At 38.8% G+C, this 144,179-nt stretch overlaps 1 protein-coding gene across 1 annotated transcript; it reads left to right on the forward strand.

The window, feature by feature from the left end:
* Positions 1–16,136: 16,136 nt before the first annotated feature.
* On the forward strand, positions 16,137–112,759 carry FGF10 (fibroblast growth factor 10). The gene is made up of 3 exons (XM_056112159.1): positions 16,137–16,890; positions 105,818–105,921; positions 110,985–112,759. Exons 1-3 carry the CDS (start codon positions 16,497–16,499, stop codon positions 111,180–111,182), a joined length of 696 nt encoding a protein of 231 aa, XP_055968134.1. The 5' UTR covers positions 16,137–16,496; the 3' UTR covers positions 111,183–112,759.
* The last annotated feature ends 31,420 nt before the right edge of the window (positions 112,760–144,179 follow it).

Raw genomic sequence — 144,179 nt, forward strand, 5'->3', positions numbered from 1 at the left:
CTAAAATAATTCTTCTAAATTTAAGACAATATTCTGCTAAAACATTCCAACAGTAGGCACCAGAAGCATAGTACATAGTACAAAGGCGCTTGTTTCGCCAGCGGAAAATTGGGTTCGATCCCCAGAGTCCCGATCCCCTGAGCCTTTCCAGTAGTATTCGCTGAGCCTAGGACAGGCCAATCCCCAATTCTCTCTCTGTCTAGATTTCCACTTGCACATCTCATTAACTCTGCTGTTCTCCTTCAAGTGGGATGATCAGCACCTACTTTAGGTCCTTTGTACTTGTTACCCTTTTTTGGGTCACACCACGTGCAAGGCAAACGCCCTATCCCTTCTGCTATCACTCCAGCCCCAACAACAGATATCTTTAAGATAAACGTGGTTGAGGCTGGAGCAATAGCATAGCGGGTAAGGTGTTTGCCTTGCACGTGGCTGACCCGGGTTCAATTCCCAGCATCCCATATGGTCCCCCGAGCACCGCCAGGGGTAATTCCTGAGTGCAGAGCCAGGCGTAGCCCCTGTGCATGGCCAGGTGTGACCCAAAAAGCAAAATATATATGTATATATATACATGTATATATTTATAAACATGGTTAATGCAAGAGCTGAATACTTTTTTAGGCTAACATTTTGTTGTGAATACTTCTCAGTTATTTTTGTGTATATATGCATAAGTGATATTAGTCTTTAATTTCCTTTTTCACAATTCTTTAATCAGGCTTTCTGATAGCATTATAATTTGTGAGCAATTTTTCCTTTTTTGTGAAACATTTAGTGCAATATTGAGGATTAATGTTTCATGGAATTCATCAGTGAAACCATCTGGGCCTGTAATTTACTTGTGGTCAAATTTTCTATGACAATTCAACATACTTATAGAGCTATTGTTCACATGAGTTTCGGAGTCACCAAGTTTCTGTAAATCTATAAATTTGTGCCTTTCACAATGTTAGCCACTGTCTCTTTTTGACACATTTTGTACTTTCCCTTCTTTGTGATGCCAGTTACACATATATTAAAATACTGTGCTCTAAATCCTAGCTTTTTAAAAAATATAAAAAACCTTCCCTCTCTTCAAATTGATTCTTTCCCTTGAAATTTTCATTCTATTATCAAGTGAATTTTAAAATTGGGAATATTGAGAGCCAGAGAGAAACTATAGAGGGAAGGTGTGTACCTTCTATGTAGTCTACCTCTTTTTGATATGTGACAACACATAGGGTACCCTGAACACCACCAGGAGTAATCCCTGAGCATAGCCAGGAATAATCCCTGTGCATAGGCAGATACGGTACTAATCACACACCCCTCCAATAAGTGAATAAATAATTTTCTGCTTATTTTTGGTGGTGTTTTGGGGGGTAACACCTGGTGGTGCTTGGGAAGGTCACAAAAGTGGAGCTTGTGGCTTTTGCTGGCCTGGAATGCAGTTTATCCCTATGCCATCTTCTAGTCCCAGTTTCAGATTACTTTCAATGCTTTTTTTGAAAGGTTTTTAATCTCTCGTTCAGATTCTGTATCTTTTCAGTCATTGTGAACATATTTTATTTGATATTAATTAATCTCATTGAGTATAACTCTATGATCTACCTTAGCCAAGAATGTAGCTCAGCAACAGAGCACATCTTTGCATGGATAGTGCCCTGAGTTTGGTTCCCCACCAATTCCTCCCTCTTCCAAAGTCCTTCTATGCTCATTCCAATATTTGGGTGTGACAGAGTATTGGTATTTGCTGATTGTCCCTTTTTAGAGACAGGGTCACATTTTCCTGACACAACATCTTCATGTGATGAGTGAATTTGGGTTATACATTGAACATTGTAAATGATATGCTTTAGATTCTATTATATTTCTCTGACTGATTAATTTGATAGGATTCAAAGTGCAAATTCTTCAGTAGCTCAAATTCCAGCTGAGTTATCAACCAGAGTCAATGTATGTTTCAGAGGTTGGCCAGATAATTATGCAGAGCACTATCAGCATATATTTTTTTGGAGCTCCCATCCTCTGACTCTACTTTCCAGAATTGCTCCTCACTTTCAAATGGTCAAGGTCATCACTCTGCAGTTTGATGTTTCAGACCAGAAAACCTCTGCTTTCTATCAGAGATGGAATTATTCAAATTTATAAGACTGTAGCCCATTTTTCCTTCTATAGATTGAAATTCTGCAGGGTTCAGGAGCTACACCTGCACATGACAATGTGACATGACTGACACAATAGACAAGACATTCTTTTACTTATTAGTAAGCTTTCAAGAAGCCATCTATGTCAGAATTATGCCACCTGCTCATCTCAAAATCAATCAATGGCACAGACAATGGTATGTTAGTGTGCTTAAGTGAGTTATATGATCCTAATGTGAAGGGTGGGTTCACCAAGTAAACATTAGACTCCTCCACAAAGGAAAAGCTAGTCAAAGTTCTTAGATAGGTAACTGATACTATACGTTGCTAGATATGCAGAGTATAAGCTTCTGCATAGCAAAATATCAGGAAATAATTTTCACATTGACTAATATAGGAATGAGGGTCCCTAGAATTGTGCAATGTTGAGCTATAAACTACATTGGGTGTGGTTGGGGTTCTAGCTTAGCGGTAGAGCTTATGCTTCGCATGTACAAGGCCCTAAATTCAATCCCTGAAACCCCTGAAAAGAATAGGACTTGGAAATTCATAAAGTGGAAATAAGTTTTATTTCCCTCTAATTGCAGAACCACTTACATGAGAGTGACTCCAATGCTGGTTAAAAACTCAAGGAATCTGGAGGTCAGAGTGATAGTACATGGCTAGGGCACTTGCCTTTCATGTGGCCAACCCAGGATGAATCCCCAGCATGCTGAATACTTCCAGGAGTGATCCCTGAATGCAAAGCTAGGAGTAAGCCCTGAGCACCACCAGGTGCAGCCAAAAACAATAAGTATCACTGTCATTGTCACTGTCCTCTCGTTGTTCATCAATTTGCTCAAGCGGACCCAGTAACGTCTCCATTGTGAGACTTGTTGTTACTGTGTTTGGCATATTTAGTACGTCACAGGTAGCTTGCCAGGCTTTGCCATGCAGGCGGGATATTCTCGGCAGCTTCCCAGGCTCTCTGAGAGGGGTGGAAGAATTGAACCTGGGTCAGTCGGGTCAGCTGCACACAAGGCAGAAGCCCTACTGCTGTGCTATCGCTCCAGCCCAGATAAATAAGTAAAATATTAATAATTCAAGGGATGGACACGCCAAGCCATAAGTATAGCTATGTAGGAAATAAGGAGAACATTCTGGGGTATGGGGAAATGTAATGTAATATATATTCATATTGAGAAAATATATGAATAAAGAGAAACATTTAGATTAAGATTTTCTTTCTTTCTTTTCCCCCTCCTTCCCTTCCCCTTCCCTCCCTTCCCTTGCCATCCCTTTCCTTCTTCCTTCCTTCTTCCTCTCTTCTTTGTGAATAAAATAGATTTAATTAGGGAATATGAAGAAAGACAAAAAGAGGGTAATAAATTTAAAAGAATACACAGGCTTCTCCAGCGGAGAAAAATTTACCCTATAAGGTAAAGGAAAGGTATTAAATAGTCCAGATTGAAATGCAGGTGACACCAGAATGGGAATTTAACTAGATTAAACTTTTCTAAAACAAAAAGATTTTGACCACTGCCCTCCCCCACTTTTACTTTACTTCCCATCTTCCTCCTCTTATTTCCCATCTGGATTTCTTACCTCTCTGTTCTTTTTCTTCCTGTACTTTAGAGTCAGGGGTGATCTACGTATCCCTCCTTACCAATAAAAAATTTTTAATTCTGCTCACAGCAAAGATAGATATAGATATAAGAGAACTGACATTGGGATGCATGGCTTCTCTGTATTCTGTATACTTATTGATTTTACTAATTATTCATAATTACCTAAATAATCTTGAGCAAACACTTCTTTCTTTGTGGCTCATAGTTGCCTCATGTACAATTGCAGAAAAAATTAAGTTTGGTATTACATAGACCTTCCAGTTCAATTATTCCATGATTTCATGAAATGATTCAAATAACAAGGTCAAAATTATATTTATTTGTTTATATTTTAAATTGAATCTCTATGAGATACACAGTCACAGAGTTGTTCGTGATTGTGTTTTGGTCAAAAATTTAAAGTTAATTGGCCTCTATATATACCATAGTCATATTAGCTGTAAAACACATGGATCATATTTAGTTAAATATGTTAAAAAATGTAAAGCCAAAGATTTTTTTTTCTTTTTGAGTCACACCTGGCGATGCACAGGGATTACTCTTGGCTCTGCACTCAGGAATTACTCCTGGTGGTGCTCGGGGGACCATATGAGATGCTGGGATTCGAACCCTGGATGGGCGCGTGCATGACAAACACCCTACTTGCTGTGCTATTACTCCAGCCCCCAAAGATATTTCTTAAGTCTCTTAAGTGTCAGAAACAAAAAGAGAACCTGAATTTTCTAACTTCCAGGTCTATATCTAGTGCCCTTTTACCTAAACACCTGAAAATATAATAATTACAAACTATGTGAGCCTTAAAAATATTTGGAATTGTTTTTCCCTTTTCAAGTGTGTATTGCTGAAGACACCATTGATATATAGAAATACCAATGTGTTTTATATATGTAATATAAAAGGTAAAGGCCCTCCCGTTGATCGTCGATTTGCTCGAGCGGGCCCAGTAACGTCTCCATTGGAGACTTTGTTCTTACTGTGTCTGGCATATCGAATACGTCACGGGGAGCTTGCCAGGCTCTGCCGTGCGGGCGAGATACTCTCGGTAGCTTGCCGGGCTCTCCGAGAGGGGCGGAGGAATCGAACTCGGGTCGGCCATGTTGGCTGCGTGCAAGGCAAACGCCCTACCGCTGTGCTATCGCTCCAGCCCATGTAATATAAAATACAAGTTATTAAGTTTTTGCCATTCTATATTTCACTTGTTTCTGGACAGACTGTATTCTCAGTAATGCGAAAGTTCCAAAAGTGATTACAGCAATTTGCATATTTTCCTATAAAGGTGTTTCAGGCTTTGCTAGAGAATACACCTAGACTATTCCAAAGCATATAGCACACACAATATCTGATAAGGTAAAGACTGATTTCAGTCTCAAACTAATGCCCAATTATTTTGAACACTTTTCAAAATAATGCCCAATTAATTATGACATGTTTCCTCACATTGAATAGATTTTTAAATTAAAAATTCTTTTCATTTGCTTTCATTAAAAAAATCATGTTGCTTTTACTAACTTTAATAACAGTAAATTAATAGTACTAAAAAAATCACAACATATCAAGTGTTGATTCATGTTAGAAGTCTTAGTGTGTCACTTTGGGGAAATACGCTCAAGATGGGCAAGCATTCCTCCTGAATAAGCTCCCAGGCCTTTCCAGGCTTTCCACAAGAAATTCACACACAGAACTGAGACGGTGCCTCATCAGCCTCTCTCCACCCAAAAGGAAAAACTACTTAGTGTGGGCCTAGTCTTGCAACTGTTGGATGAAGGGCAGAACAGGACCCTGCCTCCTCATTTGCATGTCAGAGGAAACGCACTTGGTCAGCTCTGCAGTGGACCCTGGCATGGAGCAGCCTTTCAACTGTCAGCGCCACTCAAAGATAATTTTCTTCTAGCATCTGCTCCTTTCTAATGGACGTATGGGCAAGAATACTTTCTCTTGCCCCTCCGCCAACATCAAGTCAACCACAAATTTCCAGTTCTCTCTAGCAGTCCTGCAGTGTTGTGGCTTTGGAAAATTCATTTGATAATAGACAAGTCAGAAGAAAAAGATTTCCTCCAAACAAATATTTTTAAGACTGAAAAATGCTGTAAATGAAACTGACTCCCCAAACTTTATACAACTATTAATTTTTTCCTAAAACATTTATCTGCTGTCATGTAGATCTAGACTTGTGTATTTTCAGTAAGCCTAAAAGGGTACTGTTTATCAATAAGACGTTCCTACGTACCAAAACTAATTATACTTTATATTGCTAAATCTGGAAGTTGCTTTATTAAAAAGAAAGAAAAAAACCCGAGGTTTCTATCTTTACCAAATCTGTGGCTTCCTTGCTGTCTGTATTTCATTTCCCTTGCTTACTTACCAAAAGATAAACTAGTCACTTTTTCCTCCCGGCTTTGCTTAGTTATAATTTTTTTTAACTTCATGGATGGTTTTATTATTTTGGACTTTGATAAAGGGAGATCTTTTCTCCTTATCAAAATGTTCTGTTTTTGCAATGTCCTGGTTTTAAATTTTTTACTTAATTTAAAAACACATTAACAAAAATTCAACTGCAAACTCAAAAACACAGTGCAACATGAAAGCATTTTATTCCCTAAATTGTAAGTTTTTAGCAATGGCTAAGTGCATCTATTTTTCGTCATGGCCCTTTTTGTTCCTAAAAAAATAAAAAAATATTTGGCATGGAGCCTCAGGTTTTTAGTGTAAGATTGAAATCTTGTTTCAGACTCCTCATTGAGGGCAATTCCATATGCTCACTGGGAATGTTGTCCAGTAGTTGGAAAGATTTTTCTCTACCAACAATGTAGAACCTGCAGCCGTTCACTGTAGGCTTCTAAAGCAGGATAACTAAATTATTTTCATCTTGGCACAAAATGAGCTCAGGAGTCGGGCCTCTATCCCCAGGGAACGGGGAAGGGTAACTTGGCACAGAAAACACACAGTATCAGTACTCAAGCAAAAGGAGCTGAACAAATCTTTGCATTTAGAAAAGGTTTAAAGAATCAGAGGGTACGTTCTTATTGGCATATACATTCAGTACTCAGAATGTTCTAGAAGAAACCATAAAAATCAGGTACCTGAGAGTAAAAAGTACAAAATGACATCATTGCAAAGAGCCACTGTACCCCCACCCCACCCCAAGCCCTCCACCACATGTTCTTCCAACATAAGCCATCACCTTGGCCAAGTGGCATTTTCAGAACAGGAGATGCTCAACTTGGGCTTTCCTGGCTTTTCTATTGCTCTTATTGTGTCAGAAGATGAGGAAGGCCTCTTCCCTTTTTATCCTGGCCTTCGGTCTCAAGGTAAATATTCTTTATTAATTCTTCCTGTATCTTGGATTTTGGAGACAGAGGACTCACATGTTAGCTCTGAGATTCATTTGGTAAATGAAACGGCTTGCCTTAAAACAGGGCTACTATCCTTGTTTCGAGTCATTCTTTTACTAGGGTTCTTTCTCTCAATTCTAAAGTCGATTGTTAAAGCAAACATTTCGAGCACAAATTCCCCCCATTTTTTGTGGTGAGGAGTGTTAAGGTCCTGTTCAGCAGTACTCTGGTGCTATTCCTGACACTGTGTTTAGGAGTGAACCCTTCAATTTCAGGGCTCAAACCAGGTTCTCCAGTGTGCTAGGTAAACTCGTTAACCCCTGTACTGTCTCTCCAACCCCTCCAAATATTTTCTTAGGAGAGCACACACTAGCAATTCTCAGGGGTCATACCTAACTGTGTTCAGATACCACTTGGTGGTTCTTGGGGGACCTTACGCAGTGCTGGGACTTGAATGTTGTTCTGGCCACACCAAACGCAAGCCGAGTGCCTTAACCTCTGCACTATCTCCTGCCTACCTGCCCAATGTTGTCCCCTTACCTTCTGTGCATTTTGATGACTAGGGTTGCACAAACTTTTTTTTTTATGGGCAAGTCTGGATTAAGACATTTATTGGAAAGAAATTAAAAAAGTAAGCAAATGCATAAAACTATATTAGTTCATTAATAAAAACAAAGGGGGTTGCACATACTTAGCTGTGGTACTTGCCCTCTTCGACTGTGATGCTCCCAAAGCTGCTGGGATTGGACAAGGGCACATGGGTGCAAGCTGGGAATGGACCTTGTGCCTTCCTCGTGCAGACACTCAGCCACTGAGGTAGCATCAGTCTAGGAGAGTCAGCACTCATTCAAGTAAATGACATTGATCTGTTATTGGTAAATACTGAGCTATTCCAAAATTTGTTTATGTTTGTTTATAAAAGTTGTTTATAATTATTTCTTTGGCCTTGAAATAATTATGTCTCAACCAGTTCCAAATGATCTGAGTGCATTTATATATTTTTTAAGTATAGAAAGCAAGACTTGATGTTGAACAAATGGTTGCTAAAAGTGCATGTCTCTGTAAGTGTGTGTGTGTATGGGGGGGTTGCACTTCTGAAATGTGGGTGTGTCTGTGGTATGTGGGTGTGAGGTGTATTTGTGTTTATGGAATGGAAGTATGTCTATGCATGCGTAGCATGGCATGGGTGTATATATGTATAGCGATTGAGAGTGCAGGTAATATAATAGGAATGAGTAAGGTGATTTTTCACAATTAAATTTCTAATTACAGATTTGTTTCTGAGTCTCTAGAATCATGGTCATTAAGCAGCTTGATCAGGAGCCAGAGAGGCTGTTCGTGGGTGGCAACTCAGGGTCTCGTTGAGGCGGGGAGGAAAGGGCCGGCTCCACCCCATCTCAAGAGACCTGTCTTGTCACTATGGGTTCAAACCTGACTGTCCAATGGCCTCTGGAAGATGGCAGCCACCAAGCCTTCAGGGGGAACAGGCCAAGGCACGAAATCTATTCCCATCTGGGGTGGTCCAGCACTGGCCTCTCTGGCTCCTGATCAAGCTGCTTAACGGCTATGATCCCAGGGACTCAGGAACAAATCTTGGAACCCAGCAGGTTTTGGCAGAAATTCCTCCAGATTTAATTGTTAAAATTTCAGAATTCCAAAGTCACGTGGCCACTGCTGCGTGTGTGTGTCATGTGTCACTTGGAACCTGTATTACTCAAAATATACTGCATCATCATGGAAGCAGTTGATGCCCAACAGTGTGCTTTATATTCAATCACATTCTCTTGTTAACAGGTATATATCCAATACTCAGTTATGATAGGGATAACTATCATAAACTAACTAACAAAATACCCATTGTGGTGGGTATTTTGCTAAGGGCACAGAATTCACCCCTTATAACTTCAGGATAAGAGACTTGAGTGCAGTTACCAGTCATAAGGCACGTGAAAGGAACAATCAATGGCGATGAGAGTAAACCAGCATTCGAAAACTGTTAGCACTATGTGAATGTAATGGTGAAGCCCAGGGAGTACTGTGAGGTTTCCAGGGATAGCTGGAACCCTAGAGGAGGGTGCATCCAAGGGGAAATATGGATCTTTGAAGACACAGTGACTGCCAGAAAACTGACACTGAAACAGAAAGAAAAGGAAGAAATACACTGACTTCTTTCGCCTTTTGTGCTCTGATCTTTCAAAGATCCTATTCTTTTACTGACAAAAGCAACTGCCAGTAATCTACCATAAGGACACTGGCTATGCACAGATGTCAGCACAGAGCTGAGAAGGATGGGGCAGAAAATGGACCCAGGGACTCATCCGAAGACAAACTGTACAGAGAATTTTATATTTTCCCAATGCATTTTTTCTCCATTCTCTCTCTCTTCTCTCCTCTTCCCTCCACTCCCTTCACATCCCCTCCCTTCTCTTTGATTATTTCTTTTTTTTTTCTCACTTCTTAAATGTTTCTTTTCATTGCTCTAATCTCTTCTTTTTGGCTTTTGGGCCACACCCAGCATTGCTTAGGGTTTACTCCTGGCTCTGAGCTCAGAGTTCACACCTAGAAAGCTTGGGGACCATATGCCATGCCAGAGATAGAACCTGGGTTGGCCATGTGCAAGGCAAGCATCTTACCCACTGTACTGCTGCTCCAGCCCTGCAATAGTATTTCTGTCAATGCTACTGAGTAGAATATAAATCTCATCAAAGTCTATCAACAGATGTACAATTTAATCAAATAATACTTGATTATATGTATTTTAATAGAAAGGGTTCAGTTTAGCAGATGAACTAAAACTTTTATTGGAAGTGACTCAAATAGTAAACTAGAAAATATAGGCTGTGTCTCTAAGGGTTTGAGAGGTGAAGAAAAGGGAAACAGTCGGGTTGACTTGGCAGAAAGCATAGAGCCCAAAGCCCCAGATTCAGGAGAAATCTACTGGGAGGGATTGTGCCACAGACAGACACCAAAGAAAGGGCAGAAAGAAGTCAAGTCTTGATCTTTTATGAAGTTAGAAACCAGACACTATTTCCTTCAGGGTTTTTTTTTTTGGGGGGGGGGGGGCTAGGAACTATGATAACCAGAAATATCTTTCAGGTGCTCATCCATCTAGATTGCTGCAATTGCATTCTGAGTTTTAAGATAACTCTGTTTGGTCTTCAATGAATAATCAAGTACCCAAATAAATCCTTCATTCACTTCTCAGGGTAAGTTATTCTGCTTCATTTATTGCACCGGCATAGAGCATAGATGGCAGATAATTGGTACAAATAGACAACAGTGCTTGAAAACCACCTAAGAGAATGAATGAAGAAATATACACACTATAATACCTCTAGATTGAAGGCACTGGAACTTTAAAGAAACAATATGGTGTTTCCCATAAAAAAAACCACAAATGACAACTATCAGAGTGATTGCAAGTTTGATCTCAGATAGAGGTGAAGAAACCTAAAGGTCTTGAAGTGGAAGAGAGGACAGATCTAAGTAAGGGGACAACTGGGAGGACAGAAAACAAACAAAACTCCAGACACTTCACAGCTTTGTCAAGGAAAGATTCTGTTTACCATCACTTGGGAGGAGACAAGCAGAAGATTTGTGAAAATATATCTGTTGTGTTTGGTGCCAAGAGGCAGAATTCAGTTTCCAGGAAATTTTATTCATTTATCTTATGATTTAGATATTCTTATATAACATTGTTTCTCCTTCAAAAAGCTTTCTCACCATCTTGGCTCTACTCCCTTCTCAATAATATCTGGTTGTATATGAAACCTAGGGATAGAAAACTTACCTTTACTTCAAACTTTGAAAAATAAACATCTGAAGAAAATACTTAAAAATACTTTAAAAATCAGTTTTTTTGAGTATTTGATTTAGAACTAGAAATGGAATAAAATAAATCCACCATTCTAGAATCTATGACAAATATCCAAGAGAATTTATATATTTATATAGAAAAAAACTTGAATAATCTGAAAATATGAGCTCTACATTGCTTTCACTTGGGCTTTTGCCTAAGTTTTGATAAAATAGTTTCTATGTCTAATTTATGCCACCACTCACTTGGCTAATCAGTTGGTCACTGTCCTCCCGTTATTCATCGATTTTCTCAAGTGGGCCCAGTAACTTCTCCATCGTGAGACTTTGTTGTTACTGTGTTTGGCATATTGAATACATCACGGGGAGTTGCCAGGCTTTGCCGTGCAGGCGAGATATTCTCGGTAGCTTGCCGGGCTCTCTGAGAGGGACGGAGGAATCGAACTCCAGTCGGCCATGTTGGCTGCATGCAAGGCAAATGCCTTACCCGCTGTGCTACTGCTAATCAACTAGTATTTAAAATTTAACATAAAATTATTTTATTAATTTTCTCTAGCTAATCAACCACAGAAAATAAATATTGGTTTTCCATAAGAAAAGTCTTCTAGGGGTCAAGAATGCAGCTCCAGTGGTAGAACAGATGTCTTGCATATGTGAGATCTAGGATTCAGTCCCTGGAACTGCAAAAAATAAGTAAATAAAGGGAAAAGAAAAATTGTTTAATCTGTCTCATCGCTTCCATAGTAGCATCTCAGACACAGTAAACTGATAAACAGACAGTGAACAGAAAAGAAATAGGGAGAAAAAGGGAGAAAAGAGGACAGGTAAACCCCAAATTTGAGTAGCGACCTAATTTTCCTGAAACAACTCTATTATGAACATTTTTGTGAATCATGATGTGTTAATAAAAATTAAAAATTATAAGAAAATAAGGTTAACTTAGAAAGACTCCTGCATTATATTTCTGAAGTTAGGCCTCAATCTTATCAATTGCAAGTATTCTAAGAATTAGTGTTTTATCAATTTACACATGTAAAATTTTAAAGTAAGATTTCACTAAAAAAGCAGAATAGAAATTCACTGTCTAGCACCTAAGTTCTAAACTGGACTTACTTAGATAATCAGCCCATTCATCTAAAAAATAAATGTGTTGGATTTAATTATTAGTAAGATTCCCATTGACTCTAAAGTATTGCATCACTTCCTATGGGGTAAGAGCTCCTCTTTCATTTGAAGGGCCTAAATAATATATATATATATATATATATATATATATATACTTTTTTTTTAAAGATATCACTATTTTACTTACCACAAGTGCCACTTCTCAGCATCATCTCTAGGCCCATCCTGGAAAGACCATCATTCCAAAATGTCTTAAAACTGACCCCTCTTGTAGGGGAAATGAAGTGAAATATATACACATAGGGCTGTTGCTGTCATGCAACCTTCAATAAAGAAACCTGCAAATGTCTTCATCACCAAACAGCCTGATTGACTTCTGACTTGATTTAGCGTTATTGAAAGTACTTACAACACTGCCAATAACATCACACCATAATAGGATGCACATCACAGATAAAGCAACACAAAGAACCTAGGAAATGCATACTTAAAATGTAAATAGCCTAAACAGCAGGACAACTGAAGGATCTCTGAGGATAAAGAGGCACAGAATTCTTCAACAGTTGCTACCCTGGTTGTGCCTTTAAAACTCACAATTTCTCAATACACCAAGTGTAGTGCTTATTTTCCTCATTTAAAAGTGAGACTAATATCACTGGAATTTTTTTTAGGGCATAGAAAGAAAGCATTCCTTCTAAAGTTTGGAATTAAAGTGAAAAGCAGTCTTTTAGAATAAGCAGGTACCACTTGAATCTGAAGCTTGTACTGTCCTTTTCAATCGTTGCAGAGAAACAATTAATAAAGGAACCCATTAAGACCTGATTATTGCTGCTAAAAAAAGGAAGGTAGAATTTCAGTCCTTTGAAGTAACTGAGAATGATTCAGGCCTCATTACAGAGATATAATCTACATTCATACATTTATGTTAGTGATTCAAATCTATTGGGAGAGATTGAATTCCGTTAAATAGTGCATCTTTCCTGTGCAACTTTTCTCAGGCATTCTCAGGCTAACCTAAGAGGTGACCTAACAATGCAAAGCGGTGGAGTATTTAGGGATTCAACTGTGCTATAAAAGAAAGGCTGTGCAGAAAAGAAAAAAGAAGAGTGAGATATAATCTAAAAAGCTATGTCAGCTTTTCCTTTGGGTGGTTTTGTAAATGCCCTTCCTGTCATCACACTGTACAGAAGAGTGGCAGAAGGTTCTAGAACTTTTAAACACTGCACCTGCTGCAACGAGACTTGAATATGGACATTTTGAAGACGTGTCTTCTCCTTTTCAGACAGAATTAAAAAAAAAAAAAGAAACTAAGATTGAATCACTTCCACTGGAAGTGACTGGTAGAGATGTGAGAGCGAGAGCGAGAGCGAGAGCGAGAGAGAGAGAGAGAGAGAGAGAGAGAGAGAGAGAGAGCACCCAATAGGACCCTAGGGGGTGTCTATTGAATACTGCAAAAATAAAAGAATCTCAAGTTGGCATCACTAATGTTGGTGCCCAGTGTAGAAAAACCTCAAAATAATAACTTCCCATGTTTTGTAACTTTTCACAGTAGAATCCTTATTGTATGGTTTCATCAAAGATAACTTTGAAAAATATGTAGTTTTAATTAGTTGCCAATTCAACATTCAGATTCTGCTGAACAATTGGGCTGAAATTCAAGTCTTAGAAACACTACACTTTAGCATTTGTCAGATCAGGTATAAACTGTGAACCAGAAAATTGAAATTTTTATACATGATTTCATTTTTATACAACTACACTTTTTTGAAAGAGCAAGTCTTGTTTGACGTATGTGCTTTATTTGCTTAACTCACTAATTAACAGCTACAGAAATCAGAGCTAATTGTATTAAATTAAAAAAATCTACTGTGGTATTCACCACATTGTCGAAATCTACTGAATGAGCGCTGCAATGAGTAATAATGCAATTAAAACTTTGATTCTAGTATTAAATGCTCCTATTTCAAAAGTTCTGAATACACAGGAAATACAAGCACATGAATGTAAAGTCATTTTTCAAATCACTAAACAACATAGTTAGACAAGCATTCCAAATATCCATCTTTAACGCTAGAATTCAAATTTCTTTGTATTTTCTCCTATGTACAATGAAAATTGAGGCCAAACTGCACACAAGGACGTTTCTGGATTGTTGTCCATACACAATTACTTCCAAATTGCAGTTGCATTGCTTAAGAACCCATGTACACCTTGAAGAGAGTTAGAGTAACAGTCTAAGTATTAATGTAAAGCCATACGAAAGTGCCACTATTAAAGGTGGAAAACCTTCAAAATACAGGCAACTTCATATGGTTCAGCATAGCTAAAATGCGCGACTGCTTCATAATCTAAATTTTGGTATGTCAGACTCCTCTTTCAGACAATCTTTATTTCCCTAGCTTGGAGCAGTTCTTAAAAAACACGATCCTCTAGGAACTGTCTCTCTTACTTAAATCGGAATGCACTGTTACATCATTATTTCTTTGTGTCTCTTTTTAATGGCAAAGGTTTCCCTAGTTTGTCTCTACCTGGGTTGTGAGCAAGTTTCTGTTACAGGAGTGAGGGGGATACTAGTAGATGAGAGTAAGGGAAAAGGAGGGTGGTGCTGCAGTTACATTGCAAAACAGAGTCCTTTAAGTTGAAGGGCTTAAAGGATTCCGTTGAAGAAAGGGGGGAAAAAAAGAAAACGCCCTTTCGTGATAAACGTGCAAAGGAAGTTGCCCAGAAAAGATAATGGATAGCAGAACATTGGGCCAAAAATATGGTTAAATTCGTAATCTGCGCACGGTGCGTCCGCTCTGGAAGTGCGCGCGTGGTTCGGTAAAAGAGTATGTTAGCAATTAGAAATCAGTCGTTTCGGTCCCCGATTTCACTTGCGCCAAGAGAGAGGCTACATTTTAGGGTGACAATAAATCTCCAAGAGCTTAAAAGGCAGAGAGGGCCAAAGTGTGAACTTTTTCCTTCAACAACGGAAGCGAGAAATCAGTGATTCATTAAAGCGGAGACCTCCTTGGAAGCTGGCAGAAGCCGAGGAAAAGCAGTTAATTACGTCTCCCTTTTCCGTGCTCGCTCCGTCCAACCAAGTTTGCAATCTGCTGCCTCCAAGGGTTTATCCTCAGCATCTTCTACTCCCCCCCAACCCCCCGCCCCGCCCTTTTGGGAGCGGGGGGGGGGGGCGGTGCGGGGAGTCAGCCCAGCAACTGGCTCCAGGTGGCTTGCAAGCACATCCCTGCCAAAAAAACAGGAGGGGGGAGCAAACCCAAAAATCCTGGTTGGAAAACAAGTGAGAAGGGGACTTCCCGGAGGGGATTGGTTGGGACTAGAGGACAGCGCGAGCCGGGACGCGGGAGGCGACGGTCGCGCGGGTGGCAGGCGCTGCAAGCGCAGGGACGCTCGGGTTTGCGGCGGGGAGGACGGGAGCCGCGGCCCCCGGGCCGGGCGCTGGGGTTCGGCGCTCCCTGGCGCGCTCCCCGGCGCTCCCCGGCGCTCCCCGCTGCGGCCCCTCCCCCGCCCGCGCCCTCTCCCCGGCGTTCCCAGCAGCCGCGGGTTTCAGATGTCCCACCGCCGTTTGACCCCCTCCCCCCGCCTCTCCACCCCTGCGAAGGAGGGTTGACCAGCAGAGGCAGAGCCCACCTCTGGCTTCGAAATCCCTGACATTTCCACTCCAGGCTGCAACCTGTTTACCAGCGGGATCTCCAAAGGGGAAAGGGGAGGGGGAGCCGAGGGAACCAGGGCCAAACAAAACACCCACCGCCACCCCCACCCCTCGCCCCCCCGCCCCACCACCACCCCAAACCAGAAGTGACTTTCTGGAGAGACTTCACATCCACCGGCACCGCCAAAAAGAGAAAGCCAGCGGGGAAGGCAACAGCGGCGACCCGGCAGCTGCCTCCGGCCCTGACAACCGCGAGGGACGCGCGCTCGGGACCGGCTCGCCGGCTGCGCGGCTCTGCACGGAAGGGGACCCGGAGGTGCCGAGCGCGGAGGGCGCAGCGCCGCTCCCCGGCCTCGCGCCCAGCCCCTCTGGGCTTGCTCACCGGGCTGTCATCTGCTGCACTCAGACCTCTGATTATTTTTGGCTTTTTATTGTTGTTGTTGTTCTGCTGCATCTAACATGGTGAAGAAAGGAGTCAAGAAGAGAACAAAGTAAACTCCTGGCAGGGGGGAGTGGACGTCGCTGGGGGGACCGCCGCCGCCACCACCGCCACTTCCAACCGCCGGCTCCTGCTGCTGCGGCCACCCACGTCCAGTGTCCCCCGCCCCCGGTCCGGAGACTGGCCGAGCGGAGCGCGGAGCCGGGAGAGGCCGCCGGCGCGTCCGAGGAGTTATGGATGTTGGTGCATTCACTGGGGGCCAGATTCGCGCGCACACGGAGCTAAGCAGCGGCCGCCACCTCCAGCTGTCGTCTTCTTGCCGCCTCGCCCCAGCTCTTACCCTTCCAGTATGTTCCTTCTGATGAGACAATTTCCAGTGCCGAGAGTTTCAGTACAATGTGGAAATGGATACTGACACATTGTGCCTCAGCCTTTCCCCACCTGCCCGGCTGCTGCTGTTGCTTCCTGCTGCTCTTCCTGGTGTCTTCGGTCCCTGTCACCTGCCAGCCCCTTGGTCGGGACATGGTGTCACTAGAGGCCACCAACTCTTCCTCCTCCTCCTCCTCCTCCGCTGCCTCCTCCTCCTCCTCCTCCTCCTCTTCCTCCTCCTCCTCCTCCTCGGCATCCTCCTCCTTCTCCTCTCCTTCCAGCGCGGGGAGGCATGTGCGGAGCTACAACCACCTCCAAGGAGATGTGCGCTGGAGAAAACTCTTCTCCTTCACCAAGTACTTTCTCAAGATTGAGAAGAACGGGAGGGTCGGCGGGACCAAGAAGGAAAACTGCCCGTACAGTAAGTAACTGATGCGCGCTCCCCTCCTTCCAATTATCCAGCCCCCACCCCACACGGGGGGGAAATCTCTTCCAGATGTGGCCAGCTAAATATTTACGTCCCCAACCCCTGTAAAATTATTAAGTGGGAGACTTTCACACTAGATACTCCCCCCACCTCGGTTCCTCTCGGCGTATGCTCTGTGGCTGCGGCACCCCCTCCCCTCGGTGCCTCCACGCCCCCTCCCTCTTTTTGCCCCCCATACACACACCCTACCCTTGCCACCCTGGTCCGCTCCTTCTTGCCAGCTTGTCACCCGCCAGACCGCGCAGGGCGCCCGCGAGTTGCTGCAGAGAGCATCGGTGCCCCCGTCTGTCTGCGTCGCTCTTCCCCACCTCCAAGGTCTCCCTCCCCTCCCTCCTGGACGTGACTCAAGTAAACACATTCTGTTTCTTTGCGCTGGCGGTCTTATTAAGAGTTTGGGGACCGGCTCCTCAAGCTGAAAATAATTATCCGCTGTCAATTAGAGGGTTTTTATGGGAACTTTATTTAAGGGGAGGGGGACTCCATTGCAGACGTTTCTCCTCCCACCCCCCAGCCTCCTCACCCGCGCTATCCCTTTACTCCACCACCTCTCGAAGATAGGAGCGAGCACCTCTTTTTCTGGCTTTGATTGGGGGGGGGGTAGGGTGGAGGGGTTCCCTGATGTGCTTTGAGAGATTGCAGTCTATGAAGTTCGCTTTTGCAGGCACCCACCGCAACTGTTTGTCTTCTGCCTGCCTTCTCAGTTGGTAACATGATGCTCAAGTCTGCGTTGTCAATAGCATCTGCGCTGCTTTGTGGTGTCCTGTTGTACTCGTTTCTTCTGAAACCTCTCATATTGCAGAGCTATACTACTACAGCATTGTAAACATCTGGGACTGCATTCGTACAGACCTCACACACATTTCATTGTCATTCTTTTATTTTCAAAGTAAAAGTCGTAAGTCTGTTTCCAGGACCAGGGGCCGATCACAACGGATGAGGTTTTCGCCTCAATGCAAATTATAGCCCGGATCCCTCGGTTCCCCCCTTTTTCCTTCCTCTGTTTCGTTCTGACTTTAGCTCTTCCCTTTCACCCCTCCCGACCACCCCCCAACCCCCTGCTCTGACATGTGGGCTGGGTAGGGGGAGGGAGAACCCCACGGAGAAGGGGTGGGATATTGAGTCTCTTGAATCTGTCCAGCAAAGCCAGATTACTCTGTTGGCTTCCTTTCCTAGTTACTTTCAAGTGGGGAGATGTATTCATCCTCTATTGACCGCTGTTTGAAAGGATCCGGAGGCTATGTAATGGCACATTGAAGACAGTAGACAATGACGTTTTAACATTAAAAAATGACCATTTAGCTTGATCTCGTTGGTATTTACAAGTCACCTTTTAAGGGAACTTTTTGTATCAGTTGCTTGGGAATTCCAGGCATATACTGCCCACTAACTTAAATCCCTGGCTCAGAAAATACTTGGTACTAATGGGAATGGCAGTTAACCAGAACTTAAAATCTTTTCTTTTTCAACAGATTAACAAAAATTAAACTTGTTTTCCCCTTAGGGGGCTCATGCACTTAACATTGACTTCTCATCTACCTCTGATGCTTCTTTCATTCACTAAAATTAGCAGTATGTTGCAAGTAATAACATATTTTAAAGTGGCTTATTTATCTTTAATTCTAGAAGTAGTAAGTAGCCCATTACTCTTATTTTTTTTATCCTGAAGAATAGAACGTGGTGGAAGTGATGCCTTATATGATAATGACCACTCCCCCACCACGCAACAGTCATTTGTCACCCGCATTTATTAGCCCCTGTATAAATGTTGCAGATAGTATGGTATGGATTAAGAAATTAATTTATTAGATATTGTATATTTAGAATAAAACAGTTGTGATGTGTCTAGACAGGATGATGAGGAAGTAGTAATACACTTATTGAAGAGTGAGCTAAAAGTTTAAAAGCAAGTTCCTGGAGACCAAAATTCTGGTTTTTTTTTTTTTTTGCAGATAATCAAATAGAATTTTTTAGAGTGTTATTCTTAAACAGACTTTTTTTTTTTACAGTCAATTCTATTATCACTATATTTCAAGTGTCTTTATGATGTGATGCAAGGGCTAATCTGTACTAATTTATTTGTACTATTGAAATGACTGTGATTAACTAGTAAAACAATTTTAAGGATACATTAAGTCACAGTTTCTCAGTTTGAGTTTTTGGCAATGAGAAAAGTATATAATTTTTATTGCAGAAATAAGTGTGAAAGTTTTCCAACCTAACTGTCCAAAATATACTAATATCACTACTATTTGATAAAGCATACTAATAGTGTTTGATAAAATTGTGGTATCTTTATAGCAATGCAATCTTAATCACTGGTTGAAAATGAAGTGGGTGGGTCTTCTCCGTTAAAAAATGTCAAACCATAAATAATTTGGGCTTTCCAAGAACATCTGTATCAAAACATAGCAAGTGAAAAGTAGAGGTTGAAAAAGCCTTAATTTCACATGTGGCAGGGTAATCAGAACACTGCTACAGTTTCCAGCTGTACTGATTCAGTTGAACTCCATGGTATCATTAAGATATTGTCTAAATGTTGCATAATTACATGTGAACAAACTTTTGCCATGCCTACAGGGTAACCAGCCAGCCAGCCCACCAAATGGTAGCCTGTTAAATGTTAGGGTACCTAACCTCTGAAGAGTGTCAGTTCCTTGTCCAAAAACCACATTTCAGTAACATTTTCCTAAACAAGTTATTAATTATTTTTAATACACAAAGCTGTTCTTTTGAGGTTTGCTTATTTGAAGCTTAATTTTCTTTTTACTTTTGACCCTAGGATTGCTGTTAAAATACAGTAAAGCTTATCTAAGAGGTTACATGTTTGTGATTTCCTAGGTAAACAACTGTTTTATTGGCTTTTTGCCAACAAAATGCTAACAAAAAGGAAATAATAAAATCACTCATAAGCATTGCAAAAAATCATTTTAACTTTTTAGCTCCAATGCTGGTTTCCAGAAATTGAATGATTCTAAAAAAGTTATATGTGCTAAAGAAACTTTTTCCAATATGCATGATGCTCTAATTTCCTTTTTAGGGCCAGTGATTTTTTTTTTCCCTTGCTTGCTTCTCTTGCCATTTTATGTGTGCAGAGCAGAGCTAGTAGAGATGAATTATGTTCTTCTGTTAGAAGTCTGAAAAGCTTGAATAATTTAGAATAGCTGTGGTGTATCTGTCACTAGATATGCACAGCCTCGTTTAGGTTTTGTTTTATCATTCTTTACATCTAGAGCTTTGCCCTTGAAACATAACCACTCGGTTTTGGCCTCCTGGAAAGGCTGGATACAGCTGTTAGATGCTCTTGTGACTGGGACTGGTGGACTTATTTCTGGACATAAGTGAAACAGCTGTGGACTTCTACCAAGGTTGTCACTCGAAGAAAAGGGGAGTCGAATGAAAAGACAATATATCTCTAAACTTGAGATAGCCAAGGATGGATATTCTTAAATGAAAGACAGTGTTTTTAAGTCTTACTAAAAGTCAGCATGCATTGAGTATGTAGTATGGATTCTATTTCTAAACTCATGATTGTCCTATGACTTATATATTGCTGTCGACATTTTTCATAGTAAAACCTGAGTCTGTAAAGAGAGAGACTGCCGAAGGTCATTTGACTAGAATTTGCTAAGTCAGGATTCAACCCCAGTTTATTTGGTTTATCACTCAGTTTTTATTTTGTCTACCTCTCTGCTACTGGTAATGTTAATACCAGTATATTAGAATGAGATACTCCAAACATCTGAAAAACAAATATCAAATCTTAATTATGAACACTAAACAGTTCTTCAGTGTGAAATTTGGCTGGTAGTAAAATAAAAGGGGAACAGATATGAAACCTGTTAAAGGTATTGCAGGTGGTAACATAATGTTACATAATGTTGGTGCATCTTCTAAGTAACATATCCTTTTTTTGATGCTATGTTTGGGAATATAATTACTTGTGGGCATATACAAAACACACATACATCAATCTTACTTATTTTAACAGAGGGCATTAGAAACACATAGCTATTTAGATTAATTCATGAATGTTATTGTATATAGTAATTGTTTACAGCTGAGGGCCAAATGTTTAATTGTTCCCATGTGTAATAAAATAATCTGATTGAAATTGGGCTGGTTTAGAGACTTCTGATATATGACTCTAAAATATTCAAAATTTAGAGACATGAAGTTTTGATATGTGTATATGTATGTACGTATATATGTGTGTATATCTACATATGTGCATACACATATACATATACATACACACGAATATAGAGCTTAAAAAGGAGCCTGAAAATGAAAAGATACCTCATCACATAAAAAAAGACATTGTCTAGTATTAAAAGTTTGAATTATTACTTTTTAATCAGAACTAGATCTTGTTGTAGGGACATAAATAAGGTGAGAATACAATTGGTAAGAAAAATAACGTAAATATTATCTCTTGATAACTATGCAAATTTTTTTCTGGTAAGAAATTTTATATGCAATTTATGACTTCCACTGGTGTCTTATTTAAATTGTGGTTGTTTCTGGAGTTTGGCTGCATAATTTATAACCAGCAGCATTTAATCATGTGCATGGAGGATTTATGAAGGTGGAAGGCACTGTATTTAATGTTTACATGACACTGTCCTGTTACCATTACTGCATTCCTACCATATGGACCCTCCACTTTGATGGTTTTATCATAAATCCATTAAAAATACACAATTACAGAGTTTCCTTTTCATAAACCTGATTTACAACCATGTAGTAGAAGAAACCTAAGAAAACTGTTAGCAGAAATCACATGCCAATACAGAAATGTGAAAATTTAGAAACATCAATTTCTAGGTCTTGGGCATTTTAGGAATATTTAACTCATGGACTGTTCTTTAAAAATAGATATTTTCAAAATGATTTTAAACACAGGATTTGAAGCAAGAACATGTTTTCTAGATTGCAGGGAACCCCATTATATGTATATTTTCTTTGACATTTTTATCCAGTTTAGAGCTAAAATGTCTTATTCTAGTTCATTTCTTTAGAGTTTAATGAACTTATAGTAGAACATGAATGAGCACTTTAAATTCCTATACAATTACCTTAATGTTCAGAGGCATACCCCATTTATTATCTAAACATCTGACTTTCTACTAATGCTAAAGCATTGGAAAAAAGTTGACAGCTCATTTGAAATGGAGCTAATGTTCCTCACATTTATGAGCTGCCTATGAATATCTACATCTCTCTTAAGCCTTAAATGTCGGTATGCTTGTTCATAATGGCAGTACAAATGATATTTCTTTATTATGTTTTAGAAGAAAGAATAATACATGTGTATTAGTTCAAAGTGATTTTAATCTATTTTAACATTAATTCTGTGAACTTTGCAATGGAAAGTAATTCAGATGACATTTTTAGTGTACTGTTCCAGCATTTGTCAGTATTAATCGTTGATGGTAGCATAATGTAAGTAAAAATATTAGAAATTAAAATTTTCTTCTCCCAATTTTCCAGTAAGGTTCATGTTTATATTTCATTGGTCTCAAAAAGCAGTGAACTTTATTTTGTCTCACATCAATTGTGTAAAAAGTATCTTCATTTATCATGATATACTGCAATGACTTAAGGTTATTTAAATTATTGCATTTCCCATTTAGCTAGTATTGGATGTCACTTGATTTTGTAGATTGAAAATATGTACTTTTAATAATTGGCATTCTTTTCAGTACCTGTTTACCTGTGCCAATCAACATAACACATAATGACCCAGAATTGCACTTAAGAATAAAAAGATATCTGCATCTTGAGAAGCCATCATTGACATGCTAATAATACATCGATTAGTATAAAATGTTGATACTTTATAGACTCCATTTAAATGAAGCATTCAATGGTACATATTTTAGAAAAATTGGAAGTTTCAAGATATCTAAAAGGGAACCAGGTCACACGCAAAATAATGGCCTTAAAGGTTCCCTTGCTTTTAATCAGGTCAGTTGTGTTCTTTCTTTGAACATTGTGTTCTAATTGGAACAATAAATCTAAGAAGACACTCAGAGTAGATTCCCATGTAAGGTGGACAACTGGACAATGACTTTTTACTGCTGCTAACACGTGCATCCAATTACCATTTGATAGATTCATAGTGCTGGCAGTAAAGCATTGCCTCATTTTATAGTTCACCTAATAATTCTTCAACTTAAATCTGTCCACCTTTACCTATATCTAATCTGTCAGTGTGTGTGTTATCATTAATGAGGAATTTTCAAATGTTTGGCATGCTTCCTACAATAAATGATGACATTGAAAGATTAATGAATTGTTTAATTTACTGTAATAGAAGAGGTAAAATATTGACCACATTGATCTGTCCCAATCCTCAAGTAAATAGCAACTAAACCCAATAACCTAATAATTTCGCTACCACAATAACTTAATTATTAGTGTGGTCTAACAGCAGTTTAATTCTAAATAACAACAGTAATCTTAAAAATTAACTATAGTAATCTGAAAAATTAAGAAAAAATTAAGAACTTTTAGAAGTCATTTTTCTGTAATCATTGTTTTCTTGCAAGGATGTCATGTTGGCCTGCTTTGCAGATAAACATGTATGTTAGTCTATATTTAAGCTCTTTTCAGACATTTCCCTTGCTTGAGGCTAGCTGAACATATACATAGAATGTAATTCCTTCTAGTAGATCTGTCTTGAGAAAGTCATACATTGATTGAAAAATCAACCATCTGTTACAGCTCTCTTCTGAGGTGTTATGAATCTGTGGCTTTGTCATCTTATTTACCACTTAGTAATTTTTTACTTCCCTTTCCTTTTTTATTTCCTCCCTTTTCTCTATCCTTTGCATACCAGTAAATCCAGAAAAATCATCCATTATCATTGTTTTGCACTCATATTTAAAGCCCACTGCCTAGACCTTTTATATGTATACAATTCTAAATAAATAGTTGACATTCTGTGCAAAAAATTTTCAGCACTATAAATTCAGCATCCTTCAGGAGGAGCCTCTTCTTTCTAGATTCCAGTATTTTCTCCCTATCCCAGCACTCAAGCCAGTGACTTCTAGTACTGCTTTCAATAAAGTGACAAAACCACCCTTCTGAGAATGCATACTGACTTTCTGGTCACTGTGTCATCATTCTGCATTTTTTTCCTCCAAGCTAAATATTAGATTTCTACTAACTCTTCCTGCAGGTTCATTTATTTTTGAATTTGCTTTGACATTTGCAGTACTTATAGCTTCTTTGTCGTATTCCTTACTTTTGCTTTGTTTGGACTTCTGTAAGAATAAGAAAGTCAAGGAGGTCAGTGACCTAGTACAGTAGGTTAGTCACTTGCCTTGCATGTGGCTAACCTGGTTTCAATCCCTGGCCACTCCTTTTGGTCCTCTAAGCACTGCCTGGAGGAATGCTCTTTGAGTTCAGAGCCAGAAGTAAGCACTAAGTACTGTGAGGTGTGGCCCAAAAAATCTCAAACAAACATCCCCTCCCACCAAAAAAGAATAATAAAGTTGCTCTGATTTAGGATTCCAGAGAATTATTTTTCTCATACATTAGTCCTCATTTATTTCAAAGAAACTGAATACGAATTTGGAGGTCTTGAATATTTCTGATTTCCGTAAGTTTACATAGATTATAAGACATCTTTATATATCACTGCCAAGTTTAGTTTTAAAGAGTGAGTGAAACTTTTGTATCATTAATACTGGGTATAATGTGAAATTTTGTATTTATGAGTATTTTGGCTATTTACATATGTTAAATTGATTTGTACTATAATTAAAAAGTACACAAGCTTTTTACAACCAGTTTAAAGTCATACACAAACACATATATATATATATATCTAAAGTATAAAATAACTGCTTTGTTGCTATTTTTTGTTTGTTTTGGGTGTTTGAGCATCTCTCGCCAGTGCTCAGAGATAAGTCCTGGATCTGTGTTCAGGGATCATTTTTGGTGGTGCTTGCAGGACCAAATGTGGTGATAGAACCCTAGTAGACTGTATACATAGCAAGAACCTTACCCACTGTTTTATTTTCCTGGCCTCTATCTTTTTGGTTGCGATTGCTTAATTAACTGGTTTGTTGATAGAGTTATTAAAATTAAAATTAATATCCTGTAACGAAGAAAATTGCAACAAATGATACTAATTTCCATGCTATTTGTGATCTAAAGTGATTTTTATGTATCGTGTTATTAATAGCAGTAATTGCCTATGTGGTACACCGATTTGTAGGTATTTTTGATAGCATCTCTTAAAAGAGAGATATTCTACAAATATTTTTTCAAAGAGGGCTATGAATACTATCCAGACGATGGTATTGCTGAACTGATCAGCAAAATTACCAAAATTCTTTAACACTGAAGCACGGGAGATGGTAAATATCAACATAGAATGTTGGCAGTGAGAGGAAAAGCAGAAGAGGCATAGAGCATTTAGATTGATATTGTGAAAGGAGAAGGAGTGTTGAAGACAAGGGTTTTGAACTCCCAGGAAAGGGATAAAGCTAATGAGGAACACTGCAAAAGGGCTGACATGACAAGAAAGGTGTGAGGGAAATATAAGCCAAGGTCTGGCATTTATTTCTGGTTGCTAAATTAACTGAAATGAGAACCTGTGATCTAAAGAAGAATCCCACAAAAGCGATCACAGCTATGGCATCAATGCAAGGATGTCTTAAGTACAAGTTTGTGCTATAAGCAACAGGATGATGGAGGTATTTAATGTGTAGGTTTTGATTAAAAGTGACTATGAAAGTGAGCTTTGAAGTCATAAAAATTGATGCATTTGAGGGTCCCAAATGCCAGATAATAGTGTATGGCACGGGCAAATTGCTATCAGAACAGCAAATACCCTAACACCGCTGAAGTGCCCACAATCCTCCACTACTCTCATTGTATCCATCAAGACCAACTCTTCATTGGCATCAACCATAATCCCACTATTTGGTCGTATGAATTCTGCCATGCAGCAAGTAAGGTATAGCAAAAGTGACTCGGGGATATTCTAAATCTCCAAGCCAGAAATCCCCTTGATGAAGTGGAAAGAAGAGAATATTGAAGCAGCTCACGTGAAACATTTAGTGAAGATTTTGGAGAAGTCATAGTTAAAGCAAGTAACATCTTAATGATGTCTGGTGATCGATCAGTCCTCATCAAATGGAAATTCCGTAAAGAAAAGTTTCCTTGAGAGATGAGAGACCTGCAGCAAGGAGTCTGACTCGTTAAAAATGACACTGAAATTTAAAATACTGGAATTGAAAAAAGAGGCAAAAATGAGAAATTCCTTGGCATTCTTTTCAGAAGGAGGAAATACTGGAACATCTGAAAGTATTTAAGATTCGAAATTGTAGTATTCATATAATTCTAAAGGTTTTGTTTGTTTTTGTTTTTTGTTTTGGAACCACATCTGGCAATGCTCATTGAGCTACTCCTGGCTTTGCACTCAGGAATCAACTCCTGCTAGTGCTCAGGGATCATACGTGATGCTGGGTATTGAACCTGTGTTGACCACATGCTAGGCAAGTGTCCTATTCACTGTAATATCACTCTGGATTCTCATTCTCAAGTTTTAAGGAAAGCAAAAATCTGGTTCTTTATGAGAGCGGAATTGACAAAGATAACTTGGAAGCACATAAAGAATTGGAAAGGAAGATTAGAAGGCAAATATATAGGAAAAAATAAAAGAAATAAGAAAGGGGGACTAAATGGTAACCATAGAGGTTGAAAGGTTGTATGAATGGCAAACAAAAGGAAACTGACTCAATTTTTAAATATTTCAGAACAAACACTCCAAGCTATGATAGTTTTTTTGTTTGTTTTTAATTGAATCACTGTGAGCTACAGTTAAAAAGTTTTCATGTTTGAGTTTCAGTCATACAATGATCTGAAACCCATCCCTCCACCAATGATCTGTATGATATAGTTTTGAGCCAGGATTATCACAGATGCTCAGTTTTTGGTGAATTCTGTGGTCCTGTTTCTCATTCCTTGATTGTAACTTTTCTGGTCCAGATCCTCCCAGGGTTTTCTGTACATAAAGATAGAAAGCAGGAATCAGCACAGAGAGTTTGAAGATAATTATATTAGGTAGTTTGTATGAATGCTAAAGAAGCAGGACAGAATATAAGTAAAGAGCAACTTATGATTGAGGGAGAGATGAATACTCCAGGGTGACCCACACTTGTAATAAGAGGTACCTATTAGAAATGGACTTAGATTAAAAATGAAGAGTAAGAGTACCTTAAAAGAAGGTACAGAAGCATGTAGGCGCAGAACTCAAAAGTGACGTTTAGAAAAGATAGAAAGACCTCTTAAAGTTTATCAAAGTTTACAAACTGGTGGGTGGTTTATAAAACACTAGAATATACACGGCAAAGCCTGGCAAGCTACCCGTGACATATTCAATATGCCAAACACAGTAACAACACGTCTCATGATGGAGACATTAGTGGGCCCGCTCGAGCAAATCGATGAACAACGGGAGGACAGTGATACAGTGATACATACTCTCATGTAAGAGTATATATCATTGTATCTTAAATTGTCACTAAGACATACGGTTTGTATTTTAAAAAAGTCTTCTATTGACTGATTTTTTTTTTTTTTGCAGCAGGTGGGTGGTGGGGAGGTCTACTCCTGGCAGAGCTCAGTATTGCTCCTGGGTATGCTTGGGGACCATATTTGATGCTGGTGATAGAACACAGGTTTAGATAGAACACTAGCATTCAAGCTAGCTTAAAATAGATTGATTTTGAATTAAAGTAAAATAAAGAATTAAGAAAGGGAAGATATAGAGAAAAAACCCTTGGGGAGAAGGTATATGCTGTAGTATAATGGACAGAACAAATACCTTACAGTGGTCACTTGATGAAGAAAAACCAGAATTTTAGGGGCACAAAACGTGGTTCCTCTGGTCTATGCCAGATGATGTCATCTTTAAAATTCTTGATTTGCTAAATTGTCATTGATTAAAATTATAAAATAGTACTTACAGCTACCATCTCAATAATGTACCATTCACTGGAAAAGGGTATGTAATTTCTTGGTGGGTTCCCAGAGGGAACTATACAGGCATCAGTATGTCCTACTTCAGTTGTGTATTTTTCTTGTCATTTCTATTCTAAATTGTACCAGATTTACTTAGTTTAGGTGATTAGGAAAAGAAACAAAGTACAGCTCTTTGTCCTGCAAAAGGTATACTTAAATATTTTTAAAACAAACTGGGAACAGGATATCGACAACATATGCAATCATGCCCCCTAAAGCTGGTGCCCCTTGGAGACAGACTTCATGCTTTTTTTTCTTTTTGGTTCCCACCCAGCGATGCTCAGGGGTTACTTCTGGCTCTGCACTCAGGAATTACTCCTGGCAGTGCTTGGGGGACCATATGGGATGCTGGGAATCGAACCCGGGTCGGCTGTGTGCAAGGCAAGTGCCCTACCTGCTGTGCTATCTCTCCAGCCCCCTGACTTCATGCTATTTTATCTGGGTTCTGTAGGGCCTAGAACAAGTTATTTTCTATTACTTGATCTTTGCAACTATTAGGTGAGGATAATAATATCTGCTTCATCATGGTCAGAAGGATAAATATATAAATTTTCAAATAAAACTCAAAAAGCAAAATTGTCAATACAGGGCTTGGCTCCTTTCAATAACTCAAAAATAGAGGTGCTGCTTTAATAAAACACTGTTGTTTTTAAAGAATTTCATTTTCTGAAAGATTTAGGAAACATCTTTCCTAAAGAAAAAGAGAAAGAAAACTGATAGCACACTGACTTTCTTTTATAATTTATAAGAACATTTTAATGTTTTTATCAATTCATTTTCAGGGGGGAAAAAGCACTGTGAATTAGTAAAATAATTCACTATAGCCTTTTGGCATGTTTAAAAGTAAGATTATCGGGTCTCCTGGTCAGTAAAACATTGAAATTATCTGTAGTTAACATGTAGTTAACTCAACTAATATGTAGTTGAGTCTGGATTCAAACCTAGTCTGTTCTGGACTAGAGGGATCTTCTACTTTAGTAACCTTGGGACAGCCTCAATGTGTACTTCTTTTTCTGATTGATTGATTTTTGGGTGGCCGGAGGGTTCACATCCAGTAATGCTCAGGGTTTACTCTCTGTGCTCAGGAATCACTCCTTTCCTGTCAGGGTTTGGGACACCATGTGGGGTACTGGAGATCAAACCTGGGTCAGCCACATGTAAGAAAAGCACCCTGCCTGCTGTATTAATGCTCCAAACATGCTATTCTGATTTATTATTTATGAAACCTTATTTTTTTCTCACAGTATCCTATCACAAAATCACTGTAGTTTTAGCTAGTCTCCTCTGTGTGAGTCACACATCTAAATAAGCTGATTCTCCATAGCAGCTTTCATTTCTTCTCAGTGTCACCACAATAAGGTTTACATTCCGTGGAATGTCATTCCAGGCTCTGTTCCCTACTGAGCCCCCTGCCTGCCTTCCCCATCCCTTGTCCCATCTTATTTCCTCCTATACTCCTCTACTGGACACAGTGAGTCCATTTTATTTCCCTAACATTCTCTCTCTCTTTCGGTGCAGCCTTTGCACCCATCATGAGATCTGCTCTCATCCCACACGCTCCTCTGCAGGTTTCGGTTAAATGTCAGCTCTGATCCCTGTTTTATCTCACAAAATCCATGCTCCCAAGCTCCCAAGCACTGTCTAGGCAGTATTTTGTTGCAATCTCACGCTCAACAATTTCTCTCATAGTTTTCCCTGTGCACTGAAAGCTTGTAGGTGTATCTTACAGACCTTTGCCTCTGAACCCTTACCACAGTGTCTGTCTCTCTCTATAGTAGGCAGATTGCTCTTTTTCACTGCAGGTCTTTCATTCTATTGGTTAAGATAGACAGCTTGGGTAATGTGACTAATATATTATATACCTGAAAGAAGGGAGTAGTGGATCTAAATTATCTTTGAAAATTCTATCCACTGGGGCCAGGGGCCAACTTAGTGGCCAAGGGTGGGAGCATTACTTTGTGCAGGGACCCGAGTTGGAACTGTAGCAACCTGTCAGCCCTCAGTACCATTGAGTTTGCCCCAAGGTCCCCAGATAATAGCAGGAGTGGTCTCTGAACCCCAAGACCAGTACTTGGGAGAACCGTCCCAGAAAGGTGAAAAAGCATAATAAATCCATCCATTACATTGAAAAGTGTCAGTTTCTGAGTTCGATGCTTATGAGAACTGAGAGCATGAGTTAAGGCGGCCGAAGACATAGTTCCTGGGTCAGGTGCTTGTTTGACTCACACATGGCTCACCCGCATTGGATCTTGGTACACCATAAGGTCCCAGGGGTGAGTCCTCAAACGGGTAGGTGCAGCCTCAAAACTGAATAAAGAAATAAAAGGAGCTATGGCCATCATTACTGACTGCATGTCAGGCACTTAAATCCATACACAATTTCTGAATGGAAATATTGTGTAATCCTTCAAATGAATTGTTTCCCAGATTTATCCAATTCGCCTAAGGTTCTGTTGACTCTGTTCAGTGTAGATAAATGATGGCTTTTCTCCCTTTTAAAATTGATGCTGGTTGTGAGGTGGTTATTTATGGTTTCAGGGTTGTATTCGGATTCTGGGGTAATTTGGTGACAAGAAATACGCAATATTTTGTAAATTATTTAAGAAGAAAAATGTGCTTCCATGGGTGGAGTTAAGAGCAGGCTCATAGTTTTAGGCTGTCAAAACAGATGTGTGATCTGAGTCAGGTCATATCGGGCCTCAGAGACTTTGTCTATGAGATGAATGTATAAAACTAAGTTGTTAGGGACATATTTGTGTTCAGTATACTTGTTTCCTAGATTAATGACCAGATTCCCAGAGCATACCTAGATCAGTAGATAATAACTATAGTATGCTGAATAATAGCCACCTAGAGATACCAGACCCTAATCCCCTGAGAATGTTACTTCTCATGATAACATTTTTGCATATGTAATTAAGTTAAAGATGTTCAGGTGATTTTATCCTGCATTATCCTGGCAGGCTCTAAATGCCATAATTTTTATTATGAGAGTGAGATAGATACACAAGGAAGGTAGAAGGTGACATGATAATGGAACAGAGAGTGGACTTTGGAGACAGAGGAAAGAGGCCAGAGGAGCCCAGGAATGCAAATGTGTAAGCCAGAAGAGCAGAAAAGGAGATTCTTCCTTTGAGCCTCTGGTGGCAGCCTGGTTCTGTCCAGTGAAACTGAGATGGATTTTGGGCTTTTAAGAAAGCAAGGGTTAAACTTCTATTGTTTTAAGACAAATTTCATGGTAATTTGTTATAGCAGCCACAGGAACTAGTACAGATTTTGAAACCTCAGTGTAGGGTGCTACTATAACAAATACTTTAAAATGTGGAAGTAGTTTTGAAATAGTCTAGACAGAGTGTGAAAGACTTGTGAGGCTGAATTGGACAAATATGTGAAAGCAAAAGCGCCAATTGCATTAATTCACTTATGAAATACTGATATTTGGAGTGCTCTGGTCAGGCTCATGAGAGCGAGAAATAGCAAGAAGTCAGAAGAAAGCTGTCATCTTAGACAGCGCATGTATCTTTTTTAATGTGCTGGTAGAAATGGACGCATAAAAGCACTTCCGGAAGGAAAGGTGATCTTTGTTGTATGAAGGCAGACCTTGAGCTGGAAACAGGCGTGGGGCATCATTCTCAGCAGTTTGTTGTTGAGGGATCCAGTGGATATTTAGCTGACACCATGAATGTGACAGTTCAGTGCTTAAACTGGGCAATATGGTGTTGCAAAGCATTGTTGGGAACTACCACGACTATACCTGATGGTGCTTGAGGGGACTGTGTGTTGCTGGGGATCAAACTCAGAGCCTTGTGAATGTTAGGCATATGTTCCAGCCCTGTGAGCCATTTTCCAGGCCCCCGAGTTGTGTGGGAAGCAGAACTTGTAAGTGATGAATTTGGAAATTTAGCTGGAGAGACTTTTCAGGAAAATCATCATTTCTCAGTTGAAGGTACAACCTTGTTTTCTTTCGCTGCCTAGGAAAAGATGTAAAATATAGTAAAATGTGAGAGCAAACAGCTGAGCAATGGTGAACCAGCGCTTGGTTTAGGAAACTGTGCTGTCTAGACTGAAAAAGATCCTACAGAGGAAAATTACTGTTGGGACAGTGTACTCTGAGGAAATTGTCAGGAGTGCAGTTGAACCACTACATTAGGCATGTGATAGATGGGCTCCCTCATCCATCTCAATGAACACTAAAAATAGGCTGAAGATAGTATAAGGGGGTAAAATGCCTCACATATGGTCAACTCCATGTCTATCCTGGCATGTCAAATGACTCCCCATATGCCTCTAGGGATTACTCCTGAACACAAAGCCAGGAATAGCTCTGAGCACTGCTTGTTATGGCTCTCCCCTCGTTCCCCCATTTATCCTTCCACCTCCCCCTAAAACTAGGGAAAATAATAATAAAGGAATAATACTGTCCAAGAAATATCTGAGACCTGATTGTATCATGACATGAAGTCCAATGACATAACAGGAGACCTACAAAATTTTTGAAAATCTATATTGGACTGCAAGAAAAAGAGAGAAAATATTGAAGCTAATTTGTCAGGTGCCCACAATTCTGAAGGCAGTAACCAGTTGTCTGCAAAAATATGTGCTTTCAAGAAGGAAAGGATCATTGTGAAGGCAGAAACTTGCGCTCAAAGGTCTGAGCCACAGATTCAAAGGCAGAGACCTCAATATATAGAGGCGGCCCCCTCAAAGTACAGATGCTTATCCTAAGTCTTTTAAATCTACCTGCCTAGATTTTAAAATTGGTTTAGACCAATGACTCTTCCTCCTCCCACTCCAACTCCCCCACCCCGCCACACACACACTTCTCTATTTTTGGAATGAGAATTTCTATAACTGTTGTACTGTGTCTGTCACACACTGTGAGTTTGGAATGTAACTTTTTTTTCCCCCTTTTGGATTACATCTGGCAATGCTCAGGGACTTATTCTTGACTGCACTCAGGAATTACTTCTGGAGGTGCTCAGGGGACCATATGGGATGCTGGGGATCGAACCTGGGTTGGCCACATGCAAAGTAAATGCCCAACCTGTTGTACTGTCACTTCAGCCGCTATCACATATTTTGAAGAGAGAGGGAGAGAAGAAGGCAGAGAGAAGAGGAGGGGGAAGGATTTGCTACCAAATGAGTCAGACCCAGAGGTTCACTCATATCTGATGAATGTTATTTAGATGATGAATTTGAGAATTTTTTTTTCTTTTTGAGTCATACCTGGCGATGCACAGGGTTTACCTCTGGCTCTGCACTCAGGAATTACTCCTGGAGGTGCTCAGGGGACAATATGAAATTCTGGGGATCGAACCCGGGTTGGCCGCATGCAAGGCAAACGCCCTACCTGCTTGTACTATAGCTCCAGCCCCTGAATTTGAGATTTTTTGAATTGATAATAATTAAATTAGATTTTGGACTTGGATTTTTTTTTTTTTACTGTAATCCAGAGATGGTTGAGATAGATGGAGTTGGAACATGGGTGGATATGAATTTGGGAGTTTAGGAGGTGGATGTATTATGCCTGATTATGATCAGCCAAGGACATCAGATCCTAATCTCTAGAACTACTGAATGTTAACCTTATAGTAAAGTAGTGCAGATACTATTACATTGATAATCATGAGATTAAAAGCTGTTATCTAGGTGTCCTCTAAATGCCATCACACATGTCTTCATTATAAAGAGGGAGATTAAACACAGACAGAAAGCAGAAGGTGAATTGATGGTGAATTGACAGATGCAAAGACATGTGAAGATGCTATCCTGGGTACTTAGAAAATGGGAAGGAGCATGAGTCAAGGAATGGAAGATGGAATAGGCAGGATGGTTCATGTAACTGTGGTCCTGACAATATCTTGATTACAGTTGAATGAAATTGGTATGGGACTTCTGGCACGCAAAGCTTATGAAAATTAATTTCTGTTGTTTTAACCAGCAATTGTAATTTGCTATGGAGCCATCAGCGATTTATATATTAACCCGTGAAACTCCGTGTGGCTCACATACAGGGTAATTGAATAAAATCAAAGCAGTGTCATATGGTAGGAATCATGAAGTATGGACTTAAATAGATGTGCCTTTAGTTTCTCTACCTCATTGTGTGACTAAGCCTTCAAGTTTATTTTTTTCCATCTGACCTTTGATGATTGCTAAAATTTATATAAAAATAACTTGTAGCAAAGTATTAGACTTATAGTGCAACTTCAGACCTGAATGACAGTTAAACTTTGTTAGAGTATATAATTTTAAAAATAGAAATCTATATTATTTTCACATAAGTACATTGGCTGCTATGTACTCTGAGAGCAAAGGCTTTGATTGTTCTATGTGGAGCCCTTTTAAAAGGTGGTTTGTTTTTCTATTGGGTTATAAATTCATTCTGGGTTACAGGGTGTTTGTTATTTCCCTCCTCTCTGGTCCAAGAACCAGGTAGTTTTAAGATTATTACTTAATCCACGGGAACCCTAAAAAAAAAGCCCTATTATTGTTAAGGGTGAAAGGAGCTTTGAGTAATGAATAGTGTAACTAAAAGCAAATGCTGATTTCTGAAGTGTTTTTCATGCTTAAGTATCTTGAGCTTACTATCCATATCATGAATCTCTTTCACTGTAGAGAGCATTCATGTTACATCCTATGATTAAGGCTATTGTGTCACAGAATGTTTCCATAGCAGCATAACTCTGGAAAATTCATTACCGTGATTGTATCACTTGAATTTTAAAGGCCCATTAAAAGTATGATTCTGGGGCTGGAGCAGTAGTACAGCAGATAGGGCATTTGCCTTGCACTCGATGGACCTGGATTCGATTCCCAGCATCCCATACAGTCCCCAGAGCATCGCCAGGAGTAATTCCTGAGTGCAGAGCCAGGAGTAACCCCTGTGCATCGCTGAGTGTGACCCAAAAAGAAAAAAAAGGTATGATTCTGAAGTGGGCATTTCCTCACAGAAAATTAGTTTTTCTCATAGGAATATTGGTTTCGAGGTTATAGGCAGTAGATAAATGTTTTGTTGCCCTGTCTTAGGATAGCACTACACTGTAGCACTGTCCTTCCGTTGTTCATCGATTTGCTCCAGCGGGCCCAGTAATGTCTCCATTGTGAGTCTTGTTACTGTTTTTGGCATATTGAATAAGCCACAGGGAGTTTGCCAGACTCTGCTGTGTGGGCAGGATACTCTCCGTAGCCTGCTGGGTTTTCCAAGAGCAAGAACTAGATAATGAGAGGGCATGCGGCCGCGAATGCTGACATGCGCTTCTGGAAGCTGGGTTTTATAGTCTCCGAGTCTTGGTTGTTGATGGGATAACACAGCGCCGGGGGCAGTTGGTGGGTGTAACGCCTACCTACTGGAAGATGAAGGATATGGGTGGAGGTGGCCCAGTCCCGATCCAAGCAGGTTTGGAGATCTCAGCCCTGGGTCCCGCTTGCCTGGGTTCCTCTGCCAGTTCCTTCATGCGTGAGACTCGTCCTAGCATGTGGAGAGTTGTCTTAAGCATGGCTGTGGCTGGTTCCAGAGGTCTTTGACTGCCAGGGTTCTGCTCGGGGTGGGAGGGGGAAACCCAACCCGTCCCCCTCCAAGGGGCCCCGGTGAGGACAGACAGGCGCAGGGACAGGAGACTGCGCCATTCTCTTCCAGGAGCTGGGTTTTATAAGCTCTGGGTCTTGGCGATGAGGACAGCAAGGCTTGAGATCTCCACTCCTGCTTGGATCAGGACTGTGTTTTAGGATAATGGCATTTTTTCCAAGTTGACATTAACAGTGACATCTTCCCTATTTGGAGTGTTCAAGCCTTTTTATCTAGCACTTCATTGTTAACCGAATGCTGGGCTATAGTAATTTAAGAAGAGTGGCAAAGGGGATGCTACTTTGAAAGAAATAGGTACGGTTAGAAATAAGGCTCAAGTGCCAGAAAAAGAAGTCACAGAGCTTATGCAGGATTGATTGCCAGTGCTCTGTGGGCATGCAGAGGGGAGAATCCTCCCAGTCATGGAGGCATTCGGAAATTTTCATTTTTCAACAATGATGTCTAGTAAGGTCAGAGTTATAGAATAGCGCGCAGGGCGTTTGCCGTGCACGTGGCTGACCTGGGTTCAGTTCCTCCGCCTCTCTCTGAGAGCCCAAGTTACCCAGAGTATTCCGCCCGCCCTGCAAAGCCTGGCAAGCTCCCCGTGGCATATTCGATATGCTAAAAACAATAACAACAAATCTCACAATGAAGATGCTACTGGTGCCCGCTTGAGCAAATTGATGAACAATGGGAAGACAGTGCTACAGTGCTACAGATGTCTATTAAATAGTGTAGATTCATCTAAATGTATTGGAAGCTTCCGAAACTTTCTTAGCATTAGAATGACCACAGAGACAGCTTTGCGTCTTAGTTTTAAAGCTTACACTTCTTTTCTCTTAATTGAGACAAGACTCAAATACGTAGAACAGAGATTTGGATCAAAACAGTAGACCAGATTTAAAAGAGCTAATACTAAGTATTTCTCAAAGCTGTGCATAGGGCCACATAATCAGAAGAAGCTATAATTTTCTAAAAATACAATTTATTGAAGTCCTGTTCTGGACGTGCTATATGGGGGAGGTTGGGGGAAAGAGCAGATATACACACAGTGGTATCTGCACTTAATAAACACCCTCAGTGATTCTTAATGACAGCAAACCTCTAAGAAACAGTAAAGTTTAGGGTGACACTAAATGAAGTGTGGAAGTGTTGGAATGAAAGTCAAAGGTGTTTTGAGTTTGGGATATCTGAAATGTTGGCAGAATAAATCTTATGCACATATATCATGACTGCGGAGTTTTCCATTTTTGCTCATATTCTGGGAAAGGAGAAGGTTGCCAGCGTGTTCCTTAAAGAGGAAATAATTTTTAAAGTAAGTTAAACCATATGCTAAAGCTTCAGTATTCCTTGGTGGGAGATGTTCTGATAAATCTGAAGTTCGGTCATGATGCTGAGTGTGTGAGCTGCATACACACTCGACGTGGGTGAGGGTGAGAAGTGCAACACTCAGCTGATGATGTGTGTTTCTTCGCCATGTCAGAGTGCTCTGCCACTGCTGTTTATGAGCCTGAGCTGGGGATGCTCAACACATAACAATTGTATAAACAAACTTCTGGAGATTCAGAACTCCTCCCTGTCCGATTTATTTATTTATTTTTAAACATTAAGCCATAGGAATTCATGCATAAACACCTCTAATCCCAAATGTTGGCAGGAACCTAGTCTTCAAAGGGTTCACTTGAGTTTGGTGCATAGTTTTCACGGACTGGAGACCTGAAAAAAAGAAATCTGGTTCTTCCTTAAGAAGGGTCTCTCAGATAAAAGCCTGTTCTTTTTTTGTTTGTTTGTTTTGGTTTTGGGACACACCCAGTGGTGCTCAGGGTTTATTTACTCCTGGCCCTGTGCTCAATCAAGCCATTTCTTTTTCTTTTTTTTTTTCCTTAATTTTATTGAATCGTGTGAGATAGTTACAAGCCTTCATGTTTGGGTTACAATCACACAGTGATCAATCGAGCCATTTCTTAATGTCTTATGTTTCTGAAAGGGATTTCTCTTTGGGGATTGCTTTATTTTGTTGTGGAAACGGATTTTTAGTTCTTGAATGGGAACCCCTCTGTCAAATGGCTGTGAAAGGCTATGACTCTGTCCACCTGAGTATTCCATGAGTGTGAAAACAGTCAGCTTCCTCTTGGTCAGTGACATTTCTTTCTCTTTTTTTTCTTTCTTTTTCTTTTTGTGTTTTGGGCCACAAAGTGCTCAGGGCTTACTCCTGGCTCTGCGTGGGGTTCACTTAAGGCAGTGCTTAAGGGACCAAATGTGGTGCCAGGGAACAAATGAGGATCAGCTACACACAAAGCATATACCTTAACTCCTATTCTATCTCTCTGGCCCTGACACTTCTTTATCCTTAGAACAGATGCCTTGGATTAAATTCGCAACCTGTGTTAATCATGAATACCTTTTGTCAAAGTGCATGAAAATTTCACTTAATCACTTAACTTCCCGTTAGTCGTCGATTTGCTCTAGTGGGCGCCAGTAATGCCTCCATTTGTCCCTGTCGTGTGCTAGTGTTGCCCAATGGCATCTGTTCACTCTGGGAACATGAAGAGCCTCAAACCGATCGTTCATGATCTTGATGAAGAATTCTGACCATCTGGTAGGTGGGCGGCCACGCGGTCTTTTGACATCCCATGGAATCCAGTTGGTAACAGCTCTAGTCCAGCGGTCGTCTTTAAATCTCATTACGTGACCAGCCCTTCTGATTTTTGACACCTTGGCAAATGAGACAGCGTCCCTGATTCTTGATTGTCGACGGATGTCGGAACTCCGGATTCTTTCTCTCATTTGAGTGAAACATGATATTCCAAGCATTGCTCTTTCAATTCCTCTTTGGGAGACCCGAATAGCGTTCTCATCCTCTTTGCGTAGGGCCCAGGTCTCTGAGGCATATGTTAATGCAGGAAGAACAGTGGAATCAAAGAGATGTGCCCGGAGCCAGAGGTTCTTCGTCCTCTTAGGTATTTCTTCGACGTTCTTGAAGGCGTTCCAAGCCGCTCTCTTCCTTCTGCGCAGCTCGGGTGCCAGGTCATTTGTCATGTTGACTTCTCGACTTAGGTACACATAGCTGTTGCATTCGGAGATGGTTGTTCCGTTGAGAGCGAATGGGGCATCAGGAACGAGACTGTTTCTCATTAACATTGTCTTTGCAAGATTCAGCTGTAGTCCGACCTTTCCACACTCACGGTCAAAGTCGGCCAGCATTTGTGCCGCTTGGCTGATGTTTGGTGTTATTAAAACAATGTCATCAGCTAAGCGGAGGTGGTGTAGTTGCCGACCATCTATCTTCACTCCCATTCCTTCCCATTCCAGTCGTTGCATGATGTTCTCGAGAGTGGCACTGAAGATTGTCGGTGAAATCGTATCACCCTGCTGAACCCCTCTCTTGACATCAATGATTACTTCTTTGTAGAATGGTGAGATCCTGGTAGTGAATCCGCAATACAGCTCACGGAGGGTCCTGATGTATTGGGCTTGAATGCCCTGATTGGCTAGGGCTTCAATGACCACTTCCGTCTCAACAGAATCAAAGACCTTCTTTAAATCAATGAACGTTAAACAGAGCGGCATCTTGAACTCCCGAGAAACCTCAATGAGCTTGGTTATCGTGTGGATATGGTCGATGGTGCTGAATCCTTTGCGGAACCCAGCTTGCTTGCATGGTTGTCCTTCATCTAGTGTTCTGCCAATCCTATTTAGGATGACTCGAGTGAACAACTTGTAGATGACAGACAATAGGCAGATCGGGCGATAGTTGCCAATGTCATGGATGTCTCCCTTCTTGAACAGTAGTATGGTCCTGCTGGTTTTCCATTGGGACGGAACCTTGCATTCAGACAGGTAGCGTGTGAAGAGCTGAGCTAGTGTATTGATGAGTACTGACGGCAGGTTCTTCAGGTGTTCAGGTCTGACCTTGTCTGGGCCGGGTGCTGTTCGTTTCTTTACCGACGAAATGGCGTGTCAGATTTCGGAAGGGAGAATGTTGGGAACAACATATCCATCCTGTGGAATTTGGTATGTTGGGAAGTGGACATGGCTATCGAAGAGATCTGAGTAGAAGTCATGGATAATCTTCTCCATTGCTGTTCTGGAGGATGTGATGGATCCATCAGGACGTGGGAGGGCAGTCATCTTGGTCTTGTAGTTGGCAAAGGACAGGCGGGCATTATGAATACCTTTCCCGGCTTCTGCCGCATCTATCATGAAAATTTAAAATCTAAAAATTTAAGTGAAGAATAGACAGCATAGTATACCCTCTGATGCATCATTTTTGCTTATGTGTTCTTGTTCTTCATAGATTAACATATGCCAAATATTATTTAACATGCAATATATAATATTAAATAAAATACAAGATAGACAAATACATTTGACCTAAAGGCCTAAAATTCCATTTAATAAGATTAATTGTCATATCAATCAGTTGAACATAGCAGTATCCAACAATGACATTGTTTGTAGTTTATTAGTGTAAGAGGAAATTAGGGGTGTTTTGTTGGGTTTTTCATAATTCAAAAAACACTGCATAGGGTTTGAAATTTTTTGTTTCAAAACCTGGAATTGAACTTTACTGATTTTATTTACCAAAAACATTTTGTTCATCAGTTGTTATTACTTTTCCTTTTTGATGACAATGTTTACCAAAAAAGAAGCTTACTATATTATTCCTTCCGATCATCTCTTGTTCTTATTCAGTTACTGACACTTTAATTGAATCAATAGAGTTTTCAACTACTAATAGTGACATTTTATGAGTGACTACTTGTGAGCAGCAGAGCTGGATATTAGGAAAAAATTGAACTTAATAAAGTTATATTACATTTATTTTTATTTTATATTAACATTAAATGAAGCATTTAGTAGTAATCTTACATCTTGGTTGACTCCATAAAAAAATCCTTGTTTTTCTGTGCTGATCATGAAAATTGTGTTAAGGAAGTTCAATTCTAATCAACAGATGGCTCTTCTTGTACCATTAGCTTTTTATCATTTTGGGATTAGAAGAATTCATTGAGTAAGTGGACAAAAGTTTTAAAAAACATGAATAAGAAATTAATTAAGTAGCACTGAATGATGCAGACTGGGTAAATGGTCTTAATTACTGTTACCTACTTCCACATTTTTAAAAAATATTGTTTCATGGTGGGATAACAATAATAACTAATGAGCACTGAGTGTTTTGTTAGTCATAAATATTTCACATACTTACTGAATCTTTAAAGTCTAGGGTGTGTTTAATTGCAATTTACAAATGGGCAAAATTTGTAGCCTCTAAGAAACTGAATAATATCATAGAAGTTGTTAGAGATAGAGTTAGTTAGAGTTGAGTCTACGATTTGAATCAAAAAACACTGCATAGGTATATTGTCTGTAGTGCATTTAGTCACTCTCATATTATGCCTCACAACTCATTTGGAATCTGTTGGTGAAGGAGAGGCACATTGGGCACTTCCACAAATTAAACTTTGTAACTGGTAGAGTATTTTGTGCTTCCTTACGTAGTATTCTATACTTTCTTAATCTGACTTTATGGAAAACAATGACTATCTCTTCTTGCCATGTACTGTACCTTCAACTGCAAATATCTGGTTCCTGATCATGTTTATTTTGAATTTTATGATGGCTAGCAGAGAAATAGATCAAAATGTATATGAGCTGCATAGAGAAAACAAAGTATGTGCTGTATACAAAAAGTTTAGTAACTTCTTAAAAGGATGATAAATTGGAAAGCTTTGAAGTTTTATAATATGAATTAATATATCAGTTCTTTCAGTTTTAAATTTTTGCTTATTTAATATCAAAGATGATACTTTGATCTAATTATACTGAGGAGAAAATATTTATTCTGTTTTCTTGCAGTTTGAGAAATATTTGTCTTGATGCCAAACTGCCTGAAGACAATACAGGAAAGCAGATTCTTAAGAGAAGTTTAGAGTTGCTGTTCTTTCCCTTTTATTTAGTGTTCCCAGAATGCCCAAGTTTAAGGATTAACATAACTCTCTTTTTTAAAAGAAAGCCATTCCTGCATCTTCGTTTAGCCATTTTTAAGTCCAAAGCAGAACTTAAAAATGATGCAGATATTGAATCAAATGAAAGATTTATTTCCCCATCTTAATAAATGTCTTTCCTAATGAATTTCAACCATAGCAACCTAGAATCAGTCTTTGCTATACCTCATGCTAATGGTAGTTTTGCTTTCTGCTTTTGAAGGCAAATTGATATTCACAAATCATATGTCACAAGACACTAAAAGTGTCAGAATCCTGCAGCAGGCCCTTGGTGGCTTGTTAATCTCTCCTGTTTAAAGGAAACAGACTAATTCACTTAAATATAATGAAAGCCATGCCGGCTCCAGCCCCCTTCCCTCTGAGAGTGTCAACCCATACACGTCCTGCCTTCTTTCTTCACCCCCTCTCCTGGCTCTGACAATTAAACATGAAATAAGAAACAATGATTTCCTTAGTGTTTCCATGTCTGAGTTATTTCAGATGTCACATATGGACAAAATGTAGAACTACTTCTGCATCGAAAATATATACAGGACGTATCCCTTGCCCACCTTTCACCGTTGTTCCCAACAGAGCATAAAAGATAAACCAGGTTGTTAAAAGGAGGTACCAGATGTATGTACAACCTTTTGCCCTCATTATTCTAATTGGTTTCCATTAGGGGGAGGGAGGGAAAATAAATAGTACAAAATAGGAAATAATTGATACAGAGGCAGGGGAGTGTACTTTGTAGTGGATTGACAAAAATATAATAATAGAGTAACTGAAAAGTAGTTTTCACAAGGGTCAATCTTGTATATGGTGTCAGATTATTAGGAGTGGGGAATAATCTATTTTAGCTCTATGTGTCCAGAAATTGTCTGATTGTGGACAGTTGTGCCTAAGCTACATCATTTTGAACTTTCCTCATATTTACATTTATTTTTGTACTTTGCAAGAATAACCACAAGTTTTAAAGCTCTTATTTCCCCTATCACAAAACCTAGACACTTTTCACAAATTTCGTTTGTAGCTAGTGTTCTCCCCTCTAACTGTGTGCTTTACTCCATTAATAGTATTCTTTTGGGGGTGATTCCCTGTGCTAAAACTAACCCTAACATGCAGTGATTAGATCTTCCCATTGAGTACCTTAGTGACAAAAGGAAGGATCTAAAACTGGGATGAAAATTTCCTAGGATGAAACAGAATTTTACTTTTAACATATGTCTTAATCAAGGCTTAGAATAGTAAGAGTGAAAATCTGGACTTAGGACATTGAGGGGGGGAAACAATTTTCATTGCAAGCATACTGTACATGTTAGTCATGGCTCAGTGCAGTAGGAATTTTATGGAGCAAGAAGGGGGAGGTGCAAAAAAAAGGTTTTGAATTTCTTTCCAAATGTATTTTTAAAAATAGCATTATAGAATCAGGATTTATGAAGAAAGGAAGACAATAATGATAGGAAAACTTTATTCCCCCCTTTACAAACTACTTGAGATGTGATTTGACCACCAGGAAAGGGATATCAAGAGACCAAAAGGAAGAGATTGATTGAAGAACTCCCATATGTGGCAATGTCTGGGAACCTACAAGTCGGCCTGCCAAAGCCCGCTGACAGCTAATCTTGGGGTATAAAATCTTAGAGGTTGAAGGTATGGAAGGCACTTTCAGAGGTCAGCTAGGTCACTTCTACTCTCTCTCCACAAATCGTATTTGCCATTTTAGACATCTCACACCCACAGTGATATTTAACAATAATTGTCATAACTGGAAAATTTGTAATATTCAGTAGTATTCACTTCTACTGTTTGGACATAATATCTAGATATTTATAACCAATTTTAACTTCAGTGCCTGGTTCCCCAATTTTAGTTCATTTTGTTTGGGTTTCTCATTTAACATGAGGAAAAGAATGGTGCTAAATAACCTACTTTAAAAAATCTCCTTTGTTAAATTAATTATTAATTTTTTTAAAATTTAAGATTTTGGGGCTACATCCTGCAGTGCTTAGGGAACCATGGTGCTCAGGGAGCCATGCAGTGTGGAAGAGTGAATCTGGGTCTTCTGCATGCAAAGCATGCACTCAGTTCATTGAGTTATCTCTCTCCTCCCACCTTGATTAAATTTATCTCTAAATATTTTATTAATTTTGATACTTGTCATTTTAAAAGTTTAATTAAAAATTTAATTGAGGTAATAATTTACATGGTTGTATTTGCTTTAGGTGTGGTAATGGTAATACCATACCATACTTGATAGGGCTCAGACAGTAGGCAACAAATCATAGAAATATAATATATATATATATATATATATATGCGCCTCTTGGAGAGCCCAACAAGCTCCTGAGAGTGTCCCACCCGCACAGGCAGGCAGACCCTGGCAAACACCCTGTGGCGTATTAAATATGCCCAAAACAGTAACAATAACAGGTCTCATTCCTCTGACCCTGAAAGAGCCTCCAATCATTGGGAAAGACGAGTAAAGAGAGGCTGCTAAAATCTCAGACTAGGAGGAATAGAGACGTTACTGGTGCCCGCTCGAGTAAATCAGTGAATGGGATGGCAGTAATACAGTGATATGCTTTAGGGGTACAATTCCATACTTTTCAACATGTCACCACATGACCACATCATGGGCCCAATATTGTTTGTGGGGTTATTTATTTTTTCTTTTTTTTAAATTTCATTTTATTTGTATAAAGTTGTTACAATGATTCATTACATTCACTATTTCAACACTAATCCCACCACCATTACACCTTCCCACCACCATTATTTCCAATTTTCCCAACTACCACTCAAGCCTGCCCCAATAGCGGGCCCTAAATAATTTATTTTGTATTTCTTGTTATGAATAATTCGCTAAAAATTATCAAAAAGATTTTCTTAGAGGAAAGTGTGTGAAGATTGTTGTATTTTACCCTGGAACAATTAAGCCGTTGTATAAGAGATCCATAACCTGTTGTTATGGATTGAGCCTTGTGTATTCATATTTTAAAATTTTTTTTAATTGAATCACTGAGATACAGTTGCAAAGCTTTCATGTTTGAGTTTCAGTCATACAATAATCAAACACCCATTCCTCCACCAGTTCACCTTTTCCACCACCAATGTCCCCGTTATCCCCCCCCTCCACCCCAACCCTCCCCTCGTCTCTATGGCAGACAGTTTCCCCCATATTCTCTCTCTACTTTTGGGCATTATGGTTTGCATTGCAGATAATGAGTGACTATCACATTTGGTCCTTTATCTACTTTAAGCATACATGGGGTTATTTTTTAAATTTGGTATGGGGTAGAGAGTAGAGATTTGGGGACCATACACTGCAATAGTCAGGGTTTGTTTTTGTTTCTGTCTCGGTGCTCAAGAGTGACCCCTTGGTTGTGTTCAGGAGCTTATATATGGATACTGGAGATAAAACTTGTGTTGGTCACATTGCAAGACAGGTGCCTTAATCTCTGTACTGTCTCTCTGGTCCTGTTTATTTCTTTTCTAGATTGTGAATAGAAGCACAAATAACTTTTCAAGCCAATGTATCCTGAAACTACACTCCATGTAAAAACCATCTACAGAGATTTTTTTCATTTCTGCCTTGATTTCTTTAAATCAAAGTTGAATTCATTAACATACACTGATTACTAAATGGTATGACACTTTACTTGTGATACTGTTGCATTTAAAATCTCATTGATGGGGGCTGGAGTGATAGCACAGCGGGTAGGGTGTTTGCCTTGCACGCAGCCAACCCAGGTTCGAATCCCAGCATCCCATATGGTCCCCTGAGCACCGCCAGGGGTAATTCCTGAGTGCAGAGCCAGGAGGAACCCCTGAGCATCGCCGGGCGTGACCCAAAAAGCAAAAAAAAAAAAAAAACCTTATTGATTTTCATAAGTTCCATTGAATTTATTAATATGCCTTATTTGATTTACTAAATACTACATTTAGACACTTTGTGATACTTTAATATATAAAATATTATTGCTCTTCATAATAGTTTTATAAGTTAGGCAGGGTAGGAAATAATATATCCTTTATATGTGTGAGAAGATTATATTATACTTGAAATAAATCCTTTTTCTCCAAATTCTAATTAATACACTATTAATATAATGTACTTTCACTGCACTGTTGTATTTCTCCTAGATAAATAGGTTTTTTTGGGGGGGGGCAGGGGATGGTATCTTGGTAGTAATCAGGGCTTACTCCTGATTCTGTACTCAAGGATCACTCCTAGTGGTGTTTTGATGGGATGAAACATGGTGCGATAGATTTAACTCCAGGTGCTACGTGTAAGGCAAGCACTTTAACAGTTGTTTTATCACTCTGGCCCGAGATTAACATTTCTTTGGGGAACAAATCCAGTGGTGGATAGGTCTGACTCCTGTCTCTGGAGAGATCACTCCTGGCCGGATTTGGGGAGCTATATGGAGTGCTGGGAATTGAACCTTGGGTTGGCCATATGCAAGGCAGGTATCCTACCTGCTTTACTGTCACTCCAGCCTGTAGCATTCTTGACATTTTGGATGTCTTACCTGTGGAGATGGGGCCCTGTGCATGGTAAAATTTTTATCAGTATCTCTGCTTTCTTACCACTGGATGCCAGTAATGCCCTTCTGCCAGTTGTGACACTACCATGTTGTCATTATGATACGCCAGGGGCTAAACTATGAACAGTTTGGCTGTATTTGAAGAATGTGTTCAGTTACCTTAATTTTATTTATTTACTTATTTGCTTTTTGGGTTATACCCAGCGATACTCAGGGTTTACTCCTGGCTCTGCACTCAGGAATTACTCTTGACGATGCTGGGGGCACCGTATGGGATGCCAGGGATTAAACCCTGGTGGGCCGTGTGCAAGGCAAACGCCCTAATTGCTGTACTATCGCTTCAGCCCCTCAGTTAACCTTAGGTATCATGAAACTTCCTAAATAGAAGATGCATATTTTTTTTATTGCTGAGTTGTGTTTTTGATAACAAGACTGTCTAATCACAGAAGATTTAATCTGGTGCCTATCTTAATATTTTTAAGATCTTTGATTTCATATAAAATGATTTTCTATCTTAAAGATTCGAAATAAAGTACTTTTTAATACAAGTTTAAATTGAAAAAAAATTTCAGAGCATTTTGGGTAGGAGACAGTTTTGTGCCACCCCCAGAGGTGCTCTGGGTCTACTCCTGGCTCTGAGATCAAGAGTCAGTCATTTTTTTTTTCTTTTTGGGTCACACCCAGCGATGAACAGGGGTTACTCCTGGTTCATGCACTCAGGAATTGCTCCTGGCCATGCTCAGGGGACCATATGGGATGCTGGGAATCGAACCCGGATTGGGCCGCGTCCAAGACAAACGCCCTACCCGCTGTGCCATCACTCCAGCCCCAAGAGTCAGTCACTTTTGGTATTGATTGGGGATCAGACCAGGGCTGAACACAAGCAAGGCAAAGGGTGTAAACCCTCTACTATCCAGCACCAAGTTTTGAAGTTTTTATTTATTTTTTAATTAATTTTTTTTTTACTACACTGACAGTGCTCAGGGCTTTTTGCTGGATGTGCACATAGGAATCACTCCTGGCAAGTTTGAGGGACTATATGGAATGTCAGGGATTGAGCATGAGTTGGCCGTGTATAAGAAAAGTACCCTACCTACTGTACTGTCACTCTGATTCCCAAAGTTTTGAAGGTCTTTTTTTTGCTTTTTTTTTTTTTTTTTTTTTTGCTTTTTGGGTCGCACCTGGTGATGCACAAGGGTTACTCCTGGCTCTGCACTAGAAATTACCCCTGGCGGTGCTCAGGAGACCATATGGGATGCCGGGAATTAAACTTGGGTCGGCTGCGTGCAAGGCAAATGTCCTATCCGCTGTGTTATTGCTCCAGCCCCAAGTTTTGAAGTTTTTAAGACTTTAAATATATTTAAGTCTTTTCTATCGCCAGGATCTGACCTTTAAATCTTTTTTTTTTCTTTCACAGGACTCACTGGCCCTGTGAAGTTCTGAAATATGTTTGACTACGCAATTCAAATATTGTAATTAGATAATTTATTTCACATTATCATGAAATTCAGAGCTATCTAACTTGAATATGAAACAGTTTATGACACAGCTGGAAAGGCAGACTTAAAGGGATTGTTATTTAATGAGGCAACCAAGATAATAATAGCACTGTAGAACTCTCCTCCCGTTGTTCATTGATTTGCTCGAGCGGGCCCAGTAGCGTCTCCATTGTGAGACTTGTTACTGTGTTTGGCATATTGAATACGTCATGGGTAGCTTGCCAGGCTTTGCCGTGCGGGCGAGTTACTCTCGGTAGCTCTCTCGCTCCGAGAGGGGCTCAGGAATTGAACCCCGCTCGGCCGGGCTGGCTGCGCGCAAGGCAAATGCCCTATGACTGTGCTATTGCTCCAGAGTTATTGTTAAACTGATTGACCACAAATAACCCTTCTCAAATCTACAATTCTAAGGGAGGAAAACTTGGGGCTGGGCAGGTAGCTTAAGATATGGCGTATAGGAGCTGGATAGATAGTACAGCGGGCAGGGCATTTGCTTCGCACACTACCCGGGGTCGGTCTTCAGCATCCCCTACGGTCCCCTGAGCACTGCCAGGAATAATTCCTGAGTGCAGATCCAGGAGTAACTCCTAAGCATTGCCAGTGTAGCCCCCAAACCAAAATCAACCAAACAGAAGACATGGGATATGAACCTTGCATGTGCTTGAGGCCGTAAGTCTCTGGAATCCCAGAGCTACAACAGTGCTCCCTGCACTGTCAGGAAAGGGCCCAATAGCAAGTTTAGTAGAAGTAAGAAAACTCAAAAACAATATTAATTTTTCGATCAATAAAACATTAAAAAATCTCTCTTGTGGGTAGAAGAGAGTGCTTTGCATGCCAGAGGCTGGGCTCAAGGCTTCACACAGCAGGTTTCTGACAACGAGCAGCAACCCTCATCTGTCCCCTTCTCTCTATACATACACACCTGCTTATTAAGCCACCATGCAGACAAAATAATTAGGATTTTCCATACACCAAATGATAGGAAAATTATGAGGAACTTCAGATAGATTTGTAGTCAGCAGTATTGAGTGCAAATTAATAATAAGTGTTCTAATTACATAGAACAGATGCAAGGCTACTAAAAATTACTTTCTCACTGACTGAAAGATAACCCTGAGGACCAGTGTGCAGACTTTGCATCCGGGATGCCTAGTTTGATCTCTGCCACTGCGTGATCAATCCCTGAGCACTGACAGGGAGGACCCTGAGCAATACTCTGGGAGTAGCCCCTGATTACTTCTGTTTGTAACAAAAATGTTACTTCTTCTCATTGTGAAAAAGGTCTCATTATTTGATAAAATCTTTTTTTTTAAATAAAATTACAAATTCTTTATACTCTCATATTTTTGGTGCTATTTGGGTATAGAATAATTTCTGTGACATCTCGGACTCTAAACTTGCTTGATCTGAAATTCTCAGACCAATCATGCTTTATTTAAAATTTCCTTACAGAGGCCAGAGAGATATCTCAAGGAGCCTTGCCCATACTGTGAATGTGCAAGACCTGGGTTTGATTCCCTGAGCACTATCTGGAGCAATCTCTAAGCACAGAGATGAGAGAAATCCCAGGCAAGACCAGGCATGACTCAAATGCTCAGTTTTTATATACACATGCTGGTTTTCAATGATGCACACTTGAAATTTATGTAATATTATGATGCAGTGTTAAATTAAAAAAATCTCTAAATCTTCAAATATATTTTATTGGGGCCTAGAGAGATAGTACATCAGGTAGGGCATTTGTCTTGCAGGCAGCTGACTCTAGTTGACTCTTCCACCCCTCACCCTCACCCCCTCATTAGGAATGATCCCTGAGGGCAGAGCTAGGAATAAGCCCTGAGCACTGCTAGGCACCTTTCTCCTCCAACTCCCTCGCCCCTCATATAACCTAATCTCTCTTTTTTGGGGGGAAATAGTTGGGCAATAATTGATAATTTTCAAGGGCTACTACTGGTTCAGTGTTCATGGGTCATTCCTAGCAGTACAAGGGATAGACTCAGAACTGACTGCAAGTAAGATAAGTAGCTTAACCCCTTAACCCCTGTATTAGCTCTCCATCCTTCTTCACTCTCTCTGTCACTCTCTTTAAAGTTTTGTCACTAAATCTTGCTAGTCCATACTAAGTAATAATTTTATTTCCTTACAAAAGATTAAATACCTTCTTTATTACTTTTTTATCCAATTTTCTTGAGAACAATCATAATGATCTGTTAGAATTATGTTTTATTCAGTCACCAGATAATTGTAATGTAAGTTTCCATTTCGATTTGTCTTACAAATTGAAAACTTTATCAATGAATCAAATGCTGGATGCTTAGAGATTTGAGGCAAGATATGAGGTAAAGATTTTTATAGTATGTAATTCTTAGATAAATTATATCACCTACTGTATTTCATGAAAATTAATATTATAGTGGAATGAATAGTTGCAGCGCACAATTATTTTGAAGAACATTCCTAATCCAGCATGTATTTATTGAAACATATGTAATAGAATGATGTTCTCTCCCTCATAGAATTCACACTCTAGCGATGACAATAGACATATAAGCACACAATCATATTTTGCAATACATGCTGAAGGATAATGAATGGAGGCATAAAAAGAAGAGTTAACCCTGTCTTGTCTTGGAATGAACTCTCAAAACATTTGGAATGAACTCTCAAAAAGATGATGAATGATGTCAGTTTGAGTTTCTTTAGCAAAGATTATCCTTACCAAAATAAAGGAAATGTAGAATATCTGCAAGATATTCAGGATTCTGTGAGCAGATGGAGGAAAATGGCACTGATAAAAATAGGTGGGACTGAAACAACTAGTCATACATAAAGAGTCTAAATAATATGAATATTATATAGCACTGAGCAAATATAGCAACTGCTCCATGGGATCACAAGAGCTGTACACATGTATTGATTAAGTCCATCAAAAGAAATATGAATGAGTGATCTTCTTCACTGTCCAGTATAATTAAAGGATAATTTGTCAAAGTTGACTTGGTGAGTATGAGGATGGTGAGTATGAGTCATGATACCATGCCAAGCCTGCTTGACTCCCAGTCATTATGAAATACTGTTCTACTGTCTATGAATTTGGCTTTAAGTAAGTCTTTTTAAGGGACCTTAAGGAAAGCATGAAAGCTTGGGGCTTGCTTGGAAAAAATAAATACAAATCAGCTCTCTTAGTGAAGGAAGCAATGGAGAGTGTAAGGGTAATTTTGTGTGCCTGCATTTGAGAGAAAAACCTTGTACAGATGTAGGTGAAAGGAAATGAGAAATGGTGTGTAGGAAATGGATACTACAAAACTGCTGAGCAGACAAACCCAAATCAGTGAAAATTTTCAAATAAACTTACAGAAAATATCAAATGCAGATTTATTAAGTGCAATATAATAATGAGTTTGTAAGGCACAAAAAAATCTGTGGAAGCCCAGTGTTTCTAAGTCTTGCCAGACTATGCAAGACAAACCTCTGTCTCCTCCCTGGCTCAGCTCCTAAATTGAGCTATTATCTGGAGAGATAATTCCAGATCCTCTGACCCCTTCCAAATTCTTACTTGATCATTCGTCATCTGGAGTGGAACTCCTATTCTCCACTGGGTTTTGAGAGGGATGCCCCAAGCTGTGCTTTCCTAATTAACATTATGGGTCATATCCATGCACCCAGTAGTTTTTGGAGACTGTCAGATGCTCAAATCCATGCCATTGGTGGGGGTGGGGGGACAATGGGCAGGACCCATTGAGTGGCCTTCAAATGCCTCCACATTAAAATCGAAGCCACTGTGAGTGTCTGAAAAATCTCAGCTGTTATTTCTCCAACTTAAAACATTTTCTGAACTCAGAGAGTTATAAACTACAAATTAAGAAGACTCAGAGAGCTTCTGTGGGACAGCAGAAGCTGTTTTCAGCTGAACTAGCAAACTTTCTGATTGTCATCATTCCAGTCAAGATTTCAACACTGAAGAATAATCTTGACACTGAGTTGTTTCCTCAAGGCAACTCTTTCAATTTAAACCCTTTATTATTGCTTGGAAGTGTACAGGATGCCTCTATATGTAGTATTGACATTTCAGGGCACTTTAATTAGTGTTATATCTTGTGTCAGAGGAACTACTAAGATGGCATATGTTCAGAAGTTTAAGTTAGGGAAATTAGAAAATTAGCGCATACCCTTCTTTTTATCATTGGCAGGGCTCGAAGACATAGACCTTGAGATACAAGGTTAGAATATTTTCTCAGTAAGGCCATGCCCTTAATCTTTGACAATCAGTTGGTGATTTTTCTCAATAATGTCATACCCTTAATCTTAATAACAATAGGTTTGGTGAAAATATAATGGATATGTTGTTGCTTTTAGAATTGTGATAATGATTGACTCCCGTACTGCAAACATTCAAAGTATCTATAGGCATAGCATAACACAAAGAGGATAAGAGTCTCATACTCAAATGTACCAGTTTTGCAATCAATTTAGGAGAGAAGCTTGTTAGTATAATGATAAATACCTATAAAATTACTAGTGGTTAAGGGGACCAGAGCAATAGTATGGCAGGCAAGGCACCTGCCTTGTACATGACTCACCTGAATTCAGTTCTAAGCAACCCAGGTGGTACCCTAAACCTTACCAAAAATGATTCCTGAGCACAAAGCCAGTAGTAATATATTCCTGGATGTGGCCCCCCCCAAAAAGAAACAAGTGACTAGAGAAATGAGAAATAGTACAGTGGTTTAGACACTTGCCTTGCACACTGCCAACCTGGGTTTGATTCCTAGCACCACATATGGTACCGAGAGCCCATCAGGAGTGATCCCTGAGCACAGAACCAAGAGTAAGCTCTGAATGCTGCTGGGTATGCCCTGCCCCCCTGCTAATCATTAAGTATTCAAATGTAAGCATAGATAAAATTATTACAGAGATAACCTGAAAAGCCTGAAGTTAGACATTTGAGAGCTGTTCCCTAAAGGAAAATTACAACCTAAGGAAATGATTGAGATGCTAAAGAATTCACAGTGGTAAAATCACCATCATACTCCCAGCCAGAGTCCACCAGATGGACCTCACTGAGATACAATTTGCTGAAAATTTGGGTATTCAGGTTTTGTGACTGAAATCTTCAGACTTTCATGGGGTCAGGATGGGATAGCTCTCTTCCTTCCACCTCCTTGTACTTCCTAAAGCCGTGGCTGTCATGTCTACAACCCAAAGCTGCCACCCAGTTAAAAAAGCTACTCCAACCTTACCTTTTGATAAAATACTAAAAACTCTGAGCAAATACTATGACCTCTTAGTACCTGTATTGCAAACTGTAATAATGCACAAAAGGAGAGAGAAAAAGAAGAAAAGTGACTGCCAGAGAGGCAGGCTAAGGGTGGAGGTAGGTTGGAGATGGGTCTTGGGTGATGGTGGGAGGGAAACAGGGGACACTGGCAGTAGGAAATGTACTCTGGTGGAGGGATAAATATTGGTTCGCTGTATGACTGAAACCCAATCATGAACAACTTTGTAATGATCTATCTTATGTATATTCAACTAAAAATAATTTATGGTGGTGACAAAGAGCTAGATTAGAAATATAGCTAGTATATTCAGGGAGCAGAAACAAGATCTTTGAAGTAGAATGAAGGGTGGCCCAAAGTGAAGGTATATTAGCAGAATAAGCTAAATGTACATATCAACCGCCATCAGAAAATCTCAAATGAGAATAAGTAAATTAAATAAACACGCTAAATATTTTCCTTCTCAAAACTCCTTTTCTTGATGGAGTTGAACAAATTCTGTTCTAGTAAAAAAATTTCCTATTAATAAGTTGCAGCATCTCAAGTTTAAAATTCTAATGTGTCTTGACAAGTGCCAACTTATGAAGTCATTGATGTGCCATTATGAGCCAGAACACTGAATGAATACAGGCCAATGCAATGTTTTTTGTGTTTTACAGAATTGTGAGTATTGGAATGATTTGAGTGGCAACTCTTAGGGTTCATGCAAGGATAAAGGTGTTCCAGGATGGTTACTCAGTTTAGTAAAGTGGTATTATCTAAACAACTAGACAGCTAAACATAGATATTATTAGCGTAGAATTAGATTTTCTGGTCCAGTTAAACTAGACCTCCATTACCTAGTCAGCATAAACTGCCATGGCTTCTAAGAAGGAAACTCATAATTAAGAAGTATATACCACATGTATATGATTTATATATGCTGCTGTGTAGGTCCCTACTGAAAAGTCCAGTGAATCTTATTCTCCCATTCATTGTATAAGATTGGCCCCAAAGAGGTTTATCTTATTCAGATTTCCTGTCTCCCAGGTGCTGTGGAATGTTTTGTAACTTTGTAAAAATTTTCAGAATAACAATGCCGGTTAGAATATTATGGACTCTTTTCTAACACAACTAACACTATGTTAGTGTTTTGAATACACATCATTGTTTTGCAGTGCAGACAGTACCCAATTTACAATGGTTTATATTAGTATGTTTAGGGTTTATAATAGTGAGAAGCAATATGCATTCAGTAGAAATTATACACCCGACTTTGGATATCTATTTTTTTCTCGTACCAAGGACATGTAGTATGATACTTTCATGATGCTGGGCAGCTGCATGGAGCCACGTCTTCCAATCAGCCACACTATCACAAGGGTAAACAACCTACACTCTGGGAACCGTTTTTCAGTTTCAGTACAGTATTCAATAAACATATGAGATATTCAATACTTTATTTAAAGTAAAGCTTTGTTTTAGATGAATTTCTCTCACCGTAGGTTAATGTAAATGTTCTGAACATGTTTAAGATAGGCTAAGTTAGACTGTGATGTTTGCTAAAGTAACCATCTGAAATGCATTTTAGATTCAACAATATTTTCTACTTACAGTGGATTTATTTGCATGTATTAGCTGAATAACTCCTAAATTAATAAATTAAAAAGTACTGTACTGTCTTTCCAGTGCTTGTCAATATGATTGTTCCTCATAAGAACCCCTTTTATGTAAAAACATGCATACCTAAGAGTAGAAAGAAAACCATGAAGACTTTATTAGCACATGAACTGTACATGAGTACTTTGCACAGTATTGGGATGGTGCTGAGGAAGTGTAATACCCTGTACTTAGACTTTGAACTTTTTCTTGGGAGTTTCTCATTGGGATATAAAACAGCACATATAAAAATGCTGAAAAGCTTGAGTCTTTGTGCATATTGAGGTTTGGACCTGCGAGTATTGCATCTCAGGAACAAATACACCACAAAAGAGTACCATTCTGAAATTTTCTATCTTGGGAGCTTAATCTATTAATTGCATAATTAAAAAAATTTCTTGGCTTTCAAAAAGAGATATATCAATTTAAGATCCAATGTCCTAGCTCTTCGTGTTGTCATGGGTAGAGCATGTACCATTATAACTGATGTGTGGAGATAATGTGCACCACATGGTTTCTTGCTGTCTATATGTCTGGCTTTAATCACAGATTCTTCATGAAATGTTGCAATCCTGGGGTGAGCTAGCTGTGAGATTCTTTTGGGGTACAGGCTGATCTGTGGATTGTAGGTGAAACTGCATTAGGAGGCTACTGAGGTTAATTACATCTGAAAGTTTCCGTACAATCCACTTCAGTTGACACTGTGCATAATACATAAACAATCTGGATGGAGTCCTTTATTAGCAGAGGAAGAAAACAGCTAGCTGTCTGTGTTCTATAATGTACTTTTGTTTTCTTGAGCTTCTAACTCAAGTAGCTCTTTCTTTTTTTTTACATTTATGCTCAATCAAATATGCATTTATTAAGTCAAAGAGGTAAGAGCTATGAAGATCAAACTTTTGAATACATAAATTTTCTATCCTAGATCACAATTCTTAATCTAAGACTACGTGACCCAGAATATTTTCCACTGTATCACAGGGAAAATATTTTAGTATTTACTTAAAACTTGAACATGCATAAACTAGTGTTGGGAAGCTCTGTAATCTGCAGTTTTATAAAGAAGTTAGCCAATCAGCATAGGTTAAAAGATCTATGAGACCGTTGTGCTTTTTTTTTTTTTTTTGGAACTTCTGCCAAGTAGAAGCCTCCTAATTCTCCAGAAGTCACAATCCTCTTATCTGTAATTGCCTTCCAGTTCTTAATAAAGGAAGAGTAGAGAAACTCTGAAGGCCCACTAGTCCAAGCTGGCCTGGAAATGCCTTGGCCTTGTATTGGGCCTCCTGACTGAAGTCATTCAGGCCCTGGGATTCAGTAGTTCCTCTTTGCTCATATAGTCACAGTGTAATCTTAGAATTTGGTGGGTTCAAGGGGTGGGACACCGGAGGAGATATGGAACAAGATACAGTTACTACGGATCTTTTTCTATGTAACTCAGCAGAAAGTTAGCAAATTATAGGATTCTGATAACCTAGTCAATAAAAGGCGCTGTACTTCATTGTATACAGAAAGCTATTCAGCACGATGTTGAGAAAGTTAGAAAATTGTATTCCAGATTTGCTCCATTTCAACAACTTAAGTATTTTATAAAGAGGCAAAATAGCACAATTTAAGATTACAGGACACCTGGCTTCATCACTTTACAAGATATGTGACTTTGGGTAAGACACGGCCTCCCATGCCTGTTATAATACAGTGAAATAAAATACTAATAGTATCTCACTGATGGACAGATATAGGACTTGATATCTGCTGCCTGATAAGTGTTAAGCAAAATTTCAAACAGAAATTTCTATGACCGCCCATTTCTCTGATAAAAGGTTTACTTATAGTCATTTCGATGTAGATTGATTTTTATTATCTGTATACTGTTGGGGAAAGAAGCATATACAAATTACATGATATCAAAGTGTTTGTTCTGTCCCAGAGCCAGTGAGCTAAGTTACGATGAAATTACTTGATCCTCAGCATCCAGGTTTCCTGTGCACTAAATTGAGGAGGTTGAGGTGGATTACGTATATTACCTTTGCAGATCTAACATTGTTACTCCAACTATAGAGTTTTGCTCTAGCTAATCCAAAATAACTCATGTTTTCAAATTGCATTAGAATGTTTGTTTTTGCCCCAAACTTTAGGAAATTACAGGTAGTGTTAGAGATCTAAATGGCATCCTTCATCATATACACATACAAACACATATACATATATATGTTTCCTTTTTAACAATCTCTTTTTCTAAAGAGTTTTGGCAGTAGGAGCAGGAAGAAGTGAAACATTAGATTTTTAAAAGCAAAGTATATTACGAGGAAAGGGTTATAAGGTCATCCGGTTAGTCTCAAGTGTGTAATTCTTTTCTCTCGCACCTCATTCTTGCTTCTTCTGAGTAGCAGTTGAGTAATACTGCATCAGTTTGATAAGACTCTCTTGCCCTTCCTAACAACTAAAACCATCGTGGACACCTTTTCAAGGACACTTTCTCCATTAAAGTATCAGAGAAACTTTAGGATTGCTTTTTAAAATAGCATATAAATTAATGATTTTCTTGAGAAAGACTTTTCACTAGATGAGATTTGAGAAACAGTTGATAATGCCATGGAGGATCGTTACACTGAATAAAGACATGGAGTGTTTCTGCCTCCAAAAACTTGCTCAGAAAATATCCCTGAGACATTGATATTAGAAATGGAGCAGACGCAAACTCCACTGTTTTTGGCTGCCAGTAAAGAGCTCATTTTGTTTACATTATTACTCTCCAAAGAAGACAAGATGAGATTGTCGTTATCCAAATGTTGTCCAGTGTTTTCCAACTCAGTTCCTGAGCTTAAGGAAAAGGTTGCCAAAAATTGTGTTTGCAACACTGAATGCATTGTGTAATAAAGTGTTAGGTAGATCAGCAAATAAAATTACTTACTTTAGACTTCAATTGAAGCTGAATTTGGGTTTAATTTCCTTCCCCAGAGGGGACGGAGAAAATTGATTTTCTGATAAACTGAAACAAAATAAAGTTGATTTTCTGATAAACTGAAACAAATCCAACTTTTTGTTGATAACCGAGGGAGATGCCTTAACTAGATACGCTCATGGGAACCACTCCTTTACAGTGAGAGAAGTTGGACCGTCTCAACTGAATTGCTAATGATCATCTATTTGAATTTAATTCTCAAATTTGTTAAAATGAATTTGGCAAAGAGTATTTTTTATTGTCCTTGTTGGCTGACCTATGGACTCAAAACTGGAACAGAGTTGGTGAAAGTTTTGGAATGGAGCTGAAATTAAATCCTTAAACTCCCATCAGTGATTTCCTAAGGGAGATTGTAACAACTTCACCTCCCACCCTTCCCTGACACTGAGAGCTGTATGATCAGCGTTCCCTTGTTAAAGCATTAGTGGATCAGATCTCTGGGGAAAGCAATGATGTTCTTTGAATATTTGGCCCAGAAATACTCTTAAGATAATTTATCTCATGTTTTTCTGCTTATGAAATGTAGATTAGGAAGACTGAATCATGATGCTTTAAATATAAATGAACCCAGTTCTCAAAATGTCCCTGTGCAGTTATCTACCTATCTGAAGTGTTGTCTTTCAAGCTATATTTTATTTACTGTTTCATTGAATGTTGCTAAAGTATTACATAAAATATGGGACACTGGACTTTCCTTGTTTTTAATGTTATCTTTACACACTAGTATCTAATTAGTCATCTTTAGGTTACAAATCTAGCATGCATCTTCTCGGCTCAGTAATAATGCCAGTATAACATGATGATAAGTATATGGCAAGTTATATACACACTTCCAAGTCCAGAAGAAGTTTCCTATTCTACTTGACCCTATGTGTTTTCTCTTTCTGGTTTATTTTCTTTGATCATGTTTGCAACAAAGGCACTATTCCATGTAGAGAAGAAATACATTTTGGTCTTCTATAAATACTCCCTTTGGAAGATCATTTGTAACATAAGATGGGGGCTGTATATATTAGAGTGCTGGGGAAAAGGAAGCTTTATGTATGCTAAAAGTCCAGAAGACAATAGATGTTTCCCTAAATCAATTGTCTTACTTCCTAGTCCCTTTTTTCAACACTGATTACAAGTCCAATAAATGTTCCTGAAGTCTGTTTTCCTTTTCATGCCACAGAGGCCATCATCTTGCACTATTGTATGAACACATAATTTCAAGACTGAGTACATGCAAAGAGAATGAAACTGCCTTTTTAAGATCCGAGTTTACATTAATACTGCCTAGTCAGATTGAAAGCCTAATGAATGGAAAAGCAAACTGGTATTACAACAGTAGTGAATCATGAAAGCTAATAAAAGTAAGGTCTGACTGAAGTAGCATCTGGGAGTGAGGTTTTAAGGAGCAGGCAGGAATGTCCACTAATTATCAGATTGTTAATATCTTACATGTGTTTTGGAAAGGAGATAGTGTGACTTAGGGCAGGCAGTAGCTGAACCAGTAGCCCTGGGTTTTATCCATCACAGATTCAGTATTGAAACACCAGCTACATTGTAACTTTTTCATGGACAGGTTCCCATATCTGACTGGGTGCTTCAACCAAACCTATTGCTATTTTCAGAGATTTTAACATTTACAGGACAACCAAACTCTAATTGGATACCTCTGAATAGAATGCAGTTTAGATCTATCTAGCTTTTAGATGTTTACTGCTATATGACATGATAAAGACCAAAATTTGGGGACCCAAGATTTTTAGAAGTAATTAGCTTTAAAAGTAAGATGATTCTTTTAATTGAAAAAAAAGCCAATATGATTGCACTGTAGTAAGAAGTGTTAAAGAACTAGGGAAGATTTATTTAAAATACTATAATACACATTATAGTTAATAAGCACGTCTAATTAAAAAAACTACCTATTAGCCAATCTAAGGCAATAGATACTCTAGACAAACAAGAAAAGCGAATATAGACATTGAACATATCATCTTCTCTATTTTCTATTTAAGAATTTTCTTTTTTTTATTTTTTCTTTTTTGGATCACACCTGCGATGCACAGGGGTTCTGACTCATACACTCAGGAATTACTCCTGGTGGTGCTCAGGGGACCATATGGGATGCTGGCAATTGAACCCGTGATGGCCGCATGAAAGGCAAACGCCCTTTCCGCTGTGCTATTGCTCCAGCCCCTTATGGATTTTCTGTGGAAAGAAAATTTATATAAATTTAAGATTTATGTACATTATTTGCCCAGTGATCTGTTTCTTTGTGTTCTAAAAGTGGAACTTCCTGATAATCACAAGGTAGTTTCAAGATATTCCAACCACTTACAGTGAAAAAGGATTCTTGGGGAATTAACTTGTTATTCATCATCGGGTTCAATGTTTTGCCTTATGACTCAACATAGTACTACCTGTATGAGACAAAAATCTAGCAAATAATTCTCAAATTATACATAGAATAAGAGTGTTTGCTACGTTTTCATTTTAGAAATAAAATTGTATCTCACTGGAAAAAGTAGAAGTATTCTTTCAGGCTCAGTTGCATTCTAGAAAATACAAGTGTTTATTTTTTTGATAGATTAATTTCTGAGATTTCTCTTCTCAGTGATGACTTAGATAGTTCACGTAATCTTTAAAACTAACAGGAAGAGATTTGAAAACCTCCACAGATTTTCTTACTTTCTTCTTTTGCTGAAGAAAAAATTTTCAGATAACATCCAATTTTATGAATGGGATCTTTCAATTTAGAAGTTATCTGAGTAGCATTCATTTTTTTGGAAAAGTGTCCTCAGGATTTCTTTTTCTTTCTCTATTATTAATTACCAAAGGATTTGGAGAAATTTAAAATAAAATACAAATGTAAAACAAAACCATTAAATAAAGAAATAAAAGTAGCACAGAAATTATATAATAAGAATTTAGTTGCAGTAGATTTTTTTATTAGAATCTGCTAGGGTTGGCATTAGGTAATAAACTTATTAAAGTATTTTTCAGAAAAAAAATGAAATGAGGCATATAATTCTCAACAAAAAGGAAGGAAAGCAAGCACCAAAACCAAGAGAGGTCACTGGGGAAATAAAAATGCCTTGGTTGTGGATTCTGATGAAGGATCGAGTTTTAAAGTGATGAGAAAGAATATTAACTAGGGGCCAGACCAATAGTACTGCAGGTAAGCAGTATAATAAGCCTTGCATAGGGCTGGAGCGATAGCATAGCGGTAGGGCGTTTGCCTTGCACGCAGCCAACATGGCCGACCCGAGTTCGATTCCTCCACCCCTCTCGGAGAGCCCGGCAAGCTTCCGAGAATATCTCGCCCGCACGGCAGAGCCTGGCAAGCTCCCCGTGACGTATTCGATATGCCAAACACAGTAACAACAAAATCTCCAATGGAGACGTTACTGGGCCCGCTCAAGCAAATCGATGATCAACGGGAGGGCCTTTACTTACTTTACTTATTGCTGGCCCAAGGTCAATCCTCAGCACCCCATATGGTCTTCTGAGCACTGCCAGAAGTGATTCCTGAGTGCAGAGCCAGGAGTAACCCCTCAGAATGTTCAGGTATGGCCCCAAAACAAAGGCAAAAACAAAAAATATTAACTAGAAGAGAACATTGCTCAGACATGATTCTAGGTGCCTTACCAAAATAATCTGATTTATCATAATGCCTCTATGAATTGAGTAGTTAAGCCTCTCTATCCTGAGGCTCTTCGGTTTCATTCCAAAACAATTTTCTTTTTGTTTGCTTCCTCTTTTTTTTTTTTTTTTTGATTTTGGGGCCAGACCAGACCCAGTGGTACTTACTACTGACTCTGTGTTTGGAGATTACTCCTGCAATGTTCAGGGGACCATATGGGGTGCCAGCGATCAGCCCAGGTGAGCAAGTATTGACTTGCTGTACTTTTGTCTGGCCACTCAAAATAGTTTTTCTCAGAAATCAACCATTTTTGTGGGAAGTCTAGGATAAAATATTAAGAGGCCGGCATACTTGTTTTCAATAGTAACAAAATAACTTCTTGTTGGCATATTTGAACACATACTATTTATTAACTCATTTAAGTCCTTGGGAGTGGGGACACCTTTTAGGTGTTATGGACATCTTTATTTTACTGATGAGAAGGGAAAAAAAATCAATCAGCTCATCCAGTTTCCTAGAACCCTGGACCCTAGAAATTTCCAAGTTAATATCTACACCATATATTCCTGGTGATCTGAAGCAACATAGTGGCAGGATTTAGATATTTCAACAGATATTTTGAGTTTCAAGAATGCTGATCTCCAAAATTGGTTCATTAATGGAAGTCTTGACAGGAGCAGGGTAAGAGTCAGGTACCAAGTGTTTGAAATGAACAGTTGATATTTTGTTGCCATCAAAGGCAAGAGCTTTGCTTGTACCCATTTAAGAGCCATGCCATCTCTGCATTGGTATGATCTTTTGAAGTTTTAGAGGGTCAAGCATAAATTCCCTCTCTAACGCTTTTGCACAGTATCAAGCAACTTTTACTGAAAACTCAAAGTCCTGACAATAGATTTCAATAGTTTCTGTACTTGTGCTTAAAAAGCTTTAGAAAAGCTACTGAAAGCAAAGTTGTTCCCTTGCGAACTGGGTCAATGGTATGAAGGTATCTTTGTCCATTCACCCTGTTTGTGATGAGAGCTGAATAACTCACCTGCCTGCCTGTCAGTGTATGATAAAGAGCCGTTAAAATAGTAATTATTCAGAGGTAACAGTTCTTCTGTTTTGATGATTTTCTTTATTTCATTCCTGTATAGTCATAATTATATAATTCTGTATAATATATACAGCTATCATAATACATCTATCACTGTTCATAATACATTTTATCCTGGTTATAGATTTTTGTATAAACTTTGCATATCATTAAAATATCTTAAAGTGTTAGTTTAAGACATTTATAAGGTTCTGTTTTATGCCTATATCATAGTGTACATAACCATTTGTATATTTACATCAAAGTTCTGGAAATATACACATATTAATAGTTAAAATGTTCACAATATATTGCTAGTTTAACATTTCGGTGGCTAATATCACTTTTATTTTGGTTTAGCTTTCGTTTTGAAGCCACACCTTGTGATACTCAGGGTTTACCTCTGGCTCTGCACTAGGGATCATTTCTGCAGGGCTTGGAGGACCATAACTGAGTGCTGGGGTTTGAACCCAAGTTTGCTTCATGCAACGCAAGCCTGTTACTGCTGTTCTGTATCTCCAGCCCAGCATCCCTTTTTAAATGTACAAATGCTCTGAATAGTTAAGGCATTTTCTTAAATGAACTCTTCACTTATAGCAGTGCTTTAATTCAATTGTCTATTGCTTAGTTAAAAGGCATGTAGAATCCTTTGGGTTCTTGTTAATCAGTCTTACATTTATGAATTATTTTCACTCAGAGATGTTTATATTATTGTCATTTTTCAGGCAAACAAATAAGGGTTAGATTATCAAAGCTAGTATATGACAAAACTAGGACTGTGCCTAGGTTTATATGATTCCAAATTTAGCTTTATTGACTATCTAGGTTAAAGAGGATTTGGTTGTTGTTGTTATTGACATTAACTCTAAAAAATCTTTTTAATTTTCTTTAAAGATATTTAACCAGAGCCAAATAATATCAATTTCAAAACCAAGTATGAGTTATGCTGATTGTATATGTACATAATGTACATACAGACCAAATTGAACTTGATTTCATAATAGAATACATTTCAGTAAAGGAAATAAAGTTTCTGCCAATGCTAGCAAATATAAGTTGAGGTATGTATATGAACACATACATGTAAGGGAAGGATTACCACTGTTGAAAAATTAAATCATGAGGGCGTGATATATTAAGTGATGATGAAAAGATTCCCATTTTTTCATGTGAATTTAGAAGAAATTTGGCTGCTGAAGTAAGTAGTAAAACAGAAGGGAAGATGGCAGTGAGAACATAAAGCAAAAGAGAAAGACGCAAAGAACTGTGGAGACGGGTGGATAGTGAAAAATTTGCTTAGAGTGGCAAAGTAGAGGGAGCAAACCATTCTGAAAAATAAATACATCACAGTGCTATGACTTGTATCTCCCAAGTACAGCCCATGGCACACACATGTGTCTTGAATGAGCTGAGGGGAAGAACATTGCAAAAAAGAATTCTTGTTTTGCAGTACAAGCAGTCTAGAACATAGAGAAGAGATAGTTCATGAGAAGTGAGGCTGAGATGTTAATGAACATTTGTGATTCAGCATGAGTAAGAATTTAGAACCAGAAATGATGAAGAGAAGTGTAAGCCGGCACCTCCCAGCAACCTACCAAAAGAAGGACTGCCAAAGAAAACACAGGACTCTCAGTTAAAAATACAGGTTTCAGATAAGCGGTGAATAATTTTTAGTATAAATGTGTCCAAAGTACTTATTGCATGGAATACATATGTGTATGTGTTAAAAAATATCCATCCACTATCTGAATGGATTTATGTTTCAAACTTTGTAAATGACTATAATTCAAATGGACATTATGCATTTTTATTTGCTAAATCTGGAAGCCCCATTCCTAAACCCCTCTAGAGATAATGGGAAGGATGGAAGGTTTTACCTTATCTGGGATGGGAATGATAGAAATTTGTGCCAAATTTTCTTTACAACTCCAGAGACAGAGTAAACACAAAACTGCATAGTTGGTGTCAGAACGATTATGCAATCAAATTCCCATGTTGTGTGTCTGCTGTAAACTCAGATTGTTTGTGGCATCTCAAAGTTCAGATATTGAAACCTGGGTCCCTGAAGAATTAGTAATTCCAACCTTTCAAAGGTGAAACCCTCAGGAATAGGATTAATTAATACTCTTTTAAAAAATTCCACAGAGCGCCCTAGCCTTTCCCAAACTTGGGAATACACAGAGAAACAGCATGTTACCCAAAAGAGGGCTCCTCACCTTAACAGTTATGACACTTTCATGTCAGACTTCCAGTCTTTAAAAGAACCATGGGCAATAAATGTCTTATGTCACTCAGCCTGTGATATCTTGTTAGCAATCCTATTGCACTAATGCTACTCTCTTTCTGTCTCTAGTTTTGCTTCCATTATGGCAGAACTATTCTATTACTGTTGTATTAGTGTGCAAACGGGCCAAAGATAAATATTAGATTTGACAGTGCTTATTTTATTACTTATAGAATGTTCTATCCTATTATTGTCAGTGGTTTAATATGATGAAAATTAAATTGTCTGTAATCCACTGCTGACCTCCCTTTAATTCTATAGCTCTTTATTTAACTCATTTTCTAAAATGCTAAGCAATCCTTATTACCACTTTTCTGTAGTACGGCTAACCACCATGTAGTTGCCTTTAGATCTTCTTTTTTTTTCTTTTTGGGTCACGCATGGCGATGCACAGGGGTTACTCCTGGCTCATGCACTCAGGAATTAGTCCTGGCGGTGCTTGGGGGACCATATGGGATGCTGGGAATCGAACCTGTGTTGGCCATGTGCAGGGCAAACACCCTACCTGCTGTGCTGTCGCTCCAGCCTCTGCCTTTGGATCTTCTGCAAACCATTCTCAGATTTGTGAAATATTTTCAATAAGGTTTTATTTACAATACTAAATTATGATAGTTTTAGGAAAAAGGCACCACATTTACCTTTTAAATACAATGAAAATGTTCCAGCATATATAAAATTCTAGTATTCAGACACTAAAAATTATTTTAATAAAAATGAAAGAAAGATACATTTTTAAAAAATTTATTTATTTATTGAATCACTGTGGGAAAGGTTACAAAGCTTTCAGGTTTAGGTCTCAGTCATGCAAATATTAAACACATTTCCCTTTACCAATACTTATTTTTTACCATGAAGAACCCCAATAAGACCCCACCCCCCACCCCTCCCAGTCCCTGTGAGGCAGATGAATTCTAGTTAACACTCTATCTGCTTTGATTAGATTCATTGTTTCATTAAAAGATTCACCACTATTATTTAGAGTTTACCCCCCCCCCCCCAAATCAGACGTGCTGAAAAAGCATTGTGAAGTGATTTGCTTTCTACAGCTGGGTTCAAGAATTAAATGTTGGTTTTGGATTTCTGCTATTTTACTTATTGACCCTGGAAGTATTTCTACTGAAAGTCAGATAGTTAAGAAATTGGTTTCTGTGCTCTGGAGTTGTGGCCGTGCTGGAGAGCCGCTCGTGGGGGGCAACTGGTGGCCTCGGTAGGGCGTGAAGGGCGGACCGAAAGGCCCCCCCTTCCCATGAGGTTTTAGTCGCCCCCACTCCCCCGGCTCATACCTGCTGTCCACAAGGCTCCCATGCGGCCACCATCTAAGAAAGATACTTTTTAATAGAAACAGTAAAAGCTAGAATTCTAGATCACATCCATAATTAGAATGGAGCTCTGCTATAAAGATTGAGCTGACTTCAATAAACAATTGTTGATGCAGTGTAACTAGACTGCTTTGTGTCTAGATTAGAGAGTAACTCAGTCTCTGAAACAAGTGCAGCATGTGGCAATCAAATTAGGTATGAAATACAAAGATGTACAAAAAGGAGTTCTCTGCAAGGGACGGAATATTCCTTAGGGAGAGAATATTAGAGCATTCATTCTTTTGGGCTTTTGAAGAATATATAACAGCTTTTCTAACATAAAAGGAAACTATTTATACCAATCTAAAGGTATGAATACTGCAAATACTTCAGTATTGTTTGAGTGTGAGACATTGAGGGTTATTTAAATTTACTCATTATGGTGGCATAGAAACTGAAATTCTTGAGCCAAGAATGTGTACTTTATGGGACTGGAGTGATAGTAGGGCACTTTCCTTGTATGTATGATCCCCAGAACTCCATATGGTCCCCTGAGCCCTGTCATGAGTGATTCTTGAGCACAGAGCCAGGAAGCCCTGAGCATGGCTGAGTGTGACTACAACAAAAAAAAGATTGTTGTATTTCACTCTGGAATCATTAAGTCCTTGTATAAGAGATTAATAACATGTTGTTACAGGTTAAGCCTTGTGTGTTAATATTTTTTTAATTGAGATTGGTTGCCTTTAACTTTACATACAACAATCTACACACATTTTATTCTAAGGAAAAATTTTTTGATCATTTTTAGCGAATTATTTATAACAAGCAATATGAAATATTTAGAACTTGCTATTGGCAGGCATGGGTGGTGGTTGCGAAAATTAGAAATAATGGTGGTAGGAAAGTGCAGTAGTGGTGGGACTGGTGTTGGATTTTGAATGTAATTAATCATCGTGAACAACTTTATTAAAATGAAAATAATAAATTAAAAAAGAAAACTAAAAAGTTGATTGCAGAAATGTGAAGCATGAGATTTTCTAAAAACATGCCTTAACTATTGGGTCAAATATTTGGGAAATGATGTCCTTTATTTAGATGTCGGCTGTCTTTGCTTACAGTTATTATCTTTGTTATCTTTGCACAAATTAACAGATATTTTACTTTTTTCTGAAAAAAAAAAAAACCCAAAACCAAAGAATGTGTACTTGGTCACATGTGTTACTCAGAATGTGACAGTGATTTGACATGCTTGTGAGACTCTCCAAGAGATTCTGGGAAGAATGCTATCACTAATAGTTGAAACAAGAGATTAGATACAGGTGAACTTCAACCAGAAGCAGAATGGATGGATATATCCACTTGTTTATCTGCTGTTTGCTGCAAATATTTATTGAACACCTAATATGTATTATGCCATCTTCTAGGTGTTAATTTAATACAAAATAGACAAGAATAGTCTTATTCTATAAAGATTTTATTTCAGAGAACAGAAATTTTCAAAAGTAGATCTTTAAAAATATGAGTTTAAGTTATATTTAAAATAGAATTTAGTAAAGAGCTAAAAATTCCATCAATTAGTATGCTAATAATTAGACTTATAGAGCTATTTCAGTTTACATTCTTAATAAAAATTAAAATATTAAATTTTACAGCAATAATAATCACATTTTGAGTGTTCATAGTGGATAAATTATCAGATGTTTCTGTTACAGCAGAAAGTTCAGAATGTGACACTTTAATATAGATTCCCATACAAGGTTATTTATTTATGAGGAGATATTGTATTTAGACTGCTAAAATAGAGTGAATTTTATAAAAATCATTGGAAATAAAGTGTTGATAGAGGACACCTGTACAAGATCTCTGAAGTAAGAGGTGGATGTACTTGAAAAAGAGAAATAAGAGCAAGGAGAATGAATAAAGGTGTATGGAGAAATGGATAGGAGAAGTTGTTTAAAGATTTTACACTGACTTTCTAAACCATACTTTGGTTATCTAACTTTTATTCTAACTTATAGGAATCCATTGAAAGATTTGATATAGGTGAATGGCATGAGGTTATTTATGTATGTTTTAAAAACTCTATCTGGGAACATACTATAATAGGAAGAAAAACTGAAAGTATTTTGTTGGTGAAAATAAATGGTAGCTATAGAAATTACTAGCAATGGAACCATATTAAAGTAGTTGAGTCAAAGTAAGTTCTGAAATAGAACAAACAGATTTTATTGATTGCAAATAGGCCAGGGAGTGACAATGTAAGAGAAAAGACTGACTGACATTATGTTTTACCAAAATGAAGAAAGAAAGAAGTACGTGAGGGCAAGAAATATCTGCGGGGAGCATAATTAGTTGTTTAATTTGGGTTATATCAAGTTTTTTTTTATATAATTTAAAGGTAGTTGGTAAGTAGTAAGTAGTAGGTAGGGATCGAATTGTGCACAGGAGACCCACCCTACCCAGATAAATACCCCACTGGCAGACTTCCACTCTCGACACGACTTCCACTACCCAGCCGTTGCCACACTCCAGGACGCTTTCTGGACCCGCGCGGCCGCTTGCGGCCGCGCGACACATCATAATACACTAAATACCCATCTTCTGGAATTGTCGTACCATATTTGATAGGGTTCAAATATAGTAACACCTACAAGGGTGATTAGAGGTCACCCCAAAAGCCTCTATCCCTCTCGGAAAGACTGGCAAGCTACCGAGAGTATTCCGCCCGCACGGAAGAGTCTGGCAAGCTATCCGCTGTGTATTCGATATGCCAAAACCAGTAACTACAACTGGTCTCATTCACCTGACCCTGAAGGCTTCACCGACATGACAGCACTGAGAAGGATGAGAAAGGAGAGGCCGACAAAATCTCAAGGCCGACCTAGGCTGCCACAACGAAGGAAGACAAAAATGATCGTCTGTACTTTCAATGCACGTACGCTAGCATCAGATGCATCCATCGAGGACCTGATGGTACAAGTGCAAATGATCAAGTACGACATCATTGGTTTGACTGAGACAAGAAGGCACGAATCTCACCATGCCGTTTTCGACACTGGAGAAGAATTGTTCCTCGGAACATGCGATAAAAGAGGTGTTGGAGGCGTCGGTGTCCTTGTCAACACAAACTTGGCCATGAGCATTGATTCATTCGAATGCCTAACAACCCGAATCGGACGTTTACATTTGAATAGATGTGGCTCACTGCCTGCAGTTTCTATCTTCGTTGTCTACGCACCAACATCTCATTACGATGAAAGAGAAATCGAGAAGTTCTACATGGAGCTAGAGAAGTTCTATAAAGAAGACCACACCTTCTACAAGATCATTGTGGGTGATTTTAATGCCAAGATAGGACCGAGAAGATCCGCTGAAGAACTTCACATCGGGACCCATGGCCTAGAATGGAACGAACAGGGTGAGAGACTGTCAGAGTTCATCATGTCGACCAAGACCATCCATGGTAACTCACAGTTCCAGAAGGCAGAATCTAAACGATGGACGTGGGAGTCTCCCAGTGGACGATTCCACAACGAAATAGACCACAGCATATTCAATCGACGTTTTTGCCTGACTGATGTCGCTGTTGTCCCAAAATTTCGAACGGGATCGGACCACCGTCTCCTTCGTGCAAAATTCTACTTCACAGAGCGGGGAGAAAGGGCTGCAAAGTTCAAAAAGAGAACTCCCAGAATGACCACCAACTGGGAACTCTTTGGTACTATTGCAGCAACATGGGAAGATGCCATTGTTGACAACATTGACGAGGAATACGATCGACTGGTTCAGCACCTCCATGAATGTGCGAGGAACGCCAAGAGAGAGATAGCCACAAAAAGTCGCCTATCTTTGAAAACTCTTGAGCTAATTCGCCAGCGTGGTTTGGCGCATGCCTCAGGCAACCGCAAGCTAACGTCCGAGCTTGCAAAGCAGTGCAGAGATGCGATCAAGGAAGACCTCAAAGAGAGAAGAGCAGAAGTACTGGTAGATGCGGCAGAAGCCGGGAAAAGTATTCGTAAGGCCCGCCTGTCCTTCGCCAACTATAAGACCAAGATGACTGCCCTCCGACGTCCTGATGGATCCATCACATCCTCCAGAACGGCAATGGAGAAGATTATCCATGACTTCTACTCAAATCTCTTCGATAGCCATGTCCACTTGCCAACATACCAAATTCCACAGGATGGGTATGTTGTTCCCAACGTTCTCCCCTCCGAAATCCGACACGCCATTTCGTCGGTAAAGAAACAAACAGCACCCGGCCCAGACAAGGTCAGACCTGAACACCCGAAGAAGCTGCCGTCAGTACTCATCAATACACTGGCTCGGCTCTTCACTCGCTACCTGTCTGAATGCAAGGTTCCGTCCCAATGGAAAACCAGCAGGACCGTACTACTGTTCAAGAAGGGAGACATCCATGACATTGGCAACTATTGCCCGATCTGCCTATTGTCTTTCATCTACAAGTTGTTCACTCGAGTCATCCTGAATAGGATTGGCAGAACATTAGATGAAGGACAACCATGCGAGCAAGCAGGGTTCCGCAAAGGATTCAGCACCATCGACCATATCCACACAATAACAAAGCTCATTGAGGTTTCTCGGGAGTTCAAGATGCCGCTCTGCTTAACGTTCATTGATTTAAAGAAGGCCTTTGATTCTGTTGAGACGGAAGCGGTCATTGAAGCCCTAGCCAATCAGGGCATTCAAGCCCAATACATCAGGATCCTCCGTGAGCTGTATTGCGGATTCACTACCAGGATCTCACCATTCTACAAAGAAGTGATCGTTGATGTCAAGAGAGGGGTGCGGCAGGGTGATACCATTTCACTGAAACTCTTCAGTGCCACCCTTGAGAACATCATGCGACGACTGGAATGGGAAGGAATGGGAGTGAAGATAGATGGTTGGCAATTACACCACCTCCGCTTTGCTGATGACATTGTTTTAATAACACCAAACATCAGCCAAGCGGCACAAATGCTGGCCGACTTTGACCGTGAGTGTGGAAAGGTAGGACTACAGCTGAATCTTACGAAGACAATGTTTATGAGAAACAGCCTTGTTCCTGATGCCCCATTCGCTCTCAATGGAACGACCATCTCCGAATGCAACAGCTATGTCTACCTAGGTCGAGAGGTCAACATGACAAATGACCTGGCACCCGAGCTGCGCAGGAGGAAGAGAGCGGCTTGGAACGCCTTCAAGAACGTCGAAGAAATAGCTAAGAGGACGAAGAACCTCTGGCTCCGGGCACATCTCTTTGATTCCACTGTTCTTCCTGCATTAACATATGCCTCAGAGACCTGGGCCCTACGCAAACAAGATGAGAACGCCATTCAGGTCTCCCAAAGAAGAATAGAAAGAGCTCTGCTTGGAATATCACGTTTCACTCAAATGAGAGAACGAATCCGGAGTTCTGACATCCGTCGACGATCAAGGATCAGGGACGCTGTCTCATTTGCCAAGGTGTCGAAAATCAGATGGGCTGGTCACGTAATGAGATTTAAAGACGACCGTTGGACTAGAGCTGTTACTGATTGGATTCCACGGGATGTCAAGAGACCGTGTGGCCGCCCACCTACCAGATGGTCAGACTTCTTCGTCAAGATCATGAACGATCGGTTGGAGGCCCTTCATGTTCCCGGAGCGAACAGATACCATTGGGCTACACTAGCACGCGACAGGGACAAATGGAGACGTTACTGGCACCCGCTCGAGCAAATTGACGACTAACGGGAAGTTAAGTGATTAAGTGATTAAGTGCAAATAGGCCAGGGAGTGACAATGTAAGAGAAAAGACTGACTGACATTATGTTTTACCAAAATGAAGAAAGAAAGAAGTATGTGAGGGCAAGAAATATCTGCGGGGAGCATAATTAGTTGTTTAATTTGGGTTATATCAAGTTTTTTTTTATATAATTTAAAGGTAGTTGGTAAGTAGTTCAGAGTTTCTGAGCTGGGGCTAGAAAGATTGTACAGGGCTTACAGAAGAAGAAAAAACACAGGATGGTATCACTTATATGTGTTATTTAGAAAACTGGATGAGGGAATGCAGTGTTTTAAATGGGGGATGCCCAGATCAACCTTGGCCCCAAAGTATAGGGAGGAGAAGGAAAGAAAGAGTGGACAGGCAGGGGAGAAGAGACAGATGAAAAACACCAGGGAATAGGTCAGTTGATTATGGTAGACCTGAGATGTTAAGGAATGATAAAGCTAAATATCCAAACCACAGATTCAGCAAAACTGAAATCAAGAGACCCAGTGTTAATAACCAAACTTCGAAAGGTGCCTGTGCAGAAGGCAAGGGGGGGTGGGGAATATGGGAGGGAACCTGTGAACACTGGGGAAAGGAAGTTTGGCATTGGTGGTGGGATTGGTGCTGCAATATTGTCTGTCAAAAACTCAACTGTGAATAACTTTGTGATCCGTGGTACTTTAATGAGATAATAATAGAGAAATTTTTTTAAGAAAAGATTGTACAGGGCTTAGATTCATAGCACCACATAGTCCACTAGGCTTCATATGGTGCATTCATGGAGGCTCCTGTACACTCTGTGTTGTCCTGGAGACACCCAGCGCTGCCAGGGTGGACTTTGTAATCCCTGATACTACCCTGCCTTAGTGTTGAATCGTGGGCTGATTGGCAGAGAATCACTTACCTTCCCCACTGTCCCGGAGTAAGTCAAGCCTGGGGATGTATGTCAAATATCATGTATGTGGAATTTAAAGTCCCCAAACCTGGAGCCTTGTGAAAACATCATAAGGACTGGACCTGACTCCCAAAGTCAACCTTCCATCTTTGTATTGAATAATTCAGCAAAGGGAGAAGATAAAAATGACTCCGAAGGAGGGTAAAGGGCATAAGGGCAAAATCCAGAGAGTTTGATATCAGAGAAATGAAGTGAATATACTGTTTACAGAAACATGGAGAGATGGTTATTTCAAGTGCTACTGAAAGGAGTAGTAAGAGGAGATGAAATGAATGGAATTTAACAACATACAAACTGCTGATAGCTGATGAGAGAGTACCAAATGGAAGCCAAATTTTATTGAGTTGAGGAAGAGGGGGGTGGAAAGAGAGAACGGAAGCATATATAGAAAATTAGTTACTAGTTTTTCTGAGAAAGGGAAGAAAATGGTGGGAAATTTGGAAAGAAATTATTTTTAAAATGAGAAGGGCTGGAGAGATAGTACAACAGATAGGACTCTTGCCCTGCATGTGACTGATCCTGGTTCAGTCCCCAGCATCCCATATAGACTACTGAACACAGCCAGGAATAATTTCTGAGTGCACAGCTGGGAATAACCCCTGAGCATTGCTCAGTATGGCCCCAATAATAAAAAATATTTTTCAAAAAATGACATATATTCAAACAGAGAATGAGACTTTGGGTTTAGAAACTGATGACAATAATGGCCATTCATTTGAGATAAGATGAATGAAAGTTCAACACTAATGGAAAATTTAATGTTTTAATATTCTTATAAACAAAAGAGTAAAAATATGTCAAAGAAATTTGATATTTTCCTAAAATATAATCTTAGTTCAGTTTTATTTTACTTTGTTGTCAATGTCTACTTAAATCTTCCATTTACTCATTTTATCTATCATTTATCATTTTATAATAATAAAACAAAACAAAATGTCAATAATTTTCAACCTTTTGGCTTTTGATGTTATAATGTTTAAAGTTAAAATATTTTTTTGATCTTACATAGAATTAGTATGTTTACATGATAATGATAATGAGCTAGTCTGAATGCTTTAAAATAAATTTCATTATTTCAGTACTATAAATTATGGACAGTTTTGGAAAAAGGTGTATTTACATGAGATGATGCTTATTCTAATTATAGACAGTGTGTGATATGACCATTGATGACGTTAATTGAAAACCGTTAGATCCTCCAGGCCTCAGAGTGAAGGCCCATATACAGTATGAATAGGATGAGGCAACAAATAGCTGTATGGACTGTTGTGCCTGAATCTGAAAAGTCACTAGAAATATGCAAATGCTTTCTGTCCAAATTCAAAACATTTTCAAATAAAATCCTTTGAAAGTACAAAAACTTCCTTTCCTTACTGACCCCTAGAAATTACTGACCCAGTACATACCATCAAATCAAAACAATGTTGAAGCTTAACTGTTTTTATTAGCAAATGTTTCAAAGAAAGTTATATTGAAGGAAAAACTGTATTCCTCCAAGTCCTTTGATTTTTTTGTGTGCAAAATATTTGTCTCTGGAAGTACATATGGGTCAGGGAGTTGGTAAAATACATGAAAAAAAGTCTTAAGTTTAGTAGAAAGGAAAAGAAGGTTTAACCATTCACCTAGTTGTAACTGAGCTGAAATTTGACAGATTTATTGCATTTAAAAGTTTCAGATTTAAAAACAAAAACGTTTAAAATTTCCAAATTATGTAGCCTGTCATCTTAGAGATACCAGGTGAGAAATACTTAAATACTTTGTTTTCTTAATATTTTGTCTTTAGTTGAAAATGCTATTACCATCTGCTTGGTATTATTATCATCCTAAATAGGGATGAAGATTAGTTAAACTTCCAAGATGGGTTAGGAAAATGAGATGTGGTAAAAGAACGTGGTGTAGGAGTTGCCTCACCTATGGGCACTGATTCATTTTACAAACTTCATTACCTGCCTTTTCTTTACTCTCTGTGGAGGTCTCTTGTTATATCTACCCAGATTTCTGAGACAATGTGACTGTCCTTCTGGGTCCTTTGGATTTAAGTCTGCTCACCTCTCTGGTTCTTTTATAGCCCTGATCTGTCAGCTGGCAGTAGTACATTCATATTCTTAGAATCACAGTGACAAGCAGAAGTATGCAGACTGCACTGAATTTCCTTAAGAAGAAACACTCCCCAAGCTAAATTACTGAAATCACTCAAAGTGTGTAACTGATTTTGTAAGTTCTAGGGAAATTTACTGTGGGCAAGGTTATAAAGATTTTCATAATATTTTCATTTCCTTTACTCTAAGATCCTTTGGCTCTTTTCTTTTGCCTGGGTTTTACTAGAGTACTTGACCTATGTAGCAGGCAGTCAGTAAGTGCATTTAATATTTGCCTTTCCTATAAAACCATCTATAACTTTGCTAATTCAAAATCCTGTTCACTTGAACTAATATTGAAGTTACGATTTATGCTATTTATCTGGCAACAATATATATTATAGATGAATTTATGACTTCCATATCTTACGATCTTTAGCTTTTCACAAGTCATGTACATTGACAGAATGTGCCTAACATGCAGTGAACTAAGAGTAAAGATTAGGGACTGGAGAGAGAGAACAGTGGGTAGGGAATTTGCCTTACAAACAGCCAATTTAGGTTCAATCCCTGGTACTCCATATGGGCCCCCTATCAGTGCCAGGAGTGATCCCTAAGTGCATAGTTACGAGTTAGCCTGTGCCCTACTGGGTGTGACCACAAAGCAAAAAACAAGAAACAGAAAGTAGATCAAGATGCTAGTGTGACTTCTACTTTCTTGTATCTGTAATAAGTATTACAAAAGTACGGAGCAAGTGGTCTTTGTTTGTGGGTGATATTTATGAAGATCAAATTTAGCATTAAAAATATAATCTTATGAAAGTGATAGCTAATTAAAGAATACTTACCTTTACCTTAATAAGTGTTATAGTATCACTGTATCACTGTCATCCCATTGATCGTCAAATTACTCGAGCAGGCGCCAGAAATATCTCTATTCCTCCCAGCCCTGAGATTTTAGCAGCCTCTTTTTACTCATCTTTTCCCAACAATTGGAGACTCTTTCAGGGTCAGGAGAATGAGAGCTGTGGTATAGACTAAACTAAATTCATTCATTTCCAAATAGGTTTAATTTCACAAATATTAAAAGTCTAATAAGGTTATAAAGAAATACACTAGTTTTTAAAGCTTATTTTAGAAAAGAGAGAACTGGTTTCTCAAGTCCTCATTTGTTATAATCAAGTGCTATTTCTGCAAGACCCACAGAATTGGTTAAAATGTAGAAATAAGAACAACCATCACATGCTGGTGAACTAAATGGTGTATTCTAAACTTAAATACTAGGAGGTAGAATTATTCAGTATCACCTAAAGTAATGAAGGACAAATCTGAATTCACCTTTTGCCGTTTTAAAATTCTAGCACCTATGCACTTTACCATGATATCTCTTCCCAGTCCCTTCATGTCATATTCATGAATGTTTGCGTTCTTACATTTCAACCATATGAAAGCAACTTGAACAGTTTCCTAGTAGATGTAATTCTTTATGTTCAATAGAGATGACTTGGGTGGAATGGGGAGCAAGGGCGAGGTAGCATTTAGAGAATGCTTCCACCTCTCTGCCTGGCCTACCTTGGCTGTGAGCACCTATGCAGCATGGATTCTCGGGTCCCACCAGCCCCATGAAGCAGTGGTCAAGCCATGCCGGAAGCCCACGGGTTTTTGGCTTTTTTTTTTTAAGCTATCTTGTTCTGCACAGAACAGTAACTGAAGTGTCACCTGGCTTCTCAGAATGCTGAGGACAAAGGCTGGAGCTGGAAATTGATTTGTCCCCAAATCAACCTCAGCATAGTCATTCCATGAACACTGCCTTCCATTGCAGAGAAGAATTTCAGAAGCAAAATAGTTTTATTGAAAGAACGTTCTTAGAGAAGTGTAAGGAAGGAGAAAGAAGAAGAGGGAGAGGAGTGAAAGAGAGGGATGGTGGAGAAGATATGGCAAGATGAAGAGAAGAAGAGGGAGGGAAAAAGAATGGAAACAAATCTATTAATGACTTATGTTTGATGGATATGTACAATTTCAAAATTATCTTGGCCTGGAGCTCTCTACATACACAAAAGTTAATCTAGGTGTTGTTGGAGAGAAATCCTTGGACTCTCGATGGTCCTTTTATATTCTTATTATGACCTTTAGATTCTTCTGTACCTTCTTTTCTGAGGGGGTCCACCCTTCTCTGGGTAGTGCTCAACTCCTGAGAACTCAGTATTTATATCTCTAAGAGATGTGTTCATAGTGATTCTGGTCTACTTAAGGTCTAGGCAATTTCTTGTTTTCTTTTTTCTTTTTTATTATTTCCCAAAAACTCTTTACCAGGGCTCCCTATGTACCTGTCTGCAATGAATTAATGTTAATTTCTTCCTTAATTCTTTTACACAGATAATCTGTATTGCAGACATTACAGAGCTTTCATTGATTTATCAAATATCCTGAGTTTTAAAATAATTTGCTTACTTATAAACCCTGAATTTTAAGTTCTTCTGAAGATGAGGAAGTGGGTTCTATTATCGGTCTATCATCTGTCATCTGTCTTTTAACTGTCTCTGTCCATCTATATATTTCTCTGTTATTCTTTCGCTATATTTAGTAAGTTAGATATTTGGGCTAATAAAGTAGAACTCAGTGATCCCATTTTATCTGAAAAATTTTTTATCATTCTAAAATTTTTTTTCAAATTTTATTGAATCACCATGAAATAGTTACAAGCTTTCATGTTTGGGTTACAATCACACAATGATCAAACACCCATCCCTCCACCAGTGCATATTCCCCACTACCAATATCCCTGCCTCCCACCCTCCCCCTGCCTCCGTGGCAGACAATATTCCTCATACTCTCTCTACTTTTTGGCATTATGGTTTGCAATGCAGATACTGAGAGGTTATCATTTTGGGTCCATTATCTACTTTCAGCACACATTTCCCATCCCGACCGGTTCCTCAAGCCATCATTTTCTTAGTGAATTCTAAGAATTCTTTAGAGACAAATCTAACAAATTTTTAAACAGCCTTTGTTACATATATCAAATATCAGAGAACACACCTTGAATGATTTTCTTAAATATAAGTGGAAAAGAAATAACTTTTAGTTTGGGCTGGAGAGATTGCACAATAGGTAGGGTGTTTGCCTTGCATTCACATTTTACTCTCCCCATTTTATGAAATGATAATGCATATAGTCCAAATTCTCCTTTCTTCCCCCTGTATTTCTGCAGTTATTCAAGGTGGTAGATTCAGAATCTTTAAGATCAGCTGTATATCAAAAACGCTCTTCTATTGGAACCTAAACAAATTAAATGAAAGTAATAAAGTGAGGACTACAGATGAGCAATTCTGAAAAAAATTATCTAAAACAATAAGATATTATCAGAACAGTGAAATCCTTATATCTGTCATACAATTCCTGTAACTACAGAAAGATTTAACTGTGCTCTGAGATTAACACTTATCTTAATGCCTGCTATAATGCTTGCCTACGCCTTGCTCTTAAACTCTCAAACTTTTATTGTATATATTTGAAATTAGAGTCATATTTTGCTTTTTAAAAGTTAAAACATAGGATGAGCATCAAGAAACTAAAAAGATGGACACTTTGTAGGGACTAGGGTTGAGTACAAAAGTTTATGACTCAGTAAAGTTTATATCAAGCAATTCTTAAAGAGATTGAAAAAGAAGTTTAGCTGACAATTATTTTCTTGTTCTTTGGGCCTCTTTCATTTGACCTTCCAAATTTGATGTTGATGCATACTCCTGCTTTGTGCTATCCCACTATTTTAGTTTTACCGATTCAGATATTCTTCTAGGTTCCATTGCCGCTCCTTTGAAAGCCATAGCTGTGTGTCATGTGAAAAAAGAATTATAGTCACTTTGGTAATTGTCAGTTGTTGAGAATGGCAAAGGCAAGATTTTGCCCTTTTAAAATTCCTCATTTCGGGTCTTGCCTAAATTCTGATTTTTTAATTTTCCCCTTTTTTTCTGTTGGAAAAATTGTGAAGAAAGAAAAGTAAAGTTCAGGGAAATTAACAATACTGTTCCTTGCTTTAAAGAAGCATAGAACAATCTTAAGTCTTCAGAGGTAAGAGATGGTTGTTGTTGGAGCATAAACAGAATAGGGGCAGAAGTCCTAAAGTGGTAGTCCTTTGTTTTGAGATAATAAGGAGCCTTCAAGAGGAAGAGAATTCACTCCAAAGTGAGAAGGTGAGGAACTGACGAGTAAAGAGCAGAAAGCAAGATGTTAAAGATAGGGGTCAAATGGCTAGAGAAAACCTTTAAGATAAGAAGACACCATTCAAAGACTCTCAAAGTGACAAAAAAAGGAAGTGGAAATTTCTCAGCATGGGGCTAATAGATTGCTATTTCAAATACAGGGTGTTGATAGAAGGTTATCACCACATTTTTGGTAACAACAAATTTACAACATGAAAAATTAGCTTAGTGTACCATTCATACATAAAGGAATAATTTTCATAACACTGTAACATACTAAATAATTTTAGTTCTGTGGATCCTTTTTTCTTTATTTTCTTGTGTCTCCAATTTGCTGAAAAGATTGCATACCATCATTCATGCATTTAAAAGTTAATTAAGTTATAACATATTTTAGAGGAACAAGTTAATCTACCTTACTAGAATCACTGAATTCTAAAATGATCAAGTTATTCTGATAGCCTCTTAATGCAATTTAGAACCAAGTTACAAAGACCTTAAATAAAAAATAGTTAAATAACTTTGGTTTTGGATTTTAATCTGTTTGAGTCAGATTAGATATTTTAGAAATTTTCCAAAAATGTCCTCTTTAAATCATACTCATTTATTTGCTTTGATCATTTTTAGAAAAAAAATAATAAAAGGAAAGAGGCTTTTTTTTAAAATTAAATACACTAGGTCCTAAATGAACAGGAAATTAGATTCATTGATTTGGCCTTACAGGAACATCTATCCACATTCTAATTGGCATTCTTAACATGCTTTACATTCATTATTAAGTAGCTGGTTAGATAACTTTAATCTAAATACAGTTCGCTCTTCTATACTAATTCTCTAAGTTATCTTTATTCATTCTTTGGTGAATGACAAAAATATGGCTCTATTACTTGTCTTTGATACTCCAAACAGAACAGATAAATCAGCAAGTGCGAGTGAAAATAAATAGAATACTTTAACTCAGCCGTAGGGGCATTTCTGATAAATAAAGTTATAGGCCAACTTAACATTGTAATTCAAAGCTGGGCAAAGACTTGTGTTACAATTCAGCCCCTTCCTAATAAATGTTTATTTGAACTTGCGCTGCAGTGAGGAAAGGCAAAAGGAAATCTTTACTTGTTGTTTAAACACATCAAAGCCTTAGGAAGCAAAAAAGCAAAACATATTAGATGTTTTTGTAAATTTGAAGTGTATCTGCCCCATCTTCCTATGGAGATAGGGCATTTATCTACTTAAAGTGCCAGACAGGAGAGTTCCTGGCATTGCAGGATTGCTTGGAGGTCTACTAGGAGTTCTACTTGTTTGGGATTCCTCAGCTTTGATAATGAAGTCATCTCCTCTCAAAACCAATATTGTACTCAGAAAAAAATGTTTAAACTAGGGGCTGAAGTGATAGTACAGTGGGTAGGGCATCTGCCTTGCATGCAGCAGACCCGGGCTCAATTCCCAGCATCCCATATGGTCCCCTGGGCACTGCCCAGGAGTAATATTCCTGAGTGCAGAGCCAGGAGTAACTCCTATGCATTGTCATATGTGACCCAAAAAACAACCAACCGAACAAAAAAGTTTGGACTACTAATGGGATAGAAGATACAGAAGATATATAAAGAGAAAAATACATTACTTAAAAATGACTTTTTAGATTATCATCCCCTATTTGAGATATTGGATACGTTGGATGTACAAGATAATATGTTCAATTAAAGCTTTTATAAAATGGTGGGGGTGGCAATTAAAGAAAAGGAATTGTGTGGTTATGTTGCATCCTATTTAAGATTTACATTACTTAGAATTCCTCAAATCATTAAAGAGTGTTAGCACTGTAGCACTGTCCTTTCGTTCATTGATTTGCTTGAGCACACAACAAATTGTGAGACTTATTGTTACTGTTTTTGGCATATGGAATACGTTACGAGTAGCTTGCCAGGCTTTGCCGTGCAGGCGAGATACTCTCGGTAGCTTGCCAGGCTCTCCAAGAGGGATGGAGGAATCGAACCCAGGTTGACTGCGTGCAAGGCAAAGGCCCTACCAGCTGTGCTCTCACTCCAGGCCCATTTGAGCTCAGAGCATTTGACTGCAAAGAATGTTACTTCTAACATTTTCCTAACATATTTTCTGTGATTGTTAGTAAAAATACATTACAATGAAAATTTTAGCACTGGCTTTTTTAGTTGGGTATTAGATTGTGCTTGACCTGACAATATTCCAGATGATAATTAACAAGTGTACTTGTTAATGCATGAAATCTCCTTAGGACATTACTGACCACTTATTCGACATGGATTTCTAAAAGTTAGTTCACTTGTTTAAAAGATGCAACAGTTTGAAGGATATTTTAGCCACATGCTTAATGGTTTTGAAAATGTTTCTATTTGTAGGTCTGTTCACCAGTTCATCAAACCCATATAGACAGTTATTGGTTTTAGTTACTTTAGCAGATTAGATAAGCAAATATTTTTTCTTTTTCAAATTTAGATATCTTGGTGCCAGAGATAGTAAAGGGGTTAAGATGCTTGCCTGCCGCTGTACGAGGTTTGATCCCCAGCATTGAATATAATTCCCAAGCACTACCAGGAGTATAGTAATAAGAGTAACCTCCTGAACACTGCCAGGTGTTACCCAAACTCTCCCTACCCCCACTCAAGAAACTGGATTTCTTTTGCTAATCAAGGTATTTTTTATTGTTTTATGCCCAAAAATTGTAATTTTTTCCTCTGGGGCTCTTTTTATGTCCTTTATCCTGTTTTTTAGTTAAATTTTAGTTCTTATTTTTTTCATTAGTTAACATAAAATCTTAGTGGATAGGGGTTAATTCCTTTGCCAAATTTGTCACTGCAAGGTTCTCTTTTATTTATTATCTATTTTATATAGCAGTTCATAAGTTTTACATTAAAATCTGTCCTTTTCACTTTGAGAGTTTGTCCTGTTTCATGTTTTCACATTCATTGAGAATAGATCATTTTCCTATTTTTCCTCATAATTGTAGTACAATACTGCTGTCAAATGTAATTATTTTCATCAACTTGGGGTTTATTACTTATCTGAGAAGAGGAATTAAGGGAATTAAGTATTTCTCTCTTTTACCTAAATAGACAATTATTCAGCTTCTTACAAGAAATTTACTTTGGATTTTTTATGTTAACAAAGTCATAAACTATATTTGATTGAGTTAAGTAAGTATTTGTTATGATGCTTTTTTTGGTATAGGGTGCTCCAAAGTCAACAAAGTATATAAACAAAATAAAGGTAAAATAAATCAGATGAAACAACGGAAAAATAATGGTTAAAATTATAAATGGAGTTGGGGCTGTAGCCATAGTACAGTGGGTACGGCATTTGCCTTGCATGCAGGCAACCCAGGTTCAATCCTGGACATCCCAAATAATCCCCTAAGCACCACCAGGAGTAATTTCTGAGCGGAGAGCCAGGCATAACACCTGTGTATTGTTGGGTATGACCCAAAAATTGAAAAAAAAAAGAAATAAAGTCAAGAACAAGAGAATGAATTAGAACAAATTTTCTAATTTTGAACTATATATTACATTTTAAGTGCTGGAGTGATAGCACAGTGGGTAGGGCATTTGCCTTGCACATAGCCGATCTGGGTTCGAGTCCTCTGCCCCTCTCGGAGAGCCAGCCCGGCAAGGTACCGAGAGTATCTCGTCTGCATGTCAAAGCCTGGAAAGCTACTCATGACGTATTTGATATGCCAAAAACAGTAACAATAAGTCTCACAATCTGTTGTGTGACATTACTGGTGCCCGCTCGAGCAAATCAATGAACAATGGGAGGAAGTGCTATGGTGCAACACATTTAAAGAAATGAACCATAAACACTGTCCCTAAGTTTTTTAAAGACGCTAGTAAGAATAGGCAAGTGTAATGTGTAATAAGATTGTGGTTCACAGGTATAAAAAACTAAGATTTATACAAATAAACGTTAAAAAATAATTTAATAATCTATTTTATTTTAAGCACTCTGATGTACTAAACTGTTGAGTTTCACACAATCACAAAATCACAAATCATCCTTTTATTCGTCGATTGCCTCGAGCAGGCCCCAGTAACATCTCCTTCATCCTAGCCCTGAGATTATATTCAAGGCTTATATTATATTATATTCAAGATTATATTCAAGCCTTGTTGAGTTTCATGCATGAAAAATTTTAGCACTGTGTCCTCCACCAGAGTGTTTGATTCCCTTCCCTATGTCTCAGTGCTTTCCCCACTGTTCTCATCTCTCCATCCTCTTTGGTAAGCTTCCTGCTAATGCCAGTTCTCAGTTTCTGTTGCCCTTATTCGCGTACTTCCTTACTATGTTTCTTTATATTCCATAGATTGAGGTATATAAAGTCAGTCCCTCTCCTGAAATTACTTAGCACAATATTTTCCAGATCCATCCACGCAGCAGCAGATTGCATAGTTTCACCATTTCTTATACTTTAGTATAATTTCATTGTGTTTATGTACCATGGTTTCTTAATCCATTATCTGTTCTTGAACATTTGGACTGTTTCCAGATGCTGGCTATTCTGAAGAGTGATACTAAGAGTATAGGACTGCAGATGCCTGGTTGGGCACTTGATGTACATGCCAAGAAGTAGAATTTTTGGGTCATATGAAAGCACAGTTTATTAGTTTTCTGAGAAATACCCATATTTTTTGGACCAGTTGACCCTTCTGTCAGCAGTGAGTGAAGGTCCCCATTTCACCCATATCAAGGCTAATGCAAAACAGTGTAATATGCCATATCAGTACAAAGAATAATGAAAAATCATATGATCAGATCAGAGAAGGCACTTGCCCATTCATAAGAAAATATTATCAATAAAACGAGATTTGAAGGAACTTTGCTCAACATAGTTAATGCCATTTGCCACAATCCTACAGCAAACATAGTATTTTATTTTAAATAGCTGCACAATTATTGTTAAATATCTGAATTGAACCAATTAAGCAACTATTTTTTTCTTTCTATGTCACACCCAGCAATGCTCAGGGGTACCTCCTGGCTTTGCACTCAGGAATTACTCCTGGCGGTGCTTGGGGGGCCATATGGGATGCTGGGAATCGAACCCGGGTTGGTCACATGCAAGGCAAATGCCCTTCCTGCTGTGCTATCGCTCTGGCCCGTAAGCAACTATTAAGGCTAGACAGATAATTTTATGAGATTGGAGCAAGAGTACAACAGGAAAGGCATGTTTGCCTTGTATGTGGTCAACCTGGGTTCCATCCCCAAGACCCCATCAGTTTCCCCGGACTGATCCCTGAGTACAGAGACAGGAGTAGGCCCTGAGCACTGCTGGATATGGCCCCCAAATAAAAAGCAAACAAAAATGGATTATTTTGTGTTATTTAGGTAACCATATAACCCAAATGTAATCATAGTATGATTTCGTCTTTCTAATATATAATTTTCTAATTTTCATTTAATGTGAATTGCATTATCTGAATATTTTGCTTAATGCTAAATATATTTTTTAGAGAATTAGCTTGTTTTGCAGAATTATTTTCAATTTTAATAATAATGTACTTTTCCAAGATGTAAAGTCAATAATGAGGAAAATGTTCAATTAAAACTAGATATATTGACAAAGTCTAAGCATATAGCTTAGTTTCTAATTAAATTTATAGAAAGGGCTTGTTTTGCACATGTAACTTAACATGTATGGAAAAATGATTTAAGATGTGAATTAAATAGCACTTTGCTGATCTTCATAATGATACTCAGGTTGTAAATTAATGAACAAGTTCAATATGTTAAGAAGAGCCATGTTATTTGGCATGTAGCTCTAGAATTTGTGATAATACTTTCATTTTAATTTTATTTTACTGTGATGGTATTCTGATGATTGTGATTATGTGTTCGTTATATTAAGTAAATGTTCATATGTTATGAACATATATAGCTAGTGTGCTACTTAATATATATGAACACATAATCAAAATCTATCAGAAGACTAGCACAATTAAAATAGAAGTTTTTCACTTATACAGATGATCAGTTTCTTGATTAAAATAAAACTAATTCTGGAATTTTACCAGTCTGATACAGCTTGCACAAGGGAAGATGGAGTAGGTATTTCTTTTCATAATGAAGATGCATGAGAGTTTCTTGGTGAGTAACTATGGTTACAGAAGATCACTCGTATAGCACTCCACATATTCCCTCTTGGCGACTTCAGACCTTACAGATGGTCTTTTTCTAGAGGCAAATAATTCAGATGTTTAACTTCTCTCTCACTTTTATTCACATTATTTATGTAGAAACTAAATCCTGTATCTGGGGCTGCATGAGAGATTAAATTAAACAATATTATTTTAAAATCCTCTATCATTAGTAGGAGAAATGTTTCAAGTGAGAATGATTAGAAGAGAATTTTTTTTCATATTCTGTTTTGATCTTTTTTCTCCACTATCACCCCAGTTTGTTATCGATTTTCATTGTCTCCTTGGGGTTTATATAGGATCAATATCTTTATTTTCCAACTGATGGGACAATATCATCATCACTTCTCTTGTTCTTAATACACTCTCAGATGGTAGCTACATTATTTGTTTCTGAGTTGGTAAAAAGAATAGTAGCTAGACTTGAACAAATTCAACAGGCTAATCACCAGCTGAATAAAATAAGGTAATTCATTTAACCTTTTTGAATAGTCTGTTCAGTAGAAATATTGACATTCTTTAATTAGATGTTGATGAGTTTCTAAAACATTTCTGAATTTAGTTTTTTTTCCTCCAGTGACTATATAGTTAGGATGAGAAGATGTCAGTCGTTCATTTTTAGTAGACTGGGAAAGAAGTTATATTCATACTGGGTTTCACAAAATACTTGATTTTGATGGAATATTACAAATCGTCTTGGGAAAGGGGGTGGAAGAAACAGTGTTTTTAAAATGTATTTTCACTCTGGACTGCAGGGATAATAGGGTAAAACATATAGGGCATTTGCTAATTCAGAGAGGAAATGATTTGCAGTATCATGAAATTTCAGTAGATCTTTATTCAAAATGAAAACACTAGGAAGAGAAATTGGGAGTAAGACATTGACTTTCATTGTAAGGAAGTGGTTCATTTCCTAGTTGTAGGAGCAGAAGAGAAAGGAATCCTTTTTGCACTAGGAAACTATTTGTTTCTGAAAAGAAGAGTTGGTGTAAAAGAAGAAAAGCTCTGATGAAGGGGAGAGTAGGGAACTAGATCTGAAATACAGTTGAGATTGTTAGTCTCCTCCCTCCTACAGGCAGCAACACACTCTTCCTACAGCCACAGACTTTACACATATAACACAAATCTAGATATAGTGAGGGTCAGACACAAGTCATTTATTATTCAAGCTGGCAGCCAAGCTGGCAGCCTTAGCCCCAACCCCAACCCAACCCCAACCCCAACCCCAACCCCAACCCCAACCTACCTACTACAAGAAAGAGGCAGCCGTTAAGAGTAGACATAAAATTACACTCTCAGAAAAAACTCTTTTCATCTATTAGTCAACTAGGATTAACATTTTGGAAACTAATGAAATGCAACATAATCCTGTGGTTAAGAGCCCATACATGTGATGCCATTTGAAAGCTTGGACCTTGATTCTATGCTGTCCAAGATTCAGTTTCCTTATATTTCATGAGGTATATAATGGGGTCAGCAAGGTAATAACTGCAGAATGCATACTGTACTCAGGGTCAAATATAGGTTTCTAGCCAATAGATTCTTTTAATCTCCCATCAGTATAATTTATTATACTTTATCATAGTAACCCATTCATTTTCTTTCTTATCCTCTGTAAAAATGAATTCATGACAAAATACCTACCACTATTGTCTTCTTTGTTTAAGTCTGTATCTTAATGCTTATTACTGTGCTTTGACCATATTGTTTGGTTGCTATTAAACTTAGACCATACTGCTCTCTTGAAAGAAATCCCACAATGTAAGAGTTCATTGCGTCTGTCCATATGCATTCATTGTTCCATCAACACAGCCAATTTCTCTAATAAATCATACAATGATGTTACTATTTTCTATATGGGCCAATGTTTACAGGCATTTTTCCACAATGCTGGGATTGTAAAATCCCAATTAAGTTCAACTAGTTCTAATTTTGTAGGCTAATTTTCTAATTAAAATGGGCACTGCATTTGGAAGTTGCCCTTATCCCAACATAGGGTGCACAATTTATTCTTTATGGAAGACTCACTCCTCTCTCACATTTCAGCACAGCGGGGAGGGCGTTCGCCTTACACGCGGCCAACATGGCCGACCCGAGTTCGATTCCTCCGCCCCTCTCGGAGAGCCCGGCAAGCTACCTAGAGTATTCGATATGCCAGACACAGTAACAACAAAGTCTCCAATGGAGACGTTACTGGGCCCGCTCGAGCAAATCGACGATCAACGGGAGGGCCTTTACCTTTACCTTTAAGAAGAAAATTAACTAAAGTTTAATTAGCATGTATTGTATGTGTCCTTCCTTTGATCAGTTATGTATGTACCAAGGAACATTGAGCACTTAAACTCTTGCTATTCAAAAGGATAACTATGATCCCAAGACCAGCAGTACTGAAATCACTGCTAAATTTATAACTCAGAAGTTGCGACACCCATCTCAGGTGATGTGTGTAAAATTGAGCAGCCTCATCATGTTAACAGCCAACCTTGTGGGCAAGATAAGGTGAAATGGTTTCACCCACTAGAGGGCAGTAAGACATGTGTACGGTTAGGCATTGCTTTCATTTCCCAAGTATGATTGAAAGTTCTCTTAAGAACCACCCAAAGTTGCCAAAGGGATCGTATGCTTAGTTCTTTTTAAAGGAAAAACAACAAAGTCAAACCAGGTTACATAGAGAAATTCAACATGTGAGATTAATGAAACAAGCAGTTCCATGGCACTAGCATAGTATGGAATCAGGTGCCAAGTCCTAAATTGTAATTTTGGCTCTTGTTCATAGATCTTAGAATTGTAAAGCTGAAAAAGGCTCTGAAAAGCATCTCTGGGGGCAACTCGCTTATTTTACAAATGAGGAAGTGAACCCTGAGAGGTTAATTGGTTCTTCCAGATTCATAAAACTCAGTTTGCCAACCCAAAGCTGGATCTCTTGTGAAGAGATTCTCTACCAAGAGGAAAAAGAGATTTTCACAAGACAGTAAACATATCTCAGTGATAATCCATGGTAAAATGAGTTCATACATATGCTTTACACATATGATGGATTAAGTATTATTGTAGGAGAGGGAGAAGATGGAAAGGGAACCTGCATAGTATTTTTCTTCATTATATTCAGCATCACTATTGTCACAAGCTAGATACTCACTTAGATGTCTCTAACTCTAATTGAAAATTATCCATGAAAAAATATCAGCCAATCAGTAAGTATTGTGTAACCATCATATTCAATGGCACTCTTTCACATTCCTTTTAGCATGATGCTATCATGATTACCAGTCATGGTGGTCTTTGTTATGTGTATTAGAATAACTTGCCTGGTAACTGCTTTTAATTCTCAATACCATATGTTTTTTTCTGCATGCAAAATGAAATCAACAACATCGTTCGACTCAAAGATAAAAGAAGGTGATGAAAACTGATCTAGTGGATCCTTATTCATCTAAGAAACTGAAAAGACTTTACAGAAAAAGGAAACTTAATTGTGCATACAACAATCTCAGGACAGCAGGATCACATTTTAAAAAATAACCTTTTAAAAAGCATAGTTTGTGTGTGTGTGTGTGTGTGTGTGTGTGTGTGTGTGTGTGTGTGTATTGGATGGTGTGCTCAGGGCTAACTCCTGACTCTGCACTCAAGAGGTTAGGGACCATATGAGGTGCCACTGATGGAACCTGGGTCAGCCATCTGTGCAATGCAAGAACCCTACTTTCTGTTCTCTCTCTGACTCCCATAGAACATGGTTTTGGATTGGTTTTTATTTTTGGTGTTCTTTGGAGAGTGAGGTGTTGGGGCTCACATTCAGCAATGCTCAGGGGCTATTGCTGGCTCTGTGTTCAGGTGTGACCCCTGCCAATACTTACTGTGATGGACCATCTGTGGTGCTGGGGAATCAGGGTGATGGAACCAGGGTTATAGGAAATGTACTTCTACCGTATCTCTAGTCTAGCCCTTTAAAGAACATTTTAATATCAATTTTTTAAAAATATTGAACCAAACATGAGAAATATTTTTTTTGAGAAAGAAAACTCTTAATGTCCAGTGAAAGGCAAAGGGAGCCAGCCCATAGTATCGGTTGCCTTATATTTATTATAACAATATTAATAAAAATTAAAAGAACATGAAGTTAGTGGGCATACCTATACATGTTTGGATGCTGATATATATACTGCCAGTTTCCAAGAGATCACTCCAGATCTTGAGCAAAGCTACAAGTTTTCAAATGTGATGAAGCAAAGTCTTGGCCAGTGATCCCACCAACAGTGAAGGTTCTACAAACCATGCATCAAATTAAAAGGAATATTAATTTCACTTGATTTCTCCCTTTTCAGAAAAATGTAAACCTAGGTCCAAATAAAACATTAAGTCATTCCCCACTAACCAGATTTTCTCTTATTTTAGTTACAGTGTGCAAATGATGTCATAGTCAATGGTCATAATTTCATCAGCCATAACAGCTTATAATAATGAGTGTTACCACAAGTTCACTTTTAATTGTCAAGAATATGAATGCAAATGGGCTGGAGCAATAGCACTGTGGGTAGGGCGTTTGCCTTGCACGCGGCCGACCCAGGTTCAATTCCCAGCATCCCATATGGTCCACCACCAAGGGTAATAACTGAGTGCAGAGCCAGTAGTAACCCTTGTGCAACATTGGGTGTGACCCCCCCGCCCAAGAATATGAAAGCAAAATATAGTCCCTTAAGATTGGATCAGAGTCTGAAGTATAAAAATATCAAAGCATTTTCTTCTATTTTGTTTTTGTTTGGGGGCCACACTCACTTCTCAGGGCTTATTCCTGGTTCAAGAGACTCTATGGCATACATAAGATTGAACCCAGGTTCTCTTCTACTTTAAAGTAGAGATTTGCTCGAGCGGGCCCAGTAACGTCTCCATTGGAGACTTTGTTGTTACTGTGTCTGGCATATCGAATACTCTCGGTAGCTTGCCAGGCTCTCCGAGAGGGGCGGAGGAATCGAACTCGGGTCGGCCATGTTGGCCGCTTGTAAGGTGAACGCCCTACCCGCTGGCCTTTACTTTACTTAAAGTAGAGAACAGCTTAGCACAGAATAATAGCTAATTAATTGAGCAAGCAACCTATAATTTATCATTTAAGCAACTACAATAATAATTTTGACATTTTTCCTAAGGAATGGATTGTATTATATACTGTTTATAACGGGTATATGTTTTGTCTACCATAAAAGTAAGTAAAAAGTAAAGGCCCTCCCGGTGATCATCCATTTGCTCGAGCGGTCCCAGTAACGTCTCCATTGGAGACTTTGTTGTTACTGTGTTTGGCATATCAAATACTCTTGGTAGTTTGCCGGGCTCTCCGAGAGGGGAGGAGGAATCGAACTCGGGTCGGCCATGTTGTCTGTGTGCAAGGCAAATGCCCTACCGCTGTGCTATCGCTCTAACCCTGTTATCGCTCCAGCCCTTTTTATGGTATTAAAGCAACAATAAAACCATAGCAACAATAAAACAATCATAAAAAAGAATAATAGTATCAAATAAACTATTTTAGCATTCACACAAAAATGTATGTGTAGTTACATAAAATAAAATCAGAAAATGAAATTGCCATTTGAAATTATTCCAATTTATCTTTTCTCTACTATAATAAATAAAAATGACTGTCAAATTATTGTCATTCTTATTAGTGGTGTACTCATGTTTATATCTCAAATATGCTTTTAATTTTCTGAAACAGAGGCACATTGCTGGTGATATCTTAATGTTTTGAGATAGTCAAAGCCAAAAGACTTGAACCTGATGTTAAACGGAATATTTCCCAGATGTATAATAGGGTGAAAGGTGGAACAACTCACAGAAACCACCTTCCTATCTGTGTTCAACTTACTTAGGTGAAGTTTTAAATAAGAATTAATTAGACAAGGAGATCTTGGCAGCAGTCAGCTTCCCAGTTGTTAGGGGAAAAATCTGGGGACTGCCTCAGTGGTAACATAAGCCATATGTTGAGAATCAGAAGTATTAACTGTCACTGTCTCTTTGCACCTTGTTTATAATGCCCCTTAAGCCATTTTTCTTTGGAAAATAAAATACATAGGGAAACACTGAAAATATGTTTACATAAAGATTAGTGCTTGAGCATCAAATAGATATTGACATAGTAAGACTATATTAAAACATGTAATCCATGAAGATGAGGTCATAAATATAGAAGGACAGCTTAAAGAATGACAAGAGGAAACTGCTATTTCTGTGGCTTTTCCTAGACTCACTCTGTACTGGGGAGACACCCCGGGGGACACTAAGGCTCTGAAAGTCTAAAAGTCTATGTCTCTGGGAAACCCAGCTGCCTATTTTAGGAAGAGGAATTTGGCACAAATGCACAGTTGTTTGTCCAGATACTGTAGACAATAAAGATGAATTGGAACAAGATCTTGCCAATTACCCATTCTTAAGAGTTGGGTGCTTTAACTGGAAAAGATTTTGCCACCTAAAACAGCTGTTTTGTGTTGGAGACTAGATGGTAATTTTGCCAGAACTACTTATGAGATCTAAACCATAAATGTCAAAGCAAATGTTCCTTATATGGGGTGCAGTTTTATTTAGTGACTTTTTTCCCCCCATTTGAATTACCCTGTATATATGGGTGCTGATTCAGGTTGGAAATGGTGAAGCATAAAACAGTGATATCAAGTTTCAGATCTATGGCCAAATTAATTATCTTGGTGAATTAGCAAGATATCTGCTTAGAAAAACAATGGAAATTCGACTTGCAAAGTTCATAATAAACCAATGAGATGTTTCTATATGCTAACAATAGCAGCAGAATTGTCATAAATAATATCAGTTCTTCAAGTATGTGAACAGATTCCAGTGAGTAGTACTCTTCACTCTACAGGGATGCTCTTGAAGAGGTTGAATTAAGGTGAAAGAAAAATAAAACCCTGAAAACAGTTTTCAAGTATAGCCATTTAGTAGTAGTAGAATGTGTACCCTTGAAGGTTGTGAGTGGAAAGGCAGTTAAGAGAAATTGTCTCTCCAGTTTTCTTTTTTGGAAACCAAGTTTGTGTAACTGGACAAGACATGTGTCAGAAGTCTGTGCAGTTAGATCACATTGCATAGTACCGCAAACATAATTATTAGCGGCTGTTTTTGTTAACTGGCAGGTTAGAGAAACAATAAAAAGAAGAGCTGATGATGATGAAAGAGGAAGAGCGTGAAATGGTTGTACTATTCCCAGTAGCTTTTAAGTCTTGACATAAAGAGAAGACTTTGTCATCCTCTCTGGACCTAGAGCGTTGACTGAGAAGGCAAAGAGGGGTGAGAAGTCTGTTTGTTGGCTAGAGGAATAAAGATAGGATCTCCCACATGTCAGAAAGCTGTTAAGAACTCAAGATGAAAACACCCATCAGGGATTTTAGAGTCAACAAGCAAATGTTTATATTTGGACATGTGCAGCAGACCTCATTACATTAACAAGTTTCTGAGGCAAAACGACCCATCCAGGGTGTTGGACTTCATGGTTAGGTGATTTGATCTAAAAAACAAACAAACAAAAAATCTATTCAAACAAATTAATACTACACACCTTGCGTAAGGAAAGGGAATAAAATAACACATGGTTTTGTTGTGCTTGAGAAAAGGAGAATTTAGAAGGAGGAGATTGGACTGAGTAATTCTGGATTCTAGCTTTCTCTTCTGGAATACTCAAGTCATGGTGGCTCTTTTTATGCTCAGTAAGTGGCTTTTTACACAATAAGTATCGTGTGTGTGTGTGTGTGTGTGTGTGTGTGTGTGTGTGTGTGTGTGATTTTCATAGGATTATATTTAACAATCATTTTCTGAGGGTGCATTTTTGTTGTCATGAACTGAATGTATGTACCCAAAGTAAAGTGAGGTATCAGTCAGTCACCAAGCTGAAGACCAAACTGAGTGAAAGATGAATTAGAACTGGCAAGAGGATGGTTTACTTCTCTATGTTCCTTTCCACCATGGAAGGTGCAAAGGAATTAGTTTCTGCTATAATGATACTGAGATCCTGTGTAGAATTGGTTCACTCAGATAAAGAATTCCTACCAACAGAGAATAGGTGGTTCTTCCTCCTCTCCCCCGCTCCTCACCCTTCTAGAGGAAAAGTTTGCCAAGGCTGAAACATACTCTGAAATTGACTCAGTGCTGATAAATCAATGAATTCATTCCATTATTATATATTAGTTAACTGTTATAGATGAGGTAAAGAAGTGAACTATAAGTTCAATAAATTAAGACCAAGATGACATTACCACCATCCAAACTCAGTTTACTCTTTCTCACAGTACTTTTACTTCTCCCCAATGAATGTAAATTATTTTTGAAAGAATTTGAAACCTGTATACTGAACATTTTCCTTAATATGAAAACATATCCAGTTCTTATAGCAATGCATAAAAAGTTTTTAGCTGTGAAGTAGCTAAAACTAACTCATAAGTAAAAATTACTTCAATTTCACTGTTCCATTTTCATGGTGTGCCATAGTTTAAAGTTTTTCATGCTTCAGTGGAACTTGTCTCCTTTTATTTATATTGCATTTGTTTACCTAATTTTAAAAATTATTTTTCTAACCAGTGTATATTTCTGTATTTACAAGAGATGTGCATACTTTCACTTATGTTTTTTTCTATAATAATTATATAATGTATACATTTTAATGGGCCCTAAATTTCTAAGTATGCTCTGGTAAAGTATAGAGACTTCAAATATATCACCTTCTAAAATTAATTTATGACACTAAAATTAACATTAATTTAGATATGATTTATAAAATTTGAAAACAAGTTTACTTAAAAACAAATGGGATTTCCATTATAACTTCCCCAGAAATAATCTACACTGAAACATATATTTGTACCACATTACATTAGGAGATATTCCCTGCTCTTGTACAATAAATATGAGAAGAAAACAATTACAATAGAATAGCATCAAACTGCTATTGAACCTTACATACTGAAAAAGCCATCTATTTCACCTAATACTTGAACAAAAACACTATATTCTGCCATCTGATGACAATTTGATAGAAATTTTGGAAATTCATATGTCCTTTTTTAACTTGTTTATGTTATCTCATGCACCAAAATTTTAATTGCCATAAATCAATGTATTAGTTCTTTTATTTCAGTTGAAGTTGATTATTTGATTATACGAGCTAGTTAGAATTGAGCAAATCAAATTCCTTCTTGCAACTGTTTAAATTAAATATTACTAAGAGAGTCTTTTAGGGGGATACTTTAAGATTTTGTAATAAATTGTAAATAAAAACACTTCTTCAAAATACATTATTTTGGGGCCCAGAAGGTAGCTTAAAGGACTAGTGTGCACACTTTAAAGGCTTACGGCCCTGGTTTATCTTGGCATTACCAAGTGTCCAGAACACCTCTCAGTGTGATTCCCCAAGCACCATACAGGAGTAGTCTTTCGGGGGTGTGGGGGGAATCCAATAAAAACTCAGTAATACTATCTGAAGTTTTATCCAGCTGAACTGAGGATTTCTTATTTTAATAGTTATTTGCCATAACTTATAACTAAAACTTCTGTGCTAGATTTTCTTTCACAATCATTTTCTCATAATCTTAAAATATTTCACCAAGTTTTGATGAAATAAAACTGAATAAAATAAAGTATTTGTAATTAGCAGGGTTTAGGCATGTTCTTTGATGCAGGATATGCAGACAAGTCATTTCAGTAAGCAAAGTTCTGTCTGTTAATTTTTTTTTCTTATCTCTTAACCTTTAATTCTGGCCTCCTCATTTTAAAAGCCTAGATTGCAGTTTATATATCCTCTTTAACTCCTGTTTTTCTTATATCTGTGCACCAAAATTTTATGCAGGATATGCAAAGTATTCTAGATCTTAAAAAAGAGCGATAGCACAGCAGTAGGGCGTTTGCTTTGCACGCAGCCAATATGTCTGACCCAAGTTAGATTCCTCCGCCCTTTTTGGAGAGCCTGGCAAGCTACCGAGAGTATCTCGCCCGCATGGCAGAGCCTGGCAAGCTCCCCGTGACGTATTCGATATGCCAAACGCAGTAACAACAAGTCTCATGATGGAGATGTTACTGGGCCCGCTCGAGCAAATCAATGAACAACGGGAGGACTGTGACCTAGATCTTAAAAATATTACTTTAGATAAGAGAGAACTCAAATATACTGGAGTTGTAAAAACTTAGATGCTGAAGTTTCAGCATGTTTTATCCAGAACAGTTTACTAAGACTTCCAAGATTTATGTGAAGTAGCACTTGTCTGAAATACATCTTCAGGGACTAGAGAGAGACAGTGTGGCTGACAGAGAGCTTGACTTAAACACTCATATAAACTGGTTTCAATCCCGGGCACCCCACAGAGCATTCTAAGCCCTGTCCAGAGTAACCCATTAGCACAGAGACAGGAGTAAGTCCTGAGTACCGCTGGAAATGTCCCCACCCTTTCCCCCCAAAAAAGTGATAAAAAATATGTTCACTTATTTCCCTTTGGGAAAAAAATCTCTATTTAGATTGATATTTTAGGAACTCTACCATTCATATATGAACACTATAGTGTTCTCTTATCTGTCAGTATTTACTTTTAGACTTGGACCAGATAAATCATGTTTCTTTTAAGTCTTAACAATATTGTACATTTTCTCAAGAACATACTGTTTTCAACCAATTAAAGCATTGGTTTTTAAATTAATGAGACATTAAGATAATTCCTGTTCTCTTCTATGAAAAAACAAAATAATATGCCAGTTATAAATTATTCTGTCTAGTAATTTCTTTTTACATATTTAGCTAAGAAAGACTTAGTGAACAACAAAAATATTTAGGGAGATTGAAAATTCATATTTTCTATGGAAAGCCCATTTCCATGCATAATTACAATAAAGGATATTTATTACAATACATAATTACAATAAAGACAATAAAGGATATGTGTTGGATCTAATATCAACCCTAAATTGTAGTTCACTAAGGAAAGAGTAATACCCTCCCCCACTAACTGTGTTAGTAACTTGTTTTCACTGTAACCATATACATCAAAACCATAAATATTAACCCTGTTGCAAACATGTGGCCTCAACTATGATCATTAAACTTAATAGAAAAAAGTATCTATTTGTAGAACATCTCTTCTTAACCCAGTGCTATTATTCCCACTTGGCTAAGCTAGAATGTTTAACTTTCACACTGTTGAAATCTTTTACACTTTTTCAAGAATACCATCCTCCAAACTCCTCTATAAAAAATTTGCTATACTCTTGAGTAGAAATGAATATGTGATGATGTTCATTTCTTCTAGTTCCATCGTGAGAGATCTGTTTTGTTAGTTCTGAGTGTGCTATAAAACTAGGACATTTAGAAATAAAAAGCAATTTCTATGTGGTGTATGGCTTTATAAAAGACAATCTGTAAGCCACAGGGAGTGGTTTTCCTGACGATTTTCATCACATTTTCCTTTTTTAGGCAGAAACCAGAATTTCAGTACCATAAGTTATATGTTCAATATCATAAGCTAAAATTTTTATACCATAAATTCTACATTCAACAAGTAAATCAGTTTTAATCTGGAAAGTACATAAAAATAGATAAATTGACATTTTGCACAAATAAAAATATATGTACCAACAATAGTATTTGGATTTTGTATCTGTTATTATAATTATTGAATTATTATAATCAGCTAAGTAACTGGAAAGTAACTCTCAAAAAAGTAATCCTCAAATCTTTGAGTTAAGAAGCTTTATATAAAGCACTTATACCTTATTAAAAGCCAGGCAGGTTTGTGAAATATGTGCGCAAACTGAGTCTTTAGTTTGAATTCTAAAACTAGTTTCAGATTTAAGTATTTTATGCTACTCAGCATTGTCATGTTTAGTTATTTGGAAACACTTTAATAAAACTCATCGTTAGATTTTTCTTGTCAGAAACCATGCAACAAGATGTACTTTACCAATCTGCTTTATTCTCTTCATTAAATTGAGAAAGGTTATTATATTTAATTCTATTTAAGAAATTCATAAACACATTAGTAGATTGGTAGATGTTTTATAAGAATATCTGTAAGGGTAACTATATTGGTATGGTTATCATTTAGTGAAATATACCGTGAGAAATGCTACTGAAGCTTTTCCCCCCTCCTTTGTATATAAAATGCATTGGTTGAGTTCAACTAGAACAAATTATTTCTGTATAATGAAACAAGATAAATTAGTCTGTAAAACATTGAGTAGATATGAAAACCTTTGCTGCCAACACTTTGTAATTGTTTATAGGCACCTCATGGTGTGGTAGAGAGAGTCTGTACTTTATTTCAGGCTTTAAGTAACTTCATAGAGGTTCTTAGATAAGTCTTTGGTCTCTCATTGACATCTGTGTAGGAGAGAATCAGAGTTGACCCAATATCTAAATTTTGGTCTCAGATTTTTTCTATCTCAATACTTATTAAGGCCTAGCTTTCTCTTAAAAGCTTTGCATGATATACACCCTTTTTCATCAAAACAAGACCTTTTCTTCTTTATTGATCTAGAGGGTTTGAAATCTCTTTTAAAAAATCAATACCCTGACCAGAAGTCTTAGTTAAACATAGACAATTTCACTAAAATAAGCTATAATGGTGAATTAGTTAGTTGGTTGCTTTTACTAATATATAACCATTGCTAGTACTCTATTCTCTAGAGATTTTCCCAGCAACAACAACAGTGATTGTCCCTTATTTTTCCTTGACTGGTACTTAGACCATCTTTCCTCTACAGGATGACAGACTTTTGTTCCCCTCAAATCTCAGTCAGCAAACACAAGCCATATAAGGATTCCCTTGGGCCTTTTTTGCAAATACAAAATGCTGGGGAGACAATAAAAATAGGGCCAAAATGGGGTATGGCTAGATTGACTTGCATTCATTCAAATCATTATTTCTCACCTTTGAAATTTCAAATAATTTTATTTGCTACGGAAATAGGGAAAATAAATAATAGTTTATAAAATCTTATATGCAAGTATGTTTTGATACCGATGTTTGCCTTTTATTTAATGTTTAAGCATAGCATTCCTATTAAACGCAATTTATTTAGAAAGACATGACAGGAGAAAAAGCGAGGAATGCATGTTCAAAAGAGAACATGGGTTTCTCAAGAGTGGGGAAAAGCAAACGGGCAGATAGATATGCATTCAAGAGGAAACAGGAGTTTGAGAAATCTAGCCCAGAATGGCTTTGGGAAGATTATGCACAATTCCTTGAAATAGATTTTTTCTGAAGGTCTCTATATACATAAAAATTAATCTGGACATTGTCACCGGAAAAGCCTTGCACTGTTGATGTTTTTTTCATAATCTGGATCCTACATTCAGATCTTGTGTAACTTCTTTTTTACAAAGGAATGAATCTCCACCCTTCCCTAGGGGTAGGTCCCTTGGATCCTCAAATTTCTGCATCTGGGTGGTGCCTCAGTTTCTCCATCTCCTTAGAGCTCAGGATTTGCATCTCAAAGAGACATGATCTTTATACCTTTGGGCTAACATTTGCCTCATAGGAAGAAAAGGTTTTCAGTAATTGCTATCTGCCCTGCTCACTGTCTTTTTTTTTTTACCACCCAAATACATTTCCTGAAATTTTCTTGGGGTTTGATTTTAATTTTTCTTCCTGAACTCTTCTGTTTTATGGTATATATGGCACTGTAAAATGGGATGAAAGGTTATCTTGTATTAGAAAATTATTCAACTTTATAAATATTTCCACAGTTTTCTCCTTGGGTTGTAGGGAATTGGTAGAGTGTAAGTAAAATTCTTATCTCTAGGGGTGTGTAAGCTTTCCTGTGGTCTGTGTTTCATATAAAATTATTATTTTTTCTCAGTTTGTAAGTTAGCTAGTAATTACAGTTCTCAGAAATCTGGATTTATTCTTGTTACTAGGGATATGCAATAAAACATATGTCTCACTATGGATGCACCCTAAGAAGATAGATAGCAATATTTGAAATAGTACTATTATCCCATTGATAAATACTGATCTATTTTCTGATATAATTCAGTAAAGTCAAATGAACCTGAGAAATATCTCTGCTAGTGAGGGAAAAAAATTATGTCAAATCTTCTAAATCTATTAAACATATGTTATGAACATGTTAAATGGCTATAAGAAAATATCTGTGATAAGTGATTAATGTGGATGCATACATAATTATAATAAAAATGCAGTAAGAAATAATTGTTATCATAGTTTAACAATTAAATTTCAACTGGAGGGTACTTTGTATAGATTATACTGTTAGTTTCTGATACTCCTAATGTTAGAACGTGACAATATCAAATTACAATACAGCTCTCAGTATTGCTCAATTAGATGTAGTCTAAAATTCAGGAGTGTTGTACTTATCGATAAGGCCAAGTAAACCACTGTTGTTATTTAACTTGAAGAATGAAGTGAAAATATTAGAGATCATTTTGATCTTCTGCAGACTGGAATTGGTGTATCTTATTATTCAGAGATGGCAAAGATAGTCTGCTAATGCAGGTTCCTTTCTCTTAGCAATTTAGATGAATGTCAAGGGTATTTGAAAGAAGTAAACAGATAGAGAAATTAAATAGCTTTATGCCAAAAAGGCAGCCACAGTTCAAATATTAAAAGGTGAACCAGACCTAAATTAGTGATTAGCCCACTCTTATTCTTCTTTAAAGATGCAAGATCATTCTAGATAAAGTATATGTCTTTAACTCTGGTGGAGGATGAGAGACAAGTGAATCCCTACTAATTTGTAGCAATTTCTTGGTCATCAGTATAACTTTAAGGGGGTCAGAGTCCTTTCATGTTTAGAGTGTCAACACTATTAGCCCTATAGAACTGCATATAAAATACTTTTAAAAGTAGTTGAGGCAATTGTTGTTTCCAGCAACATTACAACAAACACTAATTAAGGGGACTAAGATAAAATTCTCATAATTGTCTTACAGTCTTTAAAAAATTGAATATAGACAATGATGTAACATTTGAACACACATTTCAAATCAACATTGCAACAGTTATGCAGTCATTGTGACCCATGCCTGTCAAAAATAAATAGAAGACAAGCTCAATGCTTCTTTCTATACTCTTTGAGAGTTTTCCTTTGAAGTTAAGCTGCTATTAGTATTTGTGTCTTTTCTTATTTGTGGTTCTGCTTCTCTGCACATGTTTCTGTTAATGCTTTTTTCCACTGAAGACTTCCCTAACTCTAAATCTTAGAGTATAGAATACTGTGTGGTCTTTGGACCAGCGGAATCAACATTGTCTGGAGAATTACTGAAACTTCAATTCTCTACCCCACAATAGATGTACTAAATATTTTTAAAGGCACCCTGTCTTTAAACAACCTTTACAGGGTTGTATGTTCAAATTTGAGAATGGCTGTTATAGAAGATTGGCTAACTTGCCATCGTTGTGAATCAGCAGATAATAAGTACAGATCCTGTACCTACTATCTGCTATTCTGTGTAAGTAAACTTGCGAGCCTTTGAAAATTAGCACCAGTTTGCAAATGAGAAAACCAATGCTCCGGGCCTATATCAACATGCAGAGTTTCTAGGAAACACACTGTAAGAAATGATTTCTTCAGTGATTTCATAGCTGTTTGAACTTCATAGAATGTGATTAGTTAAACCATAAATGATATACTCTATTATGCATTCAGATGATATGGCATATACTGTTTTGGATTCCCATAGTACATATGATCTGTTATTAACTGAAATGTTAAATAACACATGAATGTAAACGGACTTACCCCAAACTTGCAGAGCTGAGCCAACTGCACTTTCTAGTGCTACATCTGCTTTCCTCTAATTGACACCTAAACATCTTCGATAATTTATCACATCTCATTAATTTATTACATGAATTTCAATTTTGCTGTTTTCTTTTTGAGAGAGAGAGTGTGTGTATGTGTTTGAATGAAAGAGAGGTAAAGGGAAGGAAAGAGTTGGAAAACAGAGCATGTCATCTATAATATCATGTAATTGCCAAAGAAGGAAACCAGCGCCTGTCTCTTTAAAGGTGACCAGATTTTAGACAGACTTATTGTAGACAAATGAAGAGACTTCTGTATCATGGAGCTCAGCTATAAATAGACAAAGATAATAGGTTTTCAAGGTTGAACTAGGGAAGGAACAAAGATAATAGTCCCCTTGTTAAAGTCCTAACACTATAAAAATACGCTTTGAACATCACTTTTCACATTATTCAGGGTGACTTTAGTGTTATTTAAAGTCACGGTAATCCATGGTAACTTTTTTGAAGGGGAAGGTTGGGAAGGTTTTTTTTTTGGTCACACTCAGTGATGCTGAGGGACCACTACTTGCTCTGTGCTCATGGTTAACTTCTTGCAATACTAGGGACCATTTGTCGTGCTGGGGGTCAAAATAAAGGGTGTTGTAACCTCTGGACTTATCTCTCTGGTCCTGCATTTCAACTCTTAGATAGTGCTTAATATATTTTCTTTGTTTTGTAATTATTTGTATCCTTATTCATTCCAATTATAAGACATCCTCCATCATCCACAGTGAAAACAAACACAAAACCAGAATAATGATGCTTAACGCATGTTAGAAAAATTAATCTAAGTGTGAGACTTCATATGTTCTGAGGATAATAGAATTTTTTACCTTGTTTTACATCTAATTTTCTGTTTTTATTATATTGGACTTTCACTTGGCTTTTTGCTTTCTCCTATTGTGCTTGTTTTTTAAAAAGATTTTATAAAGAAAGTTACCTTTCAGACCAATAGCATTTTTATTCCAACAGTCACCCAAAAGATGTAGAGGTCCACTATGATTACTAGGTAACAAAGAGATAGTATAGATTCTTACCTTTTGGAGAAAGCTAAGAAGCATAAACTGTGAATGATCAGCTCACAGATTATCTGATGGTTTGTCAAAACATTAACATATGCCCTGGGAGTTAACAGATAATTTATAGAGAACTGTAAATTGTCCTTTTTGACTTGATCAGTTTGCAAAATCCTGTCACTATAGTGATGCTGTTCTTTAAGTACAATTTGTTAATTAATAGGAACTGAATTTTAACATACTCATATTTGCAGTACTATCAAACTTGAAGAACTCAACTGTAATTCAAAATAAACTTTATAGATTATGATTATTTACTTAAAGGAAGTTGCCAAATATAAGCTTTTTTCCTAGTAAGTTCTTTTAAAAGCTAATATTTTTAAACAAAATACCTCCTATTTGCCAATACCCTTAAGAGTTCATCCAGGTGGTTGATAAATTGAGTTGCATTTACTGCTACAATCTCACTTCTCTTAACTTGTTATAATCTAATTGGTAAGATTTTAAAATTCCTAAGATTTTTGATAGCACTGTTATGATTCACTTTGACTCTTTCTCTCACACCTCCTTCATGCTTCATAATCAAATTAACCTCAGTTAATACCCAACTCTGATGGTAAGTCTGTCTTGGAACTGCAGTTTATATGAATTGCCTTCATCTCTGCCTCCCTGTTTTCCATCACATCACCCACAGACATTTAATGTGTGTTATTGTATTTCTCTGTACATTTGCATTTTTCCTAATTGAGTATAGAATTTATAAGAGGAGAGTAATAAATTATTTAAATATTCTTATTTCTGCTTTTTTGTTTTTGTTGTTTTTCAATTTCTGTTTCGGAGCCACACCCAGTTGTGCTCCAGCCTTAGTCCTCACTCTTTATAGGTATTGGAGTGCCTTTTGGGGTGCCAAAGTATTGAACCAGGGTCATCAGAATGCAAGGCAAAAGACCTACCCTCTATACTATCTGTCTAGTCCTCCTGTTCTTATTTCTTAGAAGAATGTCCTTCTCTTAGGGTATCCTATTATTGTAGACAAATGAAAAAACTTCAGTATAATGGAGCTCAGCTAGACATAGATAACAGGTTTTCAACGTTGAACTAGGGAAGGAACAAAGATATTAGTCCCCTCTTTAAGTCCTAACACTATAAAAATATACTTTAAACTTTTCACATTATTCAGGATGACTTTAGTGACTTATTTAAAGTTTGAAATAAACTTTCAGTTTGAAATAAACTGCCCTCAAATCTTTAAATAGATTCACTGGTATAACGATCTCTTGAGAAACACCAAAGTGATGTATTTACAACTTAATATAAATAATAGAACTTAAAACTGGAATAAGCCTTTAAATTTACTAAGTATCTGACATATAAATGGGAAATGAATTTGATAATATAATCAAATTCAGGTGTTGGTTTTTTGGATAATAAAACTCTTTTAGTAAATTTTAACTTTGACATAATTATAGATTCACATGGGTTTTAAGAAACACAGATTCTTTGTGCCCTTCAGATATTCTCCCCTATGAGATTGCCTTTCAATTGACATTTAATTTTGTATCAAAATATATGTTATTAATCTAACAGCTGTCAGACGAAATTCTCTAGCTCCTTTTAAAAATTTCTTTCATGGGCATATTTGATCATCCTCACCAAAGACTAGAGAACTCTAGAGAGATTTTTCATGAAAAAAATAAGGAAGTCCTCTAAATTTGAGCCCCTTAGAAAGTCACTCATATTCACAGATGTTTATAATAAAGGCAGTCATTGTCCATTACCCACAAGATTATCAAATTATAGCTCACTAACATAGAGATCCAAAAATTATTTTCAGAATTTGTAAGGACCTTAAATTACCTTAGGTCTCCTCTCTTTGTATTTTGAAGCACACTGAACCTTTTCAAGCTAGATTTAACTGGTTGCAGAGTAGGAAAAATAGTCAATTTATAAAAAAAAGTAACTCTGGGGTTTCTGAGTTAAGTATGATCTACCATATGGAGTCCAAGCTAAAAGTATTTTAGGCAAAGGTTTGTTAATATTTTTATCATCTCATTTTTTTGCCAGTCTATTACTATTATTTAACCCCACACTTTACTTCAAAATTTTGGTATATTTTTTGCTAAAATCATTCTTTCTTCTTTTGCTTTTGTCTTGTGGCGACACCAGTGGTGCTCAGAACTTACTCCTGATTGTGTGCTCAGGTATCACTCCTGGCAGATTTGGGGGACCATATGGGGTGCTGGGAATCAAACTTGGGTTTGTCGCATGCAAGGGAAGTGCGCAACCGCTGTACTCTGTGGGGTAAAATGTTCCAGTCTCTTTCAACATGCCTGCAGATCCAAACAATTATTCGAAAACAAGTGATAAAGAAAAATTCTTTATAAGAATTGCCCTGTCTTTTAAATTCTTAACGTATAGGGAAACTATTATTTTAAATGTTTCATATAGGATTTAAGAAACAGAAATTTGATGTGCTCTTCAATCACTTTCCTCTATGAGGCTCTATTTTTGTGGGAATAAATGTGTGTGTGTGTGTATATATATGTGTGTGTGTGTGTGTATGTGTATGTGTGTATGTGTATGTGTGTATATATGTACGTATTGCACATTCTGAGCAACAACCAAGATGAGGAAAATGGATGTGAAAAAGAAACATCTGATCTGACTGAAGAGACTGTACCAGGGGGTTAGCACTGCCTTGTATGCAGCCAACCATGGATTAATCCCAGGCACCATAAAAGGTACCCAAGCACTGTCAGAGATCACTTCTGAGCATAAAGCCACGAAAAACTGTTGATTACTATTGGGTGTGGCCCAAGTCCCTCAAAATATATAAATAAAAAGAAAAACCTGTCTCTTTCATTCTCCACGATTTTTCTTTGCATTGAGTTTGTCAGTTGAGATCTCTTTAACTGCATTACTGAGGAGATGTCTTGTGTTTGGTCAGAAAATTCCTAAAGGATATAGAATCCTATGGGATAGCTACATGAGCCTAGAATTCACATCAAATTACTCTAGGTCCAGAAATCTTGCTAATCAGATCACAGTTTCTTTATACTGAATTTACTTACCAATAATTATTTAATAAAAAGTAGCTTTAGCGACTGAAATTCTCTTAACCTAAAATGGATGGATATTTTAAGTAGATTAAATGCCTTCTCTCTAACTCTCTAACCTTGTCAGAAAAAAAAACATTTCTTTACATGCATCCATCAAAATTTGTCTATAAGGGGAAAAGGTTTTTTATCATTATTAATTTCCTCAGTTTTCTAATTTTTTGCCGAAGGAAACACTTAGGTTTGAAATACTGGTGAATTTTCACTCCTCTTTGAACAGCAGTTCTTTCATTTTGAGATAACATGAATGTGATGAGGATGTGACTTAAAAGTGGTCGAGCACCTGGCTGGTGTGTGCAAAGGCCGTGGGATCAGTTTCTGCTCCACTTGGTCTCAGAGTACCTGGAGTGGCCCTTACCCTTTCCAGGCATGCCAGCATGTAGGGCTGTGTCTGCCATAACAGTAGCAACAATGCAACAAAAAATTGTGCTAAATGCTTTGTGGATGTTGGAATTTGTTTCTTTGTATCTCAAAAAGTTAGTATAGTTGCTGAAACTAAGTTTGTTGCTTATCTTTAACCAAGAGATTTATCAATGTGTTCGACAAAGAAGAAATAGTTTACCACTGTTTTCACAGATTAAGGTAAATCTGACATATTATTGACATGTGCTATAGATTCCATTTAATACCATAGTACAGATGTGTGCTCTGATAAATTTTTGTGAAATCTAGTCTAAAATGAGTAGCTTCAATATTTCTGAGTTGAAAATGCAGAGCTAGCAAAGAGAGCATTTTAATTAAAACAATATTTTTCCTATATGTTCAGAGTAAAAGGCAGGAGAATTCTTTTACAGATTTGCCACTTGTTTCCACATAGTTTTCTGAGAGTGTAGGCATGTTGAAAGAGGTTGGGACCTTTTCTCCTCGTTTTTATAAAATCTTTGAATTTAGAACCATTAAAAATTGAACTCGGTTGTTTCTTCTGATTTTTCTTTCTTGAAACTAAATTCATGAAACTCTTTAAATTTAGACTTTTAAATTATATGTTTTAGGTATCCTGGAGATAACTTCAGTGGAAATCGGAGTCGTTGCCGTCAAAGCCATTAACAGCAACTATTATTTAGCAATGAACAAGAAGGGGAAACTCTATGGCTCAGTAAGTATTCTGCTTTATTTTCGAAATCCACAGTAGTAAATCATTACCACAGTTTTGGACTGTTTCCCCCAGACATTGAATCGCTTTGTTATCATTCTATTGCTAGTAAATAGAACCACAGTGGGCTGGTCACCAATGTCTCAAGGGCTGGCAAAACAGCTCTTCCAACTCTTAATCTCCTCTGTTGTTCCCCCATTAGTCTACCACACAAGCTGTTGCTGGCATGCATCAGTTAGTGTTTTGAAGTGCTAACTGGACAGACTCTCACGGAAGCATCTGGTCAGATTGGCAAGGGTGCTGCAGACAACTTGGAGAAGAATCATTGAAAACAAAGGTCTTGAACTGAACAGAAAACTGTGTGTTACAGCTGAAGATAAAACAGGAGCTCAGATGTTACAGATTTTGTCAACATCTGAAATAGGGAGACATACCAAGAAATTAACCATTTTGTATGTCGTTTAGTTCTAGAATTTCATTTATGTAGACAGTGATTATTAATTCATAGTATCAGTGTACTGAGGTATACTAATGTCCTAGAGTGATCGTTTTGGGTACAGTAATACCAAGTATGAAGGGATATCACGTTAGGAAGTGCAGATAAATATGTCTTCTTTATTTGCATTGTTTACTGCAGTACCTGCTTGGACTTAGCTCTCAAACTTGAATATGCATCCAGAATCAGTGGCAGATTTATTCAAACATGCACCCAGACTTGTGCTGCTGTAACTGCCTGATGGCCCTGGGGGTGCCCTCAGCATGATCAAGTAGACCTGGTGGTCCCCAGCATCACAGGGTCCATTAGCTCTGCATCCACAGACCTTGATGTACAACTGACTGGTCCAGTTGATGGAGTATTGGCAGGAATAACCCCAGGGTCCTCGGAGCACTGCTTAGAACACCGACCAAAGGGAAACAAAATAAATTGGGGGGAAAACATTGCTTTAAAAAATCATTTTGGAAGAAAAGCACTCACTTCTACTTTATGCAGCTTCATTTTAAATATGAAATCACTTGAAACAATCACAATTTTTCCGTAGTCTTTCAACTGTAGCACTGTAGCACTGTCCTCCCACTGTTCATGGATTTGCTGGAGCAGGCACCAGCAATGTCTCCACTGTGAGACTTGTCACTGTTTTTGGCATATCAAATATGCCACGGAGAGCTTTCCAGGCTCTGCCATGAGGGCAGAACACTCTTGTTAGCTTGCTGGGCTCTCCCAAAGGGACGGAGGAATCGAGCCCAGTTGACTGCATGCAAGGCAAACGCCCTACCCTCTGTGATATCGCTCCAACCCCCTTCAACTGTATTTCCCTTTTTGTAATGATTACAGTTATCCTTGTAAAATATCATCTCTGTTTAGAAAACCATATAGTCCTCACTAGAGATTTAAATTATTTTTTAATGCAGAATTTGGGGTTACATTAAAATTTCCCTAAAATCACATACCACTTATTCTTACTTTAAACTAAATAAATTGGCACATGAAGATTAGATACAAATATTACTTCACAGAAGAGAAACCCATAAATATTTTTCAGGAGGCAAAACTTACTGGAAATTTCTTTACTATGAATCTGATAATGTTCAGCATTATCTACCTTTTTCTCTGTGTGCCATGACCCCATACAGTCGTTCAGTTGAATGAAGGATGATGAAATTTTGTTTAAAAAATTTATAAATATTATAGCGTTTGCTTGATTTCCATATACCCATGGTTGCATAAAAATATGTTGGACAAAAAAGGGATTGTAAGTGGAAAAAGTGAAAAAAAAACTAATCTAGTCCATGGAACTAAAAAAATTAGGATTTTGTCTGTCACTGTCACTGTCACTGTCCTCCTGTTGTTCATTGAATTGCTCAAGCGGGTCCAGGACCATTGTGGACTTGTTGTTACTGTGTTTGGCATATCCAATATGTCACGGGTAGCTTGCCAGGCTTTGCCATGGGGATTTAGTCTACATTTCATAAAGTTCCAAGTTGAGAGGAGTTGTTTGAACTTCCAGGCAGGGACTTCAGCTGAAAGATACCTACAGTGCTGTTTGGATGGAGAAGGTAGAGCCAAAAGAGCTTTGGCTTCTTAACTACTTTAACTTAGGTGTTAGGGAAGATGACACTTCTGAAATACATCTTGAGATCAGTGAACTAGTTCTTCCTCACTAATAATTTCAGTATAAAATTCAATTTTCAGTGGGTTTATGGCATAAATGCTACATTAATTCGTGGCGTCAACATTCCCTTAAAAATAAGGGCTGGAGAAATATAATACAGGGGGTAGGGCACTTGCCTTGCGTGAGGCCAATCTGGGTTTGATTCCCTTCTCCTTTGGTCCTCTAGCGCTGTCAAGAGTCATTCCTGAGTGCAGACCTTGGACAGTACTCCAAGTACCACCAATATTGCCCCCCACCACCACCAAAAATAAAACAAAAGCAAAAATTTATATTTAACAAATCCAAAGTGCTATGACTACAGATGGAATTTTTTAGGGTTGAGTGTTCAGGTTTGTTCACTATAAGCATTGTTAGGCGACATGTTCTTTGATGTAATTCATAAAGCAGAATGTTCCATGTAATAGTTTTCAATCATTCCTAGACTTCAGAATAAAAGCTTAAAAATACCAGTGTATGGAAAACTGTAAATATTTTACAGATTTGAGAAATCAGATATTAAGAAGATGCTGCTCTGTATTAAAACGTGCAAAATTCCCTTTTTCCTGCAAAAGAACTTCAACATTTCGTCTGTTATAAGTTCAGTAGTTGTAAACTCTGTTGTTATTTTTCATCTGAGAAAGCATTCACTTCCAGGGCTGGAGCAATAGCACAGCGGGTAGGGCGTTTGCCTTGCATGCAGCCGACCTGGGTTCAGTTCCCAGCATCCCATATGGTCCCCTGAGCACCGCCAGGAGTAATTCCTGAGTGCATGAACCAGGAGTAACTCCTGTGCCTCGCCGGGTGTGACCCAAAAAGCAAAAAAAAACCAAAAAACCCACAAACAAAAAAACACATTCATTTCCATATTGGATTTGAATAATTTAGCAGTACAGAGCTTTTGTGGCTAGAAAATTTTTACATATAGTATTATAAATGTGTCATTTCACTATTTTCTAGACTGTAGAGTTTCTGCTAAGAGATTGGATGATTATATGTTACAGATTTGGCCTCCCACACCCCAGCCCCTCTTGTAGGCTTGAATAATTTTTATTGTTGACTTTTGATAATTAGTTGATGCTGTATTTTAGTGTATGTCTTCTTTGCATTTAGAAATTTACATATGCTGTCACTGTCTGAGATTCTGTTGCTTAATTCTTTAGGTCTGGGAATTTCTCTGCTATTAATTTTAAATGGGCACTTCTCCCCTTCCTCTTTTCACTTTATGGCATGTTTATTTATCCTTATGTTTTCTCTTCTATAACATCTGATAGTTTTGAAAGTTTTCTTGATTTTTTTTTCAAATCTTGTTTTCTTTCTTCCATTTGTCTATGGGAATTTCAGCTCCAATCTAACATGTTCATTCCTCTGCAATATTTAGCGAATTTGAAATGCTTTTAAAATCTGCCATGAAGTACTTAATTTTATTTATTTTTCATATGCAGCATCTCTCTTTGGAATATTTTTAGTTTCCCTTTCTTCAAAGAAGAACTTCCTTTGCTCCTGTATTTCCTCTTTTATTTCTTTAATATTTCATCCTATTTCAGTGTGTATTTGATGTATCACATTTCTTTTTCATATTAGCTATTTTAATTCATTGTCTCTTGGACTCACCACTTCTGCTCATTGTTTTTTAGGGATTTTCCTTTTCTGTAGCTGAATTTAACATTTTTACTATTTGCTTTGTTTGCCTTTTTGTTTTTATAAGTGGGATTAAGTCTCTTGGTTTGAAGATGCATTTTGTTTTTCAGGTTGTCAGGTGTGTGAATGGTGAAGGCTAGATCTTATAAAGGTGTGCTTCTTTAATTGCTGCCCTTGTTGGGTAAAATTAGCCTGAATATAACATCCTTCTCTGTCCCTTCTCTCTTGTGACTGGACTAGTCTCTTTCAGAGTGCAAAGACTGGTCCCACATATTTTCTCTAGGCTAGGTCATAGGTATTAGTTGCTGTGAATGGTTTATTCTATAGATATCTTGTCTAGATTTCCTGTAAACAGGGAAAGAGTCTTACAACAGTTCTTATTTTGCATGGCTGAGCTGTAGGGCAGGGCCTTGTAGCCTGAAGCTTAACTCTAACGGCAGGAGTTGCAAAAGAAGCCCTACTGTGTGTGGCACTGCTAAAATTTCTGGTGTTCACAGACTGAATTTCCGGCCCAGGTAGCCAAGTAGGTCCTTTCGTCTTCAGCATCCTGGTTAGATCCTGGAGAACTGAATTGCCAAGGTCCTGTCCTTCTCATGCAATTCATGCTTCAAAATCTCTGAACTCTTCATCTAGCCAACGGCAGTTCTGAGCTCCATTTAATTATTTGCCAGCACTACTGCTTTCTGCCAGCTATCTTCAAAAATATAGGTGTTCTAACTGATGACATTTGTATGAAATGTACAGCCAATTACTGTTTCCAAAAGTCTTTCCATGATACAGCCTATTTGTCTATGTTTTGTAGTGTGTCTTTGGTGTCTTTATCTACTATTGATCTATTGGTACATGAACTCTGCAAAGACTTGATGTGCTCACCTTTCCTTTAGTACTATGTTTTCCTATAGCGACCCCTGGTCTTTACCCTGAAAAAAGAATTATTATACATTTCTCTGTCACTGACTCATCACACATATTTTCATTAGAATATTTATTTCATAATCATTCTAGGCACTTCCATTGCATCATATTAAACTCAGGCAACATTTTAAAAAAGCTTCAGTTTGTGGTAATGATGATCGATTAAAATAAATCATCTGCCTTCAAATATGGTATCTGGTTTTTAGTTGTTTTGTTCTTTTGTTGCTAGTACTGTATATTAAACACACAACTTATGTGTAAAAGACAACAGTAAACAAAACTTGGAGTTCTCTGAATGGTTTATGTCAAATGGAATCAATTGTCATCATCATAGGAATAAAAGGTTTTGCGTTTCTCTTGCAGAAAGAATTTAACAATGACTGTAAGTTGAAGGAGAGGATAGAGGAAAATGGATACAATACCTATGCATCATTAAACTGGCAACACAATGGGAGGCAAATGTACGTGGCATTGAATGGAAAAGGATTTCCCAGAAGAGGACAGAAAACAAGAAGGAAAAACACCTCAGCTCATTTTCTTCCAATGGTGGTCCATTCATAGAGGAAGGCAATGTCTGTGGATGAAGTAAAAACAAAGGCTCTTTTGCCAGGAATAGTTGATATTCATGAAGACAGTAGCTCAAAAGGCAAAGACGCATTGCAGATGTCTACTTGCTTGAAAGAAATGAAGCCTTTGATGGTTTTTATACTCCCTGCTGACATATGATGTTCTTTTAATTAGTTCTGTGTCATGCCTTATAATCAAGATATAGGCAGATCAAATGGGATGGACATTATTCCTAAGTGAACAACTTTGTTTGGGTTTTTGGGTTAAGTTTTTGTCTTCGTTTTGTTTTTTAACCTCTGAAATAGAATTTAAAGGACACAGACCAATCTGTTGAATACTCTTCGGGAAAGTTATTTATGGAATACAAACTCATTATCAAAAACTTTCACTGCTCATTCAAGCCCTATGATCCAATGAGCAGTAAGACACGCAAGCATTTACTGGAAAGCACTTGGTTCATATCATATGCACAACCAAAGGAACTTTGGGTGTCGCATCTTGTGTTGCATCTTGGAAAAATCAAATAGGATCAAACAATGTAAACATGTTAGTGTAAATCTGTTCTAACAAAACATAGTATGGTATGCTTGTGCATTCTGCCTTCATCCCTTTCTATTTCTAAGTTATTTATTTAATAGGATGTTAAATATCTTTTGGGGTTTTAAAGAATTTCCTCAGTGACTGCCCTCAGATTTGCCTTTTCTTTTTCTTCAGCACACCACATACATGATCATAACAAAGTATTTTTAAAACTTAGCAAACACTTCTGGAAAAGAAGATGAGATTGGAGAAGAGTTGAGTGTCCCTGTTCTCTCAGTGGGCTTAATTTGCACTTCTGCATTAAAAACCATCAGTGATGAATGGTATAGTGTGCCATGGCTGGGCTTGAGTGTGGCAGGGTTTGCCATCATTTAAGAACATAGATCACTAAGGCTTCCTTTCCTAAGAAATAGACCAGAATGTCAAATTCTTCTCTTTAGTACATCAGTGGATCTCCAAGAATATACGAAAAGAGGGAAAAATAAGTGTTAAGTATACTTTGGTAGCCTAGCCTCATAATTTACTAATGATTTATTTTTTAAACATGTCACAGTGGTAAGTGATGTAGAGGCCGTCTGCATATTATAAGAACCTTTTCTTAAGTACCACATAGTGCATCTCTCCCAAAAGAACTATTAAGGAATATTGGTATGAAGTGCAACACTCCCAGGGGCTTAAACTGAGCAAATATATCCTGGTATATGTGTAACCATATACTGAAACCTGTTCAAGCTGTATGATCTAGTCTTATAAAACCCAATAAAACTTACTTTCTGTAAATTTAAAGAGCTTTGGAAAGTTCTATAATGTAACCATATCAAAATTCATTTTGTTAGAGCAGGTATAGAAAACAGTACATAAGAGTGTACCAGTCATCATCACATTGTATTCCACTAAATAAACACATAAGCCTTATTTGCAGTGTCTGTAGTGATAAAAATGTAGAAAATGCTGTTTGTTCTGAATACTTTCAAGTGATAACTGTAAGATTATATTGTTGCTGCAGTTTATCTTCATATTTCTTGTTTTGAAAAAAATGTTTTATTGTTTGGACACTATTTCGATACAAGGAAAAGACTCCTCACCAAATGTGTCTTTTTTTTAACCGAAGTTTAACCTCTAGAAAGGCTGGTGTTTTGTAACTCTTTTATAACTCAATTGTGTCAATGCTTAACCAGCACTTCCAGTTAATCTGTTATTTAAGAATTAGCTTTATTAAGAAACTTTCCCATAAAGTAAACCCGTAAAAGGCCATCCTTTCCACATTCCTTAAAAAATTGAGATTCAACAGAGATAGATGCCTTTGAGGCAGAATGTTTTTGGCTTATAGCTAAAGTTGCATTTCATGGTCTTTAACTTCAACTTGTTTTGGGAGAAATGGGATTCTGAAAATTTATAACTTTTTTGTGGTTGGAATCTGTATGTTAAAATTTAATTGGTAACTTGGGTCTGGGAGTTATCATGTAATGCACTCCTATCAGAACTCGATTATCTTTGTTCTTTTATTTCAAAATAATAATTTCACCTGACCCATGAACATAGACCACCCACAACCAAAATGAAATGTTTGGTGAGACAAAGTATTAGATGACCATGGTAACAGCAAGTAGGGCACAAACTGGATTCATATTTCACATGGTCATTTAGATTACCAGAGAGACCATGCATAAACAGTCATCATTATAGTACTCAAAACAGCAAAACAGCTTCTAGCAAAATGTATCAAAGCTTGCAGAAGCCAGAAATAGAAAGTATCTCCTTTACCTCTCCTTTCCCCAACACACCGGCAGCAGCAGAGATAAAGACAGAAACAGTTTGGTAAGCAGCAACAAGATATTTCCTGCAATGAAATATGGCATCTTTTGCTCTTTATTGAGATAGAATTCTGGTCCCCTTTGCAGCTTGATTGTGCTACTGAAGGAAAAGCAGTTACCACGCTGAATGTTGTAATTTTTTTCAAACATCATCAGGATTTTGGGAGCTCTGCCTCTGTGGGAAGTGTGGTCACAAGACTAGTGCATTAGCCACAAACGTGTGTGGATGTGGGTTGTAGATTGTGAGGAGACTCCTCATAAAGAGAAAAAAAAAAGAAAAAAGAACCTCCCCCACCCCCACCTTTTCCTACCTCCCAAAAGCTGAACAGTGTATAGTTTGTTACATTTAAATGAATCAATAAAAATGCTGGGAAAAGAAAATAAAAATATTGTCTTTGTTTGTTTTATTGCCCTAAAACCATACCTGGTAATAGAAGCTCTAGTTCTGTGCATGGCAGGATGTGGTTAAATGCCCCACAGCCCCGAACAACAACAACAGAAAAAAATCACTCAAACATTTGTAAGGTTTCTTTAATGTTTTACATGTGTGAGTCAGCTATCCTTGCTCTAATAACAACCAAATGCTTTCGATTTTTCCTAAGTATTCAGGTCCACCTAGTTTACACAGTGGATAAAGAGGGATGAATTGAAAACAAGAATGGCTTATGAAACAATGAAAGACTTTGGAGGAAAGCCAGGAGGCTGCAAAATCTGATTTCAAGGGGGATAGAGTAGGCCAATGATTCTGACTTAAAAAGTAGAGGGGAAAAAAGACTTCATTTCAGATGGGTCCAGGGCTCAACTAGGTCATAAACATTATTTGAATAGATCAGCATCAATATCACACAACTTTAATAATTGGAATGTTGATTCAAGGTTTATGATTACTTAGCTAAAGTACAATGTACCTTTTCTTTATCAGTAAAGGCTTTAGTGTATCCAAATTTGTCTAAATAAAGATATCTGTTGGAAATCTTGGACTGTTATAGAGAAGATTACTGCTATAGTTAAAGTAGCACATTTACATGTAAAAAAACTACCTTCTTTATTAAGAATCCATATTGTGTTTATCTCTTTAGATAGTTCATTTGAAAATTAAACTAAGCTGTAAGAATGATAAAGAGATTTTGGAAGAATAGTGGAAAGAAAGGGCAGTATTGATTCCTGTAAGAACCAAGAACCCTTTCCTCTCAGGCACCATTTTCTTTTATCTGATTGGATATTGATTTTTGTAGTAGGATCCACATATGGCGATGCTCCGGACCTATTCTTGCCTCTGTATTGGCTCCTGGCAGGAGCAAAAGATAATCAGATAATCATATACTTACTTAGAGGTCATCCAACTGGAGTCAGCTGCAAGCAAGGTAAGTGCCTTTACCTCGCTGCTTTCTCTCCTGCCTCTCACTGGTTATTGATTGTCCTTAAATTTCTCTTCTTTCCAATTTGCAAACTTCAACCCTTATCCACCTTTATTCTCAATAAAGAAACATTGTTGATATGACCTTTCCAGATAGGTGTGGATGACAGATCACCTGCTATTGTTACCATATGACAAGGTATATGGGCATTTATGATTTGCACAGTGTCAGTCACATGAGCGCAGAGAAACAGTGCAAATTCTGGTTATTCACACTTAGGGAAAAATAATAAAAGGAAAGAGAAGGACTGCACTGGTCTGAGGGCATACCTACTAAATGAGACTATTGAAGGCTGAAGAGATTGTATAGTGGGTAAGGCACTTACCTTGCAAGTGCGGACCTGGATTTGGTCCTCTGTACCACATGTGTTCCCCTGAGCCAAACCAGGAGTAATCGCTGAGCAGAGCCATAAATAAGGTTTGAACACTGCCCATTGTGGCCCCAAATCCTAACCAAAACAAAAGTTTTTGAAAAAAAGACTATTAAAAGAGACTACTGATTTTAAGCACTTACCTTTTAATCCTGTGGGTTAAAAACAAACAACAACAAAAACAACCCTACAATTAGACTGCTTTTACTCAAATCAAGCAGTTTCAGGACATTTCATTTATGCATTTTTTACTTTATTTTTCTCTTTTTGTTTTTAGTCCATACCCATCTGTGTTCGGGGCTTACTCCTGGCTCGGCACTCAGGAATCGTTCCTGGCAGGGCTCAGAGAACTTGTGCAGTGATGCTAGGGAAGGAAGGGAGATGTATTCAGGACAAGTGACCTACACTTTGCACTATTCGTCTGGATCGTCTTTTGTGCATTTGAAAAAATGGAAATATTTTTCTATTTTAAAGCCAGAAAAAAATAGAAGCCTCTATCTAGCTAGGCTCATTTTAATTCTCCAAATTTTGTGGAATGATTATTGAGATGAATCCAAGTTTTCAATGAATAAAAGATTAGACCTTATATCAACCTGGTTGACATCATGACATTTGTATTTCTATAAACTTATCCATGAATATGTACTACTATATCAAGTTGTAGGGAATTAAAAAAATCTCAAATGCCATTTGTTCTTTAGAAATTGTAAAATAAAAGAGAAGCCATCTTTGCGTTCATTCAACATGAGATGACATAGATCACGTTTATATTTTTTAAAATTGATTAAAAAATAAAACACAATACAAGCAAAAATGTCTCCTGCAAATGACCTTACAGACACTGCATGTTAATTAAAATTAAATAATCATGCTCCAACTAATGAGATCAGAGGAATTGGTCTCATTCATAAGTGGATAATAGTGAACATTTCATGTGGCTGTTCCATGATAGCAGCTATGGGCCACAATTCCATAGTCAAAGAGAAAAACCATATGCCAACCATATATGCATGTGGCTTGTATTATCTTTCACATTTTTATTATCCTCCACAAAAGACCCTATGGTTCATTTTTTAATATAGACATTTGCATCCTCTAGAGATGAGCAAAGCAAATGAAGAATCAAAACATCCTATGTTCCTCATTACAACTGTAAATTAAACATGTTCCTTCATACAACTTAGGCAGTGACCCCATCTGTAGGATAACCAACTACAGTAAGATTTTAACTTTCCTAAAGTTTGGTTTTAATTATCTTGTACACATCTTAAATGCCTAAATAATCTTACAAATTTCTAAATTATGTAGTTATCATTTCTGTGGTCCTTTTAAGCTGCTGAAAATTCAGTAATTCTCAGAGAATTCTTTCAAGGAGAAGTGAATTAGAATTAGTGTTTCATGAGATACTAAAAAGTTGAAAAATCCCTTTTATAGTACAGGAAGTATTCAGGTTAGAGGTCATTTACCAATTCAATTCTGCAGAAAGTGGTTTAAGGGCCTGAGAGATATTATTGCTGGTAAGACTACCAATTCAGTTTTGATCCTCAGAGTTCTATCAGTAATGATCTATGATCAGAGAGTAAGGAATAAGAAGTGAACACTGCCAGGTGTGGCAAGGAAGAGGAAGAGGAGAAGAAGGAAGAAGAAAAAAGGAAGAAGAGGAGGAGAAGGAAGAAGACAAAAAATTTAAATATCTGATATTTATACAGTTGACTTCAGTAGTCTTTCTTTTTTAGTGACATGATCAATATGAGCAAGCATCAGTTGTATTTAAGCTAATTTCTACTAAAATGACATAAGAAAGATTTAGGAAACTTTTCAAATTGAGAAAAAGCAAAGAAGCAATATAAATTGAACTGCAGATACATAAAGATTAAACAATATCTTGTTTTTTTTAAGAATAGCCTTAAAAATTGATCAACAATATAGGAGTTTTACATTCCATATTCATATCTATTAAAAATAGTCAAATAAACATATTTCATCTGCAACAGTGTTCTTTCCCCTTTTAAACTCCATATGATGGTAATCAACTGAGTGAAATCTATTTCTCTTTTAGACTCACAAGCAAAAGATTTAGACTGAAGCTTACCTCAGCTGTTTAATGGGTAAAGACTTCACAGTCTCGTTAGCAGTGTTTAGAGGCAATTAATACTTGTACACTCTCTTTTCTGTTTTTTAAATATTCTTTTCTCTCCGTAAATATACACATTTCTTAGTGAAGAGATTATCCATTTAAATCATTTTAGTAATTAATTTCACTGTTGAAAAAAATCTAATTTAGGGATTGATATGGGTTTAAGTTCCTGTATCAGTAACTTCAAAATGCATCCTTACTTGGAAATAGGAAAGTTGTGACTGTATAAATTTAAAATGAGATAATCCTAGAGTGGAAAGGATAACTAATTCAATATGATTAGTATCCTGATATATTTTAAAGTGTATTTGGACACAGACATGCATGTAAGGATAACCCCAAATGAACCTAAAAACAGAGATTGAAATGATGAGTCTAGACAATAGGGAATCCAATGACAGTTCACAAACCACCATAAGTAATACACCTTCAGGTCCCAGAAGGGACACCCTGTTGTCACCTTGATTTCATACTTCTGGGCTGCACTCCCATCACTTTATCACTTTACTTCCCGTTAACCGTAGATTTGGTCGAGCGGGCGCCAGTAACGTCGCCATTTGTCCCTGTCGCGTGCTAGTGTAGCCCAATGGTGTCTGTTCGTTGTGGCAGCCTAGTTCGGCCTTGAGATTTTTATCGGCCTCTCCTTTCTCATCCTTCTCAATACTGCCATATTGGTGATGCCTTCAGGGTCAGGGGAATGAGACCCATTGTAATTACTGGTTTTGACATATAGAATACACAATGGATAGCTTGTGAGGCTCTGCCGTGTGGGCAGAATACTCTCAGTAGCTTGCCAGGTTCTCCGAGAGGGATAGAGGCTTTTGGAGCGGGCCTCTAACCGTCCTTGTAGGTGTTGCACTCCCATGAGAGTATAGAATACTGTAGTTTAATCCATCCAGTTTCTAATACCTCATTTTGGTAGTCTAGGAAATGAACGTAGAGCTAAAACTGAAGACCCACAGGACTCTGACACCTTCAGAATGATAAGGCGTTCATGTCAATACAATAGAAAGTTTAACATAAACTTTCACAATGAACCAACTGAAAATACTAAAATATCCTTCTGCAAAGTTGATTTTCTGCGATTTTTTGGACATAGAAAGACTATAATATTTTTAGCATGTGTATAACTGTTTATGCCAATTTAAAACATTTATCTTAAATGTTTTAATTTGCAAAAATAATGACTGGATAGCCTATAAATTCTTCACATCCACATTCACTCAATAAAGTATTTCATTTATACAGATTTTAGTTTAATTTGTGTCTTATATCCTTCTCTAGAAAACCTTTCTTTGACCATTAAAACCATGCTTCTAACAACATGTGTAATATTGTGCCCAAATAGGTCAACTCATGAAGAGTTACTTAACCACATTTTCCCCTCTGGAAAAATGGTTTTTCTGAGGCATCAGAACAGAGAGGGCAGAGATAATGAAAAGAGTTTAAACATTGACATGGCTTCAGAAATAAGGGTGACTTTGTAGAAAGCTTGATTTAAGAACCAAGAGGGAGTGATGTAGTAAAACATGCTCTTGACTAGAGGATATCCTCTGTGAAATAAGAATTTCTAGAAAATTTAAATATGACTTGGTATGGCAGTGGTTTAGCAATAACTCAAATTTTCCCCAACTCAAAATCTTGCTTTTATACAAAGTGAAAGTGGTAATTTCAGTTCACGAGAAACAGAGGTCATAAAAATAAAGAAGTTTTGGAGTTTTGGAGTCAGTTGGGACATCATACATGTGAGACCAACACGAGATACACCCTCCAGTCAGAATAAAGATTTCTTGTGTATTCTGCAGTGTGTAGCAACTTACTATCAGTTTCTTAATCTTTTTTTCTAAATAAATTGGGAAGAGAGGAAAACTTTGCTTGTCATTTTTGACAAGAATAAGAATTTACATAGCTGGCACCAGAGAGATGGCACTGTTGATGAGTCTCTTGTCTTGCATGCCACTGGCCTAAATTTGATTCCCAGCATCCCAAATGGTCTCCTGAACTCACCGGAAGTGATCCTTGAGTGCAGAGCCAGAAGTCAGACTAGAGCACAGCAGGGTGTACCCAACCCTCTCCTCAAATTAATTACTAATAAATTCCACGATAAGAATAGAGGCATGTTGGGCACCAAGTTAAGTGCCAAAATTAGATAGAGGAAAAATGGTAATTGTCTAAAGTTTTTATTAGTTTTTTAACAGCTGTAGAAAGAATCTATAATTGATAAATATCTGTTTTGAAAAACCTAAAAGTTAGAAAAGAATGCTTCCACATTTTGAAAGAAACATTCTTAAATGTTTTTGTATTGGGGGAAAAATCAAGTTTAAAGGAAAGTGAGATGTGTGTAGGTATAAGAACTTGGATGTAATGGGAAGGGGGGCGTTCCGAGGTCACCAGTTGCACCCTGCGAGCGGCTCTCCAGCACGGCCACGGCCCCAGAAGCACAAGGACTTAATGCAGAACCCGGCAGCTTGGAGCAGAAAAGTGAACGGACTATGCGTTAATCCAGGCCATCAAGTCTGCCAGAGGGGAAAGAGTGTTGCCCCATTTGCCCTCTCTTCTCTGGAAAGAAGGATGGCGGCCACATGGGAGCCTTGTGGACAACAGGCATGAGCCGGGGGTTTGGGGGCGACTAAAACCTCATGGGAAGGGGGGCGTTCCGGTCCGTCCTTCACGCCCTACCGAGGTCACCAGTTGCCCCCCACGAGCGGCTCTCCAGCACGGCCACAGCCCCAGAAGCACAAGGACTTAATGCAGAACCCGGCAGCTTGGAGCAGAAAAGTGAAAGGACTATGCGTTAATCCAGGCCATCATGTCTGTCCAGAGGGGAAAGGGTGTTGCCCCAGTCGCCCTCTCCTCTCTGGAAAGAAAGATGGCGGCCGCATGGGAGCCTTGTGGACAGCAGGTATGAGCCGGGGGTGTGGGGGCGACTAAAACCTCATGGGAAGGGGGGCGTTTCGGTCCGCCCTTCACGCCCTACCAAGGCCACCAGTTGCCCCCCACTAGCGGCTCTCCAGCACGGCCACGACTCCAGAGCACAGAAACCAATTTCTTAACTATCTGACTTTCAGTAGAAATACTTCCAGGGTCAATAAGTAAAATAGCAGAAATCCAAAACCAACATTTAATTCTTGAACCCAGCTGTAGAAAGCAAATCACTTCACAATGCTTTGTCAGCATGTCTGATTTGGGGGGGGGGGTAAACTCTAAATAATAGTGGTGAATCTTTTATTGAAACAATGAATCTAATCAAAGCAGATAGAGTGTTAACTAGAATTCATCTGCCTCACAGGGACTGGAGTGGTGGGGGGCGGGGTTTTATTGGGGTTCTTCATGGTAAAAAATAAGTATTGGTAAAGGGAAATGTGTTTGATATTTGCATGACTGAGACCTAAACCTGAAAGCTTTGTAACCTTTCCCACGGTGATTCAATAAATAAATAAATAAATTTTAAAAAAAAAGAACTTGGATGTAAGAGATTTCATTTCAGTTTATCATATATCAAAACATCAAAAGATAATTTTCTCAAATCTAAGTTCTAAAGTAAGAACTCCAAACAATGTCTGAGACCTTTATAAGCATTTGCATTTTTTTGGTAAAGACAATCACAGATAAAACATTGATTTTTCTAAAATTCTTTTGAAATTTCATTACTGAGAGCCTCCAACATCATTATCCAGAACAATTCCCTATGTTAGAAATGGAACTTAATTTTAGGTTTCCAATTCCCAGTCCCAAGTGGGAACTAAATGTCACAGAACAAAATGTCACTCAGTGAGATTGGTTAATAAAATATGTGACAGTAACCAGATGTTTCCCTAAAAATTACCACATAGCAAAATTGAGTTAAAGTAAAGAAGTATGGTCCTTCTCATAAGTTGGAGGGGATTTCACATTGTTATTCACCATCCTCATTTCACCAATTGATATTCTGCAAAGGATACCCTAGATGTTTCTAAAGAAATACAGAATAAAATCCAAGTAGAATGATTTACATGAAAGACTTTTTGTTGATATTTGGGGGTTATGCCAAGTGGTGCTCTAGCTTATTACTGGCTCTGTGCTCAGGGATCACGCCTGGTAGTATCAAGGGGACTGTATATGGTGTCAGTGGTTGAACCTAAGTGTAAAGTAAAGCTAAGTGTAAAGCAAGAGCGTTAACCCCTGTCCTATCTCTCAGCTCCTGAAATGTATATAAATATTTTAAGTATTCAAATTAGTTTCAAAGAGGTTAACTTATTGCTTTAAATTGAACCATAAGATAGAGGAAAATAGGTCTTGAATTTTTCTGATAAAAATTTCATACTGTCACAAATTAACTACATTATAATTAACTACATTGTCATCTGTATGAGAAAAGGCAAAACTAACCCTCACTCTGCCCCTGCTGCCACACACAAACACACACACACAAACACACACATAAATAAATAAATAAATAAAACAAGAGAAATGGGACACAGAATATGTTGTTCGAATAATAGTATTCTTCTTTACCATGCATGCTATTAAGGACCACATCCCTCCAAGACGTAGTCCTAAATTGGTTCCTCAACATAAACAACACATTTCTAATTTCAGGGATCTTGGTTCAAGACCTATGCCCTATTCCCCTCAATATCCAGCTTATGCACTGTGATAAAAATGTGCCAAAGATGGAGAAATGGGTTTCCAATAAAAACCCAATGGAGGTGTGCAAACCTCTGAAACAAGAGTAAATATTATTTAGTGCATTAGAGAAAAAATTCAATGCTGAGAGATAGATAGAAATGGATATAATATAACAAAGCCTTTTGAAATAAAAATAAATTTAGATAAAACAAGCCAGAGGTAGTCACAACTATAATTAAGGTAGATCAAGTAAACAAAATGATAAATGTTTGATTTGCATTCTACTTGCAATACTTCCCTGACAGAAATAATACTATACAATCTCGGAGAGCCTGACAATCTACCAAGAGAGTATCTCGCCCGCACGGCAAAGCCTGGCAAGCTACCCGTGACATATTCGATATGCCAAACACAGTAACAACAAGTCTCACAATGGAGATGTTACTGAACCCGCTCAAACAAATCGATGAATGATGGGAGGACAGTGCTACAGTGCTATGGAGTAGCAAACTTTTATATTAGTTTGTATTAGTTTGACATAGGATAACAATTTGGGGAGTATTTTAAGTTCTAAAAGTCATCCTTGCTTTGTGGAAAGCCAGGTATGAGCTGGTCGTGGTGGGGCGACTAAAACCTCATGGGAAGGGGGGCGTTCGAGGCTCATCCTTCACGCCCTACAGAGGTCACCGGTTGCCCCACAGGAGTCACTCTCTGGCATGACCATGGCTTCAGAGTACAAAAACCAATCTCTTAATTATCTGATTCTCAGCAGAAATACTTTCAGGGTTAATAAGTAAAATAACAGAAATCCAAAACCGCGCGGCCGCATTAGCGGCCATGCGACATCATTTAATTCTTGAACCCAGCTGTAGAAAGCAAATCATTTCACAATGCCTTTTCAGCATGTCTGATTTGGGGGGTGTAAACTCTAAATAATAATGGTACATCTTTTGTCGAAACAGTGAATCTAGTCAAAGTAGATAGAGTGTTAACTAGAATTCATCTGCCTCACAGGCATTGGGAGGGTTGGGGGATGGGGTTTATTGGGGTTCTTTGTGGTGAAAAATAAGTATTGGTAAAGGGAAATGTGTTTGATGTTTGCATGACCGAGACCTAAACCTGAAAGCTCTGTAACTTTTCCCACAGTGATTCAATAAAGAAATAAATTAAAAAAAAAAAGTCATCCTTGAATTTTTTCTAATATATCACTTCCCATCATTTCTAAAATATCCCTGCATTGTTAAAAATATGACCTACAAGAGATGCTTTCTTTTTAAAATCCTAATCCTACTAAAATATATTATAAGGGCAGGAGTGATAGTATAGAGAATCGGGTGCTTTCCTTGCATGTGGCTGACCTGGGTTTGATCCCTGGGCCCAATATGTTCCCCTGAGCACTGATCCAGGAGTGAGCCCTGAGCATTGCTGGGTATGCTCAAAACTTCAAATAAATAAAATATCTAAAAATATAAAGGTATGTAGTTCCCATTTTCCACTTACACAAAATTCATGTTGAAATGAGATGTGAATCTCTTTCAGCTGCTTTGATATGTTTAAAGCAGAAAGCAGTTTATCCAGTAAATTTCGAGACTTGAAGATAAAGATCTGCTTGTATCACTTTGTGCAAACTTTTATTATTTTATTTGTTTTAATTGCAGCATATTATTCGACTTTATGAAAACATCCCAATTTCTTGAGGGGAGACAGTATCAAGACTAGGGTGCCAGGTGCCATGGCCTGCCCAGGTTTAATTGGTGGCACTCCACAGGGTCCTCTGAATTTGCCAGGAGTAATCCCTGAACTCAGAGCCAGGAGTCAGCCTTGAACACATATGGTATGCTCCAAAACCAAAACCAAAACAAGACAAAGAAAAAGAAAATATCACAATTTATTCATCTATGCAAACAGTGATGCACTTTTTCTAAACTCATGCAATCACTATATCACTGTCATCCCATTGTTCATTGATTTACTTGAGTGGGCGCCAGTAAAGTCTCCATTCGTCCCAGCCCTGAGATTTTAGCAGCCTCTCCTTACTCATCTCTCCCAGTGCTGCCATATTGGAGGCTCTTTCAGGGTCAGGGGAATGAAACCCATTATTGTTACTGTTTTTGTTATATTGAATATGCCATGGCTTGCCAGGCTCTGCCGTGTGGCCAGGATACTTTTGGTAGCTTGTTGGGCTTTCCGAGAGGCATATATATATATTTCTCTCTATGATTTGTTGCCTACTGTCTGAAACCCCAAATATGGTGTGGTAATTATAGAAAATGGGTAAGAGGTGTCTCATGATGTGGAAAGAGGCCTGGAGTGTGGTGCCGGTTGGGTCCTGGAGGTTGGTTGCTGGGGCTGGGTCCTTTGGGGTGTTTAGGGCTCTCACCTGTCCCCTTCTGGGGTGCCCCGAGTGAAAACAGCCTGGTGCGGAGTCATATAAAATCATATATGATTTTAAATAGAAATTATTTCTAAAGAAGTCACTGATCTATCTCATAACACTAAATCATGGAAGCAGCTAATTTTAATTTTAGTATCATTTTTTGGGGGGGGAGCTTGTGCGCCACCTGTTCAGGATTACTCCTAGTGGCTTGGCAGACCAAATGGGGTGCCAAACATCAAAGTCCAGGTGACTGGACAGGCAGGAGTCCTACGCACTGTGCCCAGTCTCCTTAAAAATCAGCATTTCAAAAATATGATTTTCTGGGTTCTTATATGTAGGAATGGTTTCTACACTTCGGAAAGAACCAAAAAGACACAATGTTGTTCTTCAAGAGGAAAAACAAGAAACTGATTTTTTAAAAAGTCAGATTTTAAAATGACAGCATGTAAGAGAAAAAGAAACCAAAACCAACTTTCGAAAGTTTCGAAACTGAATCGAGGCAACCTGCCAATCATGGGGAAAAAAAGAATTTAGAAATATCAGTTCTACCTTTACAGCTAAAACAATGAAAGGACACTAAAAATTGGACACTGAAGTAAACATCACACACCAGGCATTCATGTCCAAAGTCAAAAGGTCTTTTCAGAGTGATGACTCTCAGGTTTGAACGTCTTTAAATGATACCATGTAATGTCAAGTTGCTTCCCAAAGTGTCTCCAAAAAAATGTTTAATTGTGACATATTTATATTTTCCCGACATCTAAAAATTTTTCACCAAATTAATGCTTTTCTCTTACCCACTGAACTGTTTATCTAGACTCTTCTCTTGTAATTATTTTTATTATATTGTTTCTAGAAGTTTTGAAAATTTCTTTTGTATTTATGTTCCTCAGTTCATATAGAAATAATTTTATTGTCTATGAAGTATATAATCCTGCTAAAATATCTTGAAATATTGGGGCAGGATATATATGTTTTTTCAGTATATCCAATTATATCTCATTTCTGTCCAATTACATCCAATTATATTTCATTTATCTCTACTTGGGGTTGGAGCGATAGCACAGTGGGTAGAGTGCTTGTCTTGCACACGGCCAACCCAGGTTCAATTCCTCTGTCCCTCTCAGAGAGCCAAGCAAGCTATTGAGAGTATCCCGCCTGCTCAGCAGAACCTGGCAAGCTCCCTGTGGCGTATTCAATATGCCAAAACAGTAACAAGTCTCACAATGGAGATGTTACTGGTGCCTGCTCAAGCAAATCGATGAACAACAGAAGGACAGCTCTACAGTGCTACAGTGCTAGCGTTTATCTACTCCATTTATAACATATATAAATATAATTACTATATTGCTTTTCCTTTTTTTTTTTGATTTTTTGATCACCATGCCTGGTGATATCCAGGAGTTACTCTTGGCTCTGCATTCAGGAATTGCTCCTGGTGGTGCTCAGGGACCATATGGGATGCAAGTGATCGAACCTGTGTTGGCTGCATGCAAGGTAAACACCCTACCTGCTGTACTATCAAAAATACACACTGATCTAATTACTTTTTCAAACACACAAGATGGAGGGTGTCTCAGAACTTTTTCACTTACTAGTCTTATTTTGACTAAACACCTCTAACTTACTGTATGCCTCTCTTAATCATTCCTGTGTTGTCTCTTCATAAAGGACTTTCCTAATTGTTCTATATAAATCAGAATATTTTAATAAAAAGATTCATTTTCTTTATGGCATCTAAATGCAGCCTAATATATGGTGTGATTATTTGTTCAATCTTTATTCGATACGCCAAACACAGTAACAAGTCTCACAATGGAGACGTTACTGGGCCTGCTTGAGCAAATCGATGAGCAACGGGAGGGCAGTGCTACAGTGATACAGCGCTATTAAAATGTATGTTTCATAGAGACATGTAATTTTTGCTCATGGTTATTTCCAAATTTAGATTAATTCCTGGTATGCACATATTTACTATGTATATACATCCTTAGAGATTGGACATGGGGAGAACTGCAGCAGCATATTCTTATTGTAGAGAAATTCAATGGAAATACTTGAAAACAAATATTCACAGAACAAACAGCAAAACAAATTGGCAACCTAAACCACAGAATCCAACACTTAATGTCCTTCACACCTATAAGTCTCTGACAATACTCTGTATGTTTTTATCTAAATTTTATTTTATTATCCTAATTTTTTGTCTGTTCTTACTACTAGAAATTTCAGACAGTACATTATTTGACACCAAAAAAAGTATAGCAAGATTTGGCTTTCTTAAACCAGGTCTAATTACCCCAAGAACAAGTCTTCCCTATAGTGTTTTGGCATTTCCCCTCCTGGTTCCAGTAAGATCCCAGAAGCTGAAAGGTGTTCCAATGTGAAAAGTAACAGGAAGAAAAAAATTAACCAAACTCCAAAAGCCCCAGAAATGATTGGTTTCAAGTTGTATTTGCATTTTGTTGTGGATTAGTCATGAGAGGTGAAGGGTAAGGGTTATGATATTTTTATGTAGTCCAAGTATTCAGGTTTGAGATATTTTTGTGACGCTTTTCTTGGAGTTTCTTTGTTTAAATCTCTCCTGTTTCTTGCTGACAGTTCACTTTTAACAAGGTTCACCTTCATGTATATTTAGAGAAATTTCTTAACGGGAGCCAGAACACATTTAACATAATCAGGATGGACCTAATTAAATAGGGGACAGATGTCGATCTTTCCATAATACATGGAAATTTTTTGTTAGATTTCTTTTTAATTGACCATGAAATATACAACAGATTTGTTGCCACCTATGTAGATCACATACTTAAGTGAAAATGCATACATATACACATATACATATACATATATACACAATGGTTCTCTGAAAGTCATAGAAATAAAAAATAAACACCTGCAGAAAATATTTTTCAAGCTTTTGTTGTACAGATCATTCTAAAACAAAACTCACTGGCTAAGTTTAAGAAATAGCTATCATTTATTATTTCCAGTAATAGTACACATAGATGTACAATGAGATAACTTTTATTCTTTCCAGTAACACTACACCATGATAAAAATTATTGTTTTTCTTGACTCTTCTCATTCCTCCCTCCCATATGAATGGGAAAATAACACAATGCACTATTTCATAATCTATTTCTTTTTAGACTTAAAAACTAGTCTCAATGCTCACTCAGTGTAAAGGAGTGAAAAATGGTCAAACTCTTGCATCCAAATCCTGGGTCAGTTATTTAGCAACAGAATGCAATGTCATTTACCACTAATAAAACAGTACTGCAATCTTTCTTTGAAGGTTACAAAGATTTAAAACATTATGTGTAAGGTTCTTAGCACAATTCCTGTTATATGGAAAAGTTTAATACATTTAAAAACCAATTGAACTCTGAGAAGAAAATCTAAAATAGCCTGAACTCACCAATCAAAGGGCACAAAGTAGCCTTGGATTCATTTTGTTGTTGGTTTTTTGGTCCACACCCAGTGGTACCCAGGGCTTATTTCTGTTTCTGCATTTAGGGATTATTTCTGAGGAGCTTGGGGGACTATATTGGATGCTGGGTATTGAAGTAGTGTTGACTGTATCCAAGGCAAAACCCTACCTGCAGTTCTATAGCTCTGGTCCCCAAAGGGCTGAGATAAATCTGAAAACCAAATCCAACTTCTGTTCCCTTCAGGACACTCAAATGAGCCATCATGATAATCACAGGCTTAAATTGCAGGTTAAAAATATTACAGGTAAATATTGGGTTGAAAAAGGCAGGGATACCCATACTTAAACTACACAAAATATAATTTATTCTAAGAAAAGTAATAAAAGATATAGCAATTGCATGATAATCAAGGGATCTATACACCAAGAAGACCTAGAACTCATTAATGTTTATGTACCAAATGAAGGATCATCAAAAATATGTGAAACAACTGCTAGATGAAAATACTAACAGCTAAGCAATAGTAAAAGGATATTTTATTTATTTTATTTTTTTTTCTTTTTTTGGGTCACACCCAGCAATGCTCAGGGGTTGCTCCTGGCTTTGCACTCAGGAATTACTCCTGGCAGTGCTGAGGGTATCATATGGGATGCTGGGGATCGAACCTGGGTCGGTCGTGTGCAAGGGAAATGCCCTACCCGCTGTGCTATCGCTCCAGTCCATAAAAGGATATTTTAATCCCAAACTATAACCACTGAATACATCACCCAGACAGTCAACAGGAAATAGCAGCATTATAGAAAGAAAGACAAAAGATGGGTTTAATAGGCAGTTATAGGGTTCTCCAACCCCAAAAGCTGAGAAGACATTATTTTCCAGTGTTCCTGGGTCATTCAGTAGAATAGAGAAGTCTACATATTGGGACACAAAAAATGTTTAATTGAGATTTAGAAAAAAATCATATAAAATATCATTTCAGATTATAATGCTTTGAATTTGGAGATAAACTATAAACAAAAAGTTGGGAAAAAACTCAAACACTTGGAAGTTGAACAGCACACTGCTGATCAACCACTGGGACAAAGAAAAAGTCTAAAAAGAACTAAGGCACCAGAGAAATAGTACTTGCATTTACCCAACCTTGTCTTCGTCCCTTGAACACTGCCAGAAGTCATTCCTACATAAAAAGCAAGGAGTAAACCCTGAGCACTGTCATATGTGGCCTCCATACCAAAATAAATTTTAAAAAGGAAATTAAAAAGTAAGATATAAGAAGATTCCTAGAAACAAATGAGAATGAAAACATTGACTATCGGAACTTAAGGGACACTGCAAAAACTGTGCTAAGAGAGAAGTTCAGAGCATTGAAGACTTCCATCAGGAAACAAGAACAGGTGCAAGTAAGTCACCCAATGTCACACCTTAAGAAACTAGGGAAGCACCAACAAGGGGAACCCAAAGTAAATGGAAAGGAAAAATCCAAGCAGAAAGCAATGATATGGAAATTTTAAAAAAATGTAAAACTAAGATTTGTTTGTTTGTTTTTAAACCAATAAGATCCATAAACACCTGGATAAACTTCACTGTATCACTGTCATCCGTTGTTCATCGAGTTACTCGAGCAGATGCCAGTAACGTCTCTATTCCTCCCAAACCTGAGATTTTAGCAACCTCTCCTTACTCGTCTTTCCCAACGATTGGAGGCTCTTTCAGGGTCAGGGGAACGAGACCTGTTACTGTTACTGTTTTTTGGCATATTGAATACACCATGGGTAGCTTGCCAGCTTTTACCATGCGGGGGAGATACTCTTGGTAGCTTGCCTGGCTCTCTGAGAGGGGCAGAGGAATTGAACTTGGATTGGCTGGAGTTATAATTAATATTATTGTATTATATTATATTATTATAATAATATAATTAATAGTCATGACTTTAGCTCATTTCCATCTTTCCATCACCCATTGAAAATCAGCAGATTGGGCTAGAGAAATAGTATAATGAACAAGGTGCTTGCTTTGCATGTAGCTGATCCAGGTTTGATTCTGGGTATCACATATGGTCCCCTGAGCACCTCTATGAGTGATCCCTAAGCACAACGAGCTCTCTCTCTCTCTCTCTCTCTCTCTCTCTCTCTCTCTCTCTCCCTCTCTTTGTCTCTTTCTCTCCTTCTCCTCTCCTTCTCTCTCTCTCATACACACACAACACACACACACAGACAACTACCATGTTAATTCCTAAATCTCACGAGTGGTCATAAAAATAACAAAATTTTATGTGCTATAAAAAGTACATTACGTATTTAAGTATAAAAAGTTAAAATTAAAACAACATTTTGAATACCCTGTTGACATACAGAGAACTGAACTCTCCTTTGTCCATTGAGCCCCCACAGGAGTCCTGAAGAATGAAGATATTGGACAGAAAGACTCCCAAGACATTTTTGTGTCTAGCATATTATCAGACAGCATAATTTCCATGTGACCAATGAACTTGAATTATAGGCTGTATCATTTAGTGTTAATCAAACTAACCCCAAGAAAGTAGAAAACAACATTAAAAAAATTCTCTGGTCACATTAAAGATCACATTATTACTAATAGAAGCACAAACTAAAATAGAAAATTATTGAACTGATAACACTTTGAGTAAGGGCCTTTCGCTATAGTGCAAGTTTCAAAGAGTGCTTGTGTGGTCTGATCCAACAAGGTACACTGTAGTTTTTGAAAAGGAAATTTCTTCTAAGTAGAGTTTTTATTAATGAACTTGAAAAAAAATGCTTATTATGTGGTGATAGTCATTTTTGAAAATACAGGTTTGAGAGTATTCAGTCACATGCTTTTATGTTAAAACTTGTATGTACTACAAAAAATTAAATATGCTATGCCATATCCCCCGAGCCTGGCTGTCCTCACCAGCACACTTTGGAGGGGAGTGAGTTGAACTTTCCTCCCCACCCCAACCAGGGCTCCAGCAGCCGAAGACCTCCAGAACCAGCCACCACCATGCTGAGACCACTCTCCGCACACATGAAGGTACCGGCAGAGGAACAAAGGCAAGCGGGTCCCGGAGCTGAGATCTCCAAGCCTGCTCGAATCGGGGCTGAGCATCCTCCACCCAGATCCTCCGAATTCCAGTAGGCGGGGGTCACACCCACCACCTGGCCCCCTGGCGCCGTGTAATCCCATTAACGGGCAAGACTCATAAAACCCAGCTCCCTGAAGCAAATGCGGCCACGCGACATCTTATTGTGACATCTTATTATCTCATTCCTACTTTGGATAAACTGGCAGGCTACCGAATGTAACCAGCCCACATGGCAGAGTCTGGCAAACTCCCCGTGGCGTACCCAATATGCCAAATATCAGTAACAATGATGGGTCTCATTCTCCTAAAGAGCCTTGAATATAGCACTTTCTTAAAAATCTCAGGGCTAGGATGAAGGAGACGTTACTGGGGCCTGCTCGAGGCAATCGACGAATAACAGGATGGTCGTGATCGTCGTGATACCATATTGGAGGGGACGGATTGAGTTTCCCTCCCCACCCTGAACAGAGCCCGGGCAGCTGAAGACTTTCGGAACCAGCCAGAGAATGCTTAAGACCACTCTTCACATGCTTGGATGAGCCTCACGCATAAAGGAACTAGCAGAGGAACCCAGGTGTGTGGGACCTGGGGCTGAGATCTCCAAGGCTGCTCGGATTAGGACTGGGCCTCCTCCACCCAAATCCCCTATCTTCCAGTAGCTAGGTTTTACATCCACAAAACTGCCCCTGGCACTATGTAATCCCTTCAACAGCCAAGACCCAGAGACTATAAAACCAAGTTCCTAGAAGACCTCTTATTATCTAGTTCTCACTCTCAGAGAAACCAGCAGGCTACTGAGAGTATCCTGCCTGCACGGCAGAGTATGGCAAGCTCCCCGCGGCGTATTCGATGTGCCAAAACCCAGTAACAATGATGGGTCTCATTCCTCTGACCCTGAAAGAGCCTCCAATGTGGCACTTGCTAAAATCTCAGGGCTAGGACAAACGGTGATGTTATTGGTGCCTGCTTGAGGAAATCAATAAACAATGGGATGACAGTGATACAATGATAAAATGATACAATGATACTATGCCAGTATGTGCATGCCCACATACCAGAAGCATTTTTGTTAATTTTGTTAATTTTAATCATATTGCTTTGCTTCTTCACCAAATAATCCACTTTATATGTTATTTTAAATTTTTAGATAAACAGCAAAGCGTCTTTCCATCCTACAGCCATTATAAGCCATTTAGTGTTTTGTGCAAAGTGATCTATTTATTTTGTGTGTACTTGTTTATTCATTGAACTTCCAGTAGTGATCAAGGATCAACCAGGGAATTACAATCTATGCTGAGCATACACGTGGTAGTTCTATGATCTTGCAGACATAGAACATATGCTCTACCTTTTTTAATCAAAACACTTATCAGTAAAAAAATGTGTAGCATTTTTATATGCTTGACATTTTGTTACAGACAAAATGTGTTAAGAACTTACTCCTGGCTCTGCACTCAGGGATCACTTCTGGCACTGCTGAGGTACTAAAATATGGTGCCAAGATCAAATCTGGGTTTTTCTCAGTACAAGGCAAGTACCCTATTCACTGTACTATCTCTCCAGTTATTTACATGGTTATTAATAAATATAAGATTTAATGTCTATAAGTCACTTTTAAGACAATAACTCCTCCCTCCCTCCCTCCCTCCCTTCCCCCTCTTTGATTTTAGGCTATACCTGGCAAAGCTCAGGGTTTACTCCTGGCTGTGCACTCAGTAATTACTCCTGGAGGTGCTCAGGGGGAACATATCGGATGCTGGGGATTGAACCCAGGTCAGCCCTGTGTAGGGCAAGTGTCTTACCCACTGTACTATTTCTCTGCCCCCAATAGCTATTTCTTAATTGAATGAATAAGTAAATAATCAGACAGCATTCTGCTACTTCTGTTAAATTGCAAATTACATTATAATAAGATAGTATTATTATTTTGGGTCTACCAAGATTTTTGAACATTGATGCCACATTGATGCCATTCGCTCTCAACGGAACGACCATCTCCGAATGCAACAGCAATGTGTACCTAGGTCGAGAAGTCAACATGACAAATGACCTGGCACCCGAGCTGCGCAGGAGGAAGAGAGCGGCTTGGAACGCCTTCAAGAACGTCGAAGAAATAGCTAAGAGGACGAAGAACCTCCGGCTCCAAGCACATCTCTTTGATTCCACTGTTCTTCCTGCATTAACATATGCCTCAGAGACCTGGACCCTACGCAAACAAGATGAGAACGCCATTCAGGTCTCCCAAAGAAGAATAGAAAGAGCTGTGCTTGGAATATCACGTTTCACTCAAATGAGAGAAAGAATCCGGAGTTCTGACATCCGTCGACAATCAAGAATCAGGGACGCTGTCTCATTTGCCAAGGTGTCGAAAATCAGATGGGCTGGTCACGTAATGAGATTTAAAGACAACCGCTGGACTAGAGCTGTTACCGACTGGATTCCACAGGATGTCAAGAGACCGCGTGGCCGCCCACCTACCAGATGGTCAGACTTCTTCGTCAAGATCATGAACGATCGGTTTGAGGCTCTTCATGTTCCCAGAGCATACAGATGCCATTGGGCTACACTAGCACGCGACAGGGACAAATGGAGACGTTACTGGCGCCCGCTCCAGAAAATCGACGACTAACGGGACGTTAAGTGAATCACTTAAGTGATTAAGTGATGCCACTTGGAAATTAATATTACTTGGAAAATGCTGCTATGTAATCTTCATTTATGATTGCAGATGATTAATCTGAAATGAAATAGAACAGCATATGTTTTATTAATTTATGATTTTTAAATAATTTGTGTTAGATCGATAAGAATGTTTGCTTCTAACTGGAGTAATATCAAAAGAACATTATCCTGCCCTTAGATTTCTTAAACTGTTTAATAGGCACTTTATGGTTAGGTATACTAGTCATTATATTACACAAACACACACACGTGTAACTAATTATAACTACAAATCATTTGAATATTTACTAATCATGCTCAAAGGTCAGTTGTTATTACCTGCTCTGTATCCCTAATAAAAATATCACCACTGTTTTATTAAATGAAGCAGATTCTAGTCATACTGAACTTACTTTAGGTTTCTAAATATATCATAGCTCTGTTGCCTTCAGATCTTATTATTGGTCTTTCAGTTATAAATTCTTCTACCCTAACACATCGTTCAAGTTTTGGGTCCATGAGTTTATGATTTTATTGGACTCTACATATATATTTTCAATATATACATTAAACTATTGTGGCTGATTCTTGAAATTATTCCCTTCTTCCTTTTTCATGAATATATTCTACTTTATTATTTGCCACATTACATTTTAAACAGATGAAAATACTTGTTGGAGGTTGAAGCAATAGTACAGGGGTTAAGGTGCTCATCTCATTTGTGGCTGAGTTTGCTTTGATTCCTGGCACCACATACGGTCACCTGGGCTTACCAGGAGCGATCCCTAAACAGAGTAAGCCTTGGGCATAGTCTGGTATGGATCCTCTGCACTCTCTCCAAAAATATTAACATAATATATATATATATTTATATATATATACGGTCATGGTCCTCCCATTGTTCATTGATTTGCTCGAGCGAGCCCAATAACATCTCCATTGTGAGACTTGTTGTTACTGTGTTTGCCATATTGAATACGTCACGGGGAGCTTGCCAGGCTCTGCCGTGCGGGCAAGATACTCTTGGTAGCTTGCCGGGCTCTCCGAGGGCAGTGGAGGACTCGAACTCGGGTCGGCCATGTTGGCTGCGTGCAAGGCAAATGCCCTACTGCTGTGCTATCGCTCCAGCCCATATATATATATATATATATATATATATATATATATATATATAACAAAAAAGTTAAAAAGTAAAATATGTACATATTTAAATAATTTAAACTTTTTTGTGTATGATGGTACCAGATATCAAATCTAGGTTTTTAATATCCAAGATAAATGCTCTACAACTGAGAACATCAACGGTACTGAACTTCATATTTTAGCAATATCCATAATCCGGGGCTCTGCTCAGGGCGGGGAGGGAAACTCAAACTGCCCCCTCCAAGGGGCCCCGGTGAGGACAGCCAGGCACGGGAGCAGGAGACTCTGCGCTGTTCTCTTCCGGGAGCTGGGTTTTATAGTCTCTGGTCTTGGCCATTGATAAGATTACCTGGCGCTGGGGGCAATTGGTGGGTGTGACGCCTGCCTACTGAAAGATGGGGGATCTGAGTGGAGGATGCTCAGCCCTGATCTGAGCAGGCTTGGAGATCTCAGCCCCAGGACCCGCATGCCTGGGTTCTTCTGCCAGTTCCTTCATGCATGAGGCTTGTCCAGACATGTGGAGAGTGATCTCAGCATAGTTGTGGCTGGTTCTGGAGGTCTTCCGCTGCCGGGGTTCTGCTCGGGGTGGGATGGGAAACTCAAGCCGCCCCCTCCAAGGGGCTCCGATGTGTACAGCCAGGCGCAGGGGCAGGAGACTCTGCGCTGTTCTCTCCTGGGAGCTGGGTTTTATAGTCTCTGGTCTTGGCCGTTGATGGGATTACCTGGCACCAGGGGCAGTTGGTGGGTGTGATGCCTGCCTACTGGAAGATGGGGGATCTGGGTGGAGTATGCTCAGCCCCGATCCGAGCAGGGGTGGGTTGAGTTTCCCTCCCCGCCCTGAGCAGAGCCCCGGCAGCCAAAGACCTCCAGAACCAGCCACAGCCATGCTGAGACCACTCTCCACATATCCGGACAAGCCTCATGCATGAAGGAACTGGCAGAGGAACCCAGGCATGAGGGTCCCCGGGCTGAGCTCTCCAAGCCTACTTGGATTGGGTTTGAGCATCCTCCACTCAGATCCCCCATTTTCCAGTAGGCAGGAGTCACACCCACCAATTGCCCCCGCCAGGTAATCCCATCAATGGCCAAGAACAGAGACTATAAAACCCAGTTCCCGGAAGTGTGCAGCCACATTTGTGGCTGCGTGACATCTTATTACCTCGTTCTTACTTTGGATAACCCAGCAAGCTACCGAATATATCCTGCCCGCATGGCAGAGACTTACAAACTCCCCGTGGCGTACTCAATATGCCAAATACCAGTAACAATGATGATTCTTATTCTCCTAATCCTAAAAGAGCATTTCTCAGGGCTAGGACGAAGGTGATGTTACTGGTGCCTGCTTGAGGCAATCGACGAACAACAGGATGATCTTGATCGTGATTCATAATCCAAGAAACCAGTTTTTCTTATTACAGAAAAAATTTAAAATAAAATTAGTGGTATAGCTAAGGAATATTTTGCTCGTTCTCTACAATTTGGAAATGGCAATATTCTTACCATTACAAATTAAATATGTATGTGTGTGTATGTGTGTGTGTGTGTATGTGTGTGTGTATGGGTATATATTTAGGAAAACTTTTCAGAAATGTACATTCACTATTTGAATGGCTACCATTTGGCTTTCTTCACTATAGTATATTGTATATGTGAGTTTGCGTGTGTGTGTGTTCTTTACATGCAAATAGTTTATCTTCTGAAGTGAAAGCAATATTTTGTATATAACCTTAATTTTATTCTCTAACTATTGCTGTTCAGTACACTGGCACAGAAGCATATATTTTCTTCTATTTTCTTACTGAAAATCTTTAAATCCTTGGGCCTGAGTTATTGTACAACACACAGGGCACTTGCCTGGCACGCAGCCAACCTAGGTTGTATCCCTGGGCCTGACTAGGCATGATCTCTGAGCACGAAGCCAGGAGTTAGCCCTGAGCAGCTCAGGGTGTGACTACAAAACCAAATAGATAAATAAATAAATAAATAATCACTTCCTCTAATCTAGACTATAAGGAAAGTTAGGAAGTTTTCATGTGTTTTATCACTCGCCTATTCATGGAAAAGGAAAGCTGAAAACCTTTTACGTTAGTATTTTTATAACCTTTTAAGTAAGCATTGGTGTTATCTTGTAAGACACTACAGGATAGCAATTGTAATTGAGTTTCATTTGTGTTTCAACCATTGCTGCATTTAGAGTTTCAGTTCAGTTCTCTCGTGAAACTAGGGTCCTAAGATACACCAATTTTTATCCTTATTCTACTAATGGAAAACATGGTGAAAATGCAGGCATTAACTCATGATTAAAAGGGAAACAGGTGCTAAAAGGAAACAGGACTGAGAGTTACAGCTCTTCCATGCCCGGAGCATTATGTGAGGTGCTGATATAGTGTATGGGTAGTTTCTTCAAAGCACTCTCCTTTTGTCTTCCTTTCAAAACATGAGCCTGTTTGATATCTTGCTTATGTTTGATCTGGTGAACCAAACCTAAATTTGATTCTAGTATCCTGTAATAGAAGTCATTTTAGAAATTTTGAGTGTTGTATTTCTCATTCTATTGAGTAAATTAAAGCTAAATAAACATGGAATACTTTTGAGTCAAATTTATGTTTGATAATAAGAGTATAAATGTTATAGATGGGAAAATGTTCCCTGTGCTTTTACTTATAATTCAGCATAGCTTGTTAGAAAAAAGAATTCTGTTATCTCATCATTCATTTTCCTTCATTTATGTGTAAATCGCATATTTTACATGCATACATATGGTCATAAAAGAGTGAAACCTATTGTAATTGCAAATATTCTGCATGTTACATAAAATTTCCACTGAAATAATTTAACTACGTTTAACTATTTCTTGGGTTGTAAGATTTTATTTTAGGATGTTAGTTATCTTTATATGGGGCTGGAGCTATAGTATACCGGGGAGGGCGTTTGCCTTGCATGCGGCCAACTCAGGTTTGATTCCTCCGTCCCTCTTGGAGAGCCCGGCAAACTAGGGAGAGTATCACGCCAGCATGGCAAAGCCTGGCAAACTCCCCATGGCGTATTTGATATGACAAAGACAGTAACAACAAGTCTCATGATGGAGAAGTTACTGGTGCCCGCTCGAGCAAATCGATGAACAAAGGGAAGACAGTGCACAGTGCTAGTTATGATTCCGTGGTAGTGAGTATGCTTTGCATGCATAAGAACCAAGATTAATCCCAGCACTGCACAAGTGTTTTTTTTTAAAAAGTTTATTTTGTTGTTATTTGCAGTGTTATTAATTTTATTAATTTTATTGTTTCAAACTATCAGTCTCCGCCCCCGCGCCTGGGTGTTCCTTCACGGAGTCCCTTGGAGGGGAGAGGGTTGAGCTTTCCTCCCCGCCCCGACCAGGGCTAGGGCAGCCGAAGACCTCCAGGACCAGCCACCACCATGCTGAGACCACTCTCCGCACACATGAAGGTACTGGAAGAGGGACAAAGCCACGCGGGTTCCGGGGCCGAGACCTCCAAGCCTACTCGAATTGGAGTCGAGCATCTTCCACCCAGATCCTCCAAATTCCAGTAGGCGGGGGTCACACCCACCACCTGGCCCCCTGGCGCCGTGTAATCCCATCAGCGGCCAAGACTCAGAGATTATAAAATCCAGCTCCCGGACGAGAACAGTGCAGTCTCTGCCCCCGCGCCTGGGTGTTCCTTCCCGGAGTCCCTTGGAGGGGAGCGGGTTGAGCTTTCCTCCCCCGCCCGACCAGGGCTCCGGCAGCCGAAGACCTCCAGGACCAGCCACCACCATGCTGAGACCACTCTCCGCACACATGAAGGTACTGGCAGAGGGACAAAGCCACGCGGGTTCCGGGGCCGAGACCTCCAAGCCTACTCGAATTGGAGTCGAGCACCTTCCACCCAGATCCTCGAAATTCCAGTAGGCGGGGGTCACACCCACCACCTGGCCCCCTGGAGCCGTGTAATCCCATCAGCGGCCAAGACTCAGAGACTATAAAATCCAGATCCCGGACGAGAACAGTGCAGTCTCTGCCCCAGCGCCTGGGTGTTCCTTCCCGGAGTCCCTTGGAGGGGAGCGGGTTGAGCTTTCCTCCCCGCCCCGACCAGGGCTACGGCAGCCGAAGACCTCCAGGACCAGCCACCACCATGCTGAGACCACTCTCCGCACACATGAAGGTACTGGCAGAGGGACAAAGCCACGCGGGTTCCGGGGCCGAGACCTCCAAGCCTACTCGAATTGGAGTCGAGCATCTTCCACCCAGATCCTCCAAATTCCAGTAGGCGGGGGTCACACCCACCACCTGGCCCCCTGGAGCCGTGTAATCCCATCAGCGGCCAAGACTCAGAGACTATAAAATCCAGATCCCGGACGAGAACAGTGCAGTCTCTGCCCCCGCGCCTGGGTGTTCCTTCCCGGAGTCCCTTGGAGGGGAGCGGGTTGAGCTTTCCTCCCCGCCCCGACCAGGGCTACGGCAGACGAAGACCTCCAGGACCAGCCACCAACTTGCTGAGACCACTCTCCGCACACATGAAGGTACTGGCAGAGGGACAAAGCCACGCGGGTTCCGGGGCCGAGACCTCCAACCCTACTCAAATGGGAGTCGAGCATCTTCCACCCAGATCCTCCAAATTCCAGTAGGCGGGGGTCACACCCACCACCTGGCCCCCTGGCGCCGTGTAATCCCATCAGCGGCCAAGACTCAGAGACTATAAAATCCAGATCCCGGACGAGAACAGTGCAGTCTCTGTCCCCGCGCCTGGGTGTTCCTTCCCGGAGTCCCTTGGAGGGGAGCGGGTTGAGCTTTCCTCCCCGCCCCGACCAGGGCTACGGCAGCCGAAGACCTCCAGGACCAGCCACCACCATGCTGAGACCACTCTCCGCACACATGAAGGTACTGGCAGAGGGACAAAGCCACGCAGGTTCCGGGGCCGAGACCTCCAAGCCTACTCGAATTGGAGTCGAGCATCTTCCACCCAGATCCTCCAAATTCCAGTAGGCGGGGGTCACACCCACCACCTGGCCCCCTGGCGCCTTGTAATCCCATCAGCGGCCAAGACTTAGAGACTATAAAATCCAGATCCCGGACGAGAACAGTGCAGTCTCTGCCCCCGTGCCTGGGTGTTCCTTCCCGGAGTCCCTTGGAGGGGAGCGGGTTGAGCTTTCCTCCCCGCCCCGACCAGGGCTACGGCAGCCGAAGACCTCCAGGACCAGCCACCACCATGCTGAGACCACTCTCCGCACACATGAAGGTACTGGCAGAGGGACAAAGCCACACGGGTTCCGGGGCCGAGACCTCCAAGCCTACTCGAATTGGAGTCGAGCATCTTCCACCCAGATCCTCCAAATTCCAGTAGGCGGGGGTCACACCCACCACCTGGCCCCCTGGCGCCGTGTAATCCCATCAGCGGCCAAGACTCAGAGACTATAAAATCCAGATCCCGGACGAGAACAGTGCAGTCTCTGCCCCCGCGCCTGGGTGTTCCTTCCCGGAGTCCCTTGGAGGGGAGCGGGTTGAGCTTTCCTCCCCGCCCCGACCAGGGCTACGGCAGACGAAGACCTCCAGGACCAGCCACCAACTTGCTGAGACCACTCTCCGCACACATGAAGGTACTGGCAGAGGGACAAAGCCACGCGGGTTCCGGGGCCGAGACCTCCAACCCTACTCGAATGGGAGTCGAGCATCTTCCACCCAGATCCTCCAAATTCCAGTAGGCGGGGGTCACACCCACCACCTGGCCCCCTGGCGCCGTGTAATCCCATCAGCGGCCAAGACTCAGAGACTATAAAATCCAGATCCCGGACGAGAACAGTGCAGTCTCTGTCCCCGCGCCTGGGTGTTCCTTCCCGGAGTCCCTTGGAGGGGAGCGGGTTGAGCTTTCCTCCCCGCCCCGACCAGGGCTACGGCAGCCGAAGACCTCCAGGACCAGCCACCACCATGCTGAGACCACTCTCCGCACACATGAAGGTACTGGCAGAGGGACAAAGCCACGCAGGTTCCGGGGCCGAGACCTCCAAGCCTACTCGAATTGGAGTCGAGCATCTTCCACCCAGATCCTCCAAATTCCAGTAGGCGGGGGTCACACCCACCACCTGGCCCCCTGGCGCCTTGTAATCCCATCAGCGGCCAAGACTTAGAGACTATAAAATCCAGATCCCGGACGAGAACAGTGCAGTCTCTGCCCCCGTGCCTGGGTGTTCCTTCCCGGAGTCCCTTGGAGGGGAGCGGGTTGAGCTTTCCTCCCCGCCCCGACCAGGGCTACGGCAGCCGAAGACCTCCAGGACCAGCCACCACCATGCTGAGACCACTCTCCGCACACATGAAGGTACTGGCAGAGGGACAAAGCCACACGGGTTCCGGGGCCGAGACCTCCAAGCCTACTCGAATTGGAGTCGAGCATCTTCCACCCAGATCCTCCAAATTCCAGTAGGCGGGGGTCACACCCACCACCTGGCCCCCTGGCGCTGTGTAATCCCATCAGCGGCCAAGACTCAGAGACTATAAAATCCAGCTCCCGGACGAGAACAGTGCAGTCTCTGCCCCCGCGCCTGGGTGTTCCTTCCCGGAGTCCCTTGGAGGGGAGCGGGTTGAGCTTTCCTCCCCCGCCCGACCAGGGCTACGGCAGCCGAAGACCTCCAGGACCAGCCACCACCATGCTGACACCACTCTCCGCACACATGAAGCTACTGGCAGAGGGACAAAGCCACGCGGGTTCCGGGGCCGAGACCTCCAAGCCTACTCGAATTGGAGTCGAGCATCTTCCACCCAGATCCTCCAAATTCCAGTAGGCGGGGGTCACACACACCACCTGGCCCCCTGGAGCCGTGTAATCCCATCAGCGGCCAAGACTCAGAGACTATAAAATCCAGATCCCGGACGAGAACAGTGCAGTCTCTGCCCCCGCGCCTGGGTGTTCCTTCCCGGAGTCCCTTGGAGAGGAGCGGGTTGAGCTTTCCTCCCCGCCCCGACCAGGGCTACGGCAGACGAAGACCTCCAGGACCAGCCACCAACTTGCTGAGACCACTCTCCGCACACATGAAGGTACTGGCAGAGGGACAAAGCCACGCGGGTTCCGGGGCCGAGACCTCCAAGCCTACTCGAATTGGAGTCGAGCATCTTCCACCCAGATCCTCCAAATTCCAGTAGGCGGGGGTCACACCCACCACCTGGCCCCCTGGAGCCGTGTAATCCCATCAGCGGCCAAGACTCAGAGACTATAAAATCCAGATCCCGGACGAGAACAGTGCAGTCTCTGCCCCCGCGCCTGGGTGTTCCTTCCCAGAGTCCCTTGGAGGGGAGCGGGTTGAGCTTTCCTCCCCCGCCCGACCAGGGCTACGGCAGCCGAAGACCTCCAGGACCAGCCACCACCATGCTGAGACCACTCTCCGCACACATGAAGGTACTGGCAGAGGGACAAAGCCACGCGGGTTCCGGGGCCGAGACCTCCAAGCCTACCCGAATTGGAGTCGAGCATCTTCCACCCAGATCCTCCAAATTCCAGTAGGCGGGGGTCACACCCACCACCTGGCCCCCTGGCGCCGTGTAATCACATCAGCGCCAAGACTCAGAGACTATAAAATCCAGCTCCCGAACCACGCGGCCGCATTTGCGGCCGCACGAAAGCTTAACAGAACTTTTTTTTATGACATCTTATTGTCTTATTTCTACTTTGGACAAACTTGCAGGCTATCGAATGTAGCCTGCCCACAGGGCAGTGTCTGGCAAACTCCCCGTGGCGTACCAAATATGCCAAATACCAGTAACAATGATGGGTCTCATTCTCCTAAATAGCCTTGAATATAATCTCAGGGCTAGGATGAAAGAGACGTTACTGGGGCCTGCTCGAGGCAATCGACGAATAACAGGATGATGAAATGAAAAATGAAATGAAAAACTATCAAGTAACTGGTAATTAGCAAATATGTTTGGTTTGGGTTTTGTATTGGCATTGTTAACCATAGATGTATAACCTATAAAACGAGTTTAAATCTCTTAACTGTCATACATTCCCATTATAACGTTGACCATAACGTTTACCTTAACATTTTACCAGAGGAAAAAAGAATTCATATGAATTTCAATAGTTTGTAGAAAACTGGAACAATTATAAGATTTTGTGATTTTATCATACAAACTCCACTGACTTCCTAGCACTAAAAGGTATCACTACTCTTATATAAATGATCTCACATTGCGATATGAAATCTATCACTTAGCCCATCTATGACCAGAAATTTAGGAGGATGTGTGAATTCAGGAACTACTCTAATCAGAAAAGAGTTATCCTGATTCCTAACAAATTCTCTCAAGAATTTCTTCAAACTTTTTTTTTTAGTAATATGCACAAAGAGCTCTCATTGTCATTTGCAATAAAATATATTTCTTATATGGATTCTCACATAGTTGCTGATTCACAGATCCCAAATATTGGAGTTTCCTAAAAGTGTTGTTAATATGAGAATAAAAATAAATTTGTAAAACACCTGAAGGTGGGAGCTGTTTTCCAGGGATTTGGAGATAGACATTAAGCCCTGCCTCCTGATTTCTAGGAAGAAAGAAGCATTGAGTTACCTTGCCAATAGCCAGTGGTTTAGCCAATTATACCTGTATAATAAAGACTCTATATAAACCCACACAGGAAGCAGGTTTGAGACCCAGAACATTTACATGTGCCACCTTATCAGGCCACAGTCTTCTGTGGAACAGAGGGTCCTTAATTTAGGTTCTTGATCTATATGTTTTCATCTGGTTGTTGATTTGTATCCTTCAATAATAGATTGGTTATATAGTAGGTGATTCTGTTTCTGAGTTCTATGAACTGCTTTAGCAAATGAATAAAACCTGAGGCGGGACTCTTGGGAATATTTATAGCTAGTCGATCAGGGCAGGTAATAGATTGGTCTTGTGACCGCATTTAAAGTGGAGGGGAATCTAAGGACAATGAATGTTTGAGGAATCCAATGCTTTTTCAGAGTAGATAGTATCAGAATTTAGTTGAATTCTTGTATTTGACAAAAATTTATTGTTGATAGAGAAAGGATTGTCTGTATACTCACATTGGAATTGAGTTTGGGAACCAAAAACAGTAATCCATGTCTATTTTCTGAAATTGGTCTTTTATGAGACACAAGAATAGTGGAACTGAGAACAGAGAACTGAGACCCTATATTGTCATTTCAGTCACAAATTTTTATTTATTTCTTTATTTGGATTCACTTTTTGGACACAGATTTTGGTTCTGTGCAAAAGTTAATGATGCTATTGGCTCTATCCTCAGGGCCTAAAACAGGGGCTCATACATAGTAGCAACAAACTCTGTGGTATGGTCTTTCTCTATGACCTTAATTCTACATGTGACATCACATGAAAAGGGGGAATTTATTTGACCTAGAGTGCTTATAAAGTCTTCTTGAAGTCAGCA

The sequence above is a fragment of the Sorex fumeus genome, unplaced genomic scaffold (assembly GCF_029834395.1).
Source record: "Sorex fumeus unplaced genomic scaffold, SorFum_2.1 ptg000015l, whole genome shotgun sequence".
Classification (NCBI taxonomy): domain Eukaryota; kingdom Metazoa; phylum Chordata; class Mammalia; order Eulipotyphla; family Soricidae; genus Sorex; species Sorex fumeus.

Coding starts and splice junctions, on each gene's coding strand:
- FGF10 (XM_056112159.1), top strand. CDS start 16,497: ATGTGGAAATGGATACTGACACATTGTGCCTCAGCCTTTCCCCACCTG. Junction 16,891..105,817: donor GAAGGAAAACTGCCCGTACA/GTAAGTAACTGA, acceptor TATATGTTTTAG/GTATCCTGGAGATAACTTCA. Junction 105,922..110,984: donor AGGGGAAACTCTATGGCTCA/GTAAGTATTCTG, acceptor TTTCTCTTGCAG/AAAGAATTTAACAATGACTG.